The sequence below is a fragment of the Thermobia domestica genome, chromosome 7 (genome assembly GCF_964235325.1).
Source record: "Thermobia domestica chromosome 7, izTheDome1.hap1.1, whole genome shotgun sequence".
NCBI lineage: Eukaryota > Metazoa > Arthropoda > Insecta > Zygentoma > Lepismatidae > Thermobia > Thermobia domestica.
In genome coordinates, this window is record NC_137460.1 from 45049705 (window position 1) to 45186767 (window position 137063).

Genomic DNA, 137063 nt, shown 5'->3' on the forward strand with positions numbered 1-137063 from the left:
ACGGCAAATCCCAGGGGTGTCCTTTTTTTTTCTTTCTTTAAATAAAATCCTTTTGTGTAGTAATTTCGCACACTTCTTTCCTCCATTTGCTTCTTTTTGGGGCTGTAATTTTATAAAATCCGTTCTTAGTATGGCTCTACATCATTAAAGAAACCCACTGCCCACAATTTCTATCAGCGTCTAATTTTACATACTCTCCTCCCCTCCCAATGTGCCGAATTTTGTGAAATCCTGCTAATGGGTGAGTCAGTAGCATTTCGCATTTATATTTCTAGATTGCAACGGATAGAAATATGTCCGTCTGGCCTCAACATCCTTATGCAACCCTGGAGTTATGAAGAACGGCCTACAGCTTAGAGCAGGATTCGAATTGCTACGTTTTACACTCGAGAAAAAAAATGTCCTTCACCTGGATTCCAACAGACCACCCTCTGATTACAAAGACAAGTCAAGCGACTTATCTGCGAAGGACACATGATAGAAATACATTGGGGGCCGCGGTGGCTCAGTGGTAGTGTTCACCTCTGGTGCTTGGGGTCCCGGGTTCGATCCCAGCCCCCGCCAAGTGAACTTTGTGGTGGACAAACACCGTGTGCGTGGGTTTTCTCGGGGTTCTCCCGTTTCCTCCCACTTTCTTCATTCCACCATTTCATTCATCACTCATCATCACCGTCTCCTTTAGCCTAACGTAAGTTGGGACGTAAAACTCAAAGATTTCATTTCCTTTTTTTCAACTTTTAACTCTAAAAGAAACCGATGAAATATAAGTGTCACTTAATATTAAACAAACTTAAAATAGTTTGAAAAATGTACCGGTAAATATCGGTGTTTATTTGCCAATGCCGATACCGATACTCCCAAAAGTGGCTGATATTATCGATTATCGGTACATCCCTAATTCTCTAGTGTGGAACACTTGGAGATGAAAGACAAATACACGTAGAAATACATATGTACACACGTATTCAAGTTCACACTATCTTGCAATATTGCATGTCTGTACAGCCAAAGCCCATGTAAAGAAATCTTCCGAGATATAGACCTTTTCTCTATTAAATAATATTCGTCCACGTACACCACTACAAAAGAAAGCAACACAATTCAACATAGCAAAAACCAAAAATAAATAAAGAATTGTTTGTAGTTTTACTAACAAATCTTCGCGCGCCAAGCAGACGACAAACTCTAAGTTCTTCGCTAGCGACGTCACTGTGAAGAGAGCGTGAAAGTAGAGGTTCGGGGCATAGGTTAAGAGCACCCCCTGCTCACATAGGGTACCCGAGTACCTTTATAAACTATGAAAAACTGATTTTTCAAGTTTTTTGTGAGAAAAATACTGTGAACTGAGAAATCATAACCTTTTCCATATTGTACAGGGGTATTTTCCTGCGAATAGAAGTTCCTTTTGGAATGCGTTCAGAAATTAACACTTGCAAGAATACTCTCTTAGTACAAATATATATTTTAGGCACACACTAATTTCTCCCCACCTCGAACTGTTTCAATTTTCTCATTGACAAACACTTTACCATTTTATATCATAAAGCTCAGATCTACTGTTATTCTAACAGAGTGGTACTTGAGCGATTGACTAGAAATTCAAACTTCGATTAGTGACAATTTCACAGTCTTGTTTTATTTCAAGTTTAAACTCTTTAGTTACTACAGAAGAGTCCGTGGATCGTGTTCAGAGTTGATGACGGTGGATTCTCGTTAGTCAGAATAGGTCATAGTGGATGAGAGTGATTCATGGTGGGTGGTGGGTCAGAGTGGGTCACCGTGGGTGGTGGGTCAAGTTTTCATTGTCCCACGCCAACTCTGGTATAGTACTGCTCGAAATTAATTTGTATAATTTGGCATGTTTTCTTTGGTTTTAAAATAATTTTAAGCATTACAGAAATTTTGGAAGTAAGCGTCAGAAATCACGGCTAATGCCTAGTACAAGGGTACATGAATTTTGCGTACCGGTAACAGGAAACTATCGCCAATAGGTCAAATATCCGTTGTAACTCTGATACCCATCGAGAAAGTTTTAAAAAAAAATACAGTTTTAACGAATACTAGTAGAAATGTTTCAGTATCTATTTTCTTTAAAAAGGAAAAAAAATAGAATTTCAGAGCGACACTTTAAGAAATAGCCACTACGTCTTCTGTCGTAATGTGGTAGCTAAAGTCAACATAAATTTTATGAATCAAAAGGGTGCTTCATGTATATGTGTATGGCTTTTTTTCTTAGGTTAAGTTAGTACAGTATAGCTAGGTTAGAATAGGGATTTTAGGTTTAAGTTGAGCAATATTTTTTCTGAGTGTTTACCTGTGCTAGGTTGTCCAGTGGGTCCGAGCTTCAAGAGAGGTAGCGAAAAGTGTAAATCCTCTATGCCGGTCGCAATTTCGATGCACAGAAGGTTTTGAGCACCAAAATGATAGAGAAAAGAAAAAAATTAGCTAACCACAACAATATGTAGTGAAGATTTAAAAGTGTGATGTATTTGTTTTGTTGAATTTTTATCTGTTTTGTGTCGGTCTGATGTGAATGTTTATAAGAGAATATTCATGAATATGAATATTTGAGGAATATCTGTGGAAAATTAAATAATGTTTAGGCTCTGAAAGTTAAAAAATCTTTAATGTTAGTTTCTTTATTTTAATTCAGATGGGTATGTCAGTATAAGCAAGTGTAAAGGTTTCTTTTTATCAAATTTCTTGTCAAATCCAATTTCCATGAATAGTGTCAAATAAAATTTACTAGCAGTCTTATTTTTATCAGTTTTAAATCAAAATCTCAGTTTGGATTTTTTTCTTTATTCCGTTGCGCGACAAAATTCTGTTTTGGAATTTGTAAGATTTTTTTTATTTAGATAGGGCTTTTACAGACAACATTAAGATCTCCATTGTGCTCATTGCCAGCTCCCCTCGTAGGTCGATGTCCTGTGTCTGTAGTAGTGGTTCACAACCTATTTCCTGATGGGATGTGGATAATGAACTGCAGGCCTGCATACCGGACTGTGAGTTGAGATGGACGAAACTCTGGAATCTTTACATTTTCGGGCAAGATTTGAGTTCTATTTTCCGCAGATGATTGGCTTGGTGAGTGTGTCAGTGACTGTTGATGGCGAGCCCATACCGGCCCAGTAGGTTCGTTGTCACTAGTCAGTGATACACTCAGCATAGCCTGTATTCTCAAGGAAAGGGAACATCATACAAGAAACACAACATCAGTATCATCATCATTTTATTTTCATATTTTTTTTGAAGCACAAATAATAAATGAGTGCACATGAAAAATAGTTCCATTAGATGCTCCACCGAAGGCATATTTCTGCATAGTGTACAGAACCTGTAATTTTTACTTACAAGTGGATCGTTACTAGTATGAAACCACGACAAGTGTTATTGAAACTTGTACCACTACCAAACCCACCATTTTCCCATCACCCTCGTTGCTCACATACACACAGTCGCTGACGCGCCTGCTTTTTTGAACATAGCTCTGCGCTACCGCACGTTAGATAGCATTTGTGCATTTTATTGCACATCTAGCACAGGATGGTTGGTGTCTTTTGCACTGTAGTGTTTATGGTACACATCTAAAAGCCGTATTTATACACAAACCATGAAGAAATCGTATTTTTACAACAATTACTTCTGGTGGTCCTTTAATTTTATCTATGCCAAATGAGATATCTTCATGTCGCCCAGTGTAAACCTTTTAGCGGACAATAAGAAGTAAATTAGTGAAAGAATTATAATTTTCATCAATTCTTTCTAGTGGTGGGCCAAAAGTAAATATGTAAGTGTTCATATACGATATATATTAATCAGTTTTAAAAACTTCGATATAAGGACGGGAAGATTTCAGTCACTTCCTGGAACTGTTTGTGCTTTAGTGACTTGTAACATTTTGTACCTTTCGTGGACTATGTCAACTTTTCACAATTTATTGTTAAGAAAAAGGTGTTTAACTTACGTTACGTAATATAGCTGAGATAGACAAGGTGGTTAGAAGCTCCGCAGTGCTAGTTTTATTCCACCTATATTCCCCTGATAATACCAAATGACATTATGTCACGATCGGGTGTAGCAACTTCAATGTATCCTAAACTGCTCCAGGAACCGGGTCAGATGAATCGGAGTAGAAACTTCAAAATTTTTGGCTAGAATACATGAGAATGGCTTTTTCTTTACTCGAAAACACAAAACTTCATTAATTTTAAGGTTTCTGTCTTTATGCTACTTTTCTCTTCTTGGTTACTCTAGGTATTTACAGGCTGGGACCATTACTTTGACTTTAGGCCGGGCACTAGTTTAGTTTATTGGATACCTTAAAAATGCTTTAATACGATGCTCGTAAAATACGTTAAATCAAATGACTTGGCCAAATATGTAAATGATTCCAGGGGTTCACTCGAGCAGACGGTTCTACCAAATAGAAAAGTTTTAGATAAAATAAACGGCCGTAAAAATTTTTCGTGAAGGGATGAGAGTGTGAATATCAGTAATTACTATCAGTGCACAGCATATTGACATGAATTTTAAGTGCTAGTGAAAGTACTGTATCTGTATGTGTGCCATTCCATCAACCAAGTTTACGCGTATATTACCGTCGCTGACGCGCCTGCTCCTTTCGGACGCAGCCCCTCGGCTCCTTCTCTGACCTAGCAAAAGTTTGCTCGTTTTTCATACACTGCAATTTTTGTGCTATACGACTACTTTGTATTTATCAAGGAATATAAAATAACAGGTAGCCCCAGTTCGCGATTAGCGTTTTGATTGGCTCCCTGTCCGTGACGTCATGTGGAGGTATCTGTGAAGATTGTTTTCGCTTGCCTGCTTGTTACACTTCGCGCTTTATTCGTAAAACTGGATTCAAAACATAATTATGATATTCCTTGTCTTTCCAAATACAAATAATGAGTTATTTCTACTCACAGATGAGACAATATAATGTAATAAATATATAAATATCGTCAATAATAGTTAATTATCTATACAAATAAAAATGAATATAATTTTAATCTCTAATTCATTCTATAGCTTTGGATCGATTTTTATAATTTTTAGTACCGTACATGAGTTGACCTGGCCCTTATTACTTTGATTAAAGGGCGAATCCTAAGGGGAAGAAGGGGTTCAAAATTTGTATCTAAAATACAGTATCTCACGAACCTATCAAGTTAGAAAGATGAAACTCGGTATATAAACTCCTCATTAAGCTTAAAGAAAAATATGTCCCATTGTTTTTGAAAATTTCCGTTTTAAGGGGAAGAGGGGACATTTTCTATTCATTGTAACAATGTTTGATTGCCAACTCCCCTCGACCAACTTTAACGATTTTTGATACTTTAATGCAGCCAGGACTAACTAACTTAGCCGAAATTGGTGTCCAGTCCATGATTTTCCGGGTCACTGAAATAAACAGTGACCATCGCGATGCCGTTTGAAACTAAATTCATCTTCTTTGGGCGTGGAGAAGGGGTGGTATTACGGATTTTTGTCATTTCACTTTCATTGAAACGTAAATTCTAAGGGTGGGAGGAGTTCAAATACTTTCCATAAACCAATCCTCTCAATAAGAGCATTTCAGGTAATAAAATACATAAAGCAAACATTATTCAAAATTTCAGAGATTCCGGGTATGTAATAACAAATTAGGTTAGGTTGAGTTAGGATATGTTAGGTTATGTTAGAAATCTAATCTACCCTAACCTAATATAACCGAATCTAACCTAACCTAATTTGCTTAGGTTATGTTAAGTTAGGTCAGGTTAGAAATCTAACCTAACTCTTTGTATTCAGTGTGTATTAACCAAATTGTCAGAAGTCGTGACAGCAAAATATTTCCTTTACATTACTAATATTTGTTTATTACTCAATATAACACATTTTACAGTATGTATTACAGGTTATAAGTTGCACAGATATCTCTAGAGTAGTATACATACATAAAAGAACCACCTTCACAGGGGAAAATTTGCAGTTATTTGTCCTACACTTTGCCCTTCGATTTATCGAATTTAGTTTTTGTGGCTTAGCCCCCTCTCTCGGCCAGCCCTTCAACTATAAGAATATGGTAAGAGTGCACTTTGATGAGAACAAATGATTTTGTCACACGATGTGGCATTCGAGAAGGAATAACATCAATGTGATTTGTACGTAACAGGTACGGTTCGGTTGAACAAGATTATATTAGGTAAAGTTAGGTAAGGTTCGGTTAGTAATAGGTTCCTATGAACGTTCTGCTCAAATGCACTTTGAACTCTTTGCTAGAATATTATTTCAGATACTTAACAAAATTTACGAATATTATTTAAACTAAAGAATACATTTATATTCTCGTTGATACCCCCTTCCATTTCACTTTACGTACATAAACTCCTTAAGCTTCAGGCCCTCAGAAACAAATGTCATAAAAGTAAAATTAATATTGTTGTTACACACCTGTTTTTTAACTTGACTAGTGTGTAATTTATTTTCCCACATGCCAGTTTGGTATCAATAATGAAGAAACAGCGTCAGATCTTAAACATTACTTTTGCAAGAAACCTAGAAGCTCGTTTTTTCAAACTCTTTGATAATCCTCTGGTGAAAAATGAGCAGAACATATTCGTGCGTTATCCACATTAAAAGTGTTCTTTCGCTTACAGCAGGAAATCAATCTTCTTCGAATTTCATAATTTTTAGGGAATCAATGAAACATTATTTCGTTTGTATTGCTTCCTATGTTATTAGAATGAGCTACTGCACAAGTAAGATAACTTTTCCCATCTTGAAACAGTAGTGTTATTGTTTATGCAGAATTTCACTTATTTTGAAAAATACCGCGATACTTCCACGTGACGTCACCGACCGCAAAGTATCCTGGGAAAAATGAGAGCAGAAAAGCTATCCCAAGAGTCCCCTGTGTATTTATACTGAGCCCTCCTGATTTAGCACATGCTCTGCTAAAAGAAATACAAACTACTAACCTAACCTGAAAATGTAACAAATGTCAAGGTGGTAATAGTATACATGAGAACCCCCTGATCTGCGTTTCTTCTGTGTTCTATTACCACTTCTACATGAAATACCATAAATTTTCTACGTAGTGCTATAGTAAGAAGTACCCATGTGCACAAGACATGCGATATGCATTAAATCCTCCCCCCCCCCCACAGTCATAGACAAAGTACAAGGTTAGTACACATGCAGATATAAAGTACAGGTACGTTCTTTTTTATTTTCGTATTAGTCGATAAGTAAATAAAAGTCCCGTTGTTACCCCCTTTGTAAGCTCGTACACACTCAATGAATAATCCCTAAAAGTATGAGCGTCCTGCTCCTTCGGAAACTGATGCAGCTTCATGTATACTATATCCGAGCAATTTTCTAGTTTAGGTACTGAAGGTATCCGCTCACGTATTTACCCACATACCCCATAAAGTAAACTTGTAAACCGGAGGCCCCTCTCGTGTACTACACTTGATTCTAAAACCGTTTCCTAAAATTGCACGAAGGCCACACAACACTGATGACAATTAACTTTGTTTCTTTTTTTAAACATATTACATTATAGTTTGGTATACAAATTCTACAATATACTTTATTGTCAATTATTTTTCATCTTTTAAAAGATATAATTAATTTGTTCATACCTGTAGTGTTCGGACGGACACTCCTTACTTCACTGCACACCTTCTGTAAAGCTTCAATTCTTGCAGTTTTTTTATAATACAAATCATGCTTTGTATTGTACAATAAATCATATTTTTCATATGATTCGATTAATGCGATAGAAGCTTCCCTTGTCCATGTAGCCATGTTTTTTGAAATGAGAGCAAGAAATAAAGTTGAATGTCGTCAGGCGCTACTCTTTTCTGATTGGTAGTTGTATGGAAGTCCAGAAGCAAATAGAAACTGCTTCTATTTCTTACAAGTCAGGATCCAAATAGAGACACCAGAAAATTTCAACCTGAACTAAGGGCAAGTTACCTCTCACACGATCGTTAAGTAAGGTCGTGCGTGAATCGCAGCCTTACTTCAGTCCCGTCTGAGACAGTCATGTTAAGTCATGTTGCAAAAATTTAAGGTAGAAAACATAGTAAATTCCACCTCTGCTAGATTTGCGCAATTAATGCATATTTTGAAGCCTCCTCTTGGATATGTAGTTTAACAAATGCACATTCAGCATGAGATAGCAATAGGTCGACATTTCACATCGAGATAACATTTAGTCTACAGTACATCAGTAGCGTAGCAAGGATTTTTGTTTGGGGAGGCCTTCGTGTTGTGATACATATATATACGTGTGTGTGTGTGTGTGTGTGTGTGTTTGTTGCTTCAGAATGTATAGTTATAATAATAATAATAATAATAATAATAATAATAATAATAATAATAATAATAATAATAATAATAATAATAATAATAATAATAATAATATCTTTCTCTGAATTAATATCTTGTTTAGATTTTCCCGTTTTTTTTTGGGGGGGGGCTTCTTTGTTTGCATATTTTCCTTACCGAAATTAATACAGTTCTCTTTTTTTTCCACTGTATAACTAGTTTTGTAAAACGTTTCGCAACATTTTTCAATTGCAAAGAAGTTTTTATTTCGACACCCTGAACACGTCTAACTCAAGCAACTCCTCTGAACTGCTCTAAATGATCAAACATCAGAGATTGCTGTGAGATAGTCATACGCTACAAGTCTTTACTATTGTTTTCGACCCTCTCCTGTTAACAATTTTTCTTCAAATATTTTTCATCTGAATAAATCCACAACAGAGGAAAATCTTTATTTTGACCCATCCTTTCTTTCCTTTCTTTTCTTGTAGGTTAAGGAAACTAGCTACTGAGCATTTATTGAAATCCATTGATCATTGCTTTCTTTTATGCCAATTGCGGTTAAAAGTGGTACTATTAAACAGAGGTTTCCTGTTGCAGTTAATCCTATTGGGACGGCGGTAAATGATTCAAAATAGGCGATGTCAGATAAGGGCGCCGCTCCTTGGGGGGAAGCGAGGGTCCCCCAAAGCTTATGTGGGCTCCTCATTGTATTTGTAAATTTACAATATTTGGCATAATTTAAATGCAATTTGTCTCAAAATCCTCACATATGCTTTCTGCGCCTGAATGCCCCCCCTCGAAATTTACAGAGAAATCGGCGCCCTTGATGACAGGTCACATTTTTTGTTATTTTGTCGAGCTCAATGATTTCCTGGTGTCAGATATGTCCATTCCCTCTTAACCCTTCAACTAAGGTAAAGTATTTTTTTTCGGAACCTGCTTTTATGATTAGAAAGGATCCGATTTTTTTCAGTATTGCCTGGCTCAGTCTGCACCAGGGGCCTATTCCACCATTGAACTTTGCGCTTTTCAGTTTGCAGCAAGGTTTATGTTCCACACACACACACACACAAAATTGTGCAAAGTGAAAAGTGCAAAGTGCAAAGCGAAAACTTGCAAAGACTTTGCAGAAACATCTGACTTTTGTTCCATCATTAACTTAAAACTGAAAACTACAAACCAAAAGTAAGCAAAGTTGTGTCGTATTTTGCAAAGAGAAATTTGACTTTGTTTGACTGATTGACTAACAGCCATTGTCGTTTGAAAATGTTTCGGAGGTTATTATATTCACCAAATGATGAATCAAGTGAGGATGAGATTCCTAAGAAAGTATTAAAAACAGAATCAACTTCCACGGCATAAATTTATTCCAGTTTAAAGAATGCTTTCGTTTGACAAATGGGCAAGTAGAATTCCTATTGGAGCACATTGGACTGGCTTTGGAAACAACAAGAAAACGAAGTAAAGCCCTTACAGCAAGACAACAAGCACTTCTTTGCCTTCATTAACTAGGAAATGGAGCTCAAATGCACGGATTAGGACAAATGCACGGTGTCAAAAAGCAACTATTTGTAGAACCGATTGTGTTAACTCTATTATATAAATTGTGGGCCTTGTATAGAGTCACTCTGATGCGTGATTAGCGCCATACTAAAGAGTTCGACTAACATATGCTTCCTGCAGTAGTCAGAATTTTAGTATGACGCTAATCATACGTCAAAACGACTCTGCATAAGGCCTTATGTTTCCAGATATAGTATAGTCTTTGTCAACTTGTTGAATATAAATGAACTAAACAATGTAGGCCTATTACGTTTTTCTTTGACCATTTGAAGAAGTGCTGTTTTCTTTTCATCCTCTTCTTTTTTTACTTCTGAAATAATTCATTAAAATTCCTATTCCGAATCCTTGCAAATTATTAGCTAGAATACAGCGAATAAAGTCCACTTCAATATTCAACTGTCACGTTGCAAAGGTTTTGCGACTTTGCAGTTGCCGAACATCAATTTGCAAAGGCTTTCAAAAATAATGGTGGAACTCGAAAACTTTTCACTTTGCAAAATTTGCAAACTGAAAAGTGAAAAATTGCAAAGCTCAATGCTAGAAGAGGCCTCAGGTGATCCGGACTGACAGTTCGGAACACGTCTTGCACTTCCAATTAATATCTTCGCTGAAATGAAAGCTCCAGGATGGTGTAACTTCGTTTAGCTATCAGGCATTTCAAGACCTTCATTTTGACTACGATACAATCTGTACAATGACAGTACTTAAATAGAAATTAATTATTGAAGTTACTGTTCCGGACTGACAGTTTTGCAACCTTGGTGTCAATATGAAACAACTCATCATTTTAATTCTCTGAAAGTACTGATAATTAGATAGTGTCCCATATCACAAGTTACAGAGACAACTGTAGTGTTACACTATATATATATAGTATGAAAGTAATTTATAATAACAGGGATATTAAATTTATAAACCATGTTCCGGACTGACTCTTGTGAAATAAAACTAGGATACTGGGAATACGAGTGTAATGAGCAATAGTATTGTGCATAAAGTGACATATATCAGCACTTACAACATGTGTGCATAAGCTAATAATCATTTAATCTTACAAAACTGGCCACAAAAGCTTTTTAAAAAATACACTGTGGGACGATATTGACTACAAATATATAATATTGTAATTCTTCCACTTTAAAAGGGTCAGCACCAGTTAATTGTAATAGATCATAAAACACAAGCTTCCGAGCTACATTTTCAACTTTTTGTGGCCTACGTAAACTCTATCTATCAGCTCCAAGAATTCAATTGTAACAACACTGTTATCTTTGCTTCAATGGAGAGCTCCGCCGATGTAGAACTTCTGATCGTAAAACATTGCGTAATAAAGATGTTCTTGAAGGAATACTTCCTCAGATGTTTGCTGAAGTGTCTTGTGGCATCATGTGGCGTAAGAACTTGCGCCTCATCCACTTTTCTGATGCATTATACCTGGCGTATTCACTCTGGCAATATCCATTATCCTGAACAAGTGGTTCTCACGCAGTCTTGCAATGGCCACCACATGTTTCCAAAATCCATCAAGATCCTCTTTCTTAGCTTCAATTTCATCCACCGGCACTTCAAAAACATTGATATGCTTAATCCTGTTTTCAATTTGTTTCACGAAATCGTGTGCATTTCTAATAGAGTTTCCACTTAACATGGCCTGTCTTGCAATCCCCTTTACATTATCTCCTATACCATATACAGTTCCTTTCCCATGGGAGGTTGCAAAAAAAGTTGCATTACATAATATCAAATGTTTCAGCCATTCTGGTTATATCTGCCAACATGAACTTCTGCTTAAATTGGCTAGATATTCTGTAATAAAATATTTTCAAAGTTGATGCCACTCCACGGATACATTTTGATTCTCAAAAGCAGAACTTTTTAAGGTAAAGATGATTTGCATATGTTTCATGTTTCAAAGAATCCGAAACAAAAGCAAAATTCATTTACTCCGCTGAGCTTCATCATCCAAGAACCACATCACAACTATAAAGACTGACACTCATTTGTTAATCCAGTGAACTGACTGGATTTCATTCTGCACTTTACAAGGGAAATTTTCGGTAAAATTAAGCTCTAAAATAATGGTCCCACGAGGAATGTCTGATTTGCTGTTAGCAAAATACATTGCTTCTTGACTTTTTATGAAAGTATGGCAAAAAAAAAAAAAAAAAAGGAACGTCACCAGTCAGTTCATCAAGCAGGTCTTGAATTGTAAAATGCCTGTGTAATTGTAAATTGTCAAAATATAAATAAGAAGCTGTGAAATATAAGTTAGGTGTTTACCAGGCAGAATTTCTGATGATTGGAGAGCTAAACCAAGTTTACACAGGAAAAAGAAAACATCTGTCAGTCCGGAACACATACTTGGTGAGTCAGGGACACAATTTAATGTCAGTTGGAACAGAGTTTACTCGGTTATAGGAGGAGCTACAGTAAAGTCCTATGGCTCATTTGAAAGGTTGTTTAAAGGGGAACAGATAATATGATATATATATATATATATATATATATATATAAAATTCATAAACATACAGGCAAGCTAAATAAAATTAAAAATGGAAAAAGTTCCGGACTGGCACAAATCCAAATAGTACTTATTTAGTTTGGAAGATATATTTACACACCTATATTCATTTTACTACTTGATTCCCAGAAATACTGATCACAGTGCATCAGTGAAGTACATTTTGGTCAAAATCTTGCTGTCGAGTCCCATGTATATCATATAACTCAATATACAATTGCCTGTTTTAATAATTCGGATAATATATTATTTAATAAGTATTATCTGACAGTGAAATATAAATTGCATTTAATTATTCTGCTTTGATCTGGATTCTATATGAAATTCGCTTTCAAACAATATTGCACATGTGCATGTCAGCAGTTTCATTTTTTTCATAACAGGTTGACAATTTGTCTGGAAATGCTCTAATATTTCGTTTTCCTTTGCGTACTGCAAATTTTGCGAATGCTTATCCATGAATCACTGAAAATTATAAGCACGTCTGAGGAGCAAGAGAAAAAAGTTTTCATGTAGTAATACGATAACACTTGTAGAAAAAGAAAAAATGTAAACAACATCCAAAATGGCTGAGTTTGAAAATTAGATTTGTGAGGAAATATCAGCAAAAAATATGGCGGAAAATATTGGTGAAGGAGGCCCACTACCTCCAGGATGGGACTGTAAATTTGACATGAGAACAGGGAGATAGTAAGTAAAAATTAAGTAGAATATTTGATTATATTCAATATCCGGTTTTTATCATCTGGTTAATGACAGATCGGCAACTTAAATGTCACTTAAGTACGAAGGTTCTTTTAATTGGAATTGAAATAAAAAGTTATTTTAAAATATGTTTATTATGCAAGTATCCAGTATTTTCGATAATAGTTATAATTTGCCACGTTTAGAGATTGTCATGTTAAGTAGCAATGGCAGATTGGGTTCGGTTATCAATTATTTATCATAAACGTTATCATTTTTCCTTTAAAAATCATTTTCGTGTGGTTCTTTGATGTGTAATAACTAGTTTACGACCAAGCCCGTTAATGTTCCGATTGCGAGTGAGTGGTTTGAGTGCGTGAACTGTTATGTAAATAAATCACAGTAATCGGAATAGAGCAAACTAAAATATATATGCCTATTTATAAGTAGAAATCTAATTACAGATTAAGATTATGGAGTAAAATTGATACAATAGTTAAATTCAGATTACCTCATGGAAATACTATCCTAATGCGTTCTACACTTCGTTTGGCAGTTCCACATATTTCACTTGGAACAATAAGGCCAGTGCTAGAAATATCAAAGCAAGAGTTATAACTCATTCGCTATCATCTAATACTATACACTATACCATTAAAAGACAAGTGCGAAAAAGGGAAGCTGGCTTTGTATCTATTCTAGGGGATGCCGAAGCTATAGGGCCAAAAACTGGGTGTGTCCGTTAGACCAGACGCACGACGGTGGGTAAAGAAAACGTGCGCAAAGCGCTAGGTGTCACTACAAATGCAAGCTACTAACTAAGTAATCCAGCGTTATTTTCGGAGAAATGGTAAAATTTCGTTTATTTACTTAATGTTAGGTTACGTTAGGTTAGGGCTAACTGCTTGCATCTTTGGGTACATATTCCCTTATGTGCGCTTTGGTAAATATGTATAGTCTCTCATCATTTTCTATTTCTCATTTCTACAACATGTCGTACGATTCCATTGTTAAATGACACAGAAATCAATTACAATTTCCTTAGTTCAGCTCATTTGTCGTGTAAATCGTCTTTTTTTAATGTACTTCTGAAGCCCTTCAACTAAACATATCCCCTAACGTCCATTGCAATTGGATAGTTTTGAAGTTTAGTTTTTAACACTGTTTCTATGTTCCTAGATGACACATGCTTGCAGCCTACATAAATAACTTTCTGACATATTACTCTCTCTTTGGGAATGAAGGTTTTACCTGCAGAGTTTCAAAACTATGACCTAGTATTCGTAATCTGCATATGAATCAAATTAATGATCATCGAAGGAACTAGAGGTCTGCACGGACAAGATAGGCCTGAACCCGGCCCGAGCTCGTGTGATAATCAAATGAGCCCGAATTATGGAAATTTAAAAATTAACGCAAAATTGCATTTTTATTTACAGCAATTAGAGATTTAAGTTTGCAGTTGTGCTTTAAAAGTTCTCCACAATGGAGAGTCCTATTAATATCGTTGTACAGTATATTTAAAAATTTAGGGGCCGGACCGGAAGCGAAATATACTTTGTAAGCCCGAGCCCGTGAAGACGTCTAGAAGGATCATAGAAACTAGAGACAATAAAATAAGTAATTTCACGTCGAAAATTACGTATGAAAATGAATGTTGTAAATGCAATTTACTGACATTTCTTCATCATGCAACTTTTTACGGATAGTAGTAATCATAATAATCTAATTATAGCTATTTTAAAAGCGAATACCATCATTTCTCTATTGGCTGATGTCTTTGCAGGCCTGACTATGGCCTGCTGTCATCTGTAAATGTAAAAATTCTTGAATCATCGTTCAGTATTGAGCACCGATGACTGTCACTTACATTGGGTCATCTTCGAAGAATCGGGGTCCATTGGTTCCCTGGAATGCAACACTACACACTTGACAGGGTGTGTGAACGGTAGTGGATAGTTTGCTGATTCTCGGTACACCAAAACCTGCGATTGTGTACGTACCTAGAGAGGTGGAAGTTTTTGTCTCTTATAATCAAATTTTGAATAAAATCTGGATTTTCGTGAAGGAACTCCTGAATGTACTCAGCAAACCGGGGCGTAGTTGTATTTTGTAAAGATACAGATGCAAATCATAGTGTAAAATGCAGTGCAGTGTGCAGTGCAAAACATCACGTGACGGAATTATTTGTGGAATTCATGTGGAATTATTTGTACTTCTTCGACATTCCTCTGCACCCGTTCAATTACTGCTTTTTGTGTTGTGGCCAAGCGTGGTCTACCGTTACCACGCCATGCTCTGTAAAACATCTAATCAATCGACGAAATCATTGTCATTTAGAAAGTACTTCCCTGATACGAAACTGGCGGCAGTGTACACTCTTTGTGTAAAGACAATTTACCTGTTATTTTCAAAATAAAGCTCGACACTTTTAGTTGTTTGCGCAATTGTGAATATTTCGGTATCGCACTTGCTGGACGTTTATTTCATGCAATTTGAAAAAGTAGTGGAAATTAGTGGTTAGGAAACTTTTTTCCATTTTTCTACTACGGCAATCACAAACATTAACCATATTTTATTGGGTAATAATACACATTGCGATCCGTTCGTGAATTTGACCCTTCCTATTTGCCTTTGTTTAAATATATATATATATATATGGTCTAGGAATTAATTCGTGCGGTTGGTACGCACACATTGAAGCTGTAGTACAAACACAAAATACATAAATACCTTAAGAAAAATATTGTCCATCGCTAGCCACCACTTTCGCCCATCTGTCAGGCAATGTACGGATTCCGTGGCGAAAGAAGTCCTCATCCTTGGAAGCGATCCAGTCAGAGACCCATGTTTCGATATCTTCTGAAGAAGTAAACCGCTGTCCAATCAAATCGTTGTTCATGCAATCGAACAAGTAGTAGTCCGAAGGAGCAACGTCTGGTGAATACGGCGGGTGGGGTAAAACTTCCCATCCGACATTTTCTAAATAGGTTTTGACCGGTTTTGCGACATGTGGGCGAGCGTTATCATGCTGAACAATAAGTTTATCATGTCTGTTCTCCCATTCTGGTCGTGTTCTGGCCAGAGCTTGTTTCAAACGCATTAATTGTCGTCGATAACGTTCTCCATTCATAGTTTCACCCGGTTGCAGCAGCTCATAGTACACCACACCTTTCATATCCCACCATATGCACAGCATAACCTTTGCACAGTGAATATCTCGTTTTGGTTGTGATGGACCTGGTTCACCTGGTTTCACCCAGGCCTTTTTTCGTCTAGGGTTCTCGTAATGGATCCACTTCTCATCACCCGTAATAATTCGATGCAGAAACCCCTTTCTGCTCTGTCGTTGAAGCAGCAATTCGCAAATGGTTTTTCGTCTTTCAACGTCTCTGTCTTTCAATTCATGTGGAACCCAATGTGACATCTTTTGAATCATTCCCATGGCTTTCAAGCGTTTGGAGACTGTTGTTTGATCAACGCCTAATGCTGCTGCAAGTTGTTCCTGCGTTTGACACGAATCCTGCTCGAGCAATGCTGTCAATTCTTCGTCTTGAAATTTTTTTGGCTGTCCAGCTCGCTCTTGGTCTGCCAAGCCGAAATCACCACTTCTAAACCGTGCAAACCACTTCTGACACGTTCGCTCAGCTAGAGCATGGTCACCATACACTTCCACCAAAATACGATGACTTTCAGTCGCACTTTTCTGCATGTTAAAGTAATGCAGCAGGACACCCCGTAAAAACACTTTATCAGGCACAAATTGCGCCATGTTCACTTAACTACAAACTGGTGTTGTTGACGCTTTAATCCACTGCCCTATACTACGAACGATACGCGATGACAGGGGTTTGCAACACATGTGTGGATACACGGAACTGTGGGACGCTCCGTTCGTTGCGCCATCTCTTGTCCACCCGCACGAATTAATTCCTAGACCAAATATATATATATATATATATATATATATATATATATATATATATATATATATATATATATATATATATATATATATATATATGGTTTTAGTAGAAAACATCTGTTACCAAACATTAATTTTATTTAATTATTTCATTACATATTTACGTCACAATGCAAAAAAAAAAAAAAAAAAAAAAAAAAAAAAAAAAAAAAAAACCAAAGTGTGATTAGGTTGAAAAGGCTCGCCTTGAAGCATTCTTTAATGAAAAATAATCGCTTAAACTTTCGATAATGGGCTGTCACCATCCTCAGTACAGTGTGAAAGACTTAACACTCTTCAGTTAATCACATCGTGAAATTTCTTCTTATAGAAAATAGTTTTACGGTGCAATTAATTAAGCAGCACAGATCTTGACACAGCACTCAAGGATAATGGCAGGCGACTATCTAAATCGTATGTCATTTTTCTTTTAAGACCTTCCCCGCTGGTGTCGTATCTAGCATGCACCTTTTATGTACGGAGTGCCTTATATTTGAACGTACCACAGTGCTTTGGATTTCATTTTAGACTAGGTCCACGTCTTACATACACTCTATGCTTAAAGGGACGCTAATCTCCAATCTAACCGGCCAAATCTTCATATGAGGTTGCTTGAAGGTGAATGTTTTGATTTATTTAATATAAATATTCAATGCAAATATCAGTAAATAATGCAGTTCTATTGCTTTTATTCTAATTTGCAGTTACTTCATCAACTATTTTAATAAAACAACTACGTGGGATGATCCACGACTTAGATATAGGCCTATTCCCCAGATGACGCCACAACATGTGCCAAGTACGGGAGGCCCGACAGAGTCTATTCCTCTTCAGGTATGGATCTTTTTTTTTTTTTTTTTTTTTTTTTAATAATAATTTGTACAGTACAAATATGTCTTTCTAAAGAAACATGACTTTTATGTTTCTATAAGAAAAAGACATATGTACTTTTTTTTTTCTTTTTTAAGGATTGCTATATGACTGACACCGTATTATGCTGTAAGTGCTCTATGCCAGAATATTAGATTGAAGGTCATTTATGTATATGTATAAAAAATATCGAAGAAACAGCTACAGTGTCTCTAAAATGAAGTGAAACTTATGTGCAGACCAAATAATTGCGCTACATTGGTGGTCTAATAAAGAATTACAGAGAATGAAGAACACCATAAGAAGGTTACAAAAAACAAGCGGCAGTGTGATGTGTACACCACGTGAAGGAATTTGGTTTGTATGTCGGATGGTTTTTCAATTAATATTGAAACCGGAAGTGATAATAGATTTATACCAATTCTAGTTTCAGTAGAGAGATTAGAGTAGATATGGAATATACTCTTGGGACACTTAATTAAGTGCAAAAAACAGTTTCTCGCTATCTATTACGTTTTTATTCTATAATCATCAAGCTGTAACCACAAGTTGTTGATTTTTACCACTTCCTGTTTTATTAGAAGCCCAAGAGTGAAGGTAAAAAAATCTTCAAGTGCTTAGCTGATTGCAGAAAACAGCTTCCTCCTATCTTACAGTTTTTGCTCTATGGCAATATTTTCCAATCTGTGGTCCGCAGACCCCTGGGAATCCACGAGAGATTGAAAGGGAGATTTGCGCAGCATTTTATTTTAATTAACCTTTAAAGGACGGCGCGGGAACTCCCTGTATGCATCACCAGCCGGCGGCCATTTAAAGATGATTAAAAATTATTTATAATATTTGAAACAAATGCTTACAGCTTCACTTGTCAAACATATCTTATAACTGCAATGTTAGAGAACCCTTCAGACAAACTTTTGACCCCATTCCGTGATTGGCAAACTATTACACGCGAGCCAAAAAAGCCCATATAGTGTGCGCCACAAAAGTGGCTTCCCGGCCGATGAGGTTTACCAGATTTGCCAACAAAGTGGCTTGCCGTCCTTTAAATGTTAAACTTTATGTTATCATCGTAGACATCAGGCGGGAAACTTCCAAAACTTTTAGAACAAAGAAACGCAACTTTTTGAAAGCTAAAATTAAGGAACTTGGTAAAAACAAAAACATTCGGGACATGTATAAGGGGATCAACGAATTTAAGAAAGGCTATCAACCTCGTGCTTATATATTAAAGAAAGCTGACGGAACAGTTCTCACTGGTACGGATAGCATCTTAAATAGATGGAAAGATTTCTTTGACGATTTGCTGGACACGCAGCCAAAAACTAATGTGCGTAGAGAAAAGGAGATACACACTGCAGAACCGTATATTCCAGAACCTAACCGAATAGAAATAGAAATTCCTATAAAGAAATTAAAGAGACACAAATCTCCGGGTGTAGACGAAATTCCGGCTGAGCTAATTTTAGCTGGAGGCGAAAAATTGTGGAACAAGATACAAAACTCATTCTCCTTATCTGGAACAAGGAAGAATTGCCACAAGAGTGGAAAGAATCAATCATTGTTCCAATTCACAAGAAAGGCGACAAAACTGACTGTAATAATTATGGAGGCATTTCTCTTCTGTCAACATCCTATAAAATCCTTTGAAATATTCTATTAGCAAGATTGACCCCATACGCAGATGAAATTATTGGAGATTATCAGTGCGAATTTAGATGAAATCGATCAACTATCGACCAAATATTTACCATTCGCCAAATACTCGAAAAGAAGTGGGAATACAATACTTCGGTACATCAACTATTTATTGATTTTAGAAAGGCTTACGACTCGGTTAGAAGAGAAACATTATACAACGTTCTTACAGAACTTGGAATACCGAAAAAGCTAATTAGATTAATTAAGATATGTTTAAATGAATCCCATAGTAAAGTGTGGGTAGGAAAATTTTTGTCCATGAGCTTACACGTCGAAAATGGCCTGAAACAAGATGTGTTGTCGCCAATATTATTCAACTTTATCCTGGAATACGCTATAAGAAAAATCAAAGATAGCAACCAGGGTCTAGAGTTGAACGGTATTCACCAGGTTATGGCATATTCTGATGATGTAAATGTAATAAGGCATCTAAATTTAATAATGACAGGGGAACAATAGAAAGAAATGCAAAGATCTTATTAAATGCTTGCAGGGACATGGGTTTAGAAGTAAATGCAGATAAAACTAAATATATGGAAGTGCGTCGGGACCGTAATACAGCAAATTATAGATGCGTTAAAGTATTAAATAATACTTTTGATAAAGTGGATACTTTCAAATATCTAGGATCAATATTAACAGACAAAAATCATATTCACGAAGAAATTAAATGTCGACTAACAGCAGGGAATTCAGGTTATTACTCGGTTCAAAATCTCTTGTCGTTGCGAATTCTATCGAGGAATTTGAAGCTTAAAATATAAAAGACGATAATCATGCCTGTTGTTCTATATGGTTGCGAAACATGGTCCCTTACTCTGAAAGAAGCACATAGACTGAAAGTATTTGAGAACAAGATTCTGAGACGAATATTCGGACCCAAGAGGAACGGGAATTGGGAATGGCGGAAACTTCATACCGAGGAACTACATAATTTCTACGGTTTACCAAACATTGTTAGGGTCATCAAGTCGAGGCTCAGGTCATGTAGCTAGGATGGAAGAAAGTAGAAACTCTTTCAAAGTCTTGACTGGAAGATCAATCGGAAAACGACTATTAGGAAGACAGACCTAGGCGCAGATGGGAGGACAATATTAAGATGGATCTCGCAGAGATAGGAATACAAAGTAGAAACGGGATCCAGCTGGCTAAGATAGAAGTCAGTGGAGAGCTTTTGGGAACGCGGCATTGAATCTCCGGATTCCATAAGCCAGAGAGTTAGTTACTTTATGTTATCATGTTACTCACACTGGGGATATTTGTAACATACATTACGCAGATTTCAAGCAATTGAGAAGAATAGAGCATCAAAAGATCAGAAGAAATAACAATATTACCAGCGTAGGCTGAAAGATGCATTCTCTGTATGGGTTTTCTCGATTCCCCCCCCTCCCCCAATTCTCATTCCACCTGTTCTTTCATAATCATTTGGTTTCCTTGACGAACTCCCCTTCAGCGTAGAGGACATAACCGTGGGACACCAAATTAAGAGGTCCCATCGCGGCGAAATTAAAGTACCGCTAATTTTATAGTTTTATGTGGTATCTTCAAATAGATAAAAGATATCGAAAAGTGGAACAAAAGCTCACTAGACAATATTATTTTACATGAGATACCGTTATCACGACTCACTTATCTGCTTTTGATTTCAAACCATTTAGAAAATCTGCATTTATTTTCGCGTTTCTAAATGGCTGAAAATGGAAAGCTACAAGGTGATTCGTGATAACGGTACCTCATGCGAAATAATAGTATGTAGCGCGCTCTTGTTCCACATTTTGATTATCTTTTATTTCTTTGAAGATGTCCCATAATTACTACAAAATTATCTGTTGGGAGACCCGGGTTCGATTCCCGGCGGGAGCTCATGTGGTTCGGATTCCACATTAATCAGTAGGTCCACGTCTTATATAACCTCGCTGCTGAAAGGGACGCTAAACTAAAATCAACTCAAAGCTATCTGTATTTTAATTTCACAGTGATTAGGCCTCTTAAAGATTTCGTTTCAGTTTTTATTGTTATTTTATTTTTCGTACATTATAATCCTCCTCTGTATTACCACGGTTCCGCTACAAGAAAAGCCATACAAACTAACATCTGAGAATATTCATTTTCACTTGCGGCAGGTAAGTTTTCATATAACAACTTATCATTCTTTCGTAATGAATAAATATAGCGATAGCATCAGTTCCAGTTGAAAAATCTCCCTTAAAATTTATCTAGAAGATTTGCTACCAATATCTGTAACTTATTAATATTTTTCCACAGCGTTACACATGAAATAACAATTCTAAAAATTCGCTTATATTGAGTTTTATATATACATTGATACTGTTACTAAAGTTGAATATAGCGTAGTGATGTTAAGAAACTTTTTTTTTTTTTTTTTTTTAAACTATAAACAGTCAAAAGAGAGACTTCAGTGATTATTAAGAATTCTGCTTTTTGTGTAATAAACTTAGTGTGAAACAACGATATGTCGTGGTTTTATCCTAGGATATAAAGTTTCAAATCTGCGGAACATCATGTATGTTTGTAGTGTATAAGCGTTAACACCACATTAAATTTCAGATTGTGTGTCAGAATTACAGGTTTTGTGTCAAATACATAAAATATTATTATTTTTTACTGAATTTCAGATGTCGTAGTATTAAAAGAAGTCTTCTATTTAAAACGTTATTTAACCAAATTGTGCCATAATAGTCCAATGTTTTCGATAATACAAAAAAGTAAATCGTAATTTATTTATTATTTGTTCTTAATTTATTTACTTAAGGTTAGTGTAAAGGGACAAGTTTCGCCGATAGATGGCACTACAGTCTTCGTATCTTTCCCATGTATTTTTTACCTTTCACAAAAATTTACAATTTCTCTTACAAATTTCAAAATAGAGACTTCAAATTTTTAGACAAGGAACTTCATAACCTATTAAAGGGAACAATCCGTGCCGATTTTTTATTTAGAATTTTCTTTACAGTTAAAACAGTTCCATTGTTAAAAGTTTGGGTATCCATTCCAACAATGAAGAAAATTCTAAATAAAAAATCGGCACGGGTTGTTCCCTTTAATAGGTTATGAAGTTCCTTGTCTAAAAATTTGAAGTCTCTATTTTAAAATTTGTAAGAGAAATTGTAAATTTTCGTGAAAGGTAAAAAATACATGGGAAAGATACGAAGACTGTGGTGCCATCTATCGACAAAACTTGTCCCTTTAAACCAACCTTAAAGAAAGATCATGCGATAATAATAAAATGACATATTGGAAAATTGATTTTACAATGGGGATTTACAGTTTGCCACTATTCGCTGTAAAAGACACATACACACACACACACACACTCACTCACACTATATCTCTCAATTAGGTATATTGTCACTCGTAATGTATTATTGGATATAAGTTTGTATTTCTTGCTTCTCCAGAGGAAGAAAATAATTACGCTTAATATTATATGCGAAGGAAAAAAACAGAACTTGAGTAATTACTTCCAAATAATAGGTTACTAACAAACTTTCTTGAGATTCTGTCTTTATGAAGCAACTTGAGTATGCTATTTCTTCTTTTTTTTCTGTCTCTCTTTGCTTTACACTTGGTCCCTCTATAGCCAGGAGCTCCGCCAGATCAACGGGGCTACCATCCGTATTTTACACATCCCTCGCACTTTTCTGCGCCTCCTCAGCAGCCCCATCAAACAAGCTACCAGTATAGTCAAACGGTGCATCATCCACTACAGGTAAACATTTTCGGTGTTGTTAATTTCCTTTCCTTCCCAATATATGAGAGAAACTGTTTTGCATGAAGTTCCATTGATCAGCCCAATAAATTTGTATGTATATATAGAGAGACACACCTTTATACATACAAAAATCCCCAAGAACGTCCTTGTCCATACAAAAACATCGATTACCTGTGCATGCTTTTGTACATATGGAGTATTTTACAATATATTCAACTATTTGTAGATTGATTTTTCACAAAAGAGAATATGTTTTATATTAGTAGCACAGTACTTGAACCCTTAAGGGATCCGGGGTTTTTGGGGTATTTTTTAGACTTTCAGTCAAGCAGCTACTGCATCGTAACTATTTATCCTAGGATCATGGTTCATACCTCATTCTCTTCAGAATGAAGCTGGCTTTCAAATGGTACCACTTGCATGCCAATATCATATACCAGAAGAGGGGAAAATTGATGTCAAAGGGAAAATTTCTGAGGGAATTTTTTTCACACTTTGGGGCCCTCTGGAGTGGCCCTGTGTGAACGAAGAGATCTCAAAAAAAAAAAAAAATGTGATAAATAGCACTTGGTAGACTGAATGTGTGTGCCAAATTTCAAGTTTCTATCTTGAATACTAAGGTCGGGAGAAATTTTATCAAGAATCCCCACAATGCCCCAAATTACCGCAAAAGACTGTGATCTCAGGTAAAAAAATTCCTGAGACAGCCGTAATTACCCTAGGGTCATGTTTCGCCCATCATTCTTTTCAGAATAGAACTGCCTTTCAGATGGTATGACTCACGTGTCTCCATCATGTAACTAAGACGGGAAAATCCCGAAGAAAGGGATTTTTTGGTCTAAATATCCCTCTTTTCAACTTTTTGCCCCTCTGGACCCCCCCTGCTTTAACGCAGAAATCTGAAAAAATCGGATAAATACTACTAGGTGGGCTGAATGTTTATGCACAATTTCAATCTTCTAGCTGCAAAAGTAACCCCGGCAATATATATATATATATACCGACAATGTCCCATATTCCCCTATACAGAAGTATATTTTGATAAAAATTACCTGAGACATCCCTAATTACCCTAGGGTCATGTTTCCCCCATCATTCTCTTCAGAATAGAACTGCCTTTCAGATGGTACGACTCACGTGTCTCCATCATGTATCTAAGGCGGGAAAATCCCGAAGAAAGGGATTCTTTGGTAAAAATGTCCCTTTTTTTCAACTCTTTGCCCCTCTGGGCTCCCCCTCCCTGTTTTAACGTAGAAATCTGAAAAAAAATCTGGTAAATACTACTCAGTGGACTGAATGTTTGTGCAAAATTTCAATCTTCTACGTGCAAAAATAAGCCCGCCAAAAAATAATGAACATAGGCTTAATAAGAGAAAATATATATTTTAAAATTATGACGTCATCACTTCCTATGTCTGGATGCAGGAAGGTGTAAAACCATACGTAAGGTCTTCTACAATGCCTCTGGATTTGGAAGAAAGAAAAAAAAAAAAAAAAGAAAAAAACGGACGAAAAAGCTCAAATAGAAGAGTTATAACGCAATGTACCATGAAACACCCGTAAGGTACAATTTGTACTATCGGATCCCTTAAGGGTTAAGGAGATTATTTTAAGTAAACAGAGCGGTAAAATAGTGCAACATTTAAAACTTATCACGTGTTGGATTGCCTGTAAATTATTCTTAATCGTTACCTCAAAAACAAACGAAACGTCATTTTTTTGTATGTAGTTTTAAGCATTGAGTCGAATTTAAGGATCATCGGTATGGTTTAAAATGTTAGCAGTGTTGTAAGAACTTGTGTCAAATTATTGAGAACATGTAGAAGGTCAACATATTAACCTGTATTGCTAGTAAAGATGGTCATAGTTCAAAACACATCGTTCATTAATTAAATCTTCGTATAACGTCCAGGCTTTTAAACGAAAATTGTAAGATTTGTTGTTTCGTCACTGTACCATGGTTATTCATGTTCAAATGTCATAATATTTATTTTTTTTTTTTTAATTTTCGAATAAAAAATAAAGTTACAATTAAATAATAGTTCAGGAAAAAAAGATGTCACATTCACCATACAACGTAGATAATGCCTATATCTAGAAACAAGAAAATAGTTAAAGTCGACACGACCAAACCGTTCCCAGGCGTCGTGAAAGGAAGCGGCGCATTATTGATATGACTCATGTTCCATTGACATATTAAAAAGATGTTGCAACGAAATCTTTTCAGTTCATTAAGGATGACAACAACCCGTCATAAAACTACCACACATGCCGTTTATGGTTTGTTATGTTTGTTTAGGGGGCGGAAGTTCATGACCTAAAAAATATCCTGTAAAATGCCCTTTAAATCATGGAAAAACGACCTAAAAATTACGAAAATTACGAGTGAATTTGTAATTGCTACTTTAAAAGAGTACTACAACATACTAAATAATGGTCGCGATACCAGGAAAAATGAGGTAATTTCTTTAGTTGAAATATGTAAATTTGATTTTAAATGAAAATAACAACATAAAATATAAATTTAAACAATTTAATGATTAAGACAAATTCAGCAAATTATTCAGCGTAAAATGCATTTATTTCCTGCATCTCAACCTACTGTGTAGCATGGTGTTTTTCCGTGTCTTGTGCGTCACTGCGAATATAAGGAAATAATGCCTCCGCGTAAAGCCTATAATTGTTGTTTAAAATTAAACAAATTGTTCATGAAAAATTGGAAAGTGAGAATCAGGGACTCATTTGCGGGAGGGGAGGATTTTCTAGACACGCTGCTTTTTTTCTGCCAAGATACAAACCGTCGGGAAGATAATAAATTTAAACGTCAGAAATTATTTTAAAAATATTACATACAGGGGGGCGGGGTGGCTCAGTGGTAGAGCGTTCACCCCTGGTGCTTGAGGTCCCTGGTTCGATCCCAGCTCGCGCCATGTGGACTTTGTGGTGGACGAACACCGTGCTCGTGGGTTTCCTCGGGATTCTTCCGTTTCCTCCCACTTTCTTCATTCCACCATTTCATTCATCTCTCATCATCACCGTCTCCTTTAGCCTAACCGGCATAAGCGTGGGACGTAAAACTTAAAAGATTTCATTTCATTTTCATTTTCAATATTACATACAACTTAATTTTGGAAATATTTAATGAAAATGAAAATTCCAAGTAGTTTCACTTACCTTAGTTGCAGCACATCACAATTGTCTTGCTAGCATAGGAACAATGTTTATAATTCAGATCCTCTTTTTTCTAAAATTGTCATCTTATGAGAAAATGTGTTTACCTTGGTGCAAAATCTCGAGCATATTGCCAAAATCAAAAGAACGATTAAAAAAAATACCGAAATATACCAAAAAAGACGAATAAATCACCGAAACGTAGGAAAAATTACCTAAAAGCTTAAAATTGGCAAAGCACAAATAAGAAAAGCACTTTAAAATTGCCATTTTTTGGTTTCAGATTGAAATGTAATATTATGTGTCTTTTATGGACATTGTGTCCCTGATACCAGAAAAAAAAAAAATGACATTTCATCAGCTTCAGTCCTCTAGTAATGAGAGTTGCCGTCATCGGAAGATGTCTTGCTTAATTTCAAATGTGGCCAATTAGGAATCCATTATCCGCATTAACTGCAAATGGAGCATTGAGAAAATACCATGTAATGATCAATTGTTGAGTAAACAGTATTACGACATCTCGACCTATCCTGTTTATAGTATTTAGTATGCCAGAAGTTAGTTAGATACGTTGAATAGTTTTCTCGTTTTATAGAAAATTTTATAGTGATTTCTCACTGTTAAAACAGCTAAAATTACGCAGTCGAACCCTAACATTTGTTGTAAAGTGTATTATGTAACGTCAGAAAAACTTTGAAAATATAATCAACTTCCTTACATAAAATTACGTAGAGTGGTAAAATTAAGCATAAATATTATAATACCAGTTGTTGAATTTTTGCAATATTTTAATAAAAAGGTTTTGAAAATGTGAAATTTGGACCAGTTTATATCTTTAAGGCACTTAAGAACGACTATGGCCCCGCGTAGCGTATCGCTAACGCTTTTATCTTTGATGCGAGCGGTTCTGGGTTCGATTCCCGTAGAAATACTCGGTCGAAAAACTGAGGTTTTCCTCATTCACACCATGCAAATGCCGGAATGGTGCCCAACATAATGGTCTTAGACGTTTGTTTCCTATCCCATTCCTTTCTTCGTCCCGAATCCTCGGGTAGTATGATTGCCGAGGGACGTCATCCCTCATACGTAACGGGCTGACATGGCCATAGGTGCCAAAGTCCAGAAATTGAATTTCTAATCTTACTTAAAAACGACCGTAAATTTCAGTGTTCTTTTTTATCTTTCCCTAATGCTAAGTTTGTAATTGTTCTTATGTGTATATATACATTTAATGACGGAAAAGTATAGAACAGTTTTATCCGTAGGTCAATTTGTTGAGCTGAGCGAGCGAAGCTCTTATACTCGGGTTAGCCGTTTGGTTGTCCGCGAACTCCTCCTAGACCGTTTGGCCGATCTCAACCAAACTTAGCACGCTGATAGAGTATGTCGTGCTGAGTGAGAACATAGGTCGAAATCAAAAATCCGATGTACCATCGAGGAATAATGACCGAAAAACGCTTCCTCCTAGACCGTTTGGCCGATCTCAACCAAACTTAGCACGCTGATAGAGTATGTCGTGCTGAGTGAGAACATAGGTCGAAATCAAAAATCCGATGTACCATCGAGGAATAATCACCGAAAAACGCTTCCTCCTAAACCGTTTGGCCGATCTCAACCAAACTTAGCACGCTGATAGAGTATGTCGTGCTGAGTGAGAACATAGGTCGAAATCAAAAATCCGATGTACCATCGAGGAATAATCACCGAAAAACGCTTCCATAGACTTAACATGGGGAAAAAGTTTTCACGTGATTTTTTTGTCAACAATTAAAATCTGCGCGTGATTTTCAAAAATTCCGGCGAAGCCCTTTTATTTTTTTAGCGTAAAAATTTACAATTTTAATCACAATTTAAAAACAAATTAACGATTTTTTAAACTTTTTTTAGCCGGAACAAAAGGTCAAGACGAAGAATTGTGCGATTGTTATGAAAAATACTGATTGTTTTAAAAAGTCACAATAAACTGATTACGTTGCTTAAGCTCGCTCAGCTCATTTCATTGCAATCGAGTATATCCATTGCATTCCTAGTAAATATTATGACATAGCTTCTTTATTTTTTGTTAATGTAAACTTTAATTTCGGTGAGTTTTCTCTTCCATTTTCATCACAGCACTTAGAAATTATTCACTTAGGAAATTTGAATATTTCAGAAGGTGAAAAGAAATGAACGGATGGATGGCTCTTACGTGTCAACAACGAAATACAATCTAATTTTTACTTCAATTTTAATTTTTCAACTTTAGTATTTTTTGTTACTTCATTTTCTCTGTAATATAATTCTTCTTTCTTAAGTAGTTTATGACCGTTAGAGACATACATTAAATAGTTGGAAGCTCACGTTTTGTTCCTATAATATCAGAAAACCGTGTGCACACTAGTGATGGGAACAAAAACCGGTTTTTCGGTTTTTAGAAAAACCGAAACCGGTTTTTGAAAATTTTCAAAAAACCGGTTTCGGTTTTCTTCAAAACCGGTTCGGTTTTCTCCGGAACCGGTTATCGGTTTTCTCCAAAACCGGTTCGGTTTTTCACCAGATCCGGTTTCGATTTTCTTCAAAGCCGATTCCGTTTTTTTTAAAATTTCTTCTATTTCTGACCAGAATGGTGTTTCGTTGTTCTCCGGAAACCGAATCCATTTCCACAGAAATAGTCTTATGTGTTTTCGAAAAGTTTTCACCGAAACCAGTTTCGGTGAAAACCGAACCGGTTTTCAAGAAAACCGAAACCGGTTTCGGTGAAAAACCGAACCGGTTTTGGAGAAAACCGAAATGTCGGTTTTTCGGATTTCGGTTTTTATAAAAGCCGGTTTTGCCCATCCCTAGTGCACACCTCTTATAAACTTGAGAAAACTTGTTAATGTACAATTAATGAGTACAACAAAAAAGTGGAATTTATGTACAGCCTATGATGTAAGTTAATCTTTATATATAGCATACCTTACATTTTTTTTTCATTATTTGCATAAAAGTACTATTATGAGTTTTAAAAAATCAAACATGTGATATTCTCAAAGAATATTATTTATAGCGAAGTATGCTATCAGGAGTTGTGTGGATAGCCGTAGAAGTCTATGCTTATTAACGATGTTGAGTATCTGTGTGTTACTCAGTACACAGTACCTGTGCTGTAACACACTACTGACATTCCCTTGAATTTTTAGGCTGTTAATTTGTGTGAGGAGATATCTGCTTGTTGATGAAGTACCGAGTAATGTTAAGGTTCTGAATACTTTTTTTTTTTTAATAGCTATTGTAATGTTCTGTCTATTGATGTGCTATCATTCTTAACCAAAACTTCTTCAGGGCATAATATTTAACGGGAATACTTGTCCCATCATTATCTTTAGCCTATTGATTTTGTGCCGGTGTCGTGCTATTAATTGTATTTTACAATAATTTTTAAAATATTTATTAAATGAATGTGATAAATTGGGGATGAAATTGATGCATAATATGGTATTTAATTGTAAGAGTTGTGATTGAATTTAAATAAAATTTAAAAGTTTTAATTTTGAGAATGATTAGTTGTAGGAAAGTTGAAAGAAAGAGAAAGGATAAAATGAAGGATGAGTATTAGTTTAATATTTTAATGAGACTGGTGTTATTTTGGTGGGAAAAATTATTTTTCTATTTTGTTTTGAAATGAATTTGATTTTTAATGATGTGATTTTACTGTTTTCTTCTTCAAATCTAATTAAATGTGCCTGCGTTTTCAGAATAAATTTGCATTACGTATGAATTTAAGGTGGATCACCACCCGGAAGTCAGTATATATTTTAGCTTGTTAGCTTAACTATTGCGCAATGAAACGTTACATATTATAAATATTGTACTATAAGATGGAGTTATGTTTCAGCTACAACACAAGACACTGATTCATTTGGTTGTGTCGTCAGATATCGAGAAAGAACAAATAAAAGAAAATATTTTATTGGTTTTACAATGAGCATACAAGATGGCACTTACTGTTAGATCTTACTAGAAGTGCTCAGTTTTATGAAATGTTTATTTGTATGTAAAAAGTATTTTAAAGTAACAATCTTATTACGAAACAGACAATTTGTTTGACCGTTATTCGTGTTATGTTTCACATTTTATTTAAATATTAATTTAGATTTAAAGAAATAGATTTTGAGAAGAAATTTGCATAGAACGCCATAATGCGTTGTTGCCAAATTTTTACGTTTACTGTGGTAGTTACAATAAGAAAATTCCTGGATTCTGGCGTTGCAGTTCGAGAAGCGGAACTTATCTGTGAATTGCGGTAAGGGTCGAAAACTAATGTCACTAGTAAGTATCCAAGAATTCCAGGATTACTTTCTTTATTGTCTGGCATCAGTAAACACTTGATACTATCTGGCAACGCCGCACTATTCAAGCAGCGTTTAGCATAGCAGCGAGAACATCTAGTGATCCACCTTAATTTTCACAAAATAAGAGACTAAAAAAAATTGAAGAAGATATCAGTAAAATCAAAGCATTAAAAATCAAGTTCATTTCAAAACAAAATAGGAAAATGATTCCCCATATAAATCAATAGGCTAGAAAGTAATGATTACACAAGTATTCAACACCTTTAAATGTTATACCCTGAAGATATTTCGGTTTAGAATTGTAGCACATCAATAGATAGAACATTAAAATAGCTTTGAGAAAGGTATTCAGAGCATCTACACAGTCCTCGGTATTTCACCAACAAGGAGATATTTCCTCCTTCAAATTAGTAGTCTAAAAATTCAAGGGAATGTTAGTAGTCAAGTGTGTTACCGTGAGTAAAATAATAGAACAATGGAATTGGACTAGTCAAATGCACTGATTTCGTCGTAGTTCTATAATGTTGTGAACGAAAATAAGTATAATTTGTTTTTGAACGTACGAATATTGCGTATCAAGATAAGATTTTCATTGTAAACTTTGTTCGCTTACTGCAGGTGTATTTCAACTTACTAAAAAAATATAATGATATTATAAAGTATCTAGTATTAATACTTGAAATACTCCGAAGCAGAACTTTTTTTTAAACTACGTATTGTCTAAAGTATTGTATTGTCTATTAATTGGTTTAAAAAAAAAAAGTGACATTAAGAGTAAGTTAAGAAAAATGTTCAGCAATACTTCGCACACACTGCGAGTTAATATCATAGTATTACAACACCGCAAGTAATATTTTTTAAAACAATTATTGTTTCACATAGTGTAAAGAGCATGTGTTGCATATTATATTCTAAGGGGCGATGTTTACTATTTCACTTACTATTCTGAGTGTAAAGAGCATGTGTTGCATATTATATTCTAAGAGGCGATGTTTATTATTTCCCTTACTATTCTGCTTGCATGTATAAAGACAAATTTTAGAATTTAGATAGAAGTAACTATAGCGATAAATTTAGTAGTTTTATACATACACGAAGTGGATCATTTATCTTGATACGCCCTTGTAACTTATGATGAAGAAGGCGATTTTACTACAGGACAGGACAGAGGGAACAGATTGAGCCAAAGAGGGTAGGGGAAATAGGATGAAACAACTGTTGACAGTGTAGGATTACTCATAAATTCATGAGTACCTTATCTGCTTTGTTTACTTGTCACCACTGTCTTTTATTAATGCTATGTTCCCTGTCTTCTTTCCATCCTTGTAACGCCACAGAGCATCAAGTTGGAAATGGCTGATGTTAAATCTATAAGTCTGGTTTACAACGTGCAGTTTTTGCTACAATGCATTGCATGCAATAAGCTTGATTTCTAGATTCATCAATTTTCTCGTGTATAGGGCGGGAAAATAGCACCATTAAACTTGAAGAGCTGATACCTTATACCAAATGAAAGAAAATAGTTTTATTGAATATGAGTCGTTGAAAAACCTTTCAAAGCTGTAAGTTACCGAAATCAGTTTTGTAGGGTTTCGGTTGAAAACTATTAGACCTAGCCGAATAGGTTCGGGAAATTACATAGGAACTACAGCAAATTGTGTTGTAGCGAACTGTTCCGTGCTTATATAATAAACTTTAGATTAGGGTGGGTATCAGAAGGCAGTTTAAAAAATCGTTCTGTGGGTATGACATGGTTCGCAGACATCCAAATTTAACTATAACTATTTTTTTTTTTTTTAAGTTTATTGTCCCTTTTCATTACTAAGGCTTTGTCAAATATGAACACAGGAGATCCAAATCATAATCTGACGACGAAATCAAACCTTCTTTTCCCGCACTGAAGGCAGAACGCTGATTATTTAGCACGAAGGTCTCTCTTAGATAGAACTTGTATTATTTCCTGTAGAATTTACCGATCTGCTTGCGCTATAGTCCATGGATTCCAACCAGTTAAATGTTGGAGATGGCAAATCGTTTTTTCAACCTATGTTTGTTAGATCATTTTTTTCATTTAGTATAAGAAATTGTTTATCGAAGGCAGGAGAGTTTGATTTTCCGCACCGTACATGGAAATAATGAAAACAACTATATACTGCAACGTATAACTAGTATTCTCAAAATTTTGTGTTTGGAACTTATTTCTTTATTGTTAAGGCATAGTATCTTTTAAACAATATCACAAACATGATGCATGAATGTCTCCCTAACGGATGAACGACAAACCTTAGTCATCATCATCTCAGTTTCTACTTTTATGTTATGTTTATGGCCCGAAATGTATATTCACACTAGAATACTAGAAATTACAGTGTTGATTATATCCTCTGTTCCGGTATTCCAGTAGCTAACATTTTAAAAGAATTGTTCCAGATTGCATGCAAAACATTAGTCATGTTGCATGTAAGATATTAGTAATGTAAAACAATTTTTAAAAAATTAGTTTTTGAAGGTTTTTTTTTTTTTTCTGAAATAAAGTGTTTAGAAATAAATTATTTGAAAATCATTCTGCAATAAAATAACCTTATTTTGCATGACATTTTACCACCGAAAACTGCGTAATGCAAAACAGACTCGAGAGTTACTAGGAGTTAACAATAAACTGAAAACCCTGCAGTAAATATAATTCCCACTCTCTCTCTTTTTTTTTTTAACAGGACTTGACAAATGTAAGACCGAGTCCCATTCCCAGCAGGGCTTATATGCCACATCCAGTGCCTTCCCAACCGCCTCAGTCCATGTCCCAAGTCCAAACTTCACAGCCCATGCTCACGCACACTACCTCGTCACGAATTCAGGAGACGTCGATGACTACTGATACGGAACAGGCTGTCGCTAAAATTGGTGCTATGTTTCCTACAGTGAGCGAAACACACATCCGAATGTTGTTGAAGAAGTAAGTATATTTTTGAGTACCACTACATATTTTAAACCGATAAGTGCAATGTTTGTATGTAAATATTAAGGTACACAATGTTTTTTACATATGATTATTTAGAAGTTTTATGTTTGGTGCATGTATGTTTGACACATTTTACACTACGTGGTAATATTTATTGTACGGACAATATTTAACGTATCAGTTGCAGTATTTGGCGATGCGTTCTTGAAATGAAATGTGAACTGAAAAAAAAATCTACTTTATATTTTGATAAAACTTTTAATAGTTCACTGCTTGTTAAATCCATATATTAATGTCATATAAACTCTACTGTAAGTTCATCTTTGTATATACCGTTATTTCAGGAGACATTTTGTGCGTGTATTGGCTTTGTGTGTGAGAGAGACTGAGTAAAGAAGGATTTGATTGGCAGTGAGAATGTGGGTAGTTACGTTGTGTATGTGTTACTTTTCAGTGAAAAAGTGAGTTTAATTATAATTGTAATACTAAATTGTTTTTCCAGGTACCATAATCGAGAGGCAGTTGTTGTGAGTGCTCTGCAAGTTGAGAAACATCCTATTACTACTCCAGGTCCCTATGCCACCCCTCCGTTGAGCAGACATTTCCATACCACGGCAATGGGGGTAATGGCAGGTTTCCAAATGACTCCCCCACTTGCAAATCGTGATATTCCCAGACCCATTTCTAGCGGTAGCCCAACGTTCAGACCAGGATCAGGCCCCTTATTTGGATCTCCACGCATAGGGGACTGGGGCCGTTCACCGAGACCTCATTCTTCCCCCAAAATGAAGCTGAGGTTTATATTTGATTTGTAGCTGAGCAATATTGGAGTTAAAAAGAAAAAAGAAGAATGTGTATTATTACAGATGTTCTTTTCTGAAACGCAGTGCGAAGCAGCATATTCAAAATCGGAGTGAAACGAATGAAACAGTACTATGACTGCAAGTACTGGAAATCCTTTTTCTTTCGTAGACACGATCATAGAGTGATCGTTTGTGATCATTTTCGAACATCAAAACAAGAATTTAGAGGTTACAAAACCTATGGAATTTTATTGGAGTCTGTAATTGTATGTTTAAATGTCACATTCATATTACAACCAATAAACAATGGAGGATTCAAAAAATTACAGAGCTCCTAATTTATTCAAAACAACAAATTTCATGAGTCCTTGCACGTGAAAAGAATTAGAAAAAATCGAAAATTTATTAATATATAATCCAAATAGTTCAAGTAATTTGTATAATTATCATCTGTAATAAGTATGAACATTCTTCTTTTCTTATATTAAAACTGCTAGTTTATCTTTGTTTCAGACCGCTGCCTGGTAGATCTGCATGCCGTCCCTTGTCTGTAATGTGCTATTGTATTGTAGCTTGTCCCCTAGCCTATACCGTTTGCCATCCTGTTTAGCAAAATCGGTCTACTGATTCTTTTTTATTTATTTTTGTGTTGTTTTTCAGTTTTATTTCATTCTTTTTTTATTTCTTTTTGTAGGCCTATAGTACAGTTATGTGGTACGTTGGTATATATACATATATATTTGCAGTTATTAATGCTGTTGTGTGATGGAGCCTTTCTTTTAGGTGTAATGTCATAGTTCCGAAACATAAGTAGTTCAAAGAACGTAAAATATTCAAGTGCGCATGATAGACAGCATGAATTTATGTCTCAAAGCTAGGGGACGATGATTAGTACCGCTGAGTGTGTTGTCAGATGTTCGGGTGAATATATATTAGATAGATATTCTGTTGAAATAGAAGTTAAATTAAAGTTAGTTCCGTGGAACAGTGAAAATAGATTGTTGTTAAATGTTCGAGTAGTAATACACAAAAGACATGGAATGCGAAAGCTTTATCTGTTAATTTTACAGACTTCCAACGTAATTCCCGTTAAAAGAAAGAAAGAAAAATTAAAAATCTGCTATCACTTGGCATAAGAAGAAAGAATTTTAAAACAAACTAGAAAAGATCATATAGGTAAAAGGGAATTTGTAGCAATGATTACGTTGTCATTGTACAAGGGTAGTAAACGAGTATGAGTATATAGAGTGAACCATTACTTCAGGTCAAGATGGATCATTTCTTAAAATGCTTCGTGTTTAGGAGATTCTAGACTAGTCTTTTTGCAATTTAAGATATACATTTTAAATAAAAGGATGTGAGAAATTTTCTTGATCCATATATCCGTAAAAGTATACATTGGATGGTTTATTCTCTCTTACTTTAATTCACCAGTTATAAAAAGAATGGTGGAGTAGTAGTCAATAGGGCACTTAACATTCCATCATTTTCTTATAGGCAGTTATTGTAACATCTTTAAAATTGTCGATCCCGGGTTTCGGCACCATTTATGGCCTTTTATATCATTTTGACAGTAGTATTTATATTTTAAATTTTGTATATTAAAAACGATATTCGGTACGATTACATAGCTACAGAGTAAAATACGAAATAACGTACTTGTGTCTTACATCGCACTTATCCCACTGTACATTTTCAAGCAAACGCTTGTCCGAACAACACTTGCTGCGCAATGTTTCGTCTTTTGTAATTGTAAACACGTTTTTACTGTGCATCAGTGCACAAATTTAAGAATTTATTCAGCTGAATTATAAAGCAAACACATTTTCACTCCTATTCAAGGTAGAATATGTTTGTGTCATTGTTTTATCACGTACTATCACTATTATAGATAATTAAAGAAATACAGGTCGCAACATTTCAAATACCAGCCAATATATTCCATTAAGACGAGTAAGTGTTGTATGTTTTACGCTCTTATTGTGTATGTAGCCAAGTGGCCATTACTGTATGTACGTAGCTTCATGTAGTGTTTATTCATAGTTACAAATTTTTATAAGAAGGTATATATAAAAGTTAAAAATAATCTTTTCATCACAAACATTTCTCTTAATTAAAATTTTGCATGTCTTTAATAAAGATCAAGCTTTGATGATTCATTTTCCTACTAGTTTGTGCTGGAATAACATAAAATAATAATAATAATAAAAAACTGGTAAAGTTTACCTAAAATTATATTATCATAATATATATTTTTTACCATTACCGATTTAGTTTTGGCATGATATAGTTATATTCTTTAGAATAGAAATTTTGGAATGATAAAATTTTATTTCTATAGATCATTTCATTAATTCATTTTTATTTCAGCTCAAATCTATAGAAATTAGTATCTTTATTCTAAGAGATTGATTATGGCATTATATCGTATGAAATGCATGTTCTCTTGTAGACTGTACAATGGTGATGGGGCAGGGATATTTTCCAGATTTCTTTATTTTTTTTTAAAATTATTTTAAAAGAAAAGCATGAATTCTGTTGAGTATTTATAACTTCTTAGATTATTATTTCCTAATGCATTCTTCACCGAATGTATTGTAGGTATTTGAAAAGTGTATTCCCAGCAGTAGAAGAAACATTGCTATTGGATATTTTATCAAATGCTGATAATAATGTACAGAAGGCAACAGAAAAATTGCTGACGATGGGGTTTGAGAAACGGGATACGCCACCCCCTCGGTTGACTCAGAGAAGAAAAGAAGAGGAACAAAAAGCATTAGAGCGTCGTACAGCTACACCAACACCACCTCCCCGTATGAAGAGCTTAGAAGAAAAACAGAAGAGTAAGTTCGTAATCTTGATAATACTTTAGAGAAAAAAAACTTTATGTACACTCATGTCCAAAACGATTGTCGCATATCTGTAACTGACTTGTTGTAAGAATATAATTTGATAATGATTTTGCAGGGTACTATCAATACTGATACTATGTGTATAATCGGGAAATGTATATTTGTGGTAGATTTATAGGAAAAGAATTATAAATACGAAAATTAAAAAAAGTAAAACAGAATGTTGCTAAATGGATAAGAAAGTTTTATTTTCGTTTTATTGTTCTTATTTACTGCTCTCTTGACATGAAATTTACCACATACATGTCTTTGCCGATTATACACATACTACCATTGTAAGAAATACCGTTATCAAATTATATTCCTACAACAACATATTTATAGAAATGCGACAATAATTTTGGACATGAGTGTACATGTAAAAATAAATCATTTTCTTCCAGAGCTTAAGGCTTGCTACACCTTAAAAAAAGGCATCAATGATTCGGAAGTTAAATTGATTTAATTTCAATTACAGCCAGGTTTAGCCTATAGGTCAAGAGAAATCACAAGAAAATTACAAATTTAAATTTCTTGTCAAAAGCGAAAAAGTTCTTACGATTACAAGAACTATTTTTGCTCTGCTTGCTAGTCTAGTGATTAACGTTCACACTTTTGGTGTACCAGGATGCCGAGTTTGATTCCCGGTGAGCGAACGTTGAAATTTGAACGCAGTATGGTGGTTTCGATTCCACTTTAAACCGTAGTTCTACGTCTGATATAGCCTCGGTTCTAAAAAGGATTGCTAAACTTCAACACACAACAACGACAGTAATTTTGAAGATAGGTATTCGTATTTCAGAGTGCATGAGGTTAAGTGCGAATGCTATATATATATATATATATATATAGTATGGCGCTAAATTCGTTGTACAAAAGCAGAGGAATGATTCTTGAGAGTAAAACAAAGAAAAAAGTTCCTATAAACATAGGGCGAAAACCCCATCGTTTACGTGTTATAGGCTGCCGAAAACACGAAAAAATGAATTTTAAAGGTCTATAGCTCCAAAACTATGGGACCTACCTTGGTCAGGTCAAGACTTCACTTAGGAACTAGTATCTGCTCTATCCAAAAATACATGTTTTAGAATCCTAAGGTACTCACGCAACAATTTTTATGAAGGTAGTTGGAGAGTACTTTATATCATAGACCCGTAGTCAAACCCCCTTTATAAAAATTGTTGTGGAAGCAGCTCAGGATTCGGAAACACGCATTTTTGGATAGGGCACATACCAGTTCCTAAGTGAAGTCTTGACCCGACCAAGGTAGGTCCCATAGTTTTGGAGCTATGAACCTTTAAAATTCATTTTTTCATGATTTCGGCAGCCTATAACACGTAAACGATGGGGTTTTCGCCCTGTGTTTATAGGAACTTTTTTCTTTGGTTTACTCTCAGGAATCACTCCTCTGCTTTTGTACAACGAATTTAGCGCCATACTATATATATATATATATTAATTGATTCCATCCATCCATCCATCCATCCATCCTTCCTTCCTTCCTTCCTTCCTTCCTTCCTTCCTTCCTTCCTTCCATCCTTCCTTGTTCCTTCCTTCCTTCCTTCTATGCACCGCGGCTAAAGGAGACTGTATTAATGAAATGAAAAAATGGGAAGAAACGAGTGTCCCGGAAAAAAAAAAAAAAAACACCCACCCACCACAAAGTTCATTTGGTGCGGACTGGGATCGAGTCAGGGATCTTACGCACCAGAGAATGCAATACATTGTTGCTAGTAAACGAAACGTAATTGACTTTCTAAAATATAGATCTCTGTATTAGTCTGAACGGTGAGTCTTTTAATGATATACAATGTTAAACATCTATTTATTTATATTATTATTAAAAGAAAGGTTGCTTGTGAATGTTATCAAACATTATTTCTAACCATCACCGCTAGGAATATAATGATAATTGTATTCGTTATTTTTAAAGTGAAAGCAAGATTGCAAGAAAAGTACAAGGATATCCCAGAGCGTGTTGTTACCATAGCATTGGACAGTGTGGATTTTGACGAGGAACGAGCAGCGCATATTTTACAGACAATGGTGCAGGAAGAGTCGAAGCCCAAAACTGAAGAAGTCTCACAGTCCTCGAAAGAGAGGTAAGTATCAGTGAGAGCATAGGTAGTATTTGAATATTATGTGCGTTGAGGCTTAGAGTTAGTATCCACCGAGAACCGAAGTTGGAAATCTTGACAGTAGTACGAGGTTCATTCCGTAAATAATGTACACTAATTTTTTGTGACTTAACACGTTTTTTGTTTGGAGAGGATCTCTTTACAGACCTTCAGTTTAATTTGCTTGCTTAGCAGTGACGAAATCCCAACGTCCAGGTAAATTCTGTATTCCATCAAGGACACCATCTTTATGAAGTTGTCGAATGGTTCAAGTAACGGCTGCAGAAAGCTCTTCCAGACACGGAAATCAACATCCACGCATTCGTTGTTTCAACTTTGGGAACAGGTTGTAGTCTGGTAGACTATGTCCGGACTGTAGGGAGCATGAGGTTACATTTCTCAACCGTATTTGCGAAGCTTTGTACGCACAGCATTAGCTGTGTACGGGCGTGCGATGTCGTAGAGAATCAGTGGACTGCCCTGAGCAATTGCGGTTGGGTTTTGCTCATTTTTCTGCACAGTTTTAGCAGAAATTCACAATAATACGGTGCTGTGACACTTCTATGTGGAACTCTGTCCGTTATAATAATGCCTTGATGATCGTAAGCAAAAATTATCATTTGCTTAACCTTTGATTGAGATCGATGACGCTTTTTTGGTCTTAGAGAAGATGGAGCTCCACTCGTTGGGTTGTGATTTCAACTCCAGCTTAAAGTCTCTCATCCGCGTTTCATCAATAGCAATAATGCGACGCAGGAAGTTCTCACCTTCAACGTTCAACTTTTGTTTCGGCGCCGTTGTATTGTCCAGACGTGTCTGCTTCTGTTCAGCTCTCAAGAAGTGGGGGACCCATCGAGAAAAAAAAATTTCTCTTCAGTAAATCACATGTTAGAATTCGGTATACTGATGCAGATGGAATCCTGTGATGTCAGAAAGTTCCTCACATGTTACACGGCGATCTTGTTCAAAAGTGCATCTGCCACACGTTGCACAGTTCTTTCATCGGTTTATGATTTCGGCCTTCCTGATCTTGCATCATCCTTTATGTTTACACGACCACTACGGGAACGAGAAACTGGACTGTGGTCCACTGTTGTTTCTCCACAAACTTCACGTAAGGACTGTAAATTTCTGTGTTTTTTGCCACGTAAAGTTTTGATCTTTATGAATAACGTCTGATCTTCAACAGATACGTTACCGGAGACACCTGTCACCTCCATTTTCAACACTGGTCACAGCTACATTGTGTGTACTAGAGAGCGCACAAGCATACGTCCTGCTGTCTCAAGGCCCCTGCTTCAAATGACGAAATGTTTATCTCGATTTCCTCATCCACTCCCCAGTGTTGCCATAATGTACATTATTTATGAAATGATCCTCATACAAAATAGAGTATACATATTGTCGTTCATTTTAAGCACTCGATATAATAATAATCTTTTAGAGATATGAACAATCTTGCTTTGTATTATGAATTTTTGTAGTTAGACTGTTTCAGTGCTTTCTGACACTTTCATTAATAACGTTTAAAAGTTGGTAAACTGGACACAAATGTTAACTTTCTCCTTCCTGTGAAACCCTTCGGAGAGAAAAGCAAATACTTAAGTTCTCAAAACTATTAACAAAATTTGGGCCGTGGTGACTCAGTGGTGGAGTGCTCACCTCTGGTGTGTGTGGTCCCTTGAGGTTCGATTCCAACTTATACCAAGTGGGTTTTGTAGTGGATAAACACCGTGCGTATGGATTTTCTCGGGTTTCATCCATTTCTTCCCACTTTGTTTATTCCATCATTATCATCACCGTCTCCCTTAGCCTTGAAGCATAATCATAAGACATTGAAGTATATACACAGATACCTCCTTTATACGGACACAGACTTTCCTATCCCGACAAAAACATTATGGGAGAGAACCCTCGCTTTTTACGGACACGGATAGTCTTCTTTCTTCCCCGATGTTGTAGTAATACATTGAAAAAGAACAAAAATTATTCTCAACTCATACGTATTTAGCACAGGAAATTCTTTCCACAGTTTGGAATAATTCTTCAAGTGATCCCTTCAATTGCCCCAGCAGTTGCAAACAAATTTCTATCGTAAATCAATATCCGCAGGATTACAATGGCAGGAAAGTATTGCAGACTTCTTTAAAACAAATGCATAAACTGTCTTGATTAGATAGTTTTGTCCGTATTTTTAGTAGTTAATAATAATGTCCTATGTGATTATTGGGTTATTTTTACTTTAAATACAGTTAGTAAACGAATTATCGGACTTTTATAGAGGTATAACTTATAAATGAAAAAAATGATCACTCAAACATTATATTTTGCAGTACACGCGTAGACATCCCCCTATATTTTTATTTCTCTACAGAGAGGGGTTTTCCATTTCATTTTCCCAGTAATTGAAACACTTGAGTACAGTATTTCGGTATTAGCCCATATTTTCGTTTATATAACTAATATATTTGCAGTATATTGTATAGAGTACTTTAAATTTGTGTAACCTCTCTTTAGAAACGGGCATCTCTGATTTACGTATAAATTCTGTCCCATCGGTATCCGTAACAGAATGTGCTTTTTGAAAAACGTGTATTGCACAGTTCATCACTGATTTTAATTATTTATTCTTTCTGTGAGCAAAACTCCTGTATTCACGATAAGTATAAAGAATTAGTGCACAACAACACACGTTTTCCAGCTGAGTATTGGATACTTTCCTGTAGAATATCGAGAATACTCAGACCTCAGAGAACAGTTAGGGCTACCTAAAAATCTTAGTCAAATTGTAGGGAATAATGAATATCTATAATGCGGGCCGTACTTTTACTTCTATTCGTGAGTTCGAAATAGTTGCCGTGCTATGAAGTTTCCTTTTTATATTTTTTCCTGTTAAATGTTACTGTTATTCGTATTTGTGACGTAACTTTATGTTTTGTCATTTATTCTTGTAACATTTTCATATTGTATCAGAGTTTTTATTTTATTTATTGTTTTGCTTTAACCCTCGGATTACCAACGTGGGGGAAGGTAATTTGTGCCCACCTCAGTATATTTTTTGTAATTACTCTTCTTTTAAGGTGGATCACTAGGTGTTCTCAGTGCTATGCTAAAGCTGCTTGAATAATGTGGCGTTGCCAGATAGTGTCGAGTGTTTACTGATGCCAGATAATAAAGGAAGTAATCATGGAATTCTGATTGGATACTTACTAGAGAAATTAGTTTTCGATCCTTACCGCAATTCCGCTTCTTGAACTGCAACACTAGAATCCAGGAATTTTCTTATTGTGACTACTGCAGTAAACGTACAAATTTGGCAACAACGCATTATTGCGTTCTGCGCAAGTTTCATCTCAAAACCTATTTCCGTAAATGAAAATTAATATTTAAATTAAATTTGAAACATAACACGAAAAACGGTCAAACAATATTTCTATTTCGTGAGAAGATCGTTACTTTAAAATACTTTCCACATACAAATAAACATTTCATAAAACTGAGCACTTCTAGTAAGATCTAACAGCAAGTGCCATCTTGTGTGCTTATTGTAAATATTTTCTTTTGTTACATTTTTCGATATCAGTAGACACAACCAAATGAATCAATGTCCTGTGCTGTAGCTGAAACATAACTCTATCTTATAGTACAATATTTAAAATATGGAACGTTTCATTGCGCAGTAGTTAAGGCAATGAGCTAAAATATGTACTGACTTCCGGGTGGTGATCCACCTTAATCATTGCTTTAAAATTGTAAGAAAATATTGCTCAACATGTTTAGCTAAAGCGTATACTTTACGGTGGTTCAAATTGAACATTAGTGTGTCTCATAAAATTTGCTAGTTTAAGTTGGTGGGCACAAAGTACTACCCCCCTCCCCCTTCCTCGTTAGTAGGAGATGTGACTGACATTTACTAGTGTCACTCCTAGATGGCAGTATAATAAATAGTTGTATCCAGCTTTTTCGAAATTTTATCGATTAATCTTATCCCATGTACTGTTCTTTTTGAAAGTTTCATGTTAGTGTGTTTCATAACTTTGGTATTTTACGTTGGTGGGCACAAAGTACTCCCGTTGGTAGAAGATATGACTGACATTTAGAAGTGTCACTGCTAGATGGCAGCATAATAAATGTCTGTTAGTTTTATTTTGTGTACTGCTCATTTCAGTCCCTGTAGATTTTTCTGAGAGTTTCTAAATTTGTTTCTTATGCGAGATTTATTTAGTCTTAACAGGTGGGCACAAAATGACTTCGCCGCCTTTGTAGTCCGCGTTACAAAAAAAAAAAAAAAAAAAAAAAAAAAAAAAAAAAAAAAAAAAAAAAAAAAAAAAAGACAGTGCAAGGGTTAATGTTTTATTTTTGACATGTTTATACTTGAACAACATTTTTTTTTTTTAAGTTTGGTTTTGAATTTTTGATGCAGAGCATGTGTCGCCCGTTGGTTTCATCTTGACAGGAACAAATACCCTCACTGCTGACGTCCCCAGTAAATACCCAGTAATCAGTCGGTAATCAACACGTTTCGCAAGAAGCAAACTTTGTTAAACTGGTGAAAAGTGAAGTTTTCTTTCAGAAGGGATTCACAAAAAGGGAGCAACCTCAAAATGTGTGTCCAGTTTACCAACTTCTAGATGTCATCAATAGAAGTGCCATAGAGCACTGAAACCGTCTGAATGAGGTACAGAAACTTCTGATGCCACATTTGAGTTATGTATCCTATAGCATCTATCAGTACCGTTTGGAGAAGACTCTATCAGTCAGTTTCAGCCATCGCGTTAAATAACTCCTTGGAATTATAATGTTCTTCTTGTCTGGAGAGAAATCAAATTCTGTCGTTCATTTTAAAGAGTCATACGATTTCCAGCAAGTCAATATAAGAAATGTTTACTTTTTAAATTAATACGAGTTTTGGTAATTTTTCCTTTGCGTTCCTATATATGAATAATTCATAATGTAATTTTAGTTTATGTTTTTATTTATTAACACCAGACGGAAAAACACATAATCAAATTGATCACGTTTTAGTAAATAGAAGAAGCCAATCTAGCATAATTGATGTCCGGTCGTTTAAAGGGCCTGATTGTGACACTGATCACTACCTGGTAGCAGCGATAATAAGAGAGAGATTATCGTTGAATAAAGGTAATATTCATTGTCCGAAAACGGAGAGATTCAATTTAAAGAAATTAGAAGAGAGGGAATGGTAAGAGAGGAATACCAGATTGAAGTTTCGAATAGATTCTCGGCTTTAGAAGATTCGGAGTGCACTAGTGTTGAGGATACCTGGATTGAAATTAGAGATAGCATTAAAAGTTCAGCAAAAGAAAAATTAGGACACGCGGAAATACGTAGGAACGAACCTTGGTTCGACCAGGAATGCATAAAACTAGCAAAGATAAGAAAACAGGCAAAATTACACTGGCTACAAAATCCGAATGAAATAACTACACAAAATTTCGCAGATATCAGGCGGGAAACTTCCAAAACTTTTAGAACAAAGAACCGCGATTTTCTGAGAGCTAAAATTAAGAAACTTCAAGATAATAGTAAAAATAAAAACATCCGGGACATGTATAAGGGGATCAGCAAATTTAAGAAAAGCTGTCAACCTCATGCTTATATATTAAAGAAATCTGACGGTACAGTTCTCACTGATACGGATAGCATCTTAAATAGATGGAAAGATTTCTTTCACGATTTGCTTAACACGCAACCAAAAACTAGTGTGCGTGGAGAAAAGGAGGTACACACCGCAGAACCGTATATTCCAGAACCCGACCGAATAGAAGTAGAAACCGCTATAAAGAAATTAAAGAAACACAAATCTCCGGGTGTAGATGAAATTCCGGCTGAGTTAATTTTAGCTGGAGGCGAAAAATTGTGGAACAAGATACACAAACTCATTCTCCCGTATCTGGAACAAGGAAGAATTGCCAAAGAGTGGAAAGAATCAATCACTGTTCCAATTCACAAGAAAGGCGACAAAACTGACTGTAATAATTATGGAGGCATTTCTCTTCTGTCAACATCCTATAAAATCCTTTCAAATATTCTATTAGAAAGATTGACCCTATATGCAGATGAAATTATTGGAGATTATCATTGCGGATTTAAACGAAATCGATCAACTATCGACCAAATATTTACCATTCGCCAAATACTCGAAAAAAAAAGTGGGAATACAATACCCCGGTATATCAATTATTTATTGATTTTAGAAAGGCTTACGACTCGGTTAGGAGAAAAGCATTATACAACGTTCTTACAGAACTTGGAATACCGAGAAAGCTAATTAGATTAAGATATGTTTAAATGAATCCCAAAGTAAAGTCCGGGTAGAAAAATTTTTGTCCACGAGCGTTCACGTCGAAAATGGCCTGAAACAAGGAGATGCGTTGTCGCCATTATTATTTAACTTTGTTCTAATATACTATAAAGAAAATCAAAGATAGCAACCAGGGCCTAGAGTTGAACGGTATTCCCCAGGTTATGGCATATGCTGATGATGTAAATTTAATAGGGGATGATAGGAGTACAATTGAAAGAAATGCAGAGATCATATTAAACGTTTGCAGGGACATGGGTTTAGAAGTAAATGCAGATAAAACTAAATACATGGAAGTGCGTCGGGACCGTAATACAGCAAATTATGGATGCGTTAAAATATTAAATAATACTTTTGATAAACTGGACACTTTCAAATATCTAGGATCAATATTAATAGCCGAAAATCATATTCACGAAGAAATTAAATGTCGACTAAAAGCAGGGAATTCAGGTTATTATTCATTTCAAAATCTCTTGTCGTCGCGAATTCTGTCGAGGAATTTGAAGCTTAAAATATACAAAACGATAATCATGCCTGTTGTTCTGTATGGTTGCGAAACATGGTCACTTACTCTGAGGGAAGAACATAGACTGAAAGTATTTGAGAACAAGATTCTGAGACGAATATTCGAACCCAAGAGGAACGGGATTGGGAAAACTTCATAACGAGGAACTACATAATTTATATGGTTTACCCAACGTTGTTAGGGTCGTCAAGTCTAGGAGGCTTAGGTGGGCGGGTCATGTAGCTAGAATGGTAGAAAGTAGAAACGCTTTCAAAGTCTTGACTGGAAGACCAATCAGAAAACGACCATTAGGAAGACCTAGGCGCAGGTGGGAGGACAGTATTAAGATGGATCTCGCAGAGATTGGAATATAAAGTAGAGACGGGATACAGTTAGCTAAGGATAGAAGTCAGTGGAGAGCTTTTGTGAACGCGGTATTGAACCTCCGGGTTCCATAGGCCATAGAGTTAGTTAGTTAGTTAGTTTTATTATCGATTTTCTTTTATTTTTCTGCGTTCTTTTTCTGAAGATGTATATTTTTATTTGTTCTAAACGTATTGACTTGTAATATTACGTAAATTTTATATTAATTCTCGACAATTTACAAGATGAGTACATCCATTTGTTTTGAAGTTACTAACAAAATTTATATATATATATATTAGGGGTAGGCACGAAAACCGGTTTATCGATTTTCGGTTTTTAGGAAAACCGAAACTGGTTTCTAAAAATTTTCAAAAAAAAACTTTTTCACGGAAACCGGTTATCGGTTTTCTCTAAAGCCGAGTCGGTTTTTCCACCGGATCCGGTTTCGGTTTACTTCAAAACCGGTTCCGGTTTTTTTTTTTCAAAATTTGTTTACTTCTGACCAGAATAGTGTTTTGTTGTTCTCCGGAAACCTATTCCGTTTCCACAGAAATAGTTTTGTGTTTTCCAAAAGTTTTCACCGAAACCATTTTCGGTAAAAACCTAAACCGATTTTAGAGAAGAACCGAAACCGGTTTTTGGAGAAAACCGAACTGTCGGTTTTCGAATTTCGGTTTTTCTAGTAACCGGTTTTTATAAAATTGGTTTTGCCCATTCCGAATATATATATATATATATATATATATATATATATATATAAAATATGATTATTTTGTTCCTTACTGTGCGAGCAGCGATCATATTATTCTTCTTTTACGAAATTCATTTAATTCTTGTAGCCAAATACAAGAATCTCGCCCAGCACCACAACCAACTGTAGAAGGACCCTCGTCTGTGAGTGCATCCCCAACTCATAAGTCATCTGCTAGCAGAAAATCCACCTCAGATAAAGGGGAAAAGGCAATCCGACGATTTAAAGGGAAAAAAGATGTACCCAAGTAAGTACACATTTTTCTTTTCTGTTTGCTTAGTGGTATGTATATTAAGATTGCTCATGTACGAGAAGTGTTCAATAATTATTGTCCCTGACATAGAAGATCTGTTATTTTTCTCCATAGTCTCCCCTCACTATATTGCACTTCACCACCTATGTTCTAAAGTACGAATGCCAATTTTAAAAATACTTAGTGCCTGTGCTAAAGGCCGTTCTTCGACAGGTCATGCATAACATGAAATGTAGACGTACAGTTTAAAGTGAAATCTGAATCATCTTAATATATTCAAATTTTAATGCTCCCCACTACGAATCGAACCCAAATTCTGTCCATCAAAGACGCACGAGCTAGTCACTAGGAAGGAAGTTCCCAAAGGGCACGAACGCAGTTTTAGCATTATTGTTGAGAAATTTGCGGATCAGTAAGTTTCTACGTACTTTGGAAGCGTTATTGCTCCTTTCGTCAGATATATATATATATATTGGTTTTAAAAAGTTTAAATTTAATTTTGTCTGTGTGTTTTAAATGTCGATTAAGTTATCACAAAGAGCTCCTTCGTGGCTAAGCGATTAGCGGACGCGCCTTTGGCGTGGGAGACCCGGGTTCGATTCCCGGCTGGAGCTCACGTCGTTCAGATTCCACATTAGTCAGTAGGTCCACGTCTCATATAGCCTCGTTGATGACTCAAAATCAAATCAAATCAAAGTAGGTTATCACCAGGGCCCGGATCTTGTTGACCTAAAATTTTCTAAAAAGTGACCTATAAAATGACACCAAAATTCCCGTAAAATGACCCAAGAATTCACAAAAATTGACCTTAAAACTTGCGTTTCTTAAACGTTTATTTCGTTAAGCATTGACATTTTTTAAATATCGATTGGATTTTAATTACCATTTCACATTCATTTTCGAAAGTTTTGTTTCAGTTAGTTGCAGTCCATTGATCATTTGTGTCCATTCTACGACATTGTACGTACTGAAAGCGTCAATTCACTCCCGAGTTGAAACTAATTGGGAATCACGCTTAAATAAAAGTTCGCAAGTGTAGACTGTATACATGAGAATAATAGATAAAAATCCTGTTGAAAATCTTTGTACCATTTTTAATCTATTTTTAGTTATTCACGTAATCATATTATTTGTGGTCAACTATCCAAAATTATCTGTTTGGTCCACCTAGCAACCCCCGCCCCTCGTGTTCAGCTTTGTGTTCACCTACCAATCCCAGCTACAGCTTAGTGTTCATTTACTTGTTAGAAATGGAGTTTTTCACCCTAATAGTCAGGAACAGGAAAGTACGTAATTTAACTTTGTGTTTTCCAACTCCGTAAACAGTGTTCATTATAAAATTTCCTTATGTAGAAGAATAAAAAGACCGTAACTGACCTAAAAATTACCTTAAAATATTAAAAAAAATGACCTGAAACTTGAAAATAGCAAAAAGTGACCAAAAGTTGACCCTAAAAATATGTATTTTTAGAACCTAGAGTTGTTGGATAAGATTTTTATTTGAACTTGCCTTGTCCTATGCGTAATAGAAAAAAGTTGACCTGTCAACAAGATCCGGGCCCTGGTTATCACAATAAAGAGTGCTCCGAACTGCTGGTTTTGAGTCGCCGATCTAAAGCCAAATGTTGCCAGTCGAGAGCAATCAATTCTAGTGTACAGTATTTTTAATTAGTATTAGAGCGTATGGTACACACTGTAATATTAATTTATCCACTAACTTGAATAATGTTCGTTCAAAAATATTTTATTCCTTCGATATTTCAAATGCACTGGTCGGAATTCTTCGTCAGGACCACAAGGCTTGTCTTATTTATGTACATCAACAGCAACATAAAACATTTATTACACATTAAATTTATCTGTACTTATAGTTTTGTGTTGTTTTGATTCAAGGTATGTTAACTTTGAATTTTATGTTAACTGTAAATTAATACAAAATTACAAACATAAATTATTGATTATGTTTTTAAGTTAACATATCTGCTAGGACAAGTAGGCAAAATTACAAGTGTATAGATACTATGTATATTATATTTCCCCAAAATATATTGTGTATTTTTGCTATGCCACTGTTGATATAAAATAACAATATGAAGACTACATAAAATAACGACTTAAGCCTTGTGACTCTGACAAAGAATACTCAAAGAGTGCATTTGAAATATTGGAGAAAAAATAATGCAATTGGAACGAACATTATTCAAGTTAGTAGATAATTAATAGTACAGTATTTAGTTTATTTAAATATATATATATTTGTGTTTTTACAGAGTATCACGAGGCACAAGTACAACAGAAGACAAGGAATACAAATCGCCATATCTTCTGAAAGTCAGTGGTCCCAATCCCGATCATCATAAAGGCCCTAATGATGAGCTTCTACTGTAAGTATTGTGCTGAGTGTACTTGCAGGTATTAATATTCGTGAGTAAAGTTGTTAACGGGGTTCATGCTGACCATGGTTAAGTTATTAGAATTCTCAATGCTACAAAAATTTAATCCTACATATTTATTTTACGAGCAAGTTTACAACAATCGTTCGGTATCGTTAGTATCATCATATTTCTACTTCTTCAGGAAGTAACCTATACTATTGACACACATACACAGGTATCCTTGCCATTTGGTTAGCTTAGTGTTCTAAAGAGCTCCTCCGTTGCTAAGCGGTTAGCGGAGACCCGGGTTCGATTCCCGGCGGGAGCTCATGTGGTTCGGATTCCACGTTAATCAGTAGGTCCACGTCTCATATAGCCTCGCTGCTGAAAGGGACGCTAAACTAAAATCAACTCAACTTAGTCTTCTAAATTCTTCTTCGGATACGCTTGTCTAGAAAAACAGCATCGCAGCTTTTATGCCAACAAAATATTATCCTCTCACTTAAACATTCTTCTTCCACGGTCGCTCAGGCTGATAAATTGTGTCAAACACAGTACAGAATCGCATTACATTTCTTTCTTTTTATAATATCCATATTTATTGAAGAGTACAAATCAACACGTTCGGCGCGTTGTTGTAGCTACACAACTTGTTGAAGTATATGGCTACATTGTTGCCAGGTCGCTTTGTGATGGTGCTTGGAAATACGAGTGGGACTGATAGTTGTTTTGGGACAGTCTTTGTAAAATATACTCCATCATATCTTTCATTTTGATATGATGACATATCTAGTAACATGACATGATGATGATTATGGTTAGTGACATATAACAACCTAAAACTATCGTTAGCTCTGTAATTATCATTAGCTCTGTAATTATCATTAGCATGTATCTTAGGTATCACCGTCATTTTGACACTAGCAAGATGCCAAGAGATATAATAACGTAAAACTATCATTAACTTTTGAGCTTTAATTAAATACTAGCAAACCCGCGTAAACGTTGTTGTTGTCTGAATGATTGAATATAATACAAAGTCAGTCTTGGCCTTCTACCGCCACGTCCGCGTCCGCCATCTCTTCTTGTAGGCATGACTATATTTTAAATAAGAATTAGAAATAAAATAGGTTGTTAAGATTTTATATACTTACACGATGTTGACTGTTCAAGAGCAAGAAAGCGAACAAAATTTACAATGAAAAGGAATGTCACAAAACTTTAAAAATTGTTATAAGGTGACACTACTCAGAAGTTGTGGAGTTTCTTGTAAGCACTATATACCTACTAAAGTACTCATTATTTTTTTAATTTAAACATGTTTCCATCCTATAACCCTAAATTTATTTTACATTTTTTAGTTTTTATTTATTTTTTCACAATATTCGATTTTATTTACAGTGTATTTCCTATAGGAGAAATTTATTAAAAAATTGCAACATTACACTCCTGAAATTTCTGAAGTCGGTACCCCAGCTCAGGGGTGTCCTACAAATTTTATTTTGGTTTTAATATTCTTCTATTGAGGTACCTACTACCTCCTGAAAACTTAGTGCATATAGTCCCTGAAGTCACAAAGACAGTCACTTTTATTTTTTATTTATTTATTTTTTTTACATATATCCCCCCTTCCCCTCCCATACATTGTGCCGTCAAAGTAAAATGATGAAAACACCCCAGGTCCGAACCTTATCTATGTTGAAAGTTTGATCAAGATCGGTCGGGTGGTTCAAGAGTTATTAAGTTTTATTCGTTTTCATATATTTACCCTCCTCCCTCCCCTTCCCTCCTTTAAGTTCTACCATCAAAATGAAATAACAAAAAAACTTACCAGGTTCGAACTTCATCTATATTGAAAATTTGATCGAGATTGGTCGTTTGGTTCAAGAGTTATTAAGTTTTATTTATTTTTTTTTATAATTCCCTCTCCTCCCCCTTCCCGAAGTTCTATCGTCAAAGTGAATAGCTAAAAACACTCCCAGGCCAGAATTGCATCTACGTCAAAAATTTGATCGAGACCGGTCGGGTGGTTCAAGAGATTAAGAGTCACAAACATAGTCACTTTCAATTTGGATTTTTTTTTTTTTTTTCTCAGGCACCGCTATTAATATATAGTTATTTCAGTTTTTACAGTAGCATGCATTTCTTGTAATTAACAGAAAACATGAGAAGAAATTTTTGAATAAAGTCTGCCAGAGAGTATATTTAAAGATATCATCTCAGCATTTATTTGGAGAGACTGATTTAAAAACCTGCTAAAATGGCCGACCGCAGAATGCGAACATGGAATCTTACGATTACGCAGCGAGAGCGCTAACATCGCTAGTATTAAAAAGGACAGTTTGCAAGTTAAAACGAAAGATACCCTAAGCGCATGGGAAGTTTTAAATTTGCAGCAAGTGCTTTGCTAAATTTGACAATACTTGTGATAACACCAGCCTGCGAAGATTTTCCGGCAAAAGTAATTTTATGTGATATACGTTAGATTTAGTGTCCTTATGTAAATAATAATAATAATAATACCAGTTGTTTGTATCACAAAGAGATTTGTCACAAGTCCTTTTCATGTTTATGCTAATGGAGCTTCATTTTTGTAAATAAGGTTTGGATTGGGTGTATGGAATGCAAGTATGGACATGTCTGGGATTAAATATTGTATGTCGTCTGTTTTAGAGGGGATTAGGTATCAGGTAACACGTGAACAACAAATATAACAGTTGTAGTTCACTCATGCGGAGTGCCAGACAAGGTCAATACGCCAAGTTCTTTTGTCTGAGAGGGGATTCTGGGAACATGTATCACGCCTTTGTCTACAAATTACAACGTGCACTTGAAGTCGTTCCTTGAGTGAGTTTGTTAAAAATGGCAAGTGGCAGTGATGTTCAGAGGCGAAAATGTGTGAACAATCCAAACTCTTTCTGTTATATATGTGGCCATTATACAATTAAAGGCAAGAAGCGAAATAGTACGCCATTTATAAAAAAGCTTGTATTGGCATATTTTAATATGAAGTTTGGTGATCAGGACAAGAATTTCACACCTCATATTATGTCTAAAACGTGTGTAGAAAACCTGTGGCAATGGTACAAAGGGTTGTTGCCATCAATGCCATTCGAAATCCCAATGGTTTGACGGGAACAAAGAAATCATGTTGGCGACTGTTATTTTTGTGTATGTAAAGTGTCTGGTTTCAATACGAAAAACAAAAAACACATTGTGTATCCGAGCCTTCTATCAGCCATAACCACCGTACCACATGGACCCGATGTTCCTGTCCCAAAAGTACCAATACAGTTACTAGAGAGTGTGTCTTCGTGATCTTCAAGTGCGGAGGATGGTGATGATGACACCTTTATACCGGATGTTGAAGATAAAACTCCACGTCTTTATAATCAGTATGACTTTATTGATTTGGTGCGTGACCTAGGTCTCACTAAAGAAAAGAGTGAACTTTTAGAATCAAGATTTAAAAAAAAGAAATGTTTTACTTCGTGGGACAAATTCATATTGTTACAGAAATCGGGAGGAAGAATTCAGGCAGTTTTTTGTTCAACAAGAAGGAGAACTTGTGTTTTGCTATGATATCCGTGACTTGATTCGTCTTGGAATAGTTTACCAAGCAAAGAACTGGCGTTTATTTACTGATTCGAGTTAAAGAAGTCTCAAAGGTGTTCTGCACAATGGGGATAAACTTGCTTCAGTACCAGTCGTCCATTCAACATCTCTTCGTAAAAACTAATACAATTATCTATGCTTTTACAGAAACTGAAATACAATGAACACAGATGGTTACTGTGCTGTGATTTAAAAGTGTGCGGTATCATATTGAGGCAGCAAGCAGGTATACCAAGTTCCCGTGTTTTCTGTGTGAATGGGACTCTTGGAACAAGAATAGACACTGGTTAGTTTCTGAGTGGCCCGAGAGGAAACAGTTCGTGCCAGGAGCCAAAATCATTGTAAATCATCCATTAATGGACCCTCAAAATGTGTTATTGCCCTCTTTTTATACATAAACTTGGGAATTATTAAGCAATATGTTAAGAGTTTGGATAGAAGTAGCCCCTGCTTTCGGTACCTCTGTCAGAAATTTCCAGGATTGTGGGATGCCAAAATTAAGGAAGGAATTTTTGACGGCCCCCAAAATTCGGAAGCTTATGAAGAATCCTACATTCACTACGACGATGAACGAAACACAGCTTCAAGCATGGGAATCATTCAAGGATGTTTCCAGTAAATTCCTGGGAATTCAGGGATGACAACTACCAACAGACTGTCGAAACCATGCTGTACAACTTCCAGAAATTAGGTTGCCATATGAGCTTAAAATTACATTTCCTGCACAATCATCTGGATTATTTTCCTGCAAATTTAGGAGTATTCAGCGAGGAACATGGTGAGCGGTTCCATCAAGACAAAAAAGAAATGGAACGAAGATATCAGGGGCGATGGGATGTTTCCATGATGTCAAATTACTGTTGGTGTCTAGTGCAAGATAATCCTACTCAGGAACAAAAACGCAAATCAACACAGCGTTCATTCACATCAAAGCGCAGCAAAAAAATAGTGTTCTTGTAGTGAGATTCATACATTCTAGCAATGAACATGTTACATTAGTAGTGCTTTTTTTGTATATTCGTTGCAATTTGATCATGCCCCATTCAAATTACACATATTCTCTATTATGGTGTTTTCTATCGAAATTATAACAATATAAAATTTTTCGATTGCAAAATAGCAAAAAAACTGCACGTGATAGGCAAAAACGGTTTCGATATTTGAAATCAGCACACCTAAATTAGTTTAAATCACCTCTTCAAACTTTTGCCGGTGAAAAGAGTTTTATTTCGCAGGCCGATGAATTGACATACGAGTTTAAAAATAAAATAAAATAAAAATATGGTGCTAAATTGTACAGTTAATTGTAACAAACTTTAAATTTTAAGTCTAAATATGTATGCATCTATGCTAGAGTCTGATTTCTGTACACTAATGTGTTTAGGTCCCCCAAAAAAGATTCAATCAATACTCTACACACGCATTGTTTGTATTTGGTCTAGGAATTAATTCGTGCGGTTGGACAAGAGATGGCGCAACGAACGGAGCGTCCCACAGTTCCGTGTATCCACACATGTGTTGCAAACCCCTGTCATCGCGTATCGTTCGTAGTATAGGGCAGTGGATTAAAGCGTCAACAACACCAGTTTGTAGGTAAGTGAACATGGTGCAATTTGTGCCTGATAAAGTGTTTTTGCGGGGTGTCCTGCTGCATTACTTTAACATGCAGTAAAGTGCGACTGAAAGTCATCGTATTTTGGTGGAAGTGTATGGTGACCATGCTCTAGCTGAGCGAACGTGTCAGAAGTGGTTTGCACGGTTTAGAAGTGGTGATTTCGGCTTGGCAGACCAAGAGCGAGCTGGACAGCCAAAAAAAATTTTCAAGACGAAGAATTGACAGCATTGCTCGAGCAGGATTCGTGTCAAACGCAGGAACAACTTGCAGCAGCATTAGGCGTTGATCAAACAACAGTCTCCAAACGCTTGAAAGCCATGGGAATGATTCAAAAGATGTCACATTGGGTTCCACATGAATTGAAAGATAGAGACGTTGAAATACGAAAAACCATTTGCGAATTGCTGCTTCAACGACAGAGCAGAAAGGGGTTTCTGCATCGAATTATTACGGGTGATGAGAAGTGGATCCATTACGAGAACCCTAAACGAAAAAAGGCCTGGGTGAAACCAGGTGAACCAGGTCCATCACAACCAAAACGAGATATTCACTGTGTAAAGGTTATGCTGTGCATATGGTGGGATATGAAAGGTGTGGTGTACTATGAGCTGCTGCAACCGGGTGAAACTATGAATGGAGAACCTTATCGACGACAATTAATGCGTTTGAAGCAAGCTCTGGCCAGAACACGACCAGAATGGGAGAACAGACATGATAAACTTATTGTTCAACATGATAACGCTCGCCCACATGTCGCAAAACCGGTCAAAACCTATTTAGAAAATGTCGGATGGGAAGTTTTACCCCACCCGCCGTATTCACCAGACGTTGCTCCTTCGGACTACTACTTGTTCGATTGCATGAACAACGATTTGATTGGACAGCGGTTTACTTCTTCAGAAGATATCGAAACATGGGTCTCTGACTGGATCGCTTCCAAGGATGAGGACTTCTTTCGCCACGGAATCCGTACATTGCCTGACAGATGGGCGAAAGTGGTGGCTAGCGATGGACAGTATTTTTCTTAAGGTATTTATGTATTTTGTGTTTGTACTACAGCTTCAATGTGTGCGTACCAACCGCACGAATTAATTCCTAGACCAAATATTTATTTCAAATAATGGCAGAAATAAAGTTTAAATATGCATCACTGAAAGAGCGAAATTGATGCATACTTGACATGTTGAAAAACGTGTCTCTGAACTATTCTTATTTTTGAAATCTTCGTATAGTTTATATATATATTCAGAGGTAAGTTTTCTAAAGTTTAATTAAGAAGCCTAATCACTGCGAAATTAAAATACCGCTAATTTTACAGTAATTATGTGATATCTTGAAATAGATGAAGATAATCGAAATGTGGAACAGGAGCGCGCTAGACAATATTATTTTGCATGAGGTACCGTCACCCAGTAGCTTTCCGTTTGCAGTCATTTATAAACGCGAAAATAAATACCGATTTTTCTAAATGGCTGGAAATCAAAAGCAGATAAGTAAGTCGTGATAACGGTATCTCATGTAAAATAATATTGTCTAGCGAGCTCTTGTTCCACTTTCCGATTCTTGTTCCACTTTTCGATTATCTTTTATCTATTTGAAGATATCACATAATTACTGTAAAATTAGCGATATTTTAATTACGCCGTGATTATGGGGCCTCATAAGGTGAAATTAATATTGAAATACTAATGCTTTTTCTTTCAGTATAGTATGAAAATCTTACCGTAAAGTAACATAAAATATGGATAATTATCTATAAATTTAAGCCACTTATACCGATTCTTCTGTATTTCTCAAAATTGCATCTGTGGTTGTTTTTATAGGGTTGATTATGTAACATGGAATGGACCAAATCCAGAATTAAGTCACGGACGCAATGAAAGTCTAGCGAAAGGACCTGACAGTTCGTTAAGGGAAGAACGAACATATATTGCTCGAGGCCCAAATAAAGATTTGAGAAAGGGACCTGCTAAAGGTCTGGCTAGAGGTAGCATTTATTCTCAGTTAACGAGAACGGATAGAGAATCTCGTGGGAATTAATTTTTAATCAATAGACCAGAAGAAGCTGATTTAAGAGTTGTATTTTACAGCAACATATATTATGTTGTTTCTTATAACATTTTATTATTTTTATTATTATTTACTTAATATATGTAGTAAATATTATGTAATCGTATAGTAAGAAAAATATCTTTTAAAGTTTGTTTCAGATAATGTGGAGATCATTGGCTAGTTTATATTTTATCATGTTAAAGGTGTTGTAATTTTAGTATATATGTTGTGTTTGTTTAATATTTTATTTTTCCTTTGTTTTACACTTCATATTAGAGGAATGTATCAAGACTTTTATGTCATACGGTTTATCAATTTTTGTCTACCCGTAAACGAAAAGAAAAATTAAAAAAAAAAATGCAGTCTTCCCACCAAGGCTTTTTAACTGTTCAAATACTTTTATATATGGCTTTATGTATTGTATCCAATCATATTTTATATGATTTTTATCGTGTGTAGAGAAGAATGTACGCTTCCAATAACGTAAATTCTAGTCATGTTTTTATTTTATATTATTGTTACTGTTTGCATTTTTCATAAGAAGATTTACAGAACTCAAAATAGTTCCTCTTTTATTTTATATACGTATAACTACTTTTTTTTAAAAAAAGAAAAACTATACTCTTTTGACTTTTCCTATATTTATTGTGTTTCTAATTTTATTTTATTTTATTTTTAAAAAGTTATTTCCATTGGCTTAAATAAGTTCTTATCCTTGTTTCCTACCGATGTTATTTTTGCCTTTGTATTGTGTTTATTTAAGGTGGTACCAAGGCGTAATGTATGTACTTTAATCCAATTGTATCCCAACTTGTATCCGGTTGAACGGGAAACCATATTACACTAATAATCAAACACAGGACCTCTGAATCAGAATAATTCTGCTATGTTTACGTTATAGCTTCTCATTTTATGTAAGATTTTAACGAAAAACTAACATTCAGTGTGTCATCCAAAGTAAAAGGTTAAACTATATTGAATTCGATGGAGGTGTGTTAATACGAGGTATGATCAAAAAATACGGTGAATATTTTTTATTACAAACAAAGTAATAAGCTTACATGGAATTTGATTTAATTTCCTTCAAAGCACTGTTCTTGGATAGCAATGCACTTATCTCAACGCTGAATCCATGACTGGAAGCATTTCTGGAAGGCTTGTTTTGGAAGGGCATTCAACTGCTCTGTCGTGACTCTCTCAATGTCAGGAATGGCGTCAGAACGTTTTCCTTTAACCACGATTTTAATTTTTGGAAAGAGCCAGAAGTCGCATGGTACTAAATCTGGTGAGTAAGGTGGATGTGGACAGACAGGAACACTTTCTCGTACCAAAAACTCGCGGATCAAAAGTAAGGTGTGGCACGGTGCCTTTTCGTGCTGAAGATGGAAGTCATTTGCTTATTTAATCGGCGGGTTAAAATGCTTTTCACGGACCCATACGAGTGCTTCGAAGAACGTTTTCATCTGTTTTTGATGTCTAAGGACGTCTCGATCGTTGCTTGTTTTAAACCGACTCCTTATCGCTTTTGAATCGCTCATACCATTTGTAAACACTTTTTAATGCTACTGCTACTGATTTTGACATTTCGTAAGCTTCTTTGGCACTTTTTTACAGTTTAGAGCAAAACTTAATTTTAGGTCGCGACAGATATTCTTAACACGTCCTCACTCTTTTGGCTCTGAAAGCCAACTAACATGTCACAACTCGTTTCAAACTCGACATTGACTGTACCAAAGGCTTAGGCTACCGGTCTTACTAGTTGAAATAGATATAACATCGATAGATGTCACTGTGCAACTACATTCACCGTACTTTTTGGTCACACCTTGTATATAACAATGATTAACGTAGTAGAAATTTTTGTGTAAAATCATACTTCGTTTTGCTTTGTAAAAGCATAATATTATTCTTACAAAATGCAAAGTCGAATAAATAACGAACCACTGCCATAATAAGTTCAAACAATTTCTGTATTACATGTCAGTTGTAATTCTATTTAATAACTAGACTGTAGGTTCTCATAGTATAGATGCTGGATTATGCAAACACAACGGAAGTTATGATGTAGTTCATGTTGTGTGAGTGACTAAACACCGACTTCAGGTGTGACAATGCACAACTTTCAGGGAGCGAACTGAATAGTGTAAGGGAGCTGCGGTGACTCAGTGGTAGAGCGTTCACCTCTGGTGCTTAGGATCCCGGGTTCGATCCCAGCCCCCGCCAACTTTGTGGTGGACAAACACCGTGTGCGTGGGTTTTCTCGGGGTTCTCCCGCTTCCCCCCACTTTCTTCATTCCACCATTTTCACTTATTATTCATCACCGTCTCCTTTAGCTTAACCGGCATAACCGTGGGACGTAAAACTCAAAGTTTTCATTTTTTTCATTTCATGAATAGTGTAAGGGTTAACACATAGGCACGATAAGCCGGAGATGAGGGTGCGATTTTCAATCCCATTGTGCATTTATTATTTCAGTCTTTGTATACCATTAAATTCCCCACTTAATAGAAGTATTGGTGCGATACAAAGTAAGTTATTTCCTCCATTTTTCATATATTTCAAGTTTCTTTTTTAAAGTACTGTTCTATGGGAAGGAAAATAAGTTTGTCCCTGAAGTAATTTTAAAAACAGACCGAAGTATTATTAAGTGAAATAGTAATTTTGAAAAGTAGACCTTTTAAAAAATAAATAAGTAAGAAAGTGTTATTAAATGAACTGGAAGTTGCTTTTAAAAATTCTGGATACTGAATAGAAATTGGGAGACGCGGTGGCTCAGTGGTAGAGCGTTCACCTCCGGTGCTTGGGGTCCTTGGTTCGATCCCAGCTCGTGCCGTGTGGACTTTGTGGTGGACAAACACCGTGCTCGTGGGTTTTTTCGGTGTTTTCCCGTTTGTGCCAGCACTTTCTTCATTCCACCATTTCATTCATCTCTCATCATCACCGTCTCCTTTAGCCTAACCGGCATAAACGTGGGACGTAACACTAAAGATTTCATTTCATTTTTCATTTTTGAATAGAAATTTGAGTGTACGACGACTTAAAACTGTACATTCAGATTTGTGTTCTATTCAAAATAATAATAATAACAATAATAATAAATAGAAGAAAAAGAAGAAAGTGAAAAATACCGTATTGGCCTGAATGTAGTACAATCTCGAATATAATATGACCCCCATTTTTTAGACGATTTTAGTGGAATAATAATAATAATAATAATAATAAACACCCAGCATAAAATATTACACACACATTTTGAAACTATTATATAATGGAAAACAACCAATTTAAAGTTCTTTTTTAAAAAAATTAATTCCCAGTCGTGATTGCAACTTCTTCTCCTGTTGGTTATCACTCCTCCGTATTTCACTACTTTGGTGCTATACTCAGAGCGATTTTAATACCCTATGGAAGCGTAGTGAAAATTCGTTCATAATAAAATGTAGGTGTCAATTAAATCGAGCCATAATCATATCATTACCATGACGTATTTTCTATATAAATCGACCTTGACAAGTGATATAGCGGCACGGCACGATGGCGGTAGAGTGATACAGATAGTACAGTCCTACGTGGTGTAAAATGAACTTTTATTTCTCAAGTGTAAAGAATTAGGCTGTGTTTATAATACGATTTTTTTAACGAAACTGGTTTTATATTAAACCAATTGAGAATGCTCGAAGAGCATTGCCAGAACGAACTTAAAAAGAATTAATTTTTTCGAAATTTATATGAAATTGTATATTATATTTATTTGATTAACTGATAACGCAATAATTGTTGAATCAATAATATATTATTAGTATTGATCAACACTAATATGATCTCTCTATGACTTACGGTTCCCGCGATATGGTTCCTTAAATCTCCCGAAATCTGAATTATTTTGGCCAATATCTTGGGAAAGGTAGAAGTGACGCGAAAAATTCCATCACTTCTTTCGGATAGTTTATAATGCTGTATCGAATGAAAGGCTCAAAATTGAATCATCAACACCAATATCATCTCTCTATGATGTACGGTTTCCGAGATATGGCTCCTTAAATCTCCCGAAATCTGAATTTTTTTGGCCAATATCTCGGGAACGGTAAGAGTGAAATATTCCATTACTTCTTTCAGATAGTTTTTGATGCTCTATCAAATGGAAGGCTCAAAAGTGAAGTGAAAAATTCACGAATAACAGACAAAGATATATATATATATATATATATATATATATGTATAGAAAATTCACTAACGAACTTTTGAAGTTCGTTGAAAATCGTGTCTATATTGAGGCCAACACGATAGTCATATTTCTCAAAAAAAAAAAAAAAAAAAAGGGGGGGGGGACAAGCTTACTTACTACATAAATAAAAAGTAAACATGTATCTTTGTAAGTATAATGTGGAATGAGGAAGGTTGCAAAGGAAACGTAAAATGATTTTCTGGCATTGCATCTGAGATCCTGTGCAAATTTCTATTTGCTTATTCGTCTACAGTATCTGTTTACATATTAATAATAAGAATTCAGAAAATGCCCTGCTTTATTGATACGTATATGTTTAAAATGATAAGCAGAAGGTCGATACAATATGATACAAGGAAGCAGTTTAATGATCCTCAATTTAGAATGATTTTATTATCTGAAGGCTGTTATTTTTTTATCTGTCGAACTACAATCCTCTTCAGTGGCATATTACTTAAGAAGAAATTTTGGAGAAATTAAATGATATTTTTCCAGATCAACTAAATACTTTTTTTTTTTTTTTTTTTTTTTTTTTTTGAGAATAGTAATAGATAGCCAAGACACTGAAAATCAGAGCAAATACAAGTGAGATAAAAATAAATAAATCGAGGTATTGACGCATGAATTTCTTTGATTAAAAAAATCAAGATGAGAAATTAGAAGAAAATGGTTTGTAATTAGCGACTTCCATTTTATTTATTGAGTAGCAGAAGTGTTCGGTTTCGCACGGGAAAAATAATGTTTATAGCAGAAGTGTCTGGTTTCGCACGGGAAGAATAATATTTATAGCAGAAGTGCCCGATTTCGCACGGGAGGAAGAATAGTGTTTATGCACAATATTTGAAAATAAAGAATTGAGTAGAACAAATAACTACGAGCAACGCCATCGGCGTTATCTCTGTCAATTTCTGGGCCAGCTGATATGCACGTCGTGACTAAACGTGGACGAAAATGTCACCGGAACTGTCACCAATCAGCTTAGCAACTGTGAAAACTCTGGATTCGTTACTAATCTCGGTTATTTTGAACATTGTATTTTTCATCCGTTCTCATCCTGTGTCGTTGGGGGTTGAACTTCAAAAAGCTTAGACGGCATCACGATAGTCACTATTCATCTTAGGAACTTCGAAAACTATGGATGCGACACTATTATCCTTTGTTTTCGATTATTTTTACATATCACTTGTTTCCCACTCCCCTAGAAGTGTCTTACTTCACTTTTTTTTTCTTTCTTTCCAGATTTTAAGTTATATGTGTATCTTAACTTGCTTTTAAAAATGACTCTACATAACGAGTTTCATCTTCCTAACATGAGGAGCTCGTGACACACTATTTTTGGCATAAATTTTAAACCACCATCTCGCTTTTGAACCCCCTCCTCCCGTAGGATACGCATCAGGAAATGCTAAATACCCTACGGTTCTTTGCAGACTTGGTCTGTTTCATACAGTTATTTAGAAGTGTTCCAAACCAACAGCATGGATTAGTATACTAGACAAAAAAACAAACATTGATTTTTACATATAAGATTACTCATTACTACTTTTTTTTAATTAAATTTTATTTGTTTTACATGTTCCATTCGTTAAAGTAGTAGTTATTTCTCTAAATAAAATACGTTCTGTAGTTCGACATATGAATATATTATAATGATTTGAGATAATAAAACACTTCCTTATATTCTGCTTTGCCGTTTCTGTTTCTCAGTAAACCATAGGTATGCATAAGTATTATCTTTATGCTATGAAATCTCAATAATTTTCTACTATATTCTAATAAAAACTTTACAGTAGTAAATAATTATAAAATTTTGTATGCAATTATCTTTTCGGTAAACAAAAGTGTTAACAAAATTTTCTGTAGGACGAGTTACCTTAATATAGTATATATCCAATGAAAAATTGTTAACTTGTAGAAAGGCTGCGGAGAATACTGCAACATTAATTTGAATATATTTGTTTTTTTAATCTGGTAATGATCAGGTGTAATTTTTGAGCTGAGCAAAACTAACCTTATTTGTTTTCATTGTTTGAAGATTTATATTAATAATTTAAAATACTCATGCGGCAGTTTTCGACGGAACACTAATAAGAATGTTAGGAAATTTTATGTACTACAATGATTTATTTTTTTAAAAAATGTTCAGATTTGGCTATGATAATACTTAGTAAGTTATAATATGTATGTTTCTTGCTTACGATTACTAAGTTCTTGTACGTTCACCTCGTGTTTCGTTCCCTGCTTATAGCAAAAACCGGGAAACTTAATTACGATTTTTTTTTTTCGCGTTTACCTTGTGTTTCGTTCCCGCTTACTACAAGAACAGGAAAAACTGAAAATGTTCAAATTTTGCACCGTAATAGTGGACATTGGTACAAGGTATACGAATAAAAACATATCTGATCATGATTTGATTGATTGATTATATTTTACATCCTTTATCAGCAGCGAGGTTATATGGGGCGAGATTCCACAGTATATAAAGTGGAATCTGAACTATTGGAATGCGTTCGACGCTCTCACACCCGGAATCAAAGGGAGACCTCGTACACAAAGACACACGCATTAATCACGAGATTAGCGACCAGGGGCGTTTGGTGAATGATGTTCTTGAGAAGTACAAATTTGAATTATCACTTAATGTACGAACAACAATTCAACACAAATTCACCGTTGAATGACATAAAATATGGTGAACGAAAACAAAATAAGAGTAGTTTTTGATATATGCATTTACTTTGCAAATATGTTTAGACATGGCTAAGTGTACTTGTTACTTTCCTTCGTGAAGTGCGTATATTCGACATCGATAATTATAAAGCCATATTATCATAAACTTTACCTTATGCTCAGCTCAATTTTGCATCTCATATACTATTATCTACTTATTTAATACTGTCATTTTGTCACATATTGATGATGGTTCGCATGCGCATACTTGTAACTCGTGACAAAATATTAAATATGTTATACGGCAGTGTAATATATCCTAGATGTAAGAAGGTACTACGTGTACTAAAAAATTGAAGTTACCGTGATAAATACTATTAATTGCGAGTGCTTATTGTCATAGACCATTATATATATATATATGGGTATGGATACATAGTTATAAGAAATTGTGTATGTGTGTGTGTGTTTGTATTGGTTAAATGAAACTTCTTTCATACGAAATGATAAATGGTGAAAGAAATTTAAAAGTTCAAGAGCTAGTTTAAAAGGATTAAGGTTTTTCCAAAGTACACCAGTAAGGGGAAAAAAAAATTGAAATTCAGTTTGTATATTAAACTATAAAATGTAAGTTCGAGGAAACTATTGGACTGAAAAATAAAACGAATGATTGCTTTCCTGATAGCAAAATAAACATAAAGAATTCTTTTTCTAATTGACATGTTAGACAAATTTGAAAGTAATGGAATGTTGGAGAACTGATTGTCTGATAATGCTTATTAAAAGAAAATTGTATTACCTAAAGGCAAGTTGAATAGCTCTGATAAAAAGTATGTAAGGCTTGTATTATTTTCCCGGAAAATTCTTTTTCTAATTGACATGTTAGACAAATTTGAAAGTCATGGGATGTTTGAGAACTGATTGTCTGATAACGCTTATTAACCCGTAAGTGCTCACGTGGGGGTCTCCTGGACCCCCAGCAAGTTTCCTTAGTGATTTTCTTGAAAATGGAGTTGGTTATACTACTGCCACTTACAGTACGTTCCTGAGAAACATCAATATTTTGCCTTTTATTAATCATTGAGTCGAAAAGAAAGGTTATAAGGAATGTCTCTAGCAATTCTCACCGCAATATTTTAATTAACAGCTAAAAAAAAAAACAACAAAAAATATGGGGGTCTGTGGCACCCCCACGCGAGTACTTACGTTACAAAAAATGGCGCGACTACTTACGGGTTAAAAGAAAATTGTATTACCTAGAGGTAAGTTAAATAGCTCTGATAAAAAGTATGTAAGGCTTGTATTATTTTCCCGGAAAATTTTGGTCAATGTGCGCGAAATTAAAGGAACCTCAGCAATTTAAGCAACAAAATTTTCTGATTCATCGAAGTAATGTTTAAAGAAATAGGTAAATTCCATTACTTTTTCTCTCTCTCTTTTTTTCTCTCATAATAACATATGATTTTAAGAGTAAAGTAAAAACATAAACATTCCTCAGCAAATTGTAAAACTTTACATATTTAAATAATAGTAGTAAAATATTTTGTTGACAGAAAATCTTTTGTCATAGAATAAACAGTTGTTTTTCGAAATATTGTATGTTGTGCGCGTGGGTGGTAAATATTAGGTACTTTGTAACACCAATTATCAGTCTACGTAAATACAAATAGAAAGTTATATTTTTAGGATAAACATCGTGTTTCAATGTTAATAACCATGTTATAGTAATGAATTGTCGTAAGCAAGTTTAATCACAGTCATACAACAATTTTTAATCCTCGGATATATATATATATAATATCGTGGGAGTTCACTGCTAAATATTACAAATATATTAATCGTATACAATTTTAAGACTTATAGGAGTTATTATATTTAAAATTCTCTGAAGATGCATCCAGTTCGTGCGTCAAAAAAAGTCTCTAGACTCGTTGGTTCAGCATTTGTCAGGTACATATTCAAATAGTTTGCAAAAAGTTGTTGCCCATTAGTCAGAACGAATTACTTTCCCTGTTTATGAATCTTTCTTTTCTTATTTTTGTTTCTTACATTTGGTTATTAGTTTCTAAAATGATCAGTAATAATGATATTGTATAATGAGAATTTTCTTCTGATGGAATCAGTTGTGCGTTAATAGGAGTTACTAATAGTGAAATGGTGGATTAAGTTTTACAAAGGAATGGCACATTCACTTACAGGAAAAAAGGTCAACATACATCCTCTTTACCCGCGATTATAATCCGACTTTTTCCTCCACCTTGATTCAAACAATGTCGCTTGACTTAGAATCGATGTCGTTAACACGACTGGTAAAGTAGACGTAATAGGAAAAACCTCCGAAAAATATTTGCACAAGTCGCCGCGAGAAAGTTTGCCTTTGTGTAGAATCGCTGTTACGAATTCAGTGGATCTGCTTTAATTATAGTTAATTTTAATTAGTATTTATCAAGAAAGGAATGCAAATTTTATAGAGCTCATTTCTTAATGTAGCAGACATTTTAAGTATTCACAACAAGAAAAATAAATTCTTTACATAAAAGGCATATTAACTTAGCAGAATTCATTAGCATTTAGCAACATTTTATTATTTAGCGAGAAAATGTATTCCGGATGTTTTGTATGGTTCATTAGTATAATTATTATTTCGTTTTTGATTTATGGGGGTCGACTTACAATCATTGTCTGATTATAAATACAGTATGCCATATTGATACAGGTACATATAATGGAATAACCCTCAAAACGGGGTTAAATAAATTAAGTGATGCAAAAACGTTTTATTATAAGGAGGTAAATATTAGGTAATCATCTTCACATTGCAAAACTTTCCAATACGACAAATTTGGTAGTACTTTTTTTTTCATAGAGGACTTCTTGAAGTGGACAAAATTGTAGGAAATTCTGCTTTAACCTCTATTTAAGATTTTATATATATATATATATATATATATATATATATATATATATAGCTGTCCCTGAATTTAGAAAAAAAGAAAAGGAAGTAATCACCAGAAAAATTGTGTGGTGAATATCGTGGATAAGTTAGGTGTTTTCCAGTTCACATACTTTCGATTGTTAGTTCTTACAATATGTGGCTTGGCGTTCTGTGGGTATATTACTTTACTCTGAAACATTATTACATACAGTTGAGCTATACGGAGTAGATTTGACAAAATGAAAAATCTCTAGAAACAGGACTTATCGAATTAGACGTATCGGTTAATTAAACTTGGCCGTTTTGTCTCGGGTCGTGATAGCTAAACGTGCAAGAAAGCATGGATTGTTATTATTCTGATACACTCCCTACAAGTTTCAATGAGTAATTACTCTCTTGATCCATTGGATAGAAACCAGGCATGATTTCAATTCGAGATCGCCAAATTTAACTGCTGAAAACTGTTTTTGCATATTGCTCCTTCTTTGTGTAATTCGTGACGTTAGTACTGTTGAATTGGCAGCATTGATGTATCTACGTTCTTAATTGTCAAAGCCAGTTTGCGTATGTATATATAGTACTTTAATGATAGGGTTCTATCCAGAAAAGAATGTATTTTTTAGTTGATATACAAACATAGATTCGATAATCGAAAACTCGTGAGTTACTAGTAAAACAAATTTCTACCACACATGTGACGCAGCATCACATCTGTTTAAACCAGTATACAATAACTCGGCAACAACTTTTTGTGGACGAGAGATACAGTAATGTAACATCCCATCCCCCATCATGGAGTACGGTACTTTTGTCCAAAGAAATGTCTCAATGTAAGTAAAGGTATCGCATGTAAAAGCAAAATTGTTAGCTTATTTGTTAAGCATTTGCGATTGTTTGGAAGACTTAGAGCAAGTGTATGGAAAGTTCAATTCAGTCCAAGGATTGTGATGTAATTTTTTGATAATAAGGTTCAAACGGAGTCTATTTTTGTAAGCAACTGAATGAAGTGATTGTAGGATAGCAACTCGTGTGTGGCATTTGATTGCGGCTAAAATGATGTAATCGTATCCATCCATTTTTGTCTGATAATTGAGATGAAAATTAAATTGAAACACATTGGATAAACTTATTTTCTGAGACTTGGAGTAGTGTGCTTCTGTTTTCAAGTATATTTTGGCGAAGTAACTTTGAGAATGTGCGTTTCAAAAGTTCCTGTTAAGTAGTAATTTGCTCGTAGTTTAATGTATCATGTTAGAATATTATTCTCATGTTAAATGGGCTTTTCTGTTTTCGTAATGGTCATTATGATAATGTATTTGTCATCAAATGTCAAACGTTCGTTTATGAAATAATGTTTCCAATAAAATTCGTATTTATAATTATGTGTTATATGTACTCTACCCAGTTTCGTTCTGTAGGTTTTAGAATTTTAGTATAATATCCGACTATCAGAGTCCGTAATGATTGATTTTAAAATAATATTTATCGTAAGTATAATACACTTTCAAAGATAGAGGCGAATATTCTGTGGTAAAATGGAATGTTTTTCGTATTCTAAATTTAGCAATCGTCATTTGCATGCGTTCCTTTTATATTATATATATATACACTGCATTTTAACGCGGTGTAAGAAACTAGTTCTTTGCGAAATTTCATTATTTTGCGGAGTAAACAAAAATAATTGGTCAGTTATTAACATCTCAACTAATCAGGAAAATAGTGTTTTAATTCTTAACACCACGAGAAATTATTTCCTAGGTAATAAAGAAAATATAATCTTGATAATAAATTTTCATGATGTTACTCAAAACTATGAACGTGTTTCAACACGTGTGTGAAAAGAATATGCCCGTCTCGAATGTTGATCGATCACCAATGTTAAGAAAGCATTTTAATGTTTGTCAAACAATTTGAGACAGTGATTGACATGTAAATAAAATAGAACGTTTGAAGTGCTGACTTAGTGTAGGTTTGTTTGTGTATGGATGAGAGAAAATTATTTTTCATGATGATGAACAAGGCAATTGTCTGAGGGTACAGTAAATAATTTCTGATTGAGTAACTATTTATTGAACATCTTTGCAAAGAGTTGAATCCATAACATGTTAATGTTAAGCTTAGTGACTTATAACTTATTATTTAATTCGAATACTTGTGGAGTAATTTTCATAGTAGGTAGAAGGTGAATCCTAAATTTGTCCTGGAGTCACTGTTCTTTTATAAATTTAAGTTCAGCTTAAGAGCCTGCCTTTTGCTTGTTTTTCATAAGTGAAAGGAGATAATGAAATTCAACTTACCACAATCATAGATAATGTTATTCTGCAACAGAAAATATGAACCTGCCGAATTTTCAGTACTGCTATCCCTAGAAAGTACAGTGTTGCCAGAATACCATTTCCCCCAAAATCTGCGTTAAGGCAGCGACTAGAGAAACGAACTCAACTGCATTTGATTACGTACCATGTTATCTTGGTATCCTGTTCAACTACTTTTTAAAAGTTGTATTTAGTTTGAAATAAACAAAATAGTTTCAACATACAGTTATTAAAATTAAATAATGTTATTTAAAAAGTAGTTTCTGTGGATGGCAACACTGAAAATTCTTCAGGTTCATATTTTCTGTTGTAGAATAATATTATCTATGATTGTGGTAAGTTGCATTTCATTATCTCCTTTCACTTAATAAGAACAAGCAAAAGAAAAATTGTAAATTTTGGGTTATTTTTAGAAAAGCAAGTTCTTAAATCATTAGAATGAGTGAAAATGAAATGGGAGGAATGGTCGTAGCGTGAGATGAAAATTGTTCTCCTGATTCTATGACATTAAAAACTTCTTCACCGCCGAAATAAAATGTCTCCAATGGATGCCATCATCTGAAGATTCAGTCAGCGTAATTATATCTAGGGCCAGGATTTTTATGTAATATAATTCATAAAGTACACAAAATGTTCAATGTATGTATATAAATGAACACATTCAGTATTTGTCATAGGTAGAGTTGAATAGTTTGAATATCTGCGCACCAATACAGCTAACTGAAATTTAAAGGATAAAGGAGAACATAAGGTGTTTAAGTTGGTTTTTATAAAACATCAATTTGATTCGTTGAAAAATGATTAAGCTGTTAAATTTACAGGACAAATTTATGACTCGCCTTTTATTAACAATATCAAGTTTAAAAGTTGTTCAACGTCATCTACGTACGTATGTTAATCACAATTATTCTGAGAATTTTGTATGAAAATTTTGGATCATGCATACATTACTCTAAATTTTAAGTTAAATATTGTACGAAAAGTTGACGCAGTTTTTATTGCATAAGAAAGTTTATAAGCAGTAGAAAACCTTAAGCCAAAAAGAAATTATACTATCAATTATTAATATTTTCTCATTAATTGTGCAGTAAGAAGGTAATATACAGAATATTCACAAATAGCATTACCAAATTTGAGGTAATTCCTTATGCTTTGTAGTATTCCAACAGCTCTGTAGTGTATTTCAGAGAGGTAAAATTTCAACGAATGTCATCACATAAATATTTTGCCATGACTGCCAAGTCACGTCCCGAAACTGAGATGCACTACAGTTTTTCGCAAGTCTCTGTGCTTTTTGACGTAAGAATTGTCCTCTCTCATCAGTATATTAACTGAGATCATCATAGTTTCTCTCTTTCTCATAATGTGCCAACGATTTTTTTTTTAATACTATCTCCAGTGTAAATAAAAGTTAAATTATAAAGTACCAACTTTTTTTTTTTTTTTTTCGTTTTTATTATAGGACAATGATTTCGGTAGCTTTGAGAATTCCTGGTGCCTTTTTCAAGTCCTCTTACCTTGAAGACGAAAAATTTAGTTGTCGCCTACATCTTGATTCTCTTCTACATATTTTGTAGTTTTCAACTCTAACTTATACTGCCATAATATCCACACTAAACTATTAATAAACATTGGTTCGTGCTTTAATTCACTCCGAAATTACGAATTGTAAGCAGAAAAATAATTGCAAGCTGTTTATTATAAAACAAGGATTTTATACTTAAAATCCATAGTTTCAGAGTGAATTAAAGCATGAACCAATATTTAATTCATTACCAATTGGTTTATTTACAAGTTAAGGTTAAAAAATACAAAATATGTAAAAGAAAATCGAGATGTAGGTGACAACTTACATTTTTCGTCTTCAAGGTAAAGAGAACTTGAAAAAGGTACCAGGAACTCTCAAAGGTGCCGAGATCATCGTCCGATTTCGGCTAAAAAAGACGGTTGAGTTACGAAAGTGAGTGGTTTGGGTAAAAATTGCTGGAATAAGAAGTTGGGAGCAATCTGAAGAACCTCAGAAAACTCAGAGTTTAGGATCGAAGAAGGGACCTCTCGCACGAGAAATGAAGACTGACCAGGGGGCGCGGTGGCTCAGTGGTAGAGCGTTCATCTCCGGTGCTTGGGGTCTCTGGTTTGATCCCAGCTCGCGCCGTGTGGACTTTGTGGTGGACAACCACCGTGCTCGTGGGTTTTCTCAGGGTTCTCCCGTTTCCTCCCGCTTTCTTCATTCCACCACTCATCTCTTATCATCACCGTCTCCTTTAGCCTAACCGGCATAATTGTGGGACGTAAAACTTCATTTAAATTGTGGGAAGATTTCATTTCATTTTTCCAGCACTGACCAGTTGTACACCCGTCGTTGTTCGGACATTTAATTTCATTGCAAGCTCTATTGTAGGAATCTGCATTTTCTCTTAAGTACCATACCAACACTACCTAGTCAACCAATTATCGTGAATTTCAAGTGCAGAGACTGAGTAGTATTTCGACGCCTGATCATTGGGAAGCTATTTAAATAAAAAGTATCGATCTGCGTTAAAAAAAAAGAAAAAAAAAAACATATGATGATGATGATGATATGCTGACTACACATTCCCAAACTGAAAATTGCTAGTTGGTCGACTTAAGCCTTCCGGTATGTCGCGCTAGGGAGTTCAGTAACTATCTACCACGTAAGATGATCTTACGGGCTTGAGTTGCATTAGTCTAGAGTCACAACTCTGATGACTTTTCGAAAAGCAAGCACAGTCGATTTAATATCAAACAAAATATAGATGGAACACTACAAAACATTTCGATTATTACGTGTTTATCTCCGCCAAAGCTTCACAAAATATATATAACGATTTCTTTTGACGTTTAACCGCGTAGTAGTTGCACTTTGAGAAATATCACCAATATAATCCTTATTATCGGGAATAATTTTTCTGTCATTCCTCATTAGAAGTTTTCTTTTGTTTGGTGTTAAAGAAATTCGATCACCAAATAACATTTGGTTATGTTATTTATCAACATTAAGAAATGTATTTGTACGCTATATAATGTATCTTTTTCGCTGTATAGATGTATGTGTTTCAATATTATAATCAAAACATTATTCTAAGTGCACTCAGTGGTCTGATTATTTTATGCTAAATATTTATTTTTATAACAATATTATGCTAAGGTATTGAGATGGCCAATAGAGTTAGGAAGATTCTTTTTTAGAAGTGGCCTAAAGTAAAACGCAATGAATGGTAGGAAATTTTAGCTCTATATTTATTATATTATAAATGTCTATTGTAATTTCTTATAATAATTGGATTATTTATGTTACATTGCTATAATATACCCTCTTCTTAATGTTTTCATATTGCATTTTGTTATGGTAAAGAGAATGTGAAGCAGTGTTGATTTCAGACTTTTTTTTCATGAGAACTTTTTGAAAATCCATGATGGAAGGCATTCTAAAAAAGCAGTAGCGCCAAGTTGGTACCTGTGCAAAAGTATATTGACTCTTCGTTTTCGTAGAGGGATGGGGCAAAACGCTCTTGAGACATGCCTGATTTCAACACTGATGTGAAGCCAAAGTGATATAGTACATGTAACTTGGAGACGCAGTTGTGATTATTCTTTGTGATTCCGATAAAATAGTAAACATTTTATTGTAGTACTTTAGTTTTCTTCATTAGATCCAATTATTTGAAATTCGAAAGACGTCTTTCACAAGAGGTCTTAATAAAAGCCTTTTCGCACAGTAAAATACCAGTATAATGGAGACTTCCGAAATTTAATTTGTTAAAGTAAAAATTTTGTTTATGTGAAATAAGTCTATTCTCATAAAGACTCATTTGTTGCTATATCCACTGCAGAATCTACATTATTTCAGAATGAATCTACAGACAAAAGAGCTTAATATGTATTACGAGGGCTGATCAGAAAGTAACGTTACAAAGCCTGCAGTGAAACGTGTATATATTATTTCATACAACCAATACAATCCCTCCTGGTAAAAGTTCTTGCGTGTTCAGCCACGTTGTCACGAAGTGTTTTCATCTCCTTGTCTGAAGCGAAGCGACAGCCTGCTAGGTGCTCCTTTTTAAGTACAAGAACAGGTGAAAGTTGCTTGGGGCGAGGTCCGGGGTGTAGGGAGGATGGTCGATGTCCTAGCGAGTTGTGTTGAAATCTGTTAATACCGTGTTGGGTCGGCCACTGCACTTCCCGTCGGTGACGTTGTCTCTACCAGCCGCAAACTTTCGACACCATTCTGCGACATGCTGACGAGACATGTGTCTTTCCGTAAACCTCTACCTCCTGCCCGTGAATTTCAGCCGCGGTTACATGTTTTCCCCAGAAATCGAATAATTGTACGGACTTCATCGCGAGACCAATTTTCCAAACGAGGCGCCAGTGGCGGGTGGCTGATACTGCACGGTTAGCAACTTCATGTATTAGTATTACAATTACCGCACACTCCTCATTCTTCTATAAGAGACAAAACTCTAGAATATCGGTCTTGTAACCTTAGTTTTTGATCCTTCCTAGTAGATGACAGGTATATATAGGGTGTTTCAAAACAATACCGACAACTTTTGGGAGATGAGTTCTGACACAAAGATAAGGCAAAAAGTATAGACCAACCTGGGTGCACAAATGCTTCCATTCGGAGTTAAAAATTAGTATCAACAGGATTACAGGCAGACAACTATTGCAGACTTTTCCTCAGCAAATTTATAATCTGTCAGGATTGATTTGTTGTCTACATTCTCAGTTTTAATAATAATGTTGCATGTTCTCATTCGGTTACTTTTACTTTTAATATGGTCCGTAAATGAAATTAGGGACTGAGTGAAAAGAACAGTGAAACCAGCATCAAACAACAAGGCCACATCTCTTTAAAAATGTAAGATGTTTTACACTGTCGAAGTTGGTACAACAAACTTAGGGCCAATTAACAGCAGACTTTAACAGTGGATAAAGCACGAGTGTATCTGAGCACACAGTTCACCATACACATGTAGAAATGGGCCTCCGCAGCCGACGTCCTACACATGTAGAATGTTAACAGCACGGCATCATCGATTATGACTGGGGGGCGCGGTGGCTCAGTGGTAGAGCGTTCACCTCTGGTGCTTGGGGTCCCGGGTTCGATCCCAGCCCCCGCCAAGTGAACTTTGTGGTGGACAAACGCCGTGCTCGTGGGTTTTCTCGGGGTTCTCCCGTTTCCTCCCACTTTCTTCATTCCACCATTTTCACTCATCTCTCATCATCACCGTCTCCTTTAGCCTAACCGGCATAACCGTGGGACGTAAAACTTAAAGATTTCATTTCATTTTTTTTTCGATTATGACTGGAATGGGCACGTGACCATCGTCATTGAACTGCCGAGCAGTGGCATGTTGCCTGGTCTAATTAACCATATACTGCCTTCATCGCATCGATGTCCATTCAAAATCTGTCGTGAGCTCCCTCGTGGCTAAGCGGTTAGCATACGCGCCTTTGGCGTGGGACACCCGGGTTCGATTCCCGACTGGAGCTCATGTGATTCGGATTCCACGTTAATCAGTAGGTCCACGTCTCATATAGCCTCGCTGCTGAAAGGGACGCTAAACTAAATTCAACTCAACTCAAAATCTATCGTCCTTCAGAGGAACAGCTTCTCGAGACATGTACAGTAGAACGATGACAGGCTCATGGTGTCTTCATTAAGTTTTGAGAAATCTTAACATGATCATCTATGGGTCCTATAGTGTGTGTGGAGGCCACCATGACGGCTCCTAGCTAACGGCAGGTCATTGCTGATCATGTACATTCATTCATGTCGGCCTTTTTCCAGCTGGCAATGTCATCTTTCAGTGGAATAACGTTCCTTGTCACAAGGCCAACGTTGTGCTGCAGTGATGAATTTTAGTTGCAGCGATGATCCTCAAACTCACCCCACCTTAATCCAATTGAAGATTGGGATGTCACTGAATATCAGATCCGAACTCAACGTTCACTTTCGCGGAATTTACAGGGATTAAGTTAGCTGTCTATGCAGATGTACTACGCCATACCTTAAGGCACCTTCAAAGGACTCATTGCTTCTGTCATATGGCATTCTGCTATCCTGCGAGGCAAAGCTGGATATGCCAGATATTACGTAGGTGGTCATAATGTTTTTGCTGGTCAGTGTATAACTATCTAAAAATCCAGCAGTCCTGTCCTCAGCTTGCCGTATGTTTGAATGTTAACTTATGATACCGAACCTTTTGAGAGTCAACACTGTTGGTTGCATAGGACTTAACCACCATTTTCTTTCTTTTTTTGTAACCTTAACAATACTATTCTGTTGTTTCGAATCTTTTTTTCCAGAAGAGTCTAATACTGGTAACACCGTATATTTCCAATGTATTCATTTGGCCCTTTACAAGTGTTTCTATTAGTCATCCCAATATATAACTACTTATATTTATACAAATTACTTTAACATCAAATAAGATCTCGTTTCCTCTAGGTAACTTTTATAAGTTGTAAGCGTCTTTTCTACATTTTTAGGAGAACTACAGTAATGTTTTTCTTTATTTTAAACTAGGATTGTAATATGTTAAAGAAATCTGAATCCCTATAACAACTATCATATTCATCCGTATATAACAATTTTCGATACATAAGATTATAAGAAACTTGCACGGAGACGTGTACGTTGTTGCAATATTATTGGGGGAACAGAAGTGGAAAATTCTAAAACTGTTTTTTTTTTTTTCTTTATTTATTTAATATAACTATATTTACATCAAACTTTGAACGTCGTGAAGATCCGAGAGCAATGTTTACACGAAATCCCACGCAAGGGTCACTTGTACAATTTTATGTTATCCGTAAGTAACAGATTTGTGAACAAGACCTCAGACGAGTATAGAAATGAAGAATGTTTAATCATAGTAGAATATTTACCTTCTATTTTGATGTAACACGTTTGCACTTAAAAAAAAAAAAAAAAAAAAAAAAACCGTCCCACCGATATGCCCTTTAGGTTAAAGAAGATGGGTGCTTAATAGAAGTGAACGATTGTGAAAGAATCTGTGAAATTAAGAGCGCTCTAGCATTGGGCTATCATGCCCCCATTAAAGAGAATCTGAAACTTTATTCCTGTTTGTGAAAATTGCAACACGGAGAAGTTATGTAATCACGTGAAAATTACAGGATATAGAAAACAGAATATGAAATTTAAATGATCAGAATTGGACAGTGACATGAGAAGAAAGAATCCATGAACACGATTTGAAAAATGTATTCAGCCCTTCAGAAGACAACCACGTGAAATATCGCTGTAGTTTTATTCTTTAATGAATACAACACTTTTACGATTGAACTTGTCTAAGTGAATTCTCTTCTCTTTATGTAGATATTTCATAAATATTTTTCCGAACTGTGGAGCGAGAATGTTGTAAGTTTAATTCGCCTCGTTTGATTTCTTAATTACTATACAGGGTTACGCAAAAAGATATTAATATTAAATGGGTGTTCCTTTTGTTTTGCAGATTAAATCATGGCTTGCCGGACATTCTGTTCATGTTTTCTGACGAAGCAATATTCCACATCAGCGGTCGTGTGAACAAACACAACTATGTCATCTAGGCGATCGAGCACCCGCAGAAAATTCGCGAGCACATGTGGGAGTCTCCCAAGGTGAACATTTGGTGTGCAGTGAGCAAATTTGGAGTGACTGGACCCTTCTTTTTTGAAGAAGAGACCGTCAGGGAAGAGAATTACCTTGACACGCTCAGCACGTTCATGGAGGAGAACGCGTCACTTGCCATTCTCCAACGAGGATACTTTCAACAAAACGGTACCCCTGCCCATTACAGTCTGATGGTTCGGGATTACCTGAACGACACGTTCGGTAAACGTTAGATTCGTACTAGTGGTTGTCTCCCATGATCAGCACGTTCCCCCGACCTGATGTCATGATATTCGGTTGTGGGGCATGGTCGTGTGTATACCAGGAAACCTAGCAGCTTGGACGACCTGAAGCACCGCATCACTCAGGTCATCACTGCTGTCCCCGCCCAAATGGCCCAGAAGGCCACACAATCAACAATGGACAAACTCCATAAGTGCATTGAGCGAGATGGGTGCGAACTGAAACACTGTAACCAAATCCTTGCCTTGTAATTTCACGTGAGTAAATCCCCATTTAATGTTAACACCTTTCTGCCTTACCCTGTAGTATCTCATACAAATATAAACGAAATCAACTCTCAAACAACAAATATCAACGTAAGATTTTTTTTATTATTATTAAAATGTCTTCATTGATACAATGAAATAATTACCTAGTGGTAAGAAACAATGTTGTCTACACCAACATTAGGGAGTGACACAAAGATATAAAAACCGAAGTATATAGGGGCGCACAGTTTTAACAATGACTGAGAACTAAACATCAATCATATACCTATTCTTTCCTATATTATAGTGATTTCTTTTGCATCAGAGGTTCATTAACACCAAGTTTTATTTTTAATAAGGAGCAATACATACAACTAACATATAAATAAATGCAGCAACAAAATTGTGCATCACTAAATTCGAGTAACTAGTTTAAGTAAGCGTCCCTTGGCAGAATGGGACATAAATATAAGACTTCAAGATAAAAAATTTACTTATGCGGGAGGCAAATTTTGCCTGGATAAGATATTTACGAGCTGTGTTCAAAAAGTATCAAACTTTATTTTTTTTTTCCGCGTAAACCAATGAAGTGCAGAAGACTTCCTTCAGTGTAGATGTAGAAGGGACACTCATGCACAGTAGTAAATTCTTTCCTGCCTGTAGAAAGCGTGTTGCTGGCAGTTGGCCAACGAATGAAGACGGTGTAGTGAGCGGTCGTCGGATTTCAGTTTTTTGTAAAATGACAGAAAAACTCGAGCAGCGATATTGCATCAAATTTTTGTCAAAAGCTTGGCGATACCCAAGCGGAAACCATTCAATCGGATCGGTACATTCAATTTTAAACGAGAATTTGGGCATGAAGAGTGCGTCGGCGAAATTTGATTAAGGTGCTCATCGCCAAATACAATATTCCCGTGTATCGTCAGGCTCCCTACTCATCCGACATGGCTCCCTGTGACTTTTGGCTATTTCGCAAGCTGAAAATGCCACTAAAAGGGACCCGATTTGAGCCAAGAGAAGACATAATGCGGAATGCGACGGCACGGTTGCTCATCATTCCAAAAACTGCACCCCAGTACTATTTCGAACAATGGCGGGAGCACTGGGAGAAGTGTGTGCATTACCAAAGAGACTACTTTGAAGGGGATTGATGAGTGTTTCGAATTTCCAAATCAATAAATGTGTTTTAGCCACCAACCAAAAGTTTATTACTTTTTGATCACACCTCGTATTTGAAATTGATCTCAAATCTTGACCCACTTATCTAGAATAATCTTATCATTTGTCAGTTAGTTTAAACCATGATCGAAATTAATCTATGATTTTTGACATTTTTATATTTAAACTTTATGATTAGCCAATCAGCACCAAAGGGTATTAGAAGGGATCTATTTCAAGCATGAATTTCTGATTTAAGTAAAACACCTTCCCAGAAATAATGTCTTCAGGCACCTTTATATTTAAAGGATAAACTTACACCTTCCTGTATCACAGTAATACACTGACGACCGAAAATAAGCGAGCTCAAAATATGGTTTTGCAGATACAAATAATTTTAGCTCTCGAAATTCATTTGCATTAAAACTGAGTCTCACAATGAAATACTGATCGGTTGTTGTGTAATTGCTTTTGTTAAAACAAACAAAAAATAATAAACAAACAAACAAATAAATAAATAAATAAATAAAAATTTAGTTAAGAAATATTTCGATAATTTAGTTTCGATTTTTATGCTTTTCCTTTAAATTTCCACTGTATAGTAAATCTAGAATAATAATACCTAAATGATATTTTAATTGTATATGATATTGCATACAGGTTAAAGAAATATACTTATTCCATCACGACTCTGGAACTATTACTTAAATATAATATTTTTCTGACCAGAGTGTGTACTTATTTATTAAAATTAATGTAAATACATACTCTGGTCAGAAAAATATTAACTATTTAAGTATACTCAATACGAATTTTATGTAATTTACCTTTAGTACAAAGGGTACTCATTACGCTTTATAACTGATACTTACGTGGACTATTACTTTTACTGCGTACTGTATTTCCTTAACCAATTATTTCTACTGTCACTGGTGCTGGAATTTACGTCGGTGTTTTGACTAAATTAGAAAGAAAAGTTTTGCCTACTGGTTTGAAATCAAATAGCTTGATAATATCAGATAAATAATATTATTAAAAAAAAAAAAAAAAAAAAAAAATCTAAACAAAACGTAAATTTTCATATGAGGAATTTTCCATACATCAAAAAGTATCTTGTTAGGTTTCTGAAGTAGAAAAACTTTATTCCAATATGGTGGATTAATGTGAAGAAGAGGGTCATATTTACCAGTTGGAATTTTTCTTAAGACACATTACTGATATACTGTAGAACCTACAAGGGAATAGTGATAATTATTAAATACGACAAATTTAAAAAGAATCGTAGTCCAAAAAGAACATCAAGATATATTATTCCAAACTAGGAAGCAAAATTTTCTTCTAATTTAATCAAAACCTTGACGAGAATCTACTAGTGGAAGTCGAAATGATTGGTTAAGGAAATAAAATATACACACAAGATATTTTTTATTCTTTCTATATTGAATATTTCAATTTAGCTCATAGCAACCCAATACAGTGGTAATAAGCGAGAAAGGTACGACGTCTGGCTTTAAGATTTTGGTAAATAAGTTTATCCTCCATAAGATCCCTGAGTGCTATGGAAGAATACAAACAGTAACGGTTGTGCTTTATTTTGAAATAGAAGTGTTTTCAAAATTCGTGATGACACTTAATATATGAATTATTCTGGCCCCTAATTTAAATAAACACTGCAGCATAAACTGAAGATGAGTACGTATGCTACTAACTGGAAATTTAATTTCGACATAGTAAGAAAAAAAATGTTAAAATTTCTTAAACTTTTTTTAAAAGAACAATTATCTTCCATGCCAACCTATTTCATTTCAAAAACCAAGTAATTTCTAGTTTACCAACATCTTTAGCAATATCAATATTTTTTTTTATCCAGATCAATAATTATATATATCCAGAAAAAAAAAACTATTTCTCTTTTTATTTTTATTTTATTTTTTTTTTTTTTCCAACTTGCGTTACATTCTCAAATAATCATGTCCTACGTTACTTTACCTGTTAAGTAGGAAGTCTCAGGACAACAACAAATAGTTTGTACCTTTTACGAAAATTTTACTACTGGTAACGTAATAATTTTGATTTTTTTTACTGTCTTTGTCACATAATACAGTGAAAACTGCACAAAACGGAACCTGTCCTCAGCGGAAGCCTAAGTTTAACAAACATTTTTACGGTCCCTTGAATTTTGAACTAGTCTTCCTATATTAACCGGAATGTGTCCGACGCAGAAATTTTTGACTCTTGAATACTGGAATGTGTTTGTGCGTCCATAATACAGAATGTCAACTACTGCTATCATTGTCACTTACTACTTGAAAAATAGTACAAGAATGGAAATGTTTATTGATACTACAAATACGCACGGACAGATTTGAAAAGACATAATGCGACAGTATGAGACTATGAAGATTTAAGATTCTTTCACACTGTTTTTTGGCTTCCGGAAAAAGTTAACGGTTGGGTGTGCTTTCCGCTCTATACTCTCCAGACATTTGTAATCAGTAAGAAATATTACAGAAAAACGGGCTGCTTCATAAAAACGTATTTTGTGTAAGTATATAATTAAAAAGTTGTATACATATACAACATACGTTTATGAAGCAATCTGTTTTCTATAATATTTCTTGCTCATGTCCTATATTAGGATTATACTTAATATTTTCGTACGTTGAATGCTTCAACAATGTTTCGTGATAAAGTATAATAAAATAGAGAACATTATAGAGTTATGCTTAAACAACTGTGATACTCCGTAGTAAGCTATTGTTCAAAGTTTAAGAATACTTGTGTAAACCGGAAACATGTCCATAGCGGAAATTATATACGATACGACAAGATTCCATTAAGTGTAGATTTCATTGTAAATTATTCTTTGCAATACAGTAGCCAGCAAAAATGTACAGCTACTCCCTTCATGTCCATGGAAAATAGTATCGCAAGTTGAAATAGAGTTAACGAAGGCGTTTTTCATGTTGACACAATAACAGGAACTCTTCGTGAGTTCTACGATGTGGGATTTATACTTCATCTTCATTTAACAGCATATTCGGAATTCCATCAGTTATTGGAAACACACGTCCAGATTCTGGGCACACCAATTCACCATTAATCACCTCCACCTGAAAATAATGCAAATTACCATAGAGCAAATAGTCAGAGCACGCATGTGGTAGACATACAACGAAAGAAAATGGCTAAAAAAAAGCAGGTCAATCAACGACGATATTATTTTTTAAGTAGTAGTAGTTCGGAATTCAGTTCGCTCTGAAAAACTAGAAATTACATACTTAATACAAAGTGCGTCCAAATGAAACTTTCCCGTGATAGAAAACACGGGGAGCACGACACATGCACAAAAGAAAGCACAGTACTTAAGGGTCAAAGGGTAACAATGGCTTTACTTGAGATAGGCATCCTAATGCTTCACCAGGAGTCGAAAAAATGAAATGAAATCTTTTAATTTCACGTTCCATGGTTATGCCCTTTAGGCTAAGGGAGACGGATGATTAAAGCAAGTGAATGATGATAGGAGAATTGGTGGAATGAGAAAGCGAAAGAAAATGGAAGAACCCCAAGAAAACCCACGGACACGATGGTCCACCACAAACTCACTTGGCCGAGGATTGAACCAGAGACTCTACGCACTAGAGGTAAGCACTCTACCACTGAGCCACCGTGCCTCCACTATGAGTCAAATTCCGGTTAAGAAGAATGATTTCGGCTGTACTCTGAACTATTTCATTTCTGCACCTTTCACCTCATTATTGCTGTGGAACACTTTCCCGTTAAGAATTTTTTTCAAGGGCCAGAACAAGTGGAAATTGCACGGTGATAGTCCGAGATGTATGGTGGCTGAAGCAGAACCTCCTATCGTTTCTTCCTTCATGCCTCCTGTACAATGCCCACCACATACGGGTAAAAACAGTCATGAAGAACGATGACACCACACGTCAACATCCCTGGACGATTCCATCGTATGGCCGCATGTAATTTGCTGAGCGTCCCGATATAGCGCTATGCATTCAGTGTGAAGCCAGGTTCCTCAAACTCTTAACAACGATGGACCTAGATGATCAAAAAATGCCATAAGCATAATCTTGTCGGCGGACAGTTGATGATGGATGCATCCACTGCATGGTTGCTGCTTTTGTTATGGATACGAAATGGTGGCACCACGTCTCGTTCCCTGCTACAATGCGCATAAGAAAATCAGCATCTTTGGTATATCGACGCAAGTGCTGCAGACACGAACCCTTTTCCGTCCATTCCCGTGTATGGTAGCATCAACTCTTGCTACAAGAGTCGGTTGCACGTTCACGATCTTCCCAGAACATTCGTGCCCAATTCTTTACAACTATCTTCGATACATACTTTTCCCTATAAATTACATTTATTCTTCTGTGAATTTCACTGGACTGACATCCCTTTGTTGACAAGAATTGACTCACAGCGCGCACCGCTATCTTTTTCCGTGCTACCACAGTCAAACGCCATGCATTAACAGCTGGTCCGGTATGCTTGTACGTCTATTACTGATTGTTGTGTCACTCGTCCAACACACACTTTCCTCGATGTTCAGTAGAATACACATATTGCCTGGGAAGGTTTCATTTGGACACCTTTGTATAATTCCAGTTTCATTAACAAGTGTAAATTGTAACTTTTTTTATTTATTTCTTTGTATATATATTTATTTATATCCTGACAATGTCTATTGCAACAAATGTTGTTTAATGACAATAAATATTCTATTCTATTCATTTCCTCTAAATTTAGAAAGAATCTTATGATGGCGCAAACCTGTACTTATTTCGGCAATTATGTTATCACTGTTTACCAAGAACGGAGCAAGTTTTATTATCTATGGTCTTGTCATTTATTTATACTAGCTTCTTTAAGAAGTACTATGTTCACAGCAGAAAACTGAGGTTACAATAAGAATCCAGTTGTTTTCACTTGATACATGTACATTGAAGGGTAAGGGGAAAAAACAAGGAATGTCCATGTAAGTGCTTTAACGAGCGCTTTGTCCTACCTGTTGGTGACTCTTGCTACTATTTGTCTGTATATGCCATGCATGCGTAAATATAGAAATGTCCATGTAACAAAGAGCAAAAGATTTGATTAACTCTATTCATTTTGTACGCCGTTTTAATATTAAAACGCCGTTTTTTTGAAAATCCAGTTTTATGACATTCCTTCTTTTTTTCCCTTACCCTTCATATATAAATTTTACCGTCGATTTATATAATTTACTCATCTTGCTCTTGAAGATATTTCAGCATTCCATTGTGGCCCCGAGTAGTGTAGTCACTAACTTTCTCGCCTTTGGTGCGAGAGGTCCCGGGTTCGATTTCCGGTGGGGACACAAGTCTTTTTATCTATAAGGTTGACTGCTAAGGTGATTTGAGGGTATTGCTCCCAGGAGGCCATAATTTTCATCTTACCTTTGGCTCGATTATGAATAGTTATATCACATTTTTGTCGCGATATTTTGTTTCTTCCGAAAATGTACCAATGGGAGCCGAGCGCCTTATGTGATTCCCATTGTCTCACAGTAATTTGTGACAATGAGCATCATATATGATGCTCAAGAACCTGGATAAGTTAGTAATTTGTGATATCAAGGATGAGCATCATCTATGGTGCTCATGGCCCCAGAGGAGGAAAATAAGGTGAGCACCACATATGATGCTCATGGCAGTCAACCTGTTAAAAGAATTAATCTCCAACAAAGCATAATATTGTAACTTTACTGAACATATAAAGTTGCTTTATCTTCCATCTTGACTGAACCACAAAATAACTACATCGGCAAGTCAACTATGAACCCAGCCTGTTTTCTTAAACGCTTTTGACCAATAATTATAACTCTATCAAATTTAACGCAATTTCATCTTCCATCATTCTCCTCAGTTCTCATTACTCTTATATATTCACTTTAATTAAGAACAATATATGGCAATGTTTGTAGAAACCGTATGTTTCATACAGTTTCTCTCTCTCTCTCTCTCTCTCTCAAAAAAAAAAAAAAAAAAAAAAAAAAAATCCAATTGGGCAGCATCTCGGGTTGGTGAAAAATGGAATCCTGATGGCCAATCAACAATCCAATTGTGGAATTTGTCATATGATAATTGAGGACGTCATAGCTTGAATGCAATGTGCAACATCGTGTTGGCTCGACTGTGTCTCGTATCAGTCGTACAACGAACTGCTCAAATATATTTATAAAGGTACATCTGCCACACCAGTGATAGTGTTTTTTTGCGAGGGAAAACGGCGCATTGGACTTTTCCATCTTAACTGAAGAAGAAGGTGAATTGTTCTCATTCAATATGGACACTGACTATGTAATCGTTAAAATTTACATTATGTGATTTTAATTGTCCTCTCCCTCAAAAAACTGCATTTATATTTTCAAATTCTTAAGTTTGTAACTATTATAGGTATGTAAGGTCATTTTTCTTTCTTTCTTTCTTTTTCTTTTTTAATATCTATTGAAATGTCTATCTTTTCATTGTTACTCGAAATAAAAATTACTTCTTGGTCATCCTAATCCTCATTTTAAAAGCAGAATGTCTCAGTGTATGAGTGACGCTATGCAGTTACCCCGATAGGTGTCATTACCTGTATTGTCTGCTTGTCTAGCACCTATAGATGGCGGTAGCATGATTTTAACAAGCGAAAGTTCGGAAAAGGAGGAGGGAGGCAAATAGTAAGAAATAACAGTTAAACAGGTAATTTTCCAAGAATTAAATTTTATTTTACATTTTATATTTTAAAAGTATGCTTTACTATGCTTCTGAATTAGTTTTATCCGTATCCTAAAGAGCCAAAATAATGTTCAGAAAAAAATGAAATGAAATCTTTAAGTTTAATGTCCCACGGTTATGCCGGTTAGGCTAAAGGAGACGGTGATAATGAGAGATGAGTAAAATGGTGGAATGAAGAACGCGGGAGGAAACGGGAGAACCCCAAGAAAACCCACGAGCACGGTGTTTGTCTACCACAAAATCCACACGGCGCGAGCTGAGATCGAACCAGGGACCCCAAGCGCCGGAGGTAAAATTATGTTCAGGGTAGCAACTATTTATCTAAGCATTGTTCTCATTTATCCAAGTATTGTTATGCCATGCCTTTGATGCTTTTTGGGTTGCTTTACTGTTAAGGAATAGTTGTGTTAAAATAATGCTGGCAGATCAGGATATGTATAAATAGCGATTTGTATACGAATCAGATATTTATTTTGCAAAATACTTTCAAACGTCTTAATGTGAACATACCTCTAACAATACATGGTGCGCCCTCTTCAAGAATTCTTCGTTATTCTCGAAATCTTGAATAACTGTCTGTGGCAAATCTCCAACATGGCCAATCTGAAAGGAATTAAATGACAGTAACTTTTACACTATGTTCCTCCGTAATTTGGTTATGAAATCTACAAAATAAAAAACAGAGACTTAGTCAGTAGTATATCTCGTTTCGCAATAAATATTTCTGGTTTGATTCTAATATCTTACTGATCCTTTTTTGTTTAGCCAGTCACAATACGGATTACACATTAGCAAGAGAACCAAATTTAATAATTTATCTTTGGATATTGTAGGTAAATCAGATTCTAACAGTCACGGATGGCCAGCAATATAAAAATGTAGAAGTAATAAAAAATGTTGTTTTTATATATAAGATAAATAATAAATTACTTACAGAACAGAAGAACACATTCTAATACAAATACGAACACATTCGAATGTCATTACAATATCGATATTTAGGATACTTTGAACTGAATCAATGTGTACATTATAGCCTATAGATTAGTGTCTTTAGCAGATTTAAACGAAGAACTGAAATGCATTATTGATATTGGTCTTGCTAACGGTTCCACTTGAATTACAACGGAAGATTGGAAAAAATTCTTACAACATTTTTTTAGGTCAAAAATTGAAGTAAGAAGAAGAAGAAAAAAGCTGGAGAACGAAAAGGATAAAACAATGCGGTTGATTTCCTTCCCGTCTTTCATGTTTATCGTTTAGATTTTATAAAATTCAGAGAGAGAAAGAGAAAAGAAAAAAAGTTATCTTTAACCATCTAGAAATCTGGAAAAGTACTTAACTCAAAACAAGGGTTATTATGAAAGAAAATACTTTATTTATCAAATATCTTGCTCATGAGAGAAAGAGAAAAGATATCTTTAACCATCTAGAAATCTGGAAAAGTACTCAACTCAAAACAAGGGTTATTATGAAAGAAAATACTTTATTTATCAAATATCTTGCTCATGCGAAGATACGTATGCAGGAATGATTAAAAGGAATATTAGCACTAGGCAGAAAGGTTAAAGCATTTATGGGAGTCTCGAAAGCATAAAGAAACCAAATGGTTTAGTTCAACAACCAAAATAAAACACTGAAAAATACAATTTAGACAGAGAATGGAATAACATCATTACTAATTTCATCAACGAAAGTGAAAAAAAAAAATTTAATCATTACAAAATGTTACATTATTTTATCTAGCGTAAGAATTTTCGGTATATAAGGAAATTACTGATTGAACACGGATAACAATTTGGTATGGTAACACTGAACCTACATTGATTTTAAAACATGTCCTCTGATTAATGATGTAGATTTCATCTTAAGTATACTTATAGAAGAAGCTAGTAGTTGAAATATCTGAAATACAAGGAAAATAAACAAAGTATTTGTTAGTACTTTAAGGCACTAAATTTATGTATAAGATTTATAGTGCATTAAAGTACTATATATAATTAAATCAGCCGTAAAATGTAGAAAATCGAGTGTGACGAAGAATGAGTTTATATTTTTAACACGTTGCATCTAACTGGTACAGATTAGATTAAATAATTAAAGTGAGCAGTCTAAATTTTAATGCTCTATCATTGTGGCACTTACACTATCTGCTGCTTTCCACAGGACTTTCCAGTCTAGTTTCGGAATAATTCGAGAGACAAATTCCTGGTTGAAATCTACTTCCGATACTTTAATATCTTTCGCCTAAAAGAAAAAAAATAAAGGATTTTAGTTACTGTGTAAATACGTTAAAACATTAAATTTTTTCCATAAGTAGAAGCTTTGCTTTGTATATACTTAAACACAAACAAACTATTTGCTGAGCAAAACAATATATTCACATAAAAAACTACATGCGTGTTACAGTTTCGCCAACTAACATTTTGGCTTCATCAGAAACTGTAACACGCATGTAGTTTTTTATGTGAATATATTGTTTTGCTCAGCAAATAGTTTGTTTGTGTTTAAATTAAATTTTGTTAAGATTTCTTTTGGGTGTCTATATACATTCGGGATGGCCAAACTTTTTCGGAATCGGAAATTTTGCTTTCCGGATTTCGGAATTCTTTCGATTTTACTTTTCGGATTCCGGAAAGTAAAAACTCTGTATTTGGCCAACTCTAATATACATGTAAAAATTGCACGTAACAATTTTTTTTTTCTTCCTAAGACCTACATTATATTACAGATAAAATTTTATTCAATTTCAAAGTACATGCATGTGACTAGTTTGGGGATCGAACCAGAGTAGTAATTTACGTACTAGTACGGTAAACTAAAGTTTATTCAAGGAACGTTCAGTACCTCATGTAAACAAATACACGTGGTGATTGTTTGATTTTAATGGTGAGAGCGCCTTAGAACACCCATGCGGAAGAAGAAAATAGTCCTTGCTTATAAGGTTCATTACCAGAATTCCTTAGACAACAGAAACAACACTTTGTCTAAGAACTGAATTGAATTAATGCAATAAAAGAGAATATGCATGCATTGAAAGTGGTTTTGACCCAACTTTAGCGCGAATCACAGTTAACAATATGGCCACATGCGGGGAATAAGTAAAACATCGACAGGGTACAAGCACGTGCTTCTCGAAAGAAGCGCTGACCGATAGCCAATCATCTGATGACTGGCGGAGTAATACAATTCTGCAATGTTTACATCAGGATCAGAAGGTTCGCTGAATGAACTTTAGAGACCCGAGTTCGATTCTCGGCCCGATTCCATTTTTTTCGCTCTTTGAATTTTGCAATACATTTCAATTATAAAGAACATACCATTCAAAGTAAATGAAATCAAAATAATACTCTTTTTTTTTTTTCGATTTTAATCTTTAATGTTGTATGAGTGAGTAGTGTAACCTTGCATACGGCTCAAACCACCAGATGTGTAACATCAAAAACAATAACACAAGAAAATATATAAAACCCACGCGTGAAGATAAAAGATGACGGTCGCATGCATATAAGATTATGCGTTGTGTAAACTACCATATTCTGCCTTATTTAGTTAAATTCTTGTGAAGTTCAACAAGCAAAGATTTTCTAAAGCATTATAGAGATTAATGCCGAATCCACAGTTTTTGTATTCATGGACAAAAAGCTGAGCAATTTGAAATGATTTCAGGGACACAATAGGCCTATGCACCTCAATTCGGGGTTTTACTGTGTTACTTTAATTGAAGGGCTTCCTTTAGAGGGAGGATATTTCAAAAGTTACGACAAATGCATTTTTATCATTACATTTTTAATGAAACGCGTATACCATGAAGGGAAGGGGTTATAATATTCTCCACGCGAAAAACGGACATTTCAGCTAGTTGTACACTCATGTCCAAAATTATTGCAGCATTTCTATATGTTGTTGTAGGAATATAAAATTTGATAACGAATTCGTCCGGTATTTCTTATAATGTTAGTATCTGTACAATCGGCAAAGACATGTATGTGGCAAATTTCATGTCAAAAGAGCAGTAAATAAGAACAGTAAAACGAAAATAAAACTTTCTTGTCCATTCAGCAACATTTTGTTTTACTCATTCTAATTTTCGTATTTATAATTCTTTTCCTATAAATTTACCACAAATATACATTTCCCGATTATACACATAGTATCAGTATTAAAAGTACCCTGGAAAATCATTATCAAATTATATTCTTACAAGAAGACAGTTATAGATATGCGACGATCATTTTGAACAAGAGTGTACATGCGGAAACAGACATGGGTAAATACTTGATCTCGTGTTATGTGTAGATTTGTATGCATATAATGAATAGCGCCCGCCCCTACGCCTTCGGGAGTGAACTCTCTTCAGGTCCTCACACTCTTCGCTAGCTCTAGAAATACAGTTTCTCAAGAAAGCACATTCTTAGTAAAATGAACATGAACACTGTAACAAAAACAAAAACAAACAAAAAAAAAAAAAAATTGGGATCTAAGATGGTATGCAGACAATGACTGCAAATAGTGTCGGAATATCTGCCATTACATTCTGTTCTACAAACTTGCCTCCGTTCACTATCTCACTATCCGCTCCCACACTCACCGCTGGGTTCTCATATATCCTCATCCGAACATAGCAGATAGCAGTATGCAGCACATACGAGAATAACCATTTCTATGGCATAGCTAATTACGGTAACGATTTACAGTAAGGGTACAAATACTTGTAAAATCTGCAATGATGTAACGTTAATTTGGCAAGGTTCTAGATTACTGGTCCCCCTTCCCATTGAGCACTAATAAAGACAGAAAACAATGTGCCCTGCGGGTACCTAACCCGCCTTCACTCGCTGACGCTCGCTCGGCAATACTGCGTAAATTAAATGTATAATCTTAAGTAAAGAAAGAAACCAACCCAGCTACTAACCTACATGGGGGACCAGTAATCCAGAACCTTCCCTGTTAATTCCATAAAGTAACAAATGCGTAATGCAAATACTGGGAAGATTCTAGAATCCAGGTCCCCCCATATAGGTTGGTTGCTTTCAGTACCAAAATTTTAATATTTAATTCACATAGCATTGCCGAGCGAACATGGCGAGTGAAGTCGGGTTAGAGCCCCACAGGGCACGTTGTTTTGCGCCTTTATTACAGCCAAATGGGAAAAGGGACCTGTGTTCTAGAACTCTCCTGTAAATATGCGGGGCTCTTCTGGTTACGGAATCGGAATAAAAGGCTGCGTACCGGTATATTTAAAACTATACGCAATTTGGGGATAACGTAGTCCTAGTTATGGAGTTTTTTAACGGGGGGGGGGGGGGGAAAGGTTATTCTGTAACCGAAAGAACGATGTATTTCTATCCCTAACGTTGAAGTCCTCCAAATACACCTGAACCGAGGAATGCAACACCCATACAAGAAAACTGAAGATACTATGTGTAGGTTTAGTGAAAAAGGCAGTGTATATGAAATTTCTGTTTGGATCCAATTGTAAATCTGCGCCCATATTACAGGCCTGCAGGCAATTATTTGATAAACACCGCAAATGTAAAACTAGAATGTATCAGGATGCTGTTTACACAAAGGAATAAGATATAAATGTACTTCAAAATATGGCTCCATATTCTTAAGCTGCACAGTACTTGCCTTTAGTTACTGTAAAAATGAAATGAAATCTTTTGAGTTCTACGTCTCACGATTATGCCGGGTAGGCTAAAGGAGACGGTGATGATGAGAAATGAATGAAATGGTGGAATGAAGAAAGTGGGAGGAAACGGGAGAACCCCGAAGAAACCCACGCACACGGTGTTTGTCCACCACAAAGTTTAGTTACTGTAACGTTACGAAAACAAAATGCAGATACTAGTCTTTGCAGGTACATATAAACACTCACTACAATTCCCAGAGGATAGCCGACTTGAACGCCTTTCAAACATTTAGAAGTTAACATATTATGAGTTAACAACTTCATCGTTATTTTTGATACTTTCTAAAATAACTACAACAAAAACAAAAAGAAGGCCGTTCAACTTCTCAGACTGAAGTCGACAATCACAGCGATATCACAGTAGAAGAAGAGAACTAGAACTAGTATAAATCGAAGTGTTTTCTGTCCTCTTGCTTCCCAAAAGTTATAGCCTAAAATGTTTTTCTTCCACCCTTTTAGCGTAGCATTTGTAGAGAACTTATAAAAATGTAAGTCTAACTGTTGTATTGTTAAGACAGCTACGTAACAGTACTTGAGTGTTCTTTATCAGAAATCCGAAAGATTATTTTAATATATTTTTGCAAAAACAGTCATCTGGAAAGAACTATGTAATATGAGTGTTGACTGATTGTATCATTATCATCATCATTATCTATATCTCATGCGTCGGCAATGATTTTTCGTTCGTTAAGTCAATGAAAAATGGCGGAGAGTGCTGGTAATTGGTGTTTAATTGAAAGTGATCCCGGTGTTTTTACTGATTTAATACGGGAATTTGGTAAGTTATTCAAAGCGTTGTTATAAACTGGGTTTTTTGATGTACTGTGCAATTAAATATATTGTAAAGTTGTGTTTAGAATAATTATTATTATTCATAACAAAAATGTCAAATTTATATTTTATAGAGGATATTATAGTACAGTCGGTTTGTGAAAATTAAACATCGAATATATGATTCAGACAATGATAGACTCTTTATTACTGAGGTTCCTTATTTTATAACTGGTATTCAATCCTTGCGGTATTTATTCCGGTTCACTGTGTAAACAAACAATACGGTAGAGTGCAGTTTTACTATACGGACCCATAGTATAAGTAGGAGTAGTAGTAGCAGTAGGAAGTTATTTTTAGCGGAAGGGGTCCACAAGTACGTAAAAAACAAAATTTACAGGAGAAATGGTTGATACAAGTACTTAAACCCAGCGTCACGTAACCAAATGTAACCTCACCTAACCTAAGCCAAGCCAACTTAAACTACCCTAATATTAGTAGAAATGGCATTACTCGAGCAGACGGCTTTACCAAATTTTCACACAATTATTGTATTATCCGGTTTCTTTTTGCAGAACAGGCGGGGGAGACCCGTGTTCGATTCCCGGCGGAGCTCATGTGGTTCGGATTCCACGTTAATCAGTAGGTCCACGTCTCATATAGCCTCGCTGCTGAACGGGACGTTAAACTCAAAATCAACTCAACTCAACTTTTTGCAGAACATGCACTAAATGAAGAGCTAGTGCATAAACCGCAAACCAACTTCTGCTAGGTGGCCACTAAAAAGCACGAATGCTATTCAACCGAGTCAGGGCAGGAGCGCAGCAGGGTGCCCGAACGGAGCAAGGGGTGCGTCGGTAGGTCGCAGGTACGTCAGCGACGGGGGCTTACGTATGAACGAGGATAGTGGAAAAATACATAAAATACCCGCAATAATTTTTACATTCAAAAACCCTTAAATAATCATAACAATTCTTAACCTTCAAAATGACTTCACTGCTTTCCTGGGTACAAATTGCCCGGTGCGAGGAGAAATTCGTCTGTTCTGAATTTTTACTTCTTTTCCACACTTCGTACAATTGATTTTACGTTTCAACACAACATGACGCTGCAAAAACTTTATATGACATTGTTTAGCACACAATTCTTTGTAATAAAACCGTATGTTTTCATTACATCCATCGCAAACGTCCATTGCTAACACGAACAGAACATTCCCGACGTTTATTTCCACCTTCTTCGCATTCTTGTATTCTTCCGCTTCAGTAAATAGTTACACTTAAAATACGTTCACTACCATTCAACATATATTTCAATATGATATCCACTGACTGAAATTACTTAATATTCACGCTCCTCTTCTTTTACGAAAAGTGTTTCATGTCTAATTTTACCTATAAATTTTGTTTTCGGCAGAACCGTCTACTCGAATCATTTTTTGGAAAACTATGCTGGGTCCCTACACTAACATAATGTAATGTAAACTAAACTAACTTACCCTAACGTTAAATAACCTAATGTGAACAGGAACTACCGAAATTGTAACATTTTTAGAAACAGTTGCTGAATTTTTTCTGTTAAACATTAGCCGTAGTAGGAACGGGTTAGAAGCCCCGCAGAGGTTGATTGGGTTCCGTTCTCCGTGCAGTGTTACTATATGGATCCATAGTATAAGGAGTAGTAGTAGTAGTAGGAACGGGTTAAAAGCCCCGCAGGGGTTCGTTGGATTTTGTTCTCTGCATAAAATGGGCAAATTAAAGACTTCCCCAATTTTTCCCGTACATTTTACAATCTGTGGATCCGTATAGTAAAACTGCACCATTTGATTGATCGAATTCCAAAGACTAATGTGGTTTACTATACGGATCCACAGATTGTAAAATGTTCAGAAAAATATGGGTAAATCTTTAATTTGCCCATTTTATGTCGAGAACGGGGTGCAGTTCTAATTAATTTAAAATAATTAGTGAAGTATATACAGCAGGAGCGACCATGATTCTTAATACAATGACGTTTCAGAGGAACTGGTTCTTCGGAACATTAAAGGAACTGTTTCGAGTAATTTGTTCTTTTGGAATCGGAATCATTGAACGAATCGAAAATGAATTGCCTAAAAGGAAAATTTGACGTACTCTGTGTTATAAAGGGCGTTATAAAGCGGGTGGGCTGCCTACATGTGCATTTCCTAACACGACGGATCGGGCATTGTTGCCCAGTCACGCTCACCGGACTTAATCTCTCGACTACTGTATCTGAGACTGAATGAAAGAATTGGTATACCGAGTTAAGTCCAATACCCGTAACAAACTGATTCAGCGGAAATGCCAGTTATGACAGGAAATAATCTCACGCTCTACAGTATTCCCGGGTAGCAGTACGCGGTGTTGAAGAATGTCTGGAAGCTGGCTGTTGCATTTTCGTATCTCTTTGAAGTCATATAAACTCTTCTACCCCTAATTGCTGAGTAAGAACTTTTCCATCATCCGTTGATAGCGCCGGAACTAAGATCATTAAAAAGACATTTTTCACTTTTTGTACCCAAACAACGCTTCTGGATGGGATATACGTTTATAGTCCATACTATCACCTCCCGAAATCGCTACCATTCACCATGAAACATTCTGTATGTATATATAGTGTACAATACGAAGTTGCAATTACTACACCTGTAGTGAAATGAAAGTCTTTCATACAATTTTTTGGCGACCAGAGACTATATATTGTGATGTAAATCAGAATCGAGAAAAAAAAAGTTATATATATTAAAATTATTGTCTCATACAGGTTAAAGAACCAGAAATTACGCATTCTGGTTCTTGATGTTCTTTGAGTTAGAAGAGACCAGAAGTTTCCAACTAACAGTATAATTCTAAATATTATTCTATGCTACGTGACTTCTGTAGAAGAGTGGGTTATAGCAGAAATAGGTTAAGAGGAATTTAACCACAGTTACACGATACATATAAAAGACTGCCGTAGAATAGCTGCAGGGTGGTAAAAAATAACTTTTGTTAATTTTTTTATTTAAATCGATTTTTTGATTTAAATCAAATCTTTCTCCTCGTATAATACAAGTCGTGATCTGAAGAAGAAATATTAGGAATTAGTATTAAATGTTAACTATGCTATTTAGTGAACGTATTGAGGTTGAATTTTGAATTAGTCTGCAATCGTTAACCTATTTCATTCCAAACAATGTTTCTTAAGTATTAGGAAAAAGTATGGCAACGTTTATAAACATGATGCTTTATAAAAAAAAAAAAAAAAAAAAAAAAAAAAAAAAAAAAAAAAAACTAAAGTTACTGATATTTAGCAGGGGCATATTTTTTAAAAAAATCGGAACTTGCGTGCGGTACGAAATACATATAAAATGCAAAAATTTCTCCTAAAATTATAATATATATATATATATATATATATAAAGTTGCGGAGCCCCCTAAATACGTTCATATTATCTGGGAACAAACAGACGTGCACACAAAAGAATTTTCGTCTTAAATGCCCTTGGCGACTTCCCCGTTGGAATAGCTGACAATTTGAAAGCCATGTGTTACGAAGAGAAGAATGCAGGAATCCTCGTTGGAAACGGGATTTCCCCTAATCCTCTGCATGACACTCGTTTTAATACTGTGCTATACATACATTTGAGTCTTATAGTATTATGATTATTACCTTCCATAATCGAAATAACAGAACAGAAACGGGATTTTACTTATTTTCACTTTAAATTAATTTATTTCGGAATTTGATTTAAATCAATCTACTCTGGATAGCTGCGAGGGTCAGTTTGGTGGAGAAGTAAGGCGATTGTCTTAGAGTTAGAATCTGTATTGTACATCTTCCGAAGTCTATCATTTGGAGTTCTGATATGGATCTCTCCTGTGCTCATCAAAAGTTGGATCTTCTGGTCGCTTTTTTTCAAATATTAACGTAAGTGACAATCCTTCTCTTATCCTAGAATATGAATAAATGTCTACTTTTATTTTTTTCAGTAGGAAATGTTCAGGTTTGTTACCATGCAATTGGAAATTCCTCTCATTTAGATCTTACTGTTGTCATTTCAATTAATTACATTGAAGTTTCTTTTATTATTATTATTATTATTATTATTATTATTATTATTATTATTATTATTATTATTATTATTATTATTATTATTATTATTATTATTATTATTATTTCAATAAATTCTTGTAATAATTATCCTAGTATCCATTCGTACATCATTTACATTTGTATATTCATATTTTCTTAAAACTAAAGGTGTAAATTATGAGGTAGTGACAGAAGTTTGGGAAAACCTATATTCTTTCCAACAAAATTTGTTTACATTCATTTATTTATTAGCGGCATTACGGCTATAAAAATTTTAATATTACACCATAATATTAAAAATCATAATAGGTATTTCGTACTTAGTATCGTATTCTATCACTTACAAGTTTTCATTAAACAGTGGCACTTCGTCAATGGCATTGACGTAGATGACATGAAAGAGAAATTGTTTCTTAGCTGCGAAATAAGTGCAGAATTTTTGGAAACTCGTACTTGTAAAGTTTTGATATTTAGTTAATTGTTATTTGTTGTTTCCTTAGGTGTAAAAGGTGTACAAGTAGAAGAATTATGGAGTTTAGACGCTCAGCATTTTGAAAATCTCAAGTAAGTTTTATTTATTGTTATTTTTCAAGATCACTTTTCACTATCATTATAACCTTAGTCGTAATTCGCTTTGCTCTGCTTATCAAGGACGTTCGTACTTTATTTTTGTTGTTCTCCTTACTATTGACGACCTTATTCCTTTAGCATTGTTATGCTTACCATAAAGAACTTTAGTCGATTATTTTTGTCATGCCTTCCATAGACAGTCTTACTCGTTTATTTTTGTCATGCTTAATATAGACAACTTTAATCTTTTATTTTTGACATGCTTAACATAGGCTACGTTAGTTGCTTATTTTTGCTGTGCTTGTTATTTCTGACCTTAGTCGTTTAATTTTCATAGTTACCATACACAACCTTAGTCGTTTATTTTTGTTACCATATAAACCTTATTCGTTTATTTTTGCCATGTTTATTATAAACGATTTCAGTCGTTTATTGTCATTTGTTGTATCATTTTTACCATAGACGACTCTAGTAGTTTATTTTTGCATGCTTACCATAAGCGATCTTAGTCGTTTATTTTATCGTACTTGTGTTGACCGTAGTTGTTTATTTTTTTTTTTTATTTTTTTATTATTTTTTTTTTTTTTTTACGTATAACCATATACAACCTTAGTCGTTTATTTTCGTCATGTTTACCATAGACGAGCAAAGTCGTTTAATTTATTTTTGTCATGCTTGATCTTACTCGTTCATTTTCGTTCTCTAATTTCAAAAACGGTTGCCTATGTAGGTAAGAACCAACAAGTTTGACGCCATAAGTATAATCATAATGATTAAGGCCCTTTTTAGTTTTTAAAATCTTGATGTAAGAAATTCATGTTCGCAAACATTTTATTTAGATGGAAAAGATTTCGGAATTGTTATACAAGATGTCATATTCACAAATGAAAACCACGAAACACTTTTAAAGTAATAGACAGAACGTCTGGAACATTTTTCTTAACTTTACGATATAACTAATCTTATTTGTGTACGCAATAATTTATCCAAGCGAAATAATTTCAGGAGTGCTCCTGCTGTTTTGGTCGGTCGCTTGATGTACGATAAATTGAACACCAACATCCAAGTACTCACACGCGGGCTTCAGCCGGACTCGGGCCTAGAAGGCATGTATCACTTTGGGCTCGGGCCGTAAATTTTTAAATATACAACCATATTTCTCGGGCCTTTTCGGACCTAACTTTGTAAATGTACTGTACAACGATATTTATTGGACGTTTGGACCGTTCTTTCTGGAGAACTTTTAAAGCACAATTGCAAGTTTATACTTCTAATTGCTGTAAATAAAAATACAATTCTGCGTAAATTATAAACTTTCTGTAATTCGGGCTTATTTCGGCTCATTTGATTATCACACGAACTGGGGCCTAAGTACTATTTCGGACTCGGGTCAGGCTTCATATTACAAATTCACAGGCCGGGCCGGGCCCTGGCTAAAAATTCCGGTCCGTGCAGACCTCTAGCGTAGAATCCATGGCTCAATCCCCATTCAAGTAAGTTTGTGGTGAATATCAGCATGTCTGTGGGTTTTTTCGAGGTACTCCCATTTCCTCCGGCATTTTCATTCCACCATTTTTTTCCATCATTATTCACTTGCTTTAATCGTCGTCTCCCTTAGCCTAACGGGCATAGTCGTGGGACGTTAAACTCAAATATGTTATTTTCTTACTTTGGTTTGTAACATTGAAGACTGTTCAAAGGAAGAATAGGCCAGATCTCACTTGTTCCTCCCAGTGGTAGTAGCAAGCGGCTAACTTTATGTAATAGTAACAACAGTCGACGCATCGACAGACTGCACTGGCTCCTAATGGTCATTTGACAGTTTTACTGCTGATAAGAAAAATTGGTTTAGATCCTAGGCGAACTATATAATTTGTTAAGCTAGAGGATATAACTAAAAACTTGAGAAAACCGAGAACTATGAAACACTGAGTCTGTTCGAGAGGAGGCTGCTGTTTGCATTTAATAGACGAAGTTCATTTCATATCATGACTTGAATGCTCTGTTAGATATAAACAACTAGATATGTGAGTTCTTGTATTAAATATATATCGTACTTCTGATGGCCGTCGAAGAGAGCAAGAGTGGCTTTAATATTATTTCATTTGGATAAATACCTAGGCACAAGAAAGTTAGTTTTATCATTGTGCTTTAAAAGTGCTTACTGTGAAGGAATCGAGGCTCAAGCTTGGTTTGAATTGTGTCATTGTCCTTACAGTAAAATTATAATAATTTTGTCTTCCAGGAAAAAAAAATACTCTTACCCTTGCCACATACGAAAAGAATAAATAAATTAATGTAATTTTAACAGGATTCATACTTTTAAGTTCATAGAAAAAATAATACTATTTTCAAATTGTTAATAATCTCAAACTTTTGAATAACTATATTCTATGTAATAATAATATAATAACTCGCCTGTAAGGTTCTTTTAGTGTGTGTCTTTTTAGCCAATATTCAATTGCTCTAGCGGGCAATTGTCGTCATAACAGAGGGCGTAAATTATTTTCCTATGCATATATTTATACAACTAATAGATTGTTGCAACTAATTATATATGTTGCAATTAATTATAGCATCCGTGTATGAGGTATACACAACCAGTTATTTATCTTGTTATTATATTAGTTAAGAACTCTTGACCTATTAATATATGGATACACTAAACTTTTTTGTAGGAATCACTCGATGCTATTTTCTTGTATTAATCTTTATTATATCAATCAACTAATGAGCGCTTTAAATTTCTAGAATAACAGTATTGTCAGATCTAAGATTACTGCGAGTAAAGTAACTACTATAACCCATAAATTGTGAATTTCGTAATTGCTGTACAACTACGCAAATTGTAATAAAATATTTTGACGTCATAAAATTTGTTTTTAGTAATGTAATCAGTAGAGACCAGATGTTTAGGCATTAAAAACCTCGAAAAATAGGCAGGCAGACAGACACCAAAAATTAAAAAAAAAAAAAAAAAAAAAATAGGCACTTAAGTGTAACTTAAAATAATGAAAAATAATACTCAATACAATTAAAAAATGAATTCGTCATAGATAATGTTCAAAGAATATAGATACATACTTGTTTGTTAATATCTTTTACTGTATATATAAAAAAGATGCTTGATATGCATTCCATATATATATAGGATTACATATTGATATGTACCACGTGCTTATGTTTACAAATACGTTATTTATGTATACATATATAATATGTGTTTGTTACTTATATTATATAAGTTATATATTTTCCTAATGAAGACTTATTTTGAAGAAAATGCATAGAATAGGCAAAATGGGCAAAGTAAAATTGGCTTAAATCAAAACTATAACCCCCAATCTAAACTTTAAAACATAATTTTTGATCATATCTTTAATATTAAAGAATAGGCATTTTGTCTAACATCCGGTCTCTAGTAATCAGTAATACTAGCATCGTTTTTTAATATTTCCCTCACATATATTTAATAATAGGTTTCTTGTCATAATGTAGTATGCTTGAAATACTTATCTTCCAGTGTTAGAGGAGATTTAGTGTTAAACTTTCGTGTCATTTCGAATTGAATCTTTAATGATTTGGAGATGTTTTGACAACACTGGCAGGGCTTCTTTTTCATCACGAGATTCCCTAATGTGTTCCTTCAGTCTAATGCCTATATTTCTTTTGGTCATCCCTTTTTACGTAGCATCACATGAACAACGGCCTGATAAATGGAATTTAATGTGTGGATCTGGCAACACTGTACATCTAGAAAAAAAACGCTCGTCGGTTGATGGATATAATGAAGATTAGTTCAAAATAGCTTCGAGTTGACTTCTACAAAGTGTATTCATACGTTAACCGCTTGACTACCACTACGTACAGTCTGTACGTAGCTGGTTCCAACGGTGAAAAGGAAATATTCTTGCATGGTAATGGCCACGAAAACGTACGAATGATTCTGGTCGGGAGGAACCGAAGTCTGCGTGTTGCTGTCCAACACTCTAACATCTACATCTGTCAAACGTCTACAGGAAACTCAAATGTTAATTGCAATAATGTTAAAAGAATTATGGTGTTGGCAACCAATGTGGTTGATAATTTGTTTGCTCTATTTGTTGCCTAATACTCTCCGCTTAGCATAGTCGTAAAGTTTTGCATGGTATCTACAGGGCTGGGATTTAAGGGGTTAATAGGTTAAGAGTTCTTACCTAGAAAGCTAAATAACTGGTTGAGGATATCTCATATAAGAACACTTAATAAAATTTTTATAACGTATCATTGTTAGTTGCAACAATTATGTAGAGATCTGCATAGGGAAGTAATTTAAGCCCTCTGCCCTGATGGTAATTGCCCGCTACAGTAATTGAAATATTGGCTAAAAAAACACACTTGTAAGGAGCATTATTATATTATTATTATTATTATTATTATTATTATTATTATTATTATTATTATTATTATTATTATTATTATTATTATTATTATTATTATTATTATTATTATTGGAAATGTGCCATAAACTCAATAAGTCATTATAAACTCCAAGTATTAGATTCTGCCATTTTTACTTTTATTTTCATTTCTTTAATTAGACCAATCCATGGCTTGATCTTCCTTTTCAAATGGGTTCAGGATGATGAGCCTTCTGGATCCATTGTGCAGGATAGTCGACTAGAAAAAATTTTCTTTGCAAAACAGGTAGGAAAGTTACAATTGGAACTGTGTGGTATGATACTACGTATAAAACATATTGTAACTAATATTTCATGCAAAAGAGTAAAACCTTTCCTTATACCCGAACCGATGTTCCCACTTAGGATTACATTATATGCCGGCCCACTCTCGCCATGTACGCGTGCCTATAAAATGTAAGCCGGAACATCATTGTTGTTACATTTTTGTTGTTTTGTTCCTTGTCCTGTAAAAGAAAAGTATTCGGTAAATATATGTTATGTCAATTCAACATTTGTAACTTGTATAGCCAATCACTTTCATAGAACTTAAGAGGCCTCATACAGACGAAATTAAAATACCGCTAATTTTACGATAATTATGTGATATCTTCAAATACATAAAAGATAATCGAAATGTGGAACAAGATCGCCCTATACAGTATCATTTTACATGAGATACCGTTATTACGACTCACTTATCTGCTTTCAATTTTGAGCCATTTTGAAAATCGGCATTTATTTTCGCGTTTCTAGACGGCTGAAAACGGAAAGCCACTAGGTGACTTGTGATAACGGTACCGGTACCTTACGCAAAATAATATTGTCTAAGGCACTCTTGTTCCACATTTCAATTATCTTTTATCTATTTGAAGATATCACATAATTACTGTAAAATTAGTGGTATTTTAATTTCGCCGGGATGAAGCTTCTTAAAGCTGCTTGTTGTGATTTTTTTTCTCACATGACATTTTATAGGCACTCGTTCATGACGACAGAGAGGGTCTAAATATAGTAAAAAGTGAACTCTTAAGTGGGAGTACCCGTTCAGGTAGAAGGTAAGATTTTAATTTAATAATATGTATATTAATAGCGTCTCTTAGTAACCTAGAGCGTATATATTTGAATATACTCTTTTTAACAATGGTTCCTGGAGTGTTTCTTGTCGTAGTACGATGAGTAGTTGCTTAGCAAACTTCTTCGAAACAAAAAGTTAAAATTCCAAGTACAAGCTTTCGAATAAATATTAAATATTAAAATACATGTTAGAACATAACGTTAAAAAACAAAATCAATAAAACAAGCACTGAAATGCTCGAGATTGTGGGGCATTAGAAAGCTGCCCCTTCATTATTTCTAGAAGCATTTTATTTATTAAAATTTATTTTGTTTTTCGCAACTTTTCATTGTTATCGTTAAAACTAAAAGTTCAAGTCCCTACCAATTGCTGTTTTGTATAGAAGAGGAACAAAGATCCGTCGTAATATGGCAATACCTCGTCTCTTGTTTTCGTATATTAAAAAAATAAAGTAAAAAAACTTATTCTTGAAGAAAAGAACTTCCAAAAAATTAGACACATTTTCAAATATTTGTTTGTTTTCATTACTGGATGCTATTGGAATGATACGTAATTAAGAGGACAGTTTTAACACCTGACTCTATGCTGTAAACAATGACACAAAAAGTAAAAAAAAAGTGCACGACTAGACGGGACTCGAACGCGGCATCCTCGGCGTACCGTGCTGATGTGTTAACCACTACGCTACCGAAGTCGCGCCCTGAACACCCATACATTCCATCGCTTCTGAAGTCTGTATTGCTGATGATTCAGATCACATTGACACAAGCTCATGCAATTCGCACCTATAGAAAATCGGCATGTTAAAAGTATGTTATGTGCTCCATATATCAATATAGTGTATAATACAACCGTCAAAGTGTTCTGAATGTGGACACTTTGTCCAAGCACAACAACAGTCGTACTGTAAGTCACGTAGTCTGAGCGAATGAACATTGACTTCAGGAATGAGGGAATGTATTACTGTTCAGGAAGCGGATTGGATAGTGTAGTGGTTAACCTAATGGGACACTATGCCGAAGATCCCTGGTTCGAGTCCTAGTCCAGTCATGCATTTTTATTCATTCTTTGTGTATCATTGAATTGGTATCTGTAGGGGAATTTATGTGTTAAAAATTATTTGTTTCCTCCATTTATCAATATAATTACACCTGTTGAAAAGAGATGCTTCGGGAGAAGATGTTCTTTGTTTTGCCCTCAAAATGCATACGTTCTTGCATAAAGAAAGAATAAATTTACGCACTAATTTGCTCGTAAATATATTCGTTTCCTTATTATGTGATGCGCACGTTGCGAACATTAGTTTACTTATAAATATTAATGTTCATGGTACACCGATAAGAATTTTATTTTTAGTAACACAGAAGACCGCCAGAAAGACAAAAAAGTAACACATGCTTGAACAGCGATTTCTGTACAGTTCTTTCGCTTTACCTTTGAGCTCAGCCGTGAATCATTATGAAAGATCTTACCGATGGTTTATTACTACACAGTGTTTAAACTTTCTGTGATAGATGCCAGAGGTCTGCAGCGTACCTTTAACGTATGTGAACATTGACAGAGGAAGGCACCTTCTCCTAATAATTAATAGTTTTTACTAGTTTTTTTTTTTTTTTTCTTTTTCTAGAAAATAGAGTAGTCAACTATACGTACATGTACTGTAGGAATCTCGCCTCGCGATTAGAAATCTTATAGATCTCGTGAATCGAATAAGACAACGAAGTCAGTAAGAGGGTTTTTAAATTCTAAAACAAAAAGCAAATTTTTCAGGTAATTGTTTGGACTTGGCAACATAAACAACATTTATTTATTGACACATGATAATTGATAGTTTTTTTTTTTTTTTTTTCAACGGTTCAGCAGCTTGTAAAATACGGAAAAGCGAAATCCTTCTTTAAAAAAAGATTCATCACGTGACATATGCTACCTCACACTTCAGTACCAGCAGTAGAAATCTGGTTATGAAGACTGACTGATTGAAAGTACAGTAAACTTTATTTCATTCAAATACGATGTTCAATAAGTGATACATTTTAGTGATAAAATAACATGTGCCTGGCAGAAACTAGTCTTGTGTCTAGTGTAGAAACATTTTTGGTAAAAGTGTTGATGTATGAGACGCAATATTCATAGTTTGTTAATTGTTTTACCAAATGAAGAACGTATAAAGTACTTACTTTTACATATTATTTTTTAATTGTTTGTTGTGCCATGTATGTTTTATTGAAATTACCTTGGTCAGTATTTGTAAAGGAGCATAAAAGAAGTTAATCATACGCAAGTGAATGTAGGGATTACTAAAGAGTCTTTCAGCGGAAGATATAAGCCATGGTTACAATCTTTTCCATTCGTATACTTCTTAAGAATGATGGTCTGTTTCATGAGTTTATTTTTAATTATTTGTTACAGTTAATAGAAGGGTAATTACAAAGGAAAACGACGCTATACACTACACCTTGTAGATTCTCTTAGTTGGCAGCTGCAAAAATAGAAGTACTGATTGTTCTTACGTTTTTGTAAATGGAACCGCGATGGCTTACCTCTGATACGTGGGATCTGTGGTTCAATTCCAGCTCGCGCTAAGTGGGCTTTGCAGTGAACAATCACCATGTGTGTGAGTTTACTTGATTTCTTCTGTTTCTTCCCACTTTATTCATTCCTCCATTTCGATCATTATCACTGTTTCCCTTGGCCTCGGAGAAAAAATCGTGAAACATAAACAAATAAAATATTAAATGTGATCCGCAAATTCAGGAAATCTTATTGTGTACTCATAATTTAGGAAAATGTACAAAGAATCAGTATTTCTACTTTTGTAGCTGTTTGGACTGAGAAACATATAAGAGAGCTACTGAAATAATTTCCAGTAAGTTTCTAAGGCGTGGTGCTGAGTACCGCTTTCTTCTTTTAATTGATACAGAATGTTTCAATTGATACAGAATGACTCATAACAGAATGTCAATTTTATTATCATTTCTGGTTATTTCAACTTACTGTATGTGTTTTGTGTATAGGAGTGTGTCTAATGAATATATTTTTGCTTTCAGGTGATAAATAATGCATGTGCCACACAAGCAATTTTGAGTATTCTGCTCAATTGTAAGCATCCCGACTTGCAGTTAGGACCAACTCTGTCAGAATTCAAAGAATTCTGCCAAAGTTTCGATGCTAATATGAAAGGTCTTTCCTTGAGCAATTCACAAGTGATTCGATCAGTGCATAATTCATTTGCACGGTAAGTTTTTTTAAGATCTCAGAATTACAACAAAAGTATTCTAGCATACAATTCTAAGTATTCTGCCCTTATGTGATAAGTGAAGGAAATAACCAAATTCTCTATAGCTGTGAATTCAATGATAAAGAGAGAGTGAAAAAATCCATGATTGGACCTAGATTCGAACTCGACTCTCAAGAGTTATCGTGTCGATGATTTTCCCAGTCCGCTACCGGGACATTTATATATTCTATTCTTCTTGAAGTCGGTGCTCAACAACCACTCAGACCACAGGCTGTACCACAACTCCTTTTGCATTTGGACAACAACGTCTCTTGACAGAACATAATTTCATGTTTAAGTTAGATAGGTTACATCGTTAAGTAAACATTTTTTTTTCAAACTTTTCTTCGTATCTCCCTACCATACGATCTGTGGCTGAGTTGAGTTGATTTTATGTTTAACGTCCCGTTCAGCAGCGAGGCTATATAAGACGTGGACCTACTGATTAACATGGAATTCGAACCACATGAGCCCCCGTCGGGAATCGAATCCGGGTCTCCCACTCCAAAGACACGTACTCTAACGGCTTAGCCATGAAGGAGCTCACGATCTGTGAGGTTGTCAATTGCATCAACTGAAATCTTGCTTTATTACAAGTACAGTAAGATACGCTCTGCCTTTTCTTAGTACAGTAGTAAAAAATTACATCCTCCGTTTATAAAAAGGAAAACAAAATACATTTTTTTCCCTCCTGACACTGTCAGTAGAGTTGTTACGAAACCTACTTAATTCTTTATCGATATTATTGGCTATTTCTGGAATTAAAAAAAAATACCCAACAAATTCGCGAAAAGGATAATGGAGTATTGTTTTTTTTTAAATGGATTTAAATAAAGATATCTAGTAAATAATAGCTAATTAGGACTTCTAAAGCTGCAACATGTTGATTATAGCAAACTCGATATAAATAAATTTTCTACTATGGGGTTCTCTTGTTCATTAGTTCCTTCATATCTCCTAATTTGTATATTATAAAGTATTGAGTCGTACATGATTCAGAATATTCGATTACAAAGAGAACGATGTATAAATAATTTTCATACGATGATTACACAGGAAACTTGAAGTAATTAACTGAATCTCGACTATTATTATTAATAATAATAATAATAATAATAATAATAATTTTGTTAGGATGTAAAAGGGTTAACAAAATATTATATAAAATAGTCGAACTTAAAGTGATAATTGTTATTGACTCTATATCTTTTGTTACAACGCGATGCTTTTCTAGCATAATGTTGGAAAGAGAAACAACATTAAATTAAGAAATGTCTACATACAAGAGACCCGATTAATGATCCAAGAAATTTTGTCAGCGATATAAGAAAAAATATGTATGATGGTTTTCCATGACTGTAGTATTCTGCTAATAATAATAACAACAATTCAATATTCAAACTGTATTGTGCAGCAGTCGGGGAGCGCTTCATGAATTACGGGTTACCGGTACCTTCGTAATTGCAATCTGTCTAGGAAGCTGTTGAAAGCCAATGGGTGATCACAAGCGAAGATATGCCATCTGATGGATCATAACCCTTTCATAGGCTTTAGCTCTAGAGAGAGAAATTTAGTTTATATAGGGTTATTCAAAAAGCGCACCGTTTTTGGATCGTCTGGCAGATTTTTATCTCTCGGTTGCCGACATTGTTTTGTATTGTTGTTCTACCGATAGTATTGTTGCTCAAACATTCCGATTGTCGCCTTAGTCTGAATTTCTCGCATTTCTTCTGTCTGTGTCTAGCCATGGAGCAGTTTACTATAGCGCAACGTGTACTAAATTGTGAAAACTTCGGGCAACTGTCAGACGACTTCGCTTATTTCTATTGCGAAATGAGGCACCGAATGAATAAACAGTTTTCAGACTTATGAAAATGTTCATTCAAACGCGTTCAACAGTGAACGTTAAAAGACCTGAGCGTCTTCGTAGTGATCGTTCTGAACAAAACATTGCAAAACATCAGGCAATCAGCGAATTTCAGGAACAGAGTTATTGCATGCCAGCGCAGTAGAGGACGCCATTGAGTTGAATTTAACATCCCTTTCAGCAGCGAGACTATATGAGACGGTACCTACTAATTAACGTGGAATCCAAACCACATGAGTTCCCATCGGGAATCGAACCCAGGTCTTCCACGCAAAAGGCACGTACGCTAACTGCTTAGCCATGAAGGAACTCGTCCGACGTCATTCACCATACCTGAAATCGGAATGTGTGATGAACATGTTTATGAATTTTGTTAGTGTGTTTTGAAAAAATAAAGTTCGTAACTTGATGTAACAAAACCGGCGCGCTTTTTAAATAAGCTTATATTAAAGTATTCTAGTTGTACACAACGAATTCACATCCTTAAAGCCTGGCAACACTATTGCCAGACTACGTGGCCCAGCATTCAACATGACGTTTCCCTGAACGACTTTTCTCACCTTTTTCTCTTCTTTTTATATATATATATATATATATATATATATATATATATATATATATATATATATATATATCAGCGTTTTAAAAGCATTTTCGCATCGCAGTTTGCTAGAGTAAAACATAGAGATGCGATGCATCTATGATAAAATTTATTATCGAAGTGATTGCGACGAAAACCGTATACCATTGTCTCCTTCATTACAGTGTAATTGTCTTCTGATCTCTTATATAGTTGAAGTTGAATGATAAAAGTTGCTTGAAAACCCGAATTTCTCATTAGGTGCCTTGTAGGGTCTCAATAACACAAACAAATCCACTACGGACTATATACTGTATTACTGGAGACTGCCCGTAGAATTGACTACAATGTGCACTTGGACATTTTATAGCCTATGGAAACAAAGCACCTCATTATTTTTCCGAAATGCAAGATCCCAGCTTTTGGGAAGAGATGACTGGCAAAAACATGGATGGAATTTCAGTATTATCCCCTTTTCTGCCTTCTATTACTTCAACACTTTCTTTCTAACACTATGTGGTAAAGGGTTCATAAATGATACATGTAGTTATTTTATAGCATTGTTCCAAAAATATTATTTTACTGTGCCTTCTGTCTTTGAAATGGCGAAAGATAATAATGTTTGATTTAAAAGCATTTTTTTAAGAAATGGAAAAAGTTGCCATCAGCGCAGCATTTGGCATTCTTGCTTTGAGTTTTCTCATGAAGTTACCATACTTGTTTGTGATGTACAAAAATCGTTTTATTGTATAATGTCCACTTAAAACTAAAATATATAATAATAGTATTTTTCTTCAGTGCCAAAAGTGGTATCCAAAACTGCTAAAACCAAAATTAAACAAACCAACAAAATTCACTATTTATGTTGTTATTTGTGTTAAAATCAGGGGCGGATCCAGGGAGGGGCTCACCCCCTCCCCCATAAGATGGAACTTTCTTATTTTATATATAAATAAAACCCATCCCAGAGTTTGGAGCTCTTAAAAATAGCTCTAAGTAGCAGTATTACAACCCTCTCCCCAATAAGTCCGTTCTGGATCCGTCCCTGGCTAAAATTTTACCTACATGAACAATTCTGACACACACTCATAGTCAACGTCTTGCGAATAAAATCAGAAAAATAAACACGCTGCTGAACAAGACTGCACTTCTTTAATATAAAAAACACATTTACATGTGACGTTTCGATCTTCTAGCCAAGATCCTCATCAGACGTACACTCCGATGAGTGTACGTCTGATGAGGATCTTGGCTAGAAGATCGAAACGTCACATGTAAATGTGTTTTTTATATTAAAGAAGTGCAGTCTTGTTCAGCAGTGTGTTTATTTTTTATGAACAATTCATACATCATTTCTGGGACAAACAAGTGTAGTGGTGCTGGATTAACTGTTATCATCATAAAGAATAACTTCATTTCCAGTTTTGCGCAATGACGCTTAGCTCTTTCTCTGATTTCACTAGTAGACCATATACTGTGATAATATCGTCTTTAATGTTGAAGTGCATCATGATCGTTATGATTAATGAGAATTGAGGATAGTATACGTTAGCTTTAAGAAAACATACCTATAAATTTTCTTCGTTTGTAATTAGCTTTTTTAATTAATTAATTTACAGTGAAAAAATTACTTTTATTTTTGTATGTATAATTCAATTTTATCATAATTCTAGGCAAACACTTTTTGAATTTGAATCAAAATTAGCATCCAAAGAAGAAGATGTGTATCATTTCGTTGGTTATCTTCCAATTGATGGTCGGTTATACGAATTGGACGGTTTGAAGGATGGACCTATTGATCTTGGCCCCGTAACTCCTGACGTTGATTGGTTAGATGTAGTTCGACCAATTATTGAAAAGAGGATTAAAAAGTAAGTGTTTATTATTCATATAAGTTTAATACTAAAATTATGTGTTTAAGTAACCGCGCATTATTCGCTTCAGAAGTCACGCGCCATTTGGAGAAAAGCATTCCAAAGAACGAGTCCATTGTGCTCCTGCTGCGCATGTTCCAAGATGTCCGGAGTGAACTATTGACATGCCTTCGTAATCCTGGGCTGTAAATATCGTCTTTCTCTGTGAGCAATAGCGACTGCTTGGCGCTTTACTTCGCTTGATACAGTGATTTTTTTTCAGTGAACATAATATTTTACACAAAGTATGGTTCATGTTCGAGTTCCAGCAGTTATTATTATTATTTATTTATTTATTTAATCGCCTTGCAGTTTGCCCACTAACTGCTGTTTATGTGGACACCATTTTTTCTCAGTAAGAATTGCGATCTTGCTTATACCACTCTTAGGAGAATGATGCTGCAAGGATTTCTTTCGCTAACACTGTGGTTGTCTCATTAGTCATTATCTTGTCCGCCATGGCGCATGTCTTCTGAAATGTCACTCTCAGCCTTCCTACGCTAGTATTGGAAAGTGGTCACTGGTAAAATTTTACTAATTGCATTTTGTTGCCACATTCCTGTTCGTTCGATCGCCGATTGTAACGATGACCTCAGTTCGGTTATCTAAGATCAGCGTACTGCTTCACTTTCCGAACAAGTGGAACAAAACAAATTATCCATATGGTGGGTGACTTGAAACTACGGCATTTTGTCTTTCTGTTGAGTTTTCATGCGGGCGCCCCTTTCTGTTTTGGACCAGCACCATAACAATTGGGAGCTAATGGAATGAGATGGTGCAGACAGTGAGTCAAAAAGTCACTGATTTTGGAGTTGGAAGTAGATTTGCTGAAAAGCATCCTAGTGGTTACTAAACTGTGTTCTTAGGCACATGGGTAAAACTCAAAATTTCAACTTACATCTCCAGCTTTAAGTCATTATCCTCACTATATTCCATTTCTTGCTGGAAACCTGTAATTAGAAGAAAGATTTAAAAAAATAAAAATGAAAAAAAAGGTCCGAGTAATCAGTGGTGCATTACTCTCAAATGTAATCACACTTCTAAGTTTTAATGTAAACAAACCTGTTGCCTCAACTTCTTTGACTGCTTCCTTATGTCCAATCGCTGTTAGTCGATTAAACCCGTTTTAGGGCTTCAAAATTGTAGAGTAAGTAGGCCTATCCCCTGCCTTTATTCATTCAAATCGCTAAAATGTCAGTTCAGTCATTCTTTATGTTTGAATGGTCCCTTGTACAATATTCACACTCAGCATTTACTCACTTTCTTTCCTATAATAAAATAGTCTTACCTCAGTTGATTTGAACTTCGGTGCTCTTATTTTTGTTTTGTTTCGTATTTTGTTCTATAATGATTGCACAGATCGTGATTTTATTTATTCCAGAAAAAAAAAAAAAAACTATTTCCATAGTTGGGCTCCTTTCTTGGTTATAAAAATAACTGTTGCCATATCAATACTATTAATATGTCTTTGTTAAATACACTTTGTTCTTTGCATTCATTGATAAAACTTGAATTTAGTATAAATAAATCGTTACAAAATGGTTCGTTACGATCATTTTAAGTCAACCAAAAGAACTGTTCTATAAAAATGTATTATTAATTTGCGAAAGAACTCTGCTGTTGGGCACTTCTAAGTGTGAGAATCAAAATTTCTACCTATTAAATGTTTTGTGAAGAAACAAGTTACGTAAGTGTTCGCTTATACGAGCACATGCGGCCACAAATGTTTGGTTGCCTGATTACTTTGGTAAAAGAACACTTCCATTCTGCACTTCAATGTAAAAATATTTCATGAAAAAGGAGAAAAGCGTAAGAAATCTATGCGACATATACTAAAGCGGTAACTAAAGATCATTGTGGGACAGCAGATAAACAGTTTTTGTAGAAATTTCCTGTAATCGTGGAATTTCTATAGTGTGTTAGGGAAAATTTTTTTCTCGGTATCTTCAGAAACTTATTTGTGTGTTGTGTGTAAATTTATACAATAAGTTATAACTTGTTCTTGAAAATGCTCTCTAAAAGTATTAGGAGAAAATGTGAACAGAATGCCGTATTGTAGTTATAAAGCAGAATCAATTAGAAATGAATCCACGCGCATTAGAATAATATGCCTGTCAAGTAATCATTGTATCAAAACAAAACGTCATCTCTTGTATTTTGTCAGTTTCATTAATGTCAAATAAGCAGCATTTTCACACAATGTGTACATCTGCATAAAGCACAGTTAAGGATATGACCTGCTTCATTGTCTCAATTGTACAGCATTATGGAAATATTTCCCTTTCTATGTACTCTTCATTTGAGAGGTAGGGGAGAATCTGTGAAAGCAAAACTGACGAGAAGGGTTACTGTTGGAGCGTAACCGATCGATTTTAAAGCCAAAGCCTGCTTCACAAACAGCGCACTTTGCGCGTTTCCTGTCTGTTTTTCCTAAGCCTTTCTCTGATAACATTACGTGAAGCTCTTCGTACGAATGCAACTTTTGACCTCTTTATTTCATATGCTTCTGGTTGAACATTTTCCACTGCAAACTGTTGCAAAATCCTCTCAAGAGTGAAACTACGATTACATCAAATATTACTAACTTCAAATGACTAGATTATAGGACGACACCACTAACCCCGGCTCAAACACTAGCAATCCAAACTATAAAGTTATTTGTCACTCTTCTTAAACGAGCTGTCCTTAAAAAAATAAATAAATAGAAAAAAAAAAAAGTTTCACGCGTACGTTGTGGAAGAGGAGTTTTCATCATTTAGCAAACCAGAGCTCTTTACTGCTCGTTCTCTAAACATTAGCACCCGTGAATTTTGGAAGTCTAGTTATTTTGGAAAGAATTATTGTTTATCACACTTGCTCTAATGGTGTTTTAGTTGTCAAAGTAAGGAGAAAAAGTATTTTTAAAGCACATTTTAACGGACTTTGTGTTATACTTTTATAGTAAATTTATTTATTATAAGTTACTTTTTTAATGTTATTATTAATATGTTATTTTTCTTTTATAGATATAGTGAAGGAGAAATTCACTTTAATTTGATGGCCATTGTGTCGGATAGGAAAATGATATATGAAAGAAAGGTTCAACAAATTGAGAAGCAAATGGAGGTAAATGTTTTCCATATATATGTATATATCGTATATATATATATATATATATATATATATATATATATATATATATATATGTATACGGTTGGGTACAAGTTCGCTGACCAAACTCTAGAAATGATTCCTACTATCAAATAGTAAATAAATAAATAATAAAACTAATGAACATGAGTCGAAAAACTGCCGTGGTTTGAAAGCTATGGGACTACCGCAAACGGTTCAAAGAGTTACAAGGGAACAAGTATACTTCCATCTAAATATGTATCAGTGTTTTATAATCCTGCGATACCGGGGAATCGATTGGTCAATTAGTACTTAAAAATGTATTCCTGTACCCTAACTTCCATACAATTTGTTTACATAATACCGGAGGATTCTGAAACATGGATATTTAGATGGAGTGCGTACTAATTCCTGTGTACCTCCTTAAATCGTTTGCAATAAATCCCATAATTTTACGATAGCTTTTCACAAGTGTTCACACTGTTATTAATCACGCCTCGCGTGCTCCGTCTTTCCTAAACATGGACTTAAATGTCATTGGGAGTGTCACCAATCATCTCAACGTCCCCAAAAACTGTGGATTCAACACTTAATGTTGGTCGTATTTAATTTTTGATTATTGATTATTTTTACACGGTACCTCCTTCCCACCCCCTAAGGGTGCTCGGGGTGTTTCACCTCTACTTTCATCTCTGCTTCACCTCTACTCTACCGGTATTTTTTTCAGAGTATAAGTCATATGTATATCAAGTTTGGTTTAAATTGTTTTAGAGTTGTGCTTATCATACACACATATGTACGTACATTTATATTATATATTGATGCCTCCTTTCCTCCCTTGAAACGAGGAAGTTTCAAAAACGCTGCGATATGAACCTGTTTATCATGAGAAGTTTATACCAAATTTCATTTTTCTAACTTGATGGCTCGCAAGATACCCAGTTTTTCGCATAAATCATAACGCCCTTTCAGTCTCCCTTTAGGGTATGCATTTGAAACAATTTAATATAATACTATCTTTGAGGAGGGCAGAGGTTAATAACAGTGTCAAATCTCATTTTAAGTGGTTCAGTAGTTATTGAGTGATGAGATCAGACAGAAACACATTCGCTTCTATATAATACTATGAATTGGACACCAATATCGGTAATTTTATTTTTACATGTCACCCACTCCCATGCCATGATGGGGGATGCATTTTGTCAACCTGGATTGGTACTCTTTTAAAATTTAGTGTGGAATGTAGCATTTCTAGCATTAGTTCAAGGTACATCTTAAATTATATGCATTGCTAATGTTAAAGTGAACGCACCTAAAGCGTGTTATAAGGTACTTTCGGGGATATCCACAACTGTTTTGTGACGGCAAATCAGAACCGTGTATGCAAATGAGAAACTCAATTTAAAGTAGTAGTTAACATTTATTTTGATTCATTCTTAATGAATTTTAAGTGTGTGTGTTTGTGTAGAGAATATCTGTTGTGTAAGTCCAAAAGTGTATGACAATTCTCATACTAAAAGAGGAGAGGTTAACTGAATCATACCTGACGTAGAGGGTGATAACAACCAAATGAAGAAGTCCACTAATTGAGTGTAGCAATCTTTGAGGTACACAGAAATAGTCTATTCAAATAACTTCTTGAATGTTAGATTCTAAATCTCGATAACCGACTGCGACTGAGATTCACAGTGGTTGAATATGAGTAACAGTACTAACTGTGGTTGAATATCGACGTTGTCATTTTAAGTGTGACTCTAACAAAGACTCTAATTCTGACTGTCCAAGACTCTAATCCGGGCTTAAGACTAAGACTGACTGTGACGAGATAAACTATAGTATTTATACAACAAAGATGCTTGCACTGCAGCTCGTGTCTCCCAAAATTCGGGTCAGCATCATTACACGTGCGTATGAGATTTCTGTGAAGAAATCTTAAGTAACCTAGAGTGAGCGTCATGTCAGCACTCAGAATTTTAGATAACCCTGTCTGATATAATGTGTTTGTGTTAACAACAACAAAAAAAAGTCCTTACATTCACAGAAAACCTTTCAGACAATTTACAACATTAACAACATTCACAGACTGTTTTATGAAACTGAAATAACCAAAACAAAATTAATCTTTCAATCTTCCAAACTGAAATTGAAATACATAATATTTCCAATAATGAGAATAAAATATTAAAAGTGCTCGATATGCCCACGGAAAAAAAATCGTTGCTTCACTAAGTCAATGAACATGACTTCTTGAACACCCTACGGGGCGCGGTGGCTCAGTACTAGAGAGTTCACATCTGGTCCCTGGTTCGATCCAAGCTCGCGCCAAGTGGGCTTTGTGGTGGACAAACACCGTGTGCGTGGGTTTTCTCGGGGCTCTCCCGTTTCCTCCCACTCTTCATTCCACCATTTTCATTCATTTCTCTATATCATCATCTCCTTTGGCCTAAGCCGGCATAACGTGGGACGTAAAACTCTACGTAAAGTTTTCATTTTTGAACATCCTATGTATAAATTACAAACATGTAAAAATCGAAATTGTAACAATAAACTAAAAATTACTAAATTTATGAGCAGAAAAAAAAAATACGAACATCAGTCTTTCTTAATCAGATAGTATAAACAGAGTAATGAGTAATATGCTGTTAATTGAATATTAATAAACATAAAGTAAGTCAATATACGCAAATAAATTGAAAAATTACTGTTTCCAAGAGTTTAAAAATGTACCCCGATAAAGATGAGATGCAATACATGGGATGGGATGTTGTTGTAGTCTTTATTCATTTAAAAAAAAAAATGTAATTGAATGTCCATACCATTCATGAAGAGCATTTTAAAATGTCTATGCATCCTACACTCAATGTTCATTCTTTAGTAGTGTTTTATGTCACCAAGAAGTTTGTTTAGTATCTTATCGAGTGAGGTTACAATGAACATGGACTTTGAACTACATACTACATATGACTTACAACTTTTCAGTTTCTTGGAAGCAAAGTTTAACATCTGATCTCCTCATTTTTAACACTTGAGACAGCAAATTAGAGAATAGTTATTATTATTATTATTATTATTATTATTATTATTATTATTATTATTATTATTATTATTATTACGAAGTTCCAATGTTGCCAACACTTGAAAAGTTATTGTTTTTAATTAGAATGTTTCCCATATATGTAGTAATCGTAAATTGTTGAAGATTCAAATATAATGTTAATGTACTTACGATTTGATATTTCCATCGATTTGTACAAATCACTCTTCACTGAAATACACCATGAGCATAAAATCCTGCCCTGATTATAAAAATTTATTACGGAATAACCGTTGGACAGAATAATGTAAATTCTGGTCCGTTACATAGGTTAGTATTACAAGTTTTTTTTTAAAGACCAATAGATGGCACTAGTGCTACCCAAGAGTGACACAGTACGTTACTTGGCGCGCGCGGGTTAGTTGGCGAAATGGCATCGAAGCAGGAGAAAGCGCAATGCCTGCTGTGGTATCACGCTCTCCCCGCCACAGAGATTACTCCACTGGACTTTTTTTTATGTGGCTATATCAAGGATAGAGTCTATGCCACACCTGTTGCTGACGTCGAGGAACTGAAGAGTCGGATACAAGCAGTTGTGGGTACTGTGACAGAAGACATGTTACAAAACACCTGGCGGGAACTGGAATACCGCTCTTAGACATTCTCCGAGGTACTAGAGGTAAAAAGAAAAAGAAAAAAAAATAACTTGTAATACTAACCTATGTAACTGACCAGTATTTACATTATTATGTCAAACAGTTCTTCTGTAATAAATTTTTGTAATCAGGGCAAGACATTATGCTCACCCTGTATATTAACTTTGACACTAACACTTAAATCACTAAACACTGGTGTAATACTTGTGTGATGACTGTAGTAATTGTGAAGTAACTTACTGAACCTTACGATGACTACTTGTAGTAGCAGAACCAGAAAATTACTACTATCATCGGGAATCATGAAAATAAGTCGGGCTGAAAACAATGATCTAGGATTGAACTAATTATCTAAATCAAACCAGCTTTTCCATTATTACAAGTCTGTGTGAATATGATTAAGCACCAGGCAGGACTCGAACTGAAGTTCTCCAACTGGACGATAGTTCAGGCACTGTTTTGATAATAGTATTCCGCTATTTGGATAGCAATCTTAAATGTTTGATTCTAGTTGATTGATGTTACATTTGTATTAGGGCCGTTTCACGATTAGGGGCAAGTTTGAAGGTGCAAAATCTGAAAAAAAATTTTTGGGGGGTTCAATGCTTTTTTTCCTAAATATGCCCTATATATAAAGTGGCAATGTTACCTTGTGCACGGCAGAGCAGGAACGTTTATATTTTCTGAGGTACGTGGCAAAGTTTCCAAGCACGTTAGATTAATTTGTCATTACCGTAACACGTTTCCAAATTTTCGTTTTATTCTGTATTTTCTCTATTGAAAAGGCAGTATTATGTTACAAATTGACAAACGGAGATGTAAAAATATTTTACAATAAAAATATAAAAGTATTAGTAATTTTTAGTACTTTATTGAAACAAAAATACATTATCGTGACGGTAACGACAAAAATGTAATGGAAATGACTTATGACACGCAGGATGCAATTATTGGAATATATTTGACAGAATACACTAACACACTAATATAATTATCCTATATCAGTGGTCTGGTCCAAAAATGGTGAACCCCACTAATACAATTTGGAGCTCATATTGTATATTTGTTCACTAGCCAAACATTGTTTACTCTTCTAACAAAATATAAAGATATTGTAGTAAATTTTATTTGTGTTTTATATAATTTCTGCACAAAACCCGTATGAATACTAATGCTCTACACAGTAAGTTCTTATTGCTAGTGCAATGACACAATATAATACAATGATTATACAACAATAATACACATAATAATACAGTGTGTGAATATTGCCATCAGTTTGAGAATAATACAGTTCGAATAAAAGACGAAAAAACATAATTTGCTGCTGATAAAGCAGATGAACACTATGCAATTGTTTCAGATCAACAGAAAAAATAATTATGTACTTATGTTATTTTTTTGTACTGCTGATCTGTTTTTAAAAAACGAAAGTATTCTTGCATTCAAATAACCTTCATTTTTAACAATATTCATAAACTATTCATGTCGTTTTTTCTGACAATACAACTTTTACAGATTTGTCATGTCCACTTTTTGGGCCTGAAACAATTGCACACTGTTGATCTGTTACAGAAACAGGAAATAATTCTTACATTCAAAGAACCCTTCGTCTCTGAGACTGCTTGGTGCACTTTCATCAAATCTGGTATTTTTGGCAAGTTGTTAGGTACTAAGGAATCAACAGCCGAAATTGCAGAAGTATCAATGTAAGAGAACTTAATGTTTGAAGTTTCAGACCTATTTAACACATTGAACGTTGCTTTTGCATCAGGTAAGTCGTATCCATGCGAAACTAATATGTCAGCTTGTCTTGCGAGAAGCACCGAAATGCATCTGCTGTATTTCTTGAGAACACTTACACTGATAGTTCTCAGAAAAATCAACATAGAGTACACATTCTTTCTGTGTAAGTATCTAAGTGTCTTTACTAAGTACGTAATACTGATGATATACGTTGCAATTGTGTCTAAGAAAAGGCAGCATATCGTTTTCAAACGCACGTGCTGTCTATCACCGAAACTCTTTTTTTTCTGTAACTCGAACTATAATTGTTTCGGATGTGCCGTTCGTATTGCACTTCGTTCTTTTTTTATTTTTTATTGTTCCAACAATACCAAAAAGTCTGCTCCTGTGGATTTGGAATTGTCATATTCAGCGAATTGCTTTTACACCTCAAACATTCTCTTTATGAACAGGATTGTTTTTGGGATTACAACATAAAGTTTAAGCAAATTCATGTAGATTATTTGTATGAACCACCCTACAAAGTTTCAATTTATCTGTTTTGAACTGTAAATTGGAATGCATTTCGCAAGCGCATTTTGCTGTGGGATAAATAAACATGCAAATGGAATGATACAAATAAAAAAAAAATATCTTTAAGATAAATACATCCGAAAAATCTTTAACACTTTTAACTGAAAATTAAAAAAGAAAGTTCTACAGCACATACCGTAACAATTTACGTGTTTTCGCAATTTATTTTGAAAAAAATATGCGTTGTCATTGATGTTGAATTTTGGTTTTCAAAATATTGCATGCATGACATATCGTTTTCTTGGTTCAAAATTGAATACAAAATCAAAATTGTAAAATTTTTTTGTCATCATCAAAATTGAATATGAATACTGATGATTCAAGCTGATAACTGAATTATTTCTATTTGTTAAATTTACGTGCAAAATAACAGTACAGCACGTTTTGTATTGTTTTTCATATTTTAAATATAGCATAGCCTTCTGATTGTCACTACCAAAACAACAAGCCATTTCCGTAACAAAAATTGACGTAACGGTAAGGACCGTTATGGGAATGACGTTTCTTCGCATTACAGAAATTTCTAGAAAACCTTGCATAGGTGGGAAGTCGAAATGAATTAACCAAGAACCTGATCCATAAGGATTACAAAACAGACGTTACATCATTCAATTATATATTATATTTATAGCATAAAACTGTGTAACGGTGATGACAATGAGAAAACATAACTCAATTCACTTGCAGACAAAAGCAATGATAAAAATCTTCAGACCGCCGTGCGTTGGATCCCATGTGCCTCCCGTACATGCAAGGGATACGAATTACGCTGCGCATTTGTTTCTTAAGCAATATTGCCAAATCGATAGCATATAAGAACAAAAACGTAAGTAGTGACGGTACTGACACTAAAAGCTAGGGACACAGCTTTTATCACCAAAATGTAACCTCAAAACAAAAGAAAATTAAAATACTTTTATTTATTTATATAAATGGGCACACAAGTTCTCTAGGCGGCGAAATAAACAAATACATTTTCGCACTTGTATATACCAGAAAATATCATTAATATTCACGTACCTGTTGCTGGGGACACGTTATGGTAGTGACATTTACGAATAAAATAATCAATTTTTTTAAAAATAAAAATAAATAATTCAAACTTGCGTATTGATAGTACATTAGTGTGACACTGGCTACTTATGTCCACAAAGACAAAATCGTATTTCTATTTAGAAAAGGACATTTTAACACGGGACATGAAACTTGCCCCTAATCGTGAAATGACCCATTACACAAGTATTGATAATACATTTAGTTATGCACAAAAATTGTACATAACTTGTCTTTCTTTGTTTAGGAAGTATATTTTAACAAACTGCTTACTTGCCTGTAGTAGAATCCTTATGTTTAAAAATAGCAGCTACTATTTTTGCAGAGAAACGGCTAAAAGTTCTGGGTTTGTTACTGGAAACAAAATCTGTTGTATTATTTTGGATGGAACTTATAATTAATGTTATTGTTTTGTTGTTATTTAAGGAAAGTGGAATGGAGACTGATATTCAACAAGCAGAGCTTTCAAGACTGAAGATGTTGATCGACGAAGAAGAAGCAAAAATGAAGCGGTATAAAACAGAGAATATTCGACGCAAACATAATTATCTTCCTTTGATAGTGGAAATTTTAAAAATTTTAGCTAAAGAAGGACAGTTGGTGTCATTATATGAAAAAGCTAAAGAACGTGCATTACAAAAAGAAACCAAGAAAACAGAGAAAGTTAAAGGATAGGAAATATATGTATATATTTGTTCCTTCGTTTTTTTATATTTTTTCTTCAAAGTGTTGTGATGTTTTATTCGTTTCAGAAGCGTGAATTACTAATACTTCAATAAAAACGTGTGAAAAGCTTGAAATTATTTTTCCATTTTTATTTACAGTACCTTATTAAGAAAATTTCAGCTTTAACTAGTAGAAACATTTTGTTTTAGAAAAATTGTTAAGTGAGAATTCTGAAGCAATTTGAAACGATGGCTCCAGGGCATATATACACAGGGTGTTTCAAAATGAAATTCGAGGTTTTAAGTCATTGTAGTATTTCTTACAATTAACTTACAATTTTAAGTAATACATCAAATGAAAGACAAACTCAAATAGTTTTGTACGTACTCATGCGCATGCACTGTTTCCTTTGTCTGCCGTTAGAAAGCGCTAGTAGCAAAGATGGCGACTAGTGAACAGAGAAAAAGATTTTTGCATTCTATATTTTGCAATGACTGAATTTGTAGTTACAGTGCAATGTGTTGTCCGTATTAAATTCAGTTGCAGTCCACTAAATGATAATAACATCCGTAGATGGTATCATCAGTTTGAACACACCGGCTGATTGTGCAAAAGGAAGAGTACGGGACGACCAAGAGTGACTGAAGAACGTGTTGAACAAGTGATAGTGTTTCTTGCGTAGCCTCAAGAAACCAATTCGGACAGACTAGTGTGTAATGGTGATCGCTGAATGTTTAAAGAAAAACAGATATCATGTTCCATCAAAGTCGAAAGAAAACCGGTACGAAACTTATTGTGCAGTAGGCAGATGCACACAATTGCATTTTTATCCGTGAATTAGCAGTTCCAGTGATATCTGTGTGGAGAATTTTAAGAAGATTGAGGAATTTAAGATAGAGAATTGAAGCGGTTGCAACAATTATTGAGCACCCTGATCAAGGTTTGGGAAGAACTCGCCTATCGACTCGATGTGCCGTGGGACGAATGGTGCTCACATTGAACACTTGTAGCAAAAACCGTTTGAGTTGCTCTTTCATTTGATGTATTAGTTATAATTGCCTGCTTTTATGACAAAATGCCTCGACTACTAGTGGTGTCGTGACGCCTATAAGGACTCTACGCGGCAGGTAAGAGCAGCCTCGGGACTGGGGGTACAGGGCCCCGGCAGGAGCCTCACTTGGAGGGCTCCATCTTCTCTTCCCATGTAGGAGCCTCACAAAATATCCTAAGTTATTATTAGCACAACTTGAACAGTCTTGTAAAACCATTGCGATGGGAGGGGGGGGGGGTTCTTCATAAAGCTGTCAACTTAATTTATGCCTGGCAAAGGGGCTGAAGCCCCAGGGTGAGAACATGTTCTGTCTCTTTATGGTGTTGTAATAACTTGTCAAATGACTAACATGGGGCCTAAGCAGTACGTATAAGTCACTCATTACGGCATTCATGGGGCCCCAATACACAATGAGAATATGATGCTGGGGCCCAGTTCTTCATATTTTTACTAGGCCACAAAGGGCTCAAAACAGGATTGTGTAGTATTGTTAATTTCATTCCAATAATGGGACCACAAGACTGCATTCAATGCTGAGGCCCCCTCGCATGACTTCAATGCAATAATGGGCCTACACACAACCGAACTCTGGGAACGGAACAAACTCTTACTTTCCATGGTATTCCATATTATATATATATATATATTGAGAGGTCCCCGGCAGGGATCCCTGCCCTTCTACCGTGGCCAGTCCGAGCCTGGATAAGAGAGTTGACAGTAAACCTCGCCGCTTGTCTTACTGTTCAAGCATTATCATCATGTTTTCTAAAAGGGCGAAACGAATAACAAAGGAAGGAGAAAATATAAAGAATAGTAAAATAAAGGAAAATAAACTTCGAGTATTATATATTCAAGTAATCTTCGAGAGCGCATTTTGCCGCTACAGTAGCCAAAGACAACAATGCGGTCGCTTTATTCGATAAGGCCTCCCTTAGAAAAATGTTCGTAAGTAATAATTATATGTATTTGTGTGACTTGTGTATCGACTGATTGCCACACAAAGTTCCTCAGTAGATCTCGAACAGTTGCTCTTGCTTTCACGTAGTTTTATAGAAAATTTTAGTACATACAAATTATTTTTTTAAAAAGTAAGGTAAAACAGTCTCAGGGGCTCTTGTCTTCTTAGATACTGTACTGAAGCCATTTCAGATGGAAGCAGGAAAAAATCTGTGTCGACTAGATTACTTTCTTTCTTTGCTTTTCTTCTTTTTGAATAATTAGGTGACTTCAGCCGGTTGAGTCTCGTGATGTCAACCGGCTCGGCTCGGTTGCGATGAGCCATCGTCTCGGTTCGGCGTAGTTCAGGTGAGCCATCGGCTAGAGCCGCTCGATTGCGATGAGCCATCCGCTCAGTTCGGCTCAGCTCAGGTGAGCCATTGGCTCCAGCCGGCTCGGTTGGGGTGAGCCATTGGCTCCAGCCGGCTCGGTTGGGGTGAGCCATCGGCTCGGTTTGGTGAGCTGTTGGCTCGGCTCGGTGGTGACTGAGCCGTGAGCCGAGCCGCTCGAGCCGTTGACAACACTAGTTGAGTCCCTGGCTACGCACCTGTTCATGCTATGTCAACATCCAAACATAAAACCTAAAATAGAAGCAAAAACTCATAATTTCCGCTTACAACAGTGGGGTGGCCATCTTGATACTAACGCTGCCGCATTAGTCGTTCTTCCAGCAACACTCTGCCACCTATCGGTCATTAAGTGCAACTCAAGACGTATTACTGACACATAACGAAGCAGCCGTCCAACTTTATGGCATTTGATTGCATTTTTAAAGTTTTTGTTTGATCCTCCCTCGTAATTATTTCAATTGGCAACACAAACTTAAATTTGAACGACACAATCCAACACAACGATTATTTTAGATAATAATTGTTAGAGTGGATATTTTGTCTTTTGATGGTTCTGAGTCGTACTGGTCCAATGCTATCCGTAGAATGTATCCTTGTCTGTGATGCCACCCGATGCGAAAGTACCTCCATGATCCCTCGTTGCCCCACTAGTTTGGCTCTAAGTCACTCGCATATATAAAGGGACCAAGAAAATTCTGACGCTTTTTACACACTACCTTCAAACATCACGTAAGACGAACCTGGAAGCTCAAAAGTAGTCCCCATCAACATCGACGAGCTTCTGCGAATGTTTTCGAAGAGCATGGACTTCATCGCGGTAGAACTTCGTGGGCCGTGAAACGAAGAGGGTATCAAGTGCATTTTGCACTCTGTAACAGGAGGACCCCTCTGCGATTCAGAAGTGCTGGTTCCAGAGTTTTGTGTTTTTCTTGAACATGGCTCAACTGCTGACAGTACACAGTTGCATTGATGCTCTGACCAGCTGGTAGCAATTCACGATGCCGCGAGCAGTCCACCAAACACATAGGAGGACCTTCCGGTGCAGCTCTGGTTTCGGCTGTTTTGGAACCGGTTTATGGGATGCCAGCCAATGATGACGGCGCCGTGGAGCTTCGAACAGGACCCACCTTTCATCACATGGTAACACCCTGTCCACAAATGGTTCCTTCCTCAGACAAAACAGCTAAGAAACATAAGTGTCTGCTCGCGTTGCCTTCTGGGACCCATGTGGGACCCATCGACCCAGCTTGTAGTGCTCCCAAAGTGATGGAGGTGCTGTCAAATTGTAACGCTAATTCTGTCGCGAACTATGTTACATATGCCCTGATTCTAAATGTTTAGGCAATACACGAGATTATCTGGAATAATTCAACACATTAATGCACTTCATATACATATTGTTCTTCAACGTATATCTTGTTCGACACATTAAAATATTGCACATTCAGATTACACAAGATAGTTCCTCGTTACATCTATATCTTTCTAGTTACTATAGCAACGACATTAAAACAAATAAACAAATCGTCGTAGCAACGATAACAAAATCTTGAAGCCCTACGTTACAGTTTCGCCACCCCTACTCTGCCCACTCCGCCCAAAAGGATCGCAATGTTTTGAAAAAAATGAAATGAAATCTTTGAGTTTTACGTCCCACGGTTATGCCGGTTAGGCTAAAGGAGACTGTAATGATGAGTAATGAATGAAAATGGTGGAATGAAAGTGGGAGGAAACGGGAGAACCCCGAGGAAACCCACGCACACGGTGTTTGTCCACCACAAAGTTCACTTGGCTTGGGCTGGGATCGAACCCGGGACCCTGAGCACCAGGGGTGAACGCTCTACCACTGAGCCCCCGCAATGTTTTGAGCCAACAATCATGGCGGAAACGAAAGTAGCCAATCAGACGATGGCAAAAACGAGAATAGCCAATCAGACGTGCCGATGCTCGGTTGTTTTTTGGCTTCATCGATTTAATAGGATGAAGATACATATGGACAGATCCTCTACTTATAACATCCTTGAAAATCTCAATATAATACAAAATATTTATATCATTTCTTTATATAATTTTTTCATCATCATCTTCTTGATAGCTTGTGCCTTTTTAAATAGGGTCTAGTTCATTTTTCCTGTAAATATGAATAATACTTAAAAGTACATAAGAATTAAACATTATCGTTGTAAAATGGCTTTTGCACTCTCACTGAATTGTAGTCCCAGTTCCTCACATATCTGGCCACTGTTCACCTCAATTGCTGCCTGAAGATCTTCATTTTGTACATATGTTGGCCTTCCGGCACGTGGTGCGTCTTCGAGTGTTTCATCACTATCTTTAAAGTTGTAAAACCAGCGCTGCACTGTCCGCATGGAAGGCCTGTCAAATACCGCCTCGCTGTATTTGACCCCAGTTTGAACTCGTACAGCATACACGCCCTTATGACGTTCTGTGGAGGTTCCATGTTCACTCTGTTCTTACGCAAGTCCACGGTGTAACAGAACTGCCATAACCACGTAGTAGTATGTTGAATATACCCAGTGTTCGAAGTAAAAAAAAAAAAAAAAGGCAGAGGCGGTATGTTTTATTACCATTTTGACAACATACCGTCTATCTAAACGTTGAAAGATAATGAGGGTATGCTGCCCAAAAGATTGCATTTCTATTTAGACAATTACTCAAAACCATGAAATGTTTCTCGGTAGTTATGGGAGGGGACATGGAGAGGTTTTGCCCCCGTCCCCACTTTCTTAGAAAATTAAAAAAAAAATCTGTATGTTGTATTATAGAGAATTACACATGAAAATGATCAAAAATCGAGTTTTTATATTAATAATTTTTAAACATTTCCCGCGGGAGAACTCACAGACCTCATACTCAACTGAGTAATATTCCAGACCCCTGGAAGGTCCACCCTCACAGTAGAGAACCCTAAATCCACCTATGCTCAAAATACGGCAATTACATGCATTAAGACAAGAAGATATACACATGCATAAGAAAGAAACAATTGAATATGTCACTACAAAAAACACTTAATATAAAACAATAAGCAAAATAACAGATTTAACATACAACACTTAATTAAAGCAAAATATTTTTTATTGCATAACTATATTTTTTTCTCGTAAATGCCGAACTCAGCTATGTATTTCTTTATCATTGTAGGCAAAAAAGGAATCCAGGCGATCTCATAACACTAATTTCCGATTTCAGTTTAATCGAGTCGCATCTTCAATACACTGCCTTTCGTTTAGATTGGCCCCACGACTCATTCCTTTGTGATATGTGGCCTTTTCTACAACAAGCACAACCAACACGAGTTCTTGTATAGGAGCAAGGAGTGTATTTTTTTTGTAGACGACTCATTTTAAAAGCAAGAGATAGAAAAGACAAGAATTTTAGAATGATAAAAAAAACGGATCAAAAGATTGCGATTTTGGGAGGCCCGTATCCACAAGGGACAAGAGGGGGGCCGCCCCCCTAAAATTTTCATGGAAGGTTTGCAAAAAATCTCGATTAATTCTATGTGTAAACACTAAGAATAAAATGCAATATAAAAGAGATTATTCCAAGAATTTTTCCATTTTAACTATTTGATGAACACTTCTAAACATATTTTAAAGGAGTTAAAGTAAAGTTTATCAGTCTTCTCGAATCTTGATATGAAATGACACAATACATATTGAAGCAAGTTTTTCCGAAAAGAATGAATATGTTCATAATACTTCATGCCACAGTTGTAATAGAGATCTAGGAGGTAGGAGACGAGTGTGAAGTGCTTACTGCAAGCCAAATCATAAAAAACAGGAGCAGGAACAAAGCGTTTATCTTTTGTCGATTGCAGTAACGGCGGTAGGTTATTGTTATTCTATTGTGTAGTTGTAAGATATACATACATTGCAAAATCCTCGTCAACAGCAAACCTTAGATTAACTGAGGTACAATTAGTTGTGAAGTGAATTAAGAGCTCCGAGTTCCGTTAAATCCGATTAATTTTAGTACATTACTGTGATGTGATATGTAAAACAAGAACTGTGGTAGAACGTTCACCGAAAAAGTAATGGTTGCAAAGACTTTCATACGTTTGTTCTCGTAGAAGAATAAAGTTAAGCTAAATTGCCTTAATTAGATGAGTAACTGAGCAAGTGAACATATTTAACGTTTAAGTTTAAGGATTAAATTCCGGGTTGTGGAGCCAGGACTAGTAAAAATTTGCAAGATTTAGAGGAGAAATTAAGTAGCAAAATGTTTTGTATTGTACTTGGGAGTGGAGGATTCCGTGGAAGTAGCTAGTTTTAATATAAAATCGTTGTAAATTGGAACTATTTCTTAGTCGCGTACGCGTAATAATGTTGTAATTCAACATGAAGCAGTGATGCTTGTACTGGATACTAGATGGGTGGAGCGTTTTACTTACACTGAGAAAAATCCGTTCTCCGGACAGTGGTATATTGTACAAATATACGGAATCCTCTTGCTTACTACAAAATCAGAACGAAGCATACATTATCCGTATGCTACATAGGCACTGCCCTTAGGTGTTACATCATGCCGTTGCAGGATGTCTGATGTCTAACAGTCTTCCTTATATTACATACATATATGTATGTTACCTTCGTCAGTTATATGTTATATACGTCCATTTGTATGTGAGATCCTGACAGCCTATATTGTTTCATACGGAAAGAATGTATAGATGGAACACTTATACAGAAAGTATTATAAAACATGCGTTTTCATTTATACTCTTGCTGTACGTTAAGTCCAAAAACTACAGGATTTACAAATGTAACCTATGATATTACGTATGCTGCATACGTTTTTTCTCAGTGTAACTTTGAATAACTTTATAGTATTTTTAAAGCTGTTTTGGTATGTGTCTTCTTGGTATAGTGTGCAGGTGGTTCATTTATATAAAACGAGTTTAATTTAAGATTTTAAACAAGAACTTAGTGTACATATTAAATAAAAATACAACTGTAATTGTAAAGAAGGGAATAACTTCAAATTTACCCGCCTACCTAATTTTCAACAAAAACCATAGTAAAATGTACAATCATCAATTTGTACTTAAACTTTACTCATTTTATGTTCTGTTACGTTACCTCGAAGGTGTAAGTACGGGCGAGGAACCGCAATTACATATAGAAATCCATTATTAACTGGCGAGCCACGCGGAGCACGGTTGTGGGTAGTTAATGGGAAGTGCGGAGTTGAGATGGAAGAACGAGCGAAGCGAGAAGCCGAAGTAAGGTGGGATAACGCACTACTAGGTTACTTAGGTTAGGTTATGTCTACTTTGCACTTACCTTAGTACGTACTTAGGTTTGTAGAGCTCTCCTATCTCAAGCAGAAACTCGTGAACGATTGTTGGTGGTCTTTGTTCTTTCACTAATTAAGCCATCAATGTTCTAAAATATTTACCTCATTATCAACATCATGTTTTACAAATGTTAGTACTGTCGATTCACATCCAGCGCAAAGACCCTGTACACTTGCAGGCATGTTTACTCGAAAATTATCCACAATCCAACCGTCCTGAACCTAGAGACATGTAGTTCCCTCTACTTGCGAATTAGTCCCGTCTTTATAACCGCTTATCAAAAGGTATTACACAAATTACGCTTCGCTTACATGCTATCAAGCACACAAGCAATCAAATTATCAATTTCTTCTAGGTAAATTTTCAAAATTTTGATAAAAATGGAAGGGCAACTTCCCAAGTTAACCCTAAACAAGAGCCTAAGTAAAGTTGAATTTCCTTATTTCACAGTAAATCATCTCTCGTTCTTGATCTTAATGTTAGTATTACACGTGGGACTATTAAAACATTTATATTTTAATTCTACTTCGTATAGCTAGTAATACCCATTTAATAAAATTCAAGTTTTTTTATGTAGATTACAGAATGTTAACTTAATGTGTGTGTGTGTGTGTAAGGGGGGGATAATAGAATTACGTAGAAGCAAAATACTTAAACATTCAAGAGCAGATATGATGAATTGCTGATGTTACTATTTGATGAAATATAATATGGTTGGTTCGGGCCCCCTCAACATTTTTGGGCTGGCTACGGGCCTGGATCTTGGCCAAGCATTTTAGAAATGATCCATAAAATGCATCAAAAGATTGCGATCTTGACCAATGATTACCGGTAGTTTTTGGATTAGGGGACACAAAATTTTTGAACAACCCCTAAATCGAGTTTTCGAATTTTCTATGGAAAAGAACATCATACTGAATCAAGTGGTACTTTGGGTTTGCCTGCACTATATGTAGTTCTCCAGATATAAGGCCTACAATAATTTTTTTGACTGAAATGCATTGCATCTTTTGATCCAATAACAAAATGTCTGTGTTGCTAACTTAAAATCTTTGACGTGCAAAGCTATTCGTTAATTACTGTGTATAAAAATGGATTTCTTAAAGGTATGTTAGCACCCACTTTCCAGTGACGGTATGTCCTTATCACTGAAAAAACAAAAGACGGTATGGCATACCACCGCATACTGTCTCACTTCGACCACTGTGTACGATTCTCAGATTTAAATTAGTTGAGATAGAGATTGATTTTAATTGTTTTGGTAGTATAGTGGTTTTACATTTTGAGTATAAATTAAGGTTTCAAATGTCTATAAATAAAATTCAAATTGATGTACATTTATTAGATCACAAATTGACTTATTAACAAGACGTATCATTACAAATGTTGCAGACATATTCAAAAGATAAACAAGTAAATTAGTAATGCAGATAATTAGTTATTTTGATTATTTAGTGCACTAAAAGAATGTCTGCTGTCTTAAAGACAATTGAAGATTTACTTTTATAGAATTACCAAGATCTGAAGAATCTGGTACTTAGTAGGCCTATCAGGAGACCTCCATGAGAACACTTTTAAATACATTCTCATACAAAACAAAATTCAACTAAAAAGAGGTTAACTTACATATAAGTCTTCGTCCTAAGTGAATTCTCATTTCTCGGTGGTAACGACTTAAGCGAGTCGTCCTTCCGTCTTCTTTCGAATACCCACCACAAAATTTTGGGAAGTATTTACATGTATCAGAGAATTACTTTCTCTGTCTTCAAATACATAAACAACAAGGATGTCACACATCCTTGAAGACTATTTTGAAGTTGTTTATGCATTTGAAAGTGTCTATATTTCAACAATAAACTATGTTTATAGGTCTTCCAGTTCCTGTACATACTCATACGAAAGTTTGTGGTACTTTAATTTATACAATAAAAATTTTAAGATTTCACAGATATAAACGTTAGACAATACAACTGGGTATACCCACACCAACAACTGACTTTCGCCTTATCTCCATTTGCATTCAACTCTCTGCGTGAGAGCCAACTTAACACAGACCTACACAAAAAGCGACAGAACCTTCTTGGTTACCTACACATAAAATTCGCGCTACTAATGGCCACCTAGCACAGGATAGTTGCTGTTTCTGCACTCGTCCTTAGAGCATTCTCCTGCAGCTGTTTTTATACCCATAACGGAGAATAATTTAGTTTCCGGGGGTGGGTATAATCAGCAACGAAACATATACAATCTATATATCCATGGGCGGCGATTAGGGGGGCAAGAGGGGGCAGTTGCCCCTCACTTTTTGAAGTGACCCCTTAGAGTATATAGTTTCATTTTGAGATGTGAAGTTTTTGAACGTATTACTGGTTCATAATAGAAAATAATGGTGCCATATAATATTTGCCGTTGCTGAGTACGTATTGGTTATTTATCTTCCTGTAGAGTTAAGAAAGCTATAGGAATTGCGTTTTAATTGCAATTCAAAGCAATTAATAAGCAATTACGTATTTCTTGAAAGGTCGTAGCACATACAGTAGTTGTAGTATTTGCTGTATTTCATTTTCTAACAGTAATAACATACATTTAATGACATATGTGCAATTCAAAATATAAGTTGTTCATTAATACCCAGTTTCAATATAACTTCTATAAAACAATCTTCATTATCCATTACTATGATCGATATTATCCTTTCTATTTATTTGTTTTGTAAATTTGATATTAAATAATCTGATCACACAATTTTTCAGACAGGACTTTAACATTTTCATGAACAAGGAATCAAATCTCTTCTTATCTTTCGTTGTTTAAGAGTACAAAGAGCTAGTACTTACTTGACTTGCTCTTGTCAATTTACTTAATAAAATATGAAAAACGATATACGCCATTTTAACTGAAAAAGATAGTATCCTATTAGTTATATAACCTTTAGTCAAACAAAGTGCTACAAGCAACCAGGAAAACTAACATTGATATACAAATATTCAGATCATGTCTTGCCCCACCACTTTTAACATCCAATCGCCGCCAGTATATATCAATCGATTCAGCTTGACAAAACAAATCGATAAATACCAAATTTAAGTACTTCCGGTTTACTGAGCCTAATTTAGTTTCTGGGGGTGGGGTATAATCAGCAACGAAACATAGGATACAATCTATATATCAATCGATTCACCTTGACAAAACAAATCGATCGATACCAATTGTAACTATTTCCGGTTAACCAGTTCCCGTTTACTAAGCCTAATTTAGTTTCTGGGGTCGGGTTATGGGAATGTCAAAGTTCAAAGAGTTCTTTCAATAAAGTGGATACTTTCAAATATCTACCATAACAGCACAAGATGTGCTAGGCATGTGCCATTTAGGTGTCTTAACTACTCTTTAGCTACCCGACACTTGGTACTTATGGTTTTCATGTGTTAAGTATGTATTTCAGCTAGCTAAAGTTTTAGGTGCTTGTTACACCTAATTGATATTTGCGACTATGTACCACAAATGTAGCATTTATATACCTGGCTCAGTTTAGCACTGTGATAATCATTTGTTTTATATCATCACTTGGGACATATATCTTTCATGTTCGAGGTACTTACTTTAGGTGCACACTTTTTCATATACTTCCCACCCAACACAAGTACATACTGATCATGTGTAAAGAATGTTCCTCGAGGTACATTGGAATGTACATGATAGGTACGTGAATAGAGCAATCATGTGAAATACACATGTAAGGAATAAGGTTACTTCCGCCCAAAAGTACGTGCATGACACATACCGAGGAATGTATCTATTATGTGTATATCACGTACCGTGTATGTACTTGACACATTTACTTGGCATTGGCATGTGCCAGGAATGTACTAGGCATGTCAGTAATGTTCCTTAGGGCAGTGCTATGCAACTGGGGGTGCGAGTACTTAAATACTAAAACCTTAACGCTTCATTTTTACGTTCGAATTTAGAAGCTTGTACTTTTAAAAAAAAGCCAAGCAACTAACTCTGAAAATATATGCCCTCCTCCGGCATCTGTGTGGCAATTTAACTATCTAGTAAAATACTACAGTAACATTTACGAGCGATTTTTTTTTGTCGTCTACCCGGTTAAAGGGTTGCGCCCTTTCTTCGGGGAAGTGTTGTATTAGGAATGTTGAGACTACAGAAATTGTGGTTGGTCTAAGGGGTTTTCCTTTATTCATTCATTTTTTTAAGTAATTAACATATATACATATATACACAATAGAGATAAGTTGAAACAGGTGACACAAATACGTAATAATAATAATAACATAAAGGTAATATGTGCATGGAGGCTATTAGAAATATGAAACAAGAAAATAACAAACTGTCAGTGCATGAAGGCTAAGTGCGTGAATATAATAACAAATAAGAGAAACAGTAACAGAAATTATAACTTAACGAAATAATATTTAGAAATGATGATGAAAATGAGGATGAATTGTACTGGACGCCACAACACTAGGTTCTGTTAGTGAACGGATGCTGTTATCTTCTGTTCCTGGGGCTATTCAGGAACTGATGTAGACAGAGGAGGCCCATGTTAGTTGGTTATTACTGTGCATATGATGGATAGATGGAAGATGACAAATGGCGTGGATGATATATAGCAAACACTTCTGGGTCTCGATCGGCAGGATCCATTTGCAAGTGATACAGTGTAAGATAGTGTTGGAGCGGAGTGTCGACGTATCGTGGCGGTGCATCATTGTCTCGGTCATATCGTAGTATATCCTGAAGCATGGGGTGTCGTAAATCAAAGCGTTTCGTGATGTAACGAATGCGAAGTTGTTCTAGATGGGTGAGCAGTGGTGGAAAGTCTATGAGATCGTAGAGAAGTCTGGTTGGGCTTGGTAAGTGAATTCTATAGGCCAATCTAAAAGCATGCCGTTCCATTATAGACAATTGTTTATAAAATTTGTCGGGAGCTGCGGCCCAAGCTGTATGGCCATAGGTTAAAGTAGTCCTCATAAAAGCTTTGTAAGTGTGGAGGACAGTAGATGGTCGTAAACCCCAGCTGGTTCCAACTAAACGTTTAAGTAGATTTAGTCTGTTCTTAGCTTGAGTAACAATTTTCTTAAGATGCGGAGTCCACGTAAGCTTTGAGTCAAATATCACCAGATGGTGTGAAAGGAACTGGCGTGTCGTCCACGTGAATATTTAATAAATTCGGATTGCGAAACACTCTGGATCGTCTACGTGGTGGTAGAAAAACTATAGATTGTGTTTTCGCTGAGTTAATACTGAGTCTCCAGACCTGACACCAATGGACAAATGTGTCGATAGCTGGCTGCATGAGTCTATTAATACGCTGGATAGTGCGAGCTGTTGTGAGAAATGCTGTGTCATCGGCGAATTGGTAGACTTGGACGTGAGGAGTCAGTCTGAGATCAGCAACGTACAGTAGATATAACAAAGGAGACAGAGAAGAACCTTGAGGTACGCCAGAATGTAAGAATATGGGGTGTGATAAAGCGTTGTTAATAGAAATATATGCAAGACGTCCTGTTAAGAAAGTATTGATTAATCGTATGTAAGATATGGGTAGCATATAGTTATGTAATTTGTATATCAAGCCAGGATGCCAGACCTTATCAAATGCCTTTTCCAAATCAAACGTAACTAAACAAGAAGGAAATCCCTTGTTGTATTGGTTATAAATAGCAGTGGCGAGTCTTAAGAGCTGATCGAGTGTACTGAAGCGCGGTCGGAACCCGGCTTGATGGATCGGCAGAAGATTGTGCATGAGGAGGTGGTCGTGGAGCCGACGAACGAGTATACGTTCTAATAATTTGCAGAGACAACTTGTTAAATGGATTGGGCGATAAGACTGTACGTCGGATGGTGGTTTCTTAGGCTTAGGAAATAAAAGAACTTTAGAATACTTCCAATCGAGCGGAAAGAAACCAGTGCGCAGGATAAAAGTATAAATATGGCTTAGAATCAGAATGAAAGAAGGAGGTGTTTGTTTGATGAGAGCATATGTGATGGAGTCGAATCCAGGTGCCGTACTGCGTTTGGTTGCTAAAATAGCCCTGATGTCATCTGGGTCTATAGCCTGAGTAAGTGGATTATTAGGTTCCAGAGTATGGTGGTCAGAAGGCTGTAGATGAGGAGCGGTCGGATCGGCGTGACGATTGATAGAGGTTTGAAGGCGGTGCGGTGTGTTTTACGAGTGACCGAGCTCTAACCTATAATCTTAGCATTCAAACCTTTGATTTACGGTTATTTGTGATTTCACGTTTATAACAAAGACAAATATTTTTAAAAGAGTGTAGTTTAAATAAATTACTGAAATAAAATATTTGTCACAAAGTTTATCCTTTTAAATTATTGTTCAAAGGCCTTTGCCTTTAGTAAGCCTTCTCCGAAATACATGCAAATGAATTGTGCTGCCATCTTTGGAGCTCTTTTAAAATACACATGTATGTTATGAGATCTCAGAAACTACAGGCTCTAGAAAGATGACGTTTTCACTGATCGATTGCAAATTTCATGTAGATTGTCCAGTTCTAATTGAATATTTAAAAAACATGGGCACTATTTCTTTAGTACATTTTTACGGGTACATTGGAAGTGTTGAACTTTCAAAAAAAAAATATAAAATAAAACATCACATCCTAATCATTACACATTCCAACACCACACTGTTGTATATAGCGGTTGTATATGTCTCCGGCATTCGTTTCATAGCCAAATAATAATGGAAAAGGAAGGATAACAATTTCCTGAAGGATGTCTATATTATCAGGCTGAATTTCTTTAAGGAGTTAGTTTATACTTACACTTACGTCTTCCCGAAAATTTTATTTAACGTCTAGTTTTAACGTACAGGTTTTGAACTAATTCTCTGCTGTGTAACGTCACAATATAACCATCAATGCTAATTTTATGAGGACAATTCTGCCAGTGGGGTTTAGAATGTTACAACCTAGAGAACGCATCAAACGTCAGAAAATTGCAAAATGACACACACAATATATTACAATGTGGCTAAACTCAGAAAGTGGCTATAGAAGTGAAAAGCATATGGCTAAAAAGCCACTATTGGCTCTTTGGAAATTATGTGACTAACGACGTTCTCAAAATGGCCAGATCTCGTCACAAAGTGGCTAAATTGGCAACCCTAGTCGCAATACGAAACTTACGCACAACCATGCCATGGTACATGGGGTATGTGCCATTCACATTCCTCACATTCCAGTGAAGCATGTAAAAGTACCTTTCAAGTGTCAGAAATTCCTCGAAAGGCACGTACCTAGCGACACGTGCTATGCATATGAAATGTACATTTTTCAAGTACCAGGTACGTAAACGGTACATATGGAACTTAAATGGCACGTTCCTAGAATGTACCTGGTTGGGTGGGTTAGGACATAATTGATATCTGCAGCGACACACGAATGACAGTCAGTCTTTGCATTTGCTCATGCGCAGTAACATGCAATGGTTTCTCGCACTTTTTGCTCCACTTTCTGTCTAGTACACAATCGCTTAGAAAAAAGTAGCGACAAATGCATGAAATTTGGGAGATAAATGTAGAAGAAAGAAATGACATAACTGATGAATAAAAATTAATATGAATCTTTCATACATATGTGAACAGTTAATTATTTACGTAGTTAGGGATAAAGAATTGTATTTCTTAGATGCCAACTGTCGCCGATCATTTGAAAGTGAAAATGGAAGAACCATGAAATAAAGTAATCAGAAGCGCGTCATTTTGTTATAAAATTACATGGCGAGTGGATTTTGTCTGATCCCAAATGGTTATCGTCGAATATACAGGGTTACAACAGCACTCTGATTAGCCAAATTAAAAAGACCTCAAGAATTTATCCCTCTACAAACAACATTTTCCCCATCGACTTCGTGGCCATGTCGGAAGAGAACACGCCTAGTAATCAAATGGTTGGTGGTTCACGCTCACCCTGAGGCACATGTTTTTACTTGGTTAAAGTGTTTTTTGGACCCACCTTAATGTAAACATATTACGCATATAGTCGATTTAACATATTTTGGGTGAATAATTATGTGGTTCATTGATGCTTGCGGCATGGGGAACCTACTTGGAACATACTAGGTAACTTTCCCAGGTACATCTGAGGCATGTGCTTAGGGGTGAACATAGACTGTGACTATCACTTGCCATCCATGTGGTTTTTCTTTCGCAGGTACATAAGGCACATATTGGGCACATTTCCATGTACCTGAGGGAACATGATAGGCATATGCCTGCTATATAATTGTGCTGTTAGGGTAGGATCAATATTAACAGACCAAAGCGATATCTACGAAGAAATAAGATCTCGACTGAAAGCAGAGAATTTGTGTTATTATTCAGATCAGAATCTTTTATCTTCAAGAATTCTGTCGTAGATTTTGAACCTTAACATCTACAAAACGATAATCATCCCTGTTCTACTGTATGGTTTTGAAACTGTCGCTTACTCTGAGAGAACACAGACTGAGAGTATTGGAGAATAAAATCCCTAGGTGAATATTCGGTCCCA

The 137063-nt window shown here is 35.3% G+C and overlaps 3 protein-coding genes across 4 annotated transcripts; 2 read left to right on the top strand and 1 right to left on the bottom strand.

Moving 5' to 3' along the window:
* The first annotated feature begins 12935 nt into the window (after positions 1–12935).
* Positions 12936–73276, top strand: LOC145690044 (uncharacterized). 2 transcript variants are annotated; one of them, XM_081764545.1, is made up of 9 exons: positions 12936–13099; positions 17762–17891; positions 33563–33801; positions 34310–34603; positions 37212–37453; positions 39435–39603; positions 47657–47815; positions 50092–50205; positions 57250–73276. In XM_081764545.1, exons 1-9 carry the CDS (start codon positions 13023–13025, stop codon positions 57464–57466), a joined length of 1641 nt encoding a protein of 546 aa, XP_081620671.1. In that variant the 5' UTR covers positions 12936–13022; the 3' UTR covers positions 57467–73276. The 2 variants fall into 2 exon arrangements, with proteins under 2 accessions (XP_081620671.1, XP_081620672.1); XM_081764546.1 differs by lacking the exon at positions 34310–34603 and having other exon boundaries at positions 12940–13099.
* A 4585-nt stretch (positions 73277–77861) lies between these two features.
* Positions 77862–91753, bottom strand: Trmt112 (tRNA methyltransferase subunit 11-2). The gene is made up of 4 exons (XM_081764548.1): positions 91567–91753; positions 87831–87932; positions 86196–86288; positions 77862–82031 (listed from the first exon to the last, which is right to left on the bottom strand). Exons 1-4 carry the CDS (start codon positions 91642–91644, stop codon positions 81930–81932), a joined length of 375 nt encoding a protein of 124 aa, XP_081620674.1. The 5' UTR covers positions 91645–91753; the 3' UTR covers positions 77862–81929.
* Positions 91754–91921: 168 nt separating this feature from the next.
* On the top strand, positions 91922–120946 carry Uch-L5 (ubiquitin carboxy-terminal hydrolase L5). The gene is made up of 7 exons (XM_081764547.1): positions 91922–92158; positions 96747–96810; positions 101397–101502; positions 105381–105568; positions 109731–109928; positions 112976–113075; positions 120570–120946. The coding sequence occupies exons 1-7, from the start codon at positions 92083–92085 to the stop codon at positions 120816–120818; spliced, it is 981 nt and encodes a 326-aa protein (XP_081620673.1). The 5' UTR covers positions 91922–92082; the 3' UTR covers positions 120819–120946.
* Positions 120947–137063: the final 16117 nt, after the last annotated feature.

What these genes read in the sequence shown, in the direction of transcription:
- LOC145690044 (XM_081764545.1), top strand. Translation starts at nt 13,023, where the DNA reads ATGGCGGAAAATATTGGTGAAGGAGGCCCACTACCTCCAGGATGGGAC. An exon ending in CAGAGTCTATTCCTCTTCAG is followed by an intron (nt 17,892 to 33,562) that starts GTATGGATCTTT and finishes TTTTTTTAACAG; the next exon opens with GACTTGACAAATGTAAGACC. An exon ending in ATCCGAATGTTGTTGAAGAA is followed by an intron (nt 33,802 to 34,309) that starts GTAAGTATATTT and finishes TTGTTTTTCCAG; the next exon opens with GTACCATAATCGAGAGGCAG.
- Trmt112 (XM_081764548.1), bottom strand. Translation starts at nt 91,644, where the DNA reads ATGAAGTTGTTAACTCATAATATGTTAACTTCTAAATGTTTGAAAGGC. An exon ending in TGTGGAAAGCAGCAGATAGT is followed by an intron (nt 86,289 to 87,830) that starts GTAAGTGCCACA and finishes AATTCCTTTCAG; the next exon opens with ATTGGCCATGTTGGAGATTT. An exon ending in CGCACCATGTATTGTTAGAG is followed by an intron (nt 82,032 to 86,195) that starts GTATGTTCACAT and finishes CATTATTTTCAG; the next exon opens with GTGGAGGTGATTAATGGTGA.
- Uch-L5 (XM_081764547.1), top strand. Translation starts at nt 92,083, where the DNA reads ATGGCGGAGAGTGCTGGTAATTGGTGTTTAATTGAAAGTGATCCCGGT. An exon ending in AAATTTTCTTTGCAAAACAG is followed by an intron (nt 101,503 to 105,380) that starts GTAGGAAAGTTA and finishes TTTTGCTTTCAG; the next exon opens with GTGATAAATAATGCATGTGC. An exon ending in ATTGAAAAGAGGATTAAAAA is followed by an intron (nt 109,929 to 112,975) that starts GTAAGTGTTTAT and finishes TTTCTTTTATAG; the next exon opens with ATATAGTGAAGGAGAAATTC.